Genomic DNA, 144,179 nt, shown 5'->3' on the forward strand with positions numbered 1-144,179 from the left:
CCACCAGTGCCCGCCGATTGCCTCACACCTCTGTGTTGTATTCCACCAGCTAGTGCGTATGCTATGACACTCTCTAGCCCATGTGCACTGTAACACCACCCCGTGAATATGTCATGCCACACTTGCCTTCGCACGGGTTATATTGCCCCATCTAACGTGCCTTCCTCGATGTGTATGTTATGACGCACAGCGCTATGCCATACATATTACAATCTGGGATCCATATCTTTGTCACAGTGCATATGCAACGTTACACTCCCCAGCACATATTTTATATTACAACTTTAGAGACTAGTTATGTTACACAACACTGCCCTGTGCATATTACCCTCCAAGGCGCATATCGCATAGCACGCGCTAGTGCCTGTGCTATCTCGCGCTTTCCAATGAATCTGTCATTGCGCACAATGTATTGCATATTATATTTCACTCCCCGGTTCATCTTATATCACACTTTTTGGTGCATAGTTTATACCATATACTACATCTAGTTTTCATTTTCAATTGTGCTCTCAGGACCATGTTCTATATAACACTGCGTCCATCTACCCTTTTCACGGGCATTACATTTTGCGATGGGGGTGGAGGGTCAGGGGGTGTTTCTGCCAAGTGAGCCCGGAGTCACAGTCACAAACGTCCTCTTCTTCCTGAATAAAAGTGAGATTATGCTGCATACTTGTTCATATTTTAAGTAGTTCGCACAGACACACATTTTAAAAACAATAAAGTTCCTAATACCCACCTTCTCTGAACAGTTAGCTTGCTGCCCCATCCACCTCCTCCCTATCCTCTGTTGTCTGAATCCATGGACTAGCCTCCTCCCTCCTGCCATGCATGGTCTGATGTGCTGCCACTGCCCTCCATTTAGCATGATGTACCAGTCCACTCCTCCTGCCCTCCATTGCCCAATTCTATGGCCCATCATTGACCTCCTGCTTAGCCTCTGTGCTTAGCTTGCTGCCCCTATTCTCCTTCCCCCTGCCCTCCGATGTCTTTGTGCATGCCCCTGCTCCATCCTTTTTGCCCACTATGTTCCATGGACCTGCCACTCCTATCTACTCTGAGTGTTCTGTTGAGCTGCCACTCCTCTCCCACCTGCCTAGCATTGTCAGATGACTAACCTGTCCCTGCCACCTCCACCCTGCCTGTCCACATGCCATGCCCCTATCCCCTTTCTCCTGTCCTCCATGGTCCATTTTACTGCCACACCCTTCTGCCCTCCCTGATCTGTTGTGCTGCAACTGCTCCTCCTGCCTGCCCCGCGCGGTCTGTTGTGAGGCCCCTTCCCCTGAACTCTCTTGTCTGTGCCCAGGTCCTGACCCTCCCTTCTATCCTCCATGGTCCTTTGTGCATGCCCCTGCACCCTCCTTCTTGCCCATCATAGCCATTGTGCTGCCACTAACCCTCCCGCTTGCCATGCATGGTCTTCTGTGCTACCATGGCCCCTCCCACCTTCCCTGTGTGGTCAGCTAGCTGCCCCTGACCCCCTCCCACCTTCCCTCCATGGTCTGTGTGTATGCCACCATAGTCTCATTGTTGCTCTCCATGGTGTGTCTTGTTTCTAGTGCCCATCCTGCCTGACCTTCATGGTCATCTTGCTGCTCCTGCCATGCCACCTTGCCCCCAGCTCTCTGTTTCCATGTGCAGACCCCCTATTCCCTCCCTCCTGGCTTGTCTGTTCCATTGTAATGCCCCTGATCAGTCCCTCCTGCCCTTTATGGTCTGTTATGCTGCAGCTTTCTCTCCTGTCTGTCCATTATGGTCAGCTAGCTACCATTGCCTCTTTCCCATCTGTCCTCTGTTGTCCATGTGCATGGTCCTGTCCCCTCCCTATTGCTTTCTATGGATTGTTGTGCTGCACTCCCGTCCCGCATGCACTGTGTGGTGAATTGTGCTGCTGCAAACCCTGATGCCTGCCCTGTAGGGTCAGTTTGGTTCACCTCTCCATGTCCCTCCTGTCCTCTGTTATCCATGTCCCTACCCCAATTCCTCCTGCCTACCATGATTCAATGTACCATACTTGCGAACATTTTAAACTTGGTAAGAGGGAGATTTTGAAAAAAAACTGGGGTATTGATTTTCCCCTTTGAGTTACATTGAAAAAGAGGAGATTGTAGACAGGAGACAGATCAAATAAAGCCCATTTGAGCTTAAAAACATTGGAAGTTTCCTGGCTGAAACAGGTCTGTTGGCATGTATGGTTGTACTACCACTGCCTCTTCCTTCTGCCCACAATTGTCTATTATATTGCCACAGCCTCTCTTCCCAGTCCTGTATTGTTGGTTTGTTGCCCCTGCCCCCCTTTCCACTGCCCTCCATAGTCTGTTGTGCTGCCACTGCCCTTCCTGCCTGCCCAGTGTGGTCAAATTGTTGCCTCTGCACTCTCCTACCTGCCTTCAATTTTCAGAGTCCGTGCCCCTGGCCTCTGCCTCTCAACAGTATCCCAATGAACAACTAGATTGCTAACATTCTATATTTATTACAAAAGTGTGGAACGCCTGACATCATCTTGATGTAATCAAAACTAATACCTAGAGTATTTCCTTTAGAAATTACATATATGAGAGGATCTTATTTGCATCAAAATTATGGTTAGTGCTCTAAAAAACTAAAATGAGGACATATTTTCTGAGTTTTCAAATAGCGACGAAGAACTTTTAAATTATTTGTAATCTTTGTTTTTTTATCCAGTTGACCACTTGATTAAATGTTGCACCTTGGCGAGAGGATGTGGTGTTACTTCAAGAGCTGCAGACTTTGCAACTGGGGAACCAGGTTGGAGTTTCTGCTTCAGCTCAACATTCTGTGATTGTGGTCAAATCACTTAATCTCCCCATGTCTACAACCAAAATGAATTTGATCTTGTGTGATGTAACCAATGCTCATTTAAAGCATTCCAATACCTGACAAGTCTGCACTATATAAAACTGCAAATACACAAAAAATAAGTGTTTTGCACACTTCTGTCATTGGGCTACATGTGGGCTACATCTGGGTGATATTTGTGCTGCATTTGGGCTCTTTTGTGTCTGGTGGCCATCTTGGGAGATTTATTTGTTATGAAGTTTCCTAATTTCCTCATTTACTGCAGTCTCCTCAGTAGGAAATGCTTTCAGTTTTTTACTTTGATTCCATCAAGAAGGTATTCAGATATGTCACACATTTGCCATAAATTCTGAATGTTAGCACTCTAGTTGCTCATTAGATCACTGTAGTAAAGCTACTGCTCACCACGGAAGTCTGCTGCTGGTATTAAAAGTGCATGTTTCAGTCTGCATATCAGAATTTTTTAATGAAATAGAAGAGGATTTGAGAAGTCACTCAAAATGTGCCCTAATTTTTCTTTCTTCAGCACTAATCATAATTTCTATGGCAAAATGAACCCCCTCATTGTGTTCCTTTTTAAATTAAATGTTTTAAGTGTTACCAGTTTATTCCAATCAAGATGGCTTCAGGTGTGCCATACTTTTGTCATAAGTAAGACAGTAAGCGCTCTAGTTGTTCTTAAGAACACTCTGGGACATTCTGTCATTAGGCTATACTTGGGCTACATCTGGGTGATATTTGGGCTACATTTGGGCTCTTTTGTCTCTGGTGGCCATCTTGGGAGATTTATTTGTTATGAAGTTTCCTAATTTCCTCATTTACTGCAGTCTCCTCAGTAGGAAATACTTTCAGTTTTTTACTTGGTTCCATCAAGAAGGCATTCAGATGTGTCACACATTTGCCATAAATTCTGAATGTTAGCACTCTAGCTGCTCATTAGATCACTGTAGTAAAGCTACTGCTCACCAGGGAAGTCTGCTGCTGGTATTAAACGTGCATGTTTCAGTCTGCATGTCAGAATTTGTTTATGAAATAGAAGAGGATTTGAGAAGTCAAAATGTGCCCTAATTTTTCTTTCTGCAGAACTAATCATAATTTCTATGGCAAAATGAACCCCCTCATTTTGTTCCTTTGTAAATTTAATGTTTTAAGTGTTACCACTTTATTCCAATCAAGATGGCTTCAGGTGTGCCATACTTTTGTCATAAGTAAGACTGTTAGCGCTCTAGTTGTTCGTTAGAACACTCTGGGACATTCTGTCATTGGGCTATACTTGGGCTACATCTGGGTGATATTTGGGCTACATTTGGGCTCTTTTGTCTCTGGTGGCCATCTTGGGAGATTTATTTGTTATGAAGTTTCCTAATTTCCTCATTTGCTGCAGTCTCCTCAGTAGGAACTACTTTCAGTTTTTTACTTGGTTCCATCAAGAAGGCATTCAGATGTGTCACACATTTGCCATAAATTCTGAATGTTAGCACTCTAGTTGCTCATTAGATCACTGTAGTAAAGCTACTGCTCACCAGGGAAGTCTGCTGCTGGTATTCAAAGTGCATGTTTCAGTCTGCATGTCAGAATTTTTTAATGAAATAGAAGAGGATTTGAGAAGTCACTCAAAATGTGCCCTAATTTTTCTTTCTGCAGCACTAATCATAGTTTCTATGGCAAAATGAACCCCCTCATTTTGTTTCTTTTTAAATTAAATGTTTTAAGATTTACCACGTTATTCCAATCAAGATGGCTTCAGGTGTGCAATACGTTTGTCATAAGTAGGATTAGCGCTCTAGTTGTTCTTTAGAACACTCTGGGAAGGTGCAGTAGAACACAAAGGAATCAACTGACAGTCTCTGCCCTTGTTGGATGTACATGTTTTACTGAGAATGTTAGACTTCATTCTCACATGACCGAGAAAGATAATGTGAATTTACAGAAAATATGCTCTCAGTTTAGCTTATAGATCGCCTTCCAAAACTCTGTGGGAAAAGCATGAGAAAATAGTTTTCTCTCAAACATGAGTCATGATATCACAGCAGAAGGCTTTTTCACATGGTAAAATCACCTTAGAACACACCACAATTCCTAAAATGAGTATGGTACCATCAACAAATGATTTATAATGTAACTAAAGTCTTAAAACCTTCTATTAACTGAAGTGCTTTTTAATGAGGTGCTATCATGTATATTGGTCCCAAGATGGGTGCCAACACTTCTTGGATGAAGTACTGACAGCCAATCAGATCTCACGATGAGAAGTGTGGTTAGGCTCCGCCCAGATATATCTATCTTTTTAACTCTAATTTTCTCAGGAACTACTGAACGGATTTACACCATTTAAGCAAAAGGCACGAGTCTGAACTGAGGACTACCTCTTTGCCAAATTTGGTGTAATTCCGTTCAGCAGTTCGGGCTGTAGATGTGTCAACAGGTCCTATCGGAAAATGCATGGGGAAAATGCGTTTTGGGACCCCCCCTTTTTTCTCGGCCCCCGCTTGACGAATCACCGTGAAATTTTCAGGATAGGAGCGGAACGGAGCTGGCCAAAAGTTTGGAAAATTTCGCGAAGATTCGTCAATCAGCGCCAACGTTATTCCAAATAGAATGTTGTGGATTTCCTACGGAGAATAGGTCCTAACTATAACTACCTACTGGCGACTGCCAGTAGGTAATATATATATATATATATATATATATATATATATATATATATATATATATCTCTTACCTACTGGCGGTCGCCAGTAGGTAGTTATTGTTAGGATCAAGTTTCCAAAGGAAAAGCATTTTTTGATTTGCCTATAACTTTGGCGCTGTTTGATGAATCTTTGCGAAATTTTCAAAACTAATGAGACACTCACTTCAGCTGTTGTGTTGAAAGATTCGGGTTGATCCATCAAGCGTAGGCGAGAAGAAGGGAGGGTCTCAAAATGCTTTTTCTCCATGTTAATTTCCATTGGAAACTTTAAACATGGCTACAGCCCAAACTACTGAACTGAATTACACAAAATTTGGCATAAAGGTAGCTCTTGGTTCAGAAAGCACTCTTTTTGTTAAATGGTGTAAATCTTTTCAGTTGTTCCTGAGAAATGTTAAGATGGCTCAGATAAACAGCTGTGGCCCTGGTGGATCCGCGAACCCTCCCAATTGAATGCCTGAGATCTGATTGGCTGCCAACGCTTCAAACCAGGAAGTGTTGGCAGCCATCTTGTGACTCGGTTGAACTGAGTTACAAGAAAAAACATGACATAGTGCGCGCACAACGTGACATTCTCTCTCAACCCCCTCCAGACAACTATCCAGCCCCCTCCCTGCCATGCGCAGATATGTCCAAGAAAAGAATTCACATGGTCAGGGTATGTTGTTATAGGCGTAGAATTTATTCGCTCCAAATCAGGTAATTTCACCATAATACACTTCAAGAGTATAGTTATCCTACTTGGATATATATAGGTACACACATCAGATTATACATGACTTCCCATCGTCTTATCAGCATTCCCATGTTGGGCAGTAAGAAATTAACATTGGCATTGCCATTCAGTATTGCGTCAAGGAGACCATACACTTGAACGCCCAGCTGTGCCCATTGCGCCGGCAGGCCCCAATGCGCTACAGCCAACCGATAATACTCAGCTGCACACGCTGCGCCGGCAGGCCCCAACGCACTACAGCAACAGATAAACGTCCAGCTGGTCGTCACATTGCGCCGGCAGGCCCCAACGTGCCCCAGCAAACAGACACATAACTTGAAAATCAACTTGAAATCCAGGGCACCGCATAGCGCCGGCCCTCCAGGGTACCTGAACACAGGCCATGTCCCCCAGAATCACCTCAGTCCCTAGGTGGAAGATTATGGCAGTGGAGCCGAGGGCCACCGGCGGGCCAGTCCGTCCACCCCGCCAAATCTATTGCCCGCAATCCTACCCCCTCCTGGGGTCCCTCTAGTCACTGAAGCTGAATTGCTGTGCCATGTCTTTGGCTGTTAACGGTTAGTTCTCCGCTTTATTTATATTGCCGGGTGGGTGGGTGGTTGCCGCCGCTCGTGCAGCTTCAGGTGTCCAGGGAGACAAAGAGGACGAGACCCCTCCGCCACCTCCTTAAATACCCCCGGGCTTGGAATTCACTTTCGATTTCGTGCGAGACCGCCCTACGTCACCGGTCAGTCCCCCGCATCCCCGCATCCATCAACCTTGGGAGCTCAGTCCCGTGGCGCTACTAAGGGCGCCCCTCCCCTAGGCGCAGGGGGCGCCTGTGCAAAATAAGGAAAAGGGGCATGGTAGAAACATCCTGACCCCCTAGGCCTGTTCAGGGGTCCAATAAACAGGGACCCTGAGAAAAATATATGTAGGCAGGGAAACTCGGGAACAACAATCAGAAAAAGTCCACCCTCAGGAACAAGGAAGGAAGGTGTCACCATCGCCCCCTATTTTCTTTGGGTTTCTGTCCTTTAGATATTTGGCTTGTTTTTGTATAGAATGTGCTTCAGTTGATTTTTTGTGAGAATGTATAGAGTATGAATGGTTAAACTGGTGGAAGTATATGTGTATGTTTCTTCTTTTTATGTGTATTTCATTGTGTAGAGCTCTTCAGTGGAGGTTGACACATTTACCTAATCATTTGTTTTGTATGTTACCTAATCATTTGATTTGTATGTTAACTGCATATATCATTGTGTATTTAGTCTTCTCATGTGCTCCGTGATTCATAATTCTTTGAAATGTAAACAAAATGTACCCACTACACTATTGAATTAAAATCTCTTTATACTGTATCCCGTATATGTCTATAATTTTGCTATGCATGTGCTTCTCCCCGGAACAAAGTTAATTCTCCCTTTTGTATCTATTGGAGACGTGAATCTGCTCCATTATTATCCTGTGGCAGGTGACACCTTCTGTCCTTGTTCCTGAGGGTGGAATTTTTCTGACCATTCAGGGGTCCCGCAGGGACCTCCAGGGCCCAAAAAAGCATTTTTTTAATTTCCCTGGGCTAATTTTTTGTAATGTGGGGGGGCTAAATTAGTCAACAGAAGATGGACCTTAGATCGAACCATCTTGCTAGAGGAAGAAGTAATTGAGCAACTAGCAATAGAAACAGAGAACTTATTCTTGAATAATTTGGAGGAGACCTCAATTGAAATGGTATGGGATGCTTATAAATCTTTCCTGAGAGGTTATATGACATCAATCCAAATTGGCAGAGGACATATAGGGCAGAGGTGGAAGAGATAGAGGCCAAAATTCAGAAGCTAGAGCATGAGGTTACCGTTCAGGGGCATACAGCGTTTGGGGACACCCGCGAGAATTTGCTATCTTGTAAAATAGAACTGACAGGGGTGTTAGATATAAGGCTGAGGAAAAGGTGGGAGGCTAGTAAATTGGCTCATTTTGAGTACGGGGAAGGCTGTGGGAAGATCCTAGCCTGGAAAACCGAACAGGAATTAGTGAAAAGCAACTTAAAAGAAGTAGTTTGTGATACCACTGGAAAGCTACTTGAGAGCCCCACAGACACCGAAGAAGCTTTTCAAAAGCACTTTGAAAAAGTTTACAAAGTAGATCTAATCCCACAAGATAGGATGATAGAGGCTTGGTTTGATCAATTTGCTCGAAATAAAATCATGGAGGAGATGTCTAGTAATCTTAACAGATCGATAAGCCCCAGTGAAATTAAAAAGGCATGTAAGTTAGGGAAAAAGGGCAAGGCGCCGGGACCGGATGGTTTGCCGGCTGAGCTGCACAAATCTCTGGTGGAAGTTCTTGCCCCTGTGATGGATAAGTTATTTTCCCAAATTTTTTTAAAAGGTGGGAGTATGCCCCCCCTCCTGGAATGAAGCCACTGTTGCTTTTATTTTAAAACCATCTAAGTCACCTAGTCAGTGTGATTCATATAGACCAATCTCTCTGCTTAATCTTGATTATAAAATCTTCGCCAAGATTTTAGCAGAGAGGTTAAATGGAGTTATAGGCGGTCTATTACACGATGCTCAAAAAGGTTTCATTAGAGGGAGGGGCATCCAAGATCTAACATACAATTTGATCGGAGCCATAGACCTAGCAACATTGCACAAATTACCAATGGCCATTATTACACTTGACGCCACGAAGGCGTTCAATTAGGTTAATTGGGTCTATTTAGCTCATGTACTAAAAAGATGCAATCTAGGGGAAACGTTTTGTAGGGCAGTTTCATTGATCTATCAAACGCCAACAGCCAGAATCTTGGTAAATGGAAATCTTTCTGCCACCGTAGCAATACAGAGAGGGACAAGGCAGGGATGTCCTTTGTCACCATTGCTTTTTAATCTATATAACGAGCCCCTCGTGGAAAGGATTAGAAAGCATGTTGATATATCTCCCTTTACGTACAAAAATTGGGAAAAGATGGTTTCTTTATATGCAGATGACATGATGATATATACGTCTGACCTAGTCCGGCTATTCCAATAATTTATAGCTTAGCACAACAATTCGGCCAGATTTCTGGATACGAGATTAATGAGTCAAAAACGGAATGTATGGCCTGGAATTCGAATATTAGTCTCCCCATTATGAAAAATGAGATAAGGTATTTGGGCATCAGAATCATGCAAAATATTGAAGCCATAACAGATATAAATTTACATAGAATTGGCAAGGACATTTCCAACTCTCAAAAGGGCTGGGCTTATTTGCTATTGACATCAATAGGAAGAGTCAACATAGTAAAAATGATGCTCTTACCGAAACTCATATTTTTATTTCAAAACATCCCATTAGTTTTTAAAGAGGAGGGTCTAAGGAAAATACAGGCAATAAATAAATACCTTTATATGGTCCTCCAAGCGTATAAGAATTTCATGGAAAAAACTACGGAGAAAGAAAAGTAAGGGAGGGTTATGTGCGCCAGATCTAATCTTCTATGCATGGGTATTTTTAATGAGGGCAGGGAAAATGCTCATGAGTTAACCAGACGACTCACACAAAAGGGAAAATGTTTAAAGAGATGCTTCGGGATACAAAAGGAGGAGATCAAGCCTTCATAAACAAATTTGGAGACCCACGCTTTTTCATGAAGGTACGTCTGAAGTCTCTAAGGGATATAGCTACTACTTGGTTTAAAATCAGAAAGCTTTTAAAAATTAGCTATTATAGTGCTATGGCGCCTATTTGGAACTCCCCAGGCTCACTGGAGTGGACTAAAGACTCGCTGTTAACCCCGTTAAAATCAGTCGGGATAAAGTGTTGGGCTCAACTCAGTCCTGAGGGTTCTCTGTTATCTTGGGAAGATTTAAGCAACATCACAGGCAGTGAACTATCGAAATTCAAATACCTACAAATAAAAAGTTGGACCCAGGCGATTGGTATAGCGGTGGGTGGTTCAAATGAACTGGAGACGGCTCTGAGTATGAGAAAGCAGAATAAGAAAGAGGTGGCCAACTTATACTGGATCATGATTGACCTGGCTGATGGCGATTTCATCCTTGCATCGCAGCTGTGGGGCGAGTGCTTGCCCAGTTCCAGTACAGAAGAAATATGGAAAGTATGTTATGATTTACTATACTCCACAGTACAAGCTGCCAATTTAAGGAGAAATCATCTATTTTCTCTTCACCGGGTATATTGGTCCTCTCTCAAGCTCTCTAAATTTGCGAGAGGACCCATTCCCTACTGTCCGAAATGTCAGCAGAAAAAAGCAGACGATGAGCATATGTTTTTAAGCTGCCCAATGTTACATCAGTTTTGGGGTTCTGTCATTGAAGGTATGGAAGCCATGTTTGGTTTTGACATCCAGGTCAGCATAACTTTAGTATTTTTGTTGGTATTTTCCCAAATCATGAGTTGTTATCTACAGATAAAAGTAAGTTATCTCTCTACCTAACCTTATTTGCCCGGAGAGAAATTTGCAAATGCTGGATTAAGAGCACTCCCCCGACCTTTCTAGATTGGGCAAATTCGATTAAGTATGCAATGAAATTGGATAGGGCCATTTGGAAGAGGAAAAAAGATTTTGGTTGCCATGCATGGGTTGGCTTGATAATCTTTGACATCAGAGATTCATATGTCCAATGATTATGCCTTTACATAGAGTTACTTTACCACTCGGGACAGTTCCAGGGGCCAACCAGATAGAAGAACCGAACAGACCAAATACGAGAGATTTTGTGTAAAGTGCATCCATTTAGATCAGAGCTCCCTTGCTGGTGCCAATTAATCACAAGGGGGGGGGCCGCAGAGCAAATAAACATGGCTCTGGGTATGTAACGTCCTGGCTTTCTCGGGGTTGGGACAAACAGACAACGGACCAGAGAAAGGGAGGTTAAGGAGGATTTAATAAACAGATAAACAACTACAGACAACAAAGAATACCGGTACTGGAATCACCATTTAAAGTACGATACCCATTCACAGCTCTTCTAACCGTCCTCCGCATGCACACCGGTCCCGGTATGCTCCAACGGAGGGCACAGTGCTAAGCAGTGGCCGACAATGCCACTAGACTGCTGTGAAGGGTAGTTCCAAGGTTGTGGAATATACGGGGGGCACGTGGGAGTCACCCGGCCGGGCTCTCTACCACCTGGGAACAGCCGCTCTACCAGTTTCCCCCAGAGTACTGCCACAACACAAAGACGCTGGGAACACCTCCTAGTGTGCGTCTCTTGTATCCGGGTTTAAGTGATGATACCCAAGGTGGTGCAGAGAATGGATGGGAGCAGCCGCTCTACCTATCCCAGTTCTCCTACGAGTGTCGATGGCTAAGACGCAGAAACACCTCCTGGATAGCGTCTTAGCTCTAAGCGTGTGTTCACCCAAGTAACGAGGGTTGGGAGCTTCGGCTCGCACCAACCTCGATTTCTCCAAATTGTCAGGCCGTTGGGAGCTTCGGCTCTACCAACGGTACTTGTGCCCAATGACGTTGAATACGGCTCTCAGAACGGGACAGGACACGGGCAGGAAGCACACGCCAGCACCTCTCCTCCGCTCCTTAGAATGTTCCTTCCGCCGCTCCACTCTCCAACGGGTCCGTGTACCTCAACCAGGTACTCCGGCAAAGATCAGAATATCCGACGCCGAGTCCCAGTGATCTTCTCCTTAAGTAGTACTCTCGGCGTTGTATAACATGAAAACTAGGCGTTACCCTTGGTGTTATGTAACCAGAACTCTTGAGTTGCATAACATGCAAACTAGGCGTTACCCTTGGTGTTATGCAACCAGAACTCTTGAGTTGCATAACATGAAAACTAGGCGTTACCCTTGGTGTTATGTAACCAGAACTCTTGAGTTCCATGAGGCAATTGTTGCCGGAGGGCATTCTGGGAGTTGTAGTCCGCTCTCCTCCAAGCGCACCAGGTTCACGGAAGTGGCATCGTGGGAGGGAATCCATGTGCGGGAGGGGATTCCTGACAGTACATCCCCCTCCCATCAGCGCCCCCCATCAGGACCAGCACAGGAAGGATATCGACGATGGAACGACGATACCAGACGAGGAGCGTGAACCCCCGCCACAGGTTCCCATGACTGCTCCTCGGGTCCGTACCCCTTCCATGCCACCAGATACCATAGTTTGCCCCTGCGCCACTTGGAATCCAAGATACCAGCCACCTCGTACTCCACCTCCGAATCCACAGTCGCCGACACCGGCGTACGAGGCCTCACCGCGTTCGCGGGTCTCAAGAGGGAAACGTGGAACACGGGATGGATCCGCAGGGACTGGGGCAGGCACACTTTCACGTTCACCGGGCTGATGCATCGAAGGATCCTATATGGGCCCATGAAGCGGGAATGGAACACGCTACTTTTCTTGAATCTCATGTGCCGTGTAGAGACCCAGACGTAATCTCCAGGTTTGTAGACCGGTCCAGGCCTTCTCCTCCTATCAGAAAAGGCTTTATACGTGGCTTTAGCCCCCTCCAGGGCAACTCGAGAACTCATCAAGGCCTCCTTGATGCGGGCCACCCTCTTGGCTGTTTGTCGGCAAGAACCGGGGATGATGGCCGTAGTTACTATAAAAAGGGGAGGCCTTGGTGGAACAATGTGTAGCGTTGTTGTACGCGATTTCCGCGATCCAAAGTAGGTCCACCCACTCATCCTTCCCTTGCTCTACAAAACAACGTAGATATTGTTTGAGCGACTGGTTCAGGCGCTCCATCTGGCCGTCCGTCTGCGGGTGATAACTCGTGGACATGGCAGACTTGACGTGTAACGCCGAACACCAAGTTTTCCAGAAGTGCGACGTGAACTGAGACCCCCTGTCCGACACGATCACGTTGGGTAGGCCATGTAGTCTCACTACATTCTTCAATAACAACGACGCCAGCTCTCCTGCCGAAGGTACCTGTTTGCAAGCGAGGAAGTGCCCCATCTTCGTGAGATAGTCCACCACCACCAGTATGGCCGTCTTTCCTTGATCCTTTGGTAGCCCGACAATGAAGTCCAAGGATATGTTTTCCCAGGGTTTGGTTGGTGTAGGAAGGGGTTGGAGGAGTCCTTGCGCTCTTCTGTGGTCCGATTTCATGGATGCGCAAACGGTACATGATGAACACCAATTCCGGACGTCTGTTCTCATGGCAGGCCACCAGAACTGCCGTCCTAGGCTCGCTACTGTCTTTTCGACACCCAGATGGCCGGCACAGGGAGACACGTGGCACCAGGTGAAGGCCTGTTTTCGAAGCCTAGGCGTGGGTAACAACATACATCGTCCTTTCACCGGAATCCCGTCCTTCATCTGCCACTCCTTGTGACTGTGAAGCCACCTCCGCCACATGAAGGTATGGGTCCCCTTCTGGACCCCCCTGAGGAACGTCTGTGGTTGAATCACCCCTATCACAACTCCTGGAGGGATGATGGAATGTTCGGCAACCGGCTGCGGATCCCTGGCATTCGATTGCCTCGAAAGCGCGTCCGCTTTCCTGTTCTCCGTACCGGGTCGGTATGTGATGTGGAAATTGAAACCGGAGAAAAAGATCATCCACCTCATTTGACGGGGAGATAAATGCCACGCCGCCGTCAGAAACTGGAGGTTTCTGTGGTCCGTATACACTGTAACCACGTGTCTGGCCCCCATTAACAAATGCCTCCACTCAGCAAATGCGTCCTTTATTGCGAGTAGTTCCTTCTCCGCAATATGGTAATTGCGTTCCGCGTCGTTCAATTTACGAGACATGTACGCCACAGGATGGAGCAAACCCGACACCTCATTCCTCTGAGATAGAATGGCACCCAGCGCCACATCAGAGGCGTCCGCTTCTACCACATAGGGTAATTCCGGATTCGAGTGAGCTAGCACCGGGGCGGTGCTGAAGGCCTTCTTGAGGGCCACAAATGCTTTTTGTGCTTCCGGTCCCCACACGAACTCCTGAGACTTCCTTAGTAGTTGCGTGATCGGGGCAACCAAGCCAGAAAACCCCTCAATAAAACGCCTATAAAAGTTGGCGAAGCCTATGAAGCTCTGGACTTCCTTTACTCCTCGGGGCACCGGCCACTCCTCCACCGCTCTGATCTTGCGTTCCGCCATCTCCTGTTCGTTGGGGCTCAGCATCACCCCAAGGAATTCCACTGATGTGACGTGGAAGTCACATTTGCTGAGTTTGCAGTATAGCATGTTTTCCCTCAGTTTTTTGAGAACCGCGGATACGTGCTGTACGTGTTCTTCCTCTGAGTTGGAGTAGATGAGTATGTCGTCTATATAAACGACCACGTAGATATCCAATACCTCCCGGAACACCTCATTGAGGAAGTATTGGAAGGCGGCAGGGGCGTTGCATAGTCCGAACGGCATGACGAGGTACTCAAAGAGCCCGAACCTGGTCTTAAAGGCGGTTTTCCATTCGTCGCCGTCCCTCATGCGCACTAGATGGTATGCCCCCTTGAGATCAAGCTTTGTGTATATTTGGGCCTTTTTTACCTGTTCCAGGAGAACGCTTATGAGAGGCAAGGGGTACCGGTTTTTTATGGTTATCGCGTTCAAGGCCCTAAAGTCCACGCAGGCCCTCAATTCGCCATTTGCTTTCGGGATGAAAAAGAGAGGCGATGCGGCAGGGGATTTCGACGGCCTGATGAACCCCAGCCCTAGTAACTTATCCAAATATCCCCGTAGATGTACATTTTCGGGTTCTGTGAGCGCATACAGTCTGCCGCTTGGAACGCTAGCCCCTGGAACCAGGTCGATTTGGCAGTCGAACGGTCTATGTGGAGGGAGCACCTCCGCTCGGATTTCATCGAAGACGTCCCCGAAACTGTGATACACTCTGGGCAGCTTTACGGCCTTTTCTGCTGCCGTGGCGACCGTGTGCCCTTCGCCTACCTCACCTACGTGGGGGTCCTGCCGCATGCCGCACCATTGTTCACAAAACGGGGAAGTCATCTCAATGTGATGCGTAGGCCAATCCACCGTTGGGTTATGTTTTTGGAGCCAGGGTAGACCCAATATGACCCCGTACTGCGGGGCTCTGATTATGCTAAAATCGATACGTTTGTTATGCAGTTTTCCGAACCTCACCGGTACTTCTCCTGTGTGCTGTCCGATAGGTCCGGTCACCAGACTTCTCCCATCCACTGCATACACCTCCTCTGGTATCTGTTTGGGAAGGAGAGTGAGACCCAGTCTCCGTGCTTCATTGTAGTCCAAGAACATGCCCGTGGCTCCTGAATCAACCATGGCTACCACAGGTATCCACTGGTCCTGCACTCCTACGTGTAAGGTAATAAACAAATGTCTTCGCCCTTTTTGATTCGGGCTCAACATGGAAGGGATGTGGGTGTGACTCCAAGATGCCCCTTCCCTAGACCCGGAGTCCCTCAGTTTTCCGCCGGTGCGTCCACCACTGCTGTCACCGTTTTGTTCGCTCGGTATCGTGAGGTCTTTGGCTTGGCTGGACACTCGCGTACATAGTGCCCCTTTTTTCCGCAGTAAAGGCAAAGGCCTTGCTTGCGGCGTGATTCTTTTTCAGTGGATGTAAGGCTCGCCCTTATAGCTCCTATGTCCATGGGTTCTGTCCTGGTGGAGGAGTTGGTCTCAGGGCCACCCATCGAAACATACGATGGCAGCGCTTTCCCTTTCCTCTTGTGATCGCCCTTTCTTTCATTCAATCTATGGTCCAGCCGTAGCACCAGGTTGATCAAGCCCTCACATGTCTTGGGTTGGGGGTCGATTTGTGCTACCACATCTTTGAGCTCTTCGCTCAAGCCCTGGTGAAACAGCGCGGTTTGTTTGGCTATGGGCCACTTGGTTTCGGCCACTAACCGTCGAAAAGCATTAAGGTACTGCACCAGATCATTGTTGCCTTGCCTCAGCTCCAACATGTCTCGATCGGCAGTATACGAGTCCGCCCTTCGATCAAACACCTTCAAGAATTCCTCGCGGAAGGCTCCCCAATCACATAGGATAGGGTCGTCCCTGCTCACCAGTGGGACTGCCCATTGCGCCGCGTTCCCAGCAAGATACGAGATCAGAAAGGCCACTCTGGCTTGGCTGGTCGGAAAGGCCTTTGGTTTGCAGGACAGATGCAGTGCTACTTGAGTGAGGAATACCTGCACTGTGTTGGGGTCTCCGCTGTACCTCTCTGGTGTCGCCAAAGGAATGGCTACGGGCATCTCTACCACAACCGCAGGAGCCGTGGCCGTGTGAGAGGCACCCGCCTGTAGCGGATCGTTCTGCAGAGCGTCCAGTCTAGCCTTAACGTCTGCTGTTTCCTTTCTGGAAGCGGTGAGCTCGATTTGCATCGCGGCTAAGACGGCCAACACATCCTCAATCGTGGCCATGTCGTTCGCCCAACCAGGAGATAGTTATGGAAGAGGTCGGATATTATGTAACGTCCTGGCTTTCTCGGGGTTGGGACAAACAGACAACGGACCAGAGAAAGGGAGGTTAAGGAGGATTTAATAAACAGATAAACAACTACAGACAACAAAGAATACCGGTACTGGAATCACCAGTTAAAGTACGATACCCATTCACAGCTCTTCTAACCGTCCTCCGCATGCACACCGGTCCCGGTGTGCTCCAACGGAGGGCACAGTGCTAAGCAGTGGCCGACAATGCCACTCGACCGCTGTGAAGGGTAGTTCCAAGGTTGTGGAATATACGGGGGGCACGTGGGAGTCACCCGGCCGGGCTCTCTACCACCTGGGAACAGCCGCTCTACCAGTTTCCCCCAGAGTACTGCCACAACACAAAGACGCTGGGAACACCTCCTAGTGTGCGTCTCTTGTATCCGGGTTTAAGTGATGATACCCAAGGTGGTGCAGAGAATGGATGGGAGCAGCCGCTCTACCTATCCCAGTTCTCCTACGAGTGTCGATGGCTAAGACGCAGAAACACCTCCTGGATAGCGTCTTAGCTCTAAGCGTGTGTTCACCCAAGTAACGAGGGTTGGGAGCTTCGGCTCGCACCAACCTCGATTTCTCCAAATTGTCAGGCCGTTGGGAGCTTCGGCTCTACCAACGGTACTTGTGCCCAATGACGTTGAATACGGCTCTCAGAACGGGACAGGACACGGGCAGGAAGCACACGCCAGCACCTCTCCTCCGCTCCTTAGAATGTTCCTTCCGCCGCTCCACTCTCCAACGGGTCCGTGTACCTCAACCAGGTACTCCGGCAAAGATCAGAATATCCGACGCCGAGTCCCAGTGATCTTCTCCTTAAGTAGTACTCTTGGCGTTGTATAACATGAAAACTAGGCGTTACCCTTGGTGTTATGTAACCAGAACTCTTGAGTTGCATAACATGCAAACTAGGCGTTACCCTTGGTGTTATGCAACCAGAACTCTTGAGTTGCATAACATGAAAACTAGGCGTTACCCTTGGTGTTATGTAACCAGAACTCTTGAGTTCCATGAGGCAATTGTTGCCGGAGGGCATTCTGGGAGTTGTAGTCCGCTCTCCTCCAAGCGCACCAGGTTCACGGAAGTGGCATCGTGGGAGGGAATCCATGTGCGGGAGGGGATTCCTGACAGGGTACATCAAAAGGCCCCCACAAAAAAAGGGACTGTCACCTCACCGGGGTTACATTTAAAAATAATATGTGGGGGGCTCCATCCCCCCACACAGCCCCGGGAACCACCACCTCCCCCAGGCTATTTTTCAAATGTAAGTGGGGTTCCAGCATTGTGCCGGGGTGCCCCACCCTGGGACATTGCTGTTTGCTATGGGATAGGGGGAGCACTGCTCCTGCCATCCCATAGCCATCCCATAGCATACAAGTGCTCCACTTTGAACAAGCAACAGCATTTTTCTTTTGCTTGTTCAAAGTGTAGCACTTTGCTTTTTACCACCAGAGAGCTGCATGTCAGTAGCTTCCTGGGGGTAAAAAGTAATGCCTGCTCCCACAGGGGTGGGAGCCAGCTGGGATCGTGGGGGCCTTCGCCCCCCCCCCGTGGTCCCAAAGGAGATGGCCAAACCCCGGGGATGAGGTCCCTGGGGCCAAAAATAGCCTCGGAGTGGCTAGTTGGCCCCTAAGGATCCTCAGCAGGGAACGGGACTTCATTTCCCAACCAAGAGCACGCCAGGAGGTGCGTTTGCAGAGTGGTGGAGAAAGGGGGCATGGCCTGCTATCAGAACTCAGAAATATTGCTGTGTGGGACTTACTGGAGGTAAGGTAAGGTTGGGGGACAACTGACACGCCTGTTACCTCCAGTAAGTCACACACAGTGGGATTGTTAAGAGGTTATGTTATGTTAGCCGGATTTGTATAGCGCACAGCTGCCCCAGCAAAGGGGCGTCCCGGCGCTCCTTGAACAAGAAACCGGCACACAAACAACCCAGTGAACAGTGCTAGGCATCCAGGGAAAAAAGGAAGGTCTTGACGGCCTTCCTAAAAATCAAAAGTTCATCGATGGCGCGGATATGGGCAGGAAGTGAGTTCCAAAGCTTGGCAGCGAGCACACTAAAAGAGCGGCCCCCGGCCCTAACCCTTTTAAAACGAGGAACTGTAACCAGATGAAGCCCTGAAGATCTTAGAGGCCGCGATGGTACATATGGTGACATAAGATGTTCCAAGATCTGAGGGGATGAGTGCTTCAGGATTTTAAACGAAAGGCAGAGAGACTTAAACTTGTTCCTCTGAGAGACAGGGAGCCAGTGAAGTCCATAGATAGATTTTTGGGCCGAACAGAATTTCGGCAGGCCAACCAGGACCCTGGTGGCAGCGTTTTGAACGCGTTGGAGTCTACATAGTTCCGCCTGATTGGCTCCAAGCAGAAGGGAATTCGCATAATCCAACCGAGACAGAATAGTAGCTTGTACAATAAGCTGTCTGGTCTTCGGAGGACAGGCCCTCCTTTCTCCACCACTCTGCAAACATGCCTCCTGGCACACTACTGGCTGGGGATGAAGTCCACTTTACTCCTGAGGGACTTTGGGGGCCAAGAAGCCCTCCTGGTACCTGCTGTAAGTCCTACACAGCGGGATTCCTGAGAGCTGGTTGGAGGCCCGACTCCCTTTGTCTACCACTCTTCAAACATGACTTATTTAAAAAACCATAGAAATTCACAAAATAAAACAAAGGTTACAGGGTCGTTATAGTTAGTAAATAGAATGTCAAAAATCTTAGAATTCCACTAAAAAAGAAAGGTTATAGGGATGTTATAGTTAAAATGAATTTGAAAAACCTTAGAAATTCACGAAAAAAAACAAAGGTTACACGGACATAATAGTTAGCCAATAGATTTTTAAAACCTTATAAAGTCATTAAAAAAACAAAGGTTACAGGGACATTATAGTTAGGCTGACATTTTACTTGTACAAAAGCAGAAAAAATCAGCCGTTATAGTTACCTGAGTTAACTATAATTAGGCTTTCCTGTTTTCCGTTTCTATTTGTGGTTAATTCTGGTGGGGGGTTTTCAGTGTGTTCAATACTTGAAAAAACAGTGGTTATCAATGGTAACATATTTTTGCGCCATTAAAAACAACAGAAACAGTGTTTTTCCAGTATTGTATGGAATTTTTTGCTTTTATTATTGCTTGCTTCCTGCACTGATAGTGCATGTTTATAGGCAGTGAGCGTACAGGGTATATGAGGTCCAAATATATTTTTGCAAATCAAACTTATTGTAGTACACCATTCAATACTTCATTCGTGGGTCTTTGTTCATGTGCACTCGCTCTTTCTTTCTCAGGTAAACGTTTATCTGTGAAAAGGCCCTCTCAATATTGGCACTTGAGACGGGCAAAGCCAAAACATCCAATACACAATTTGCTAACTCTGCCCGCTGACATAGCTTTCTATGCCAATACTGGTGCACCTGAAGATTGTGATTCTCTGGGACATGTTCTGCAACATATGCATTGATCTGGGCGCATATACCATCAGTTATTTAAGTGGTCAAAAATGAAGAAGTATTTTTCAAAGTCCAAAGAAAATTCCCCTTTAAGGAAGAGATCTAGAACTTGTGCAGAGTACCTCAGTGAGGCTTCATTGACTTCAAATGCCGTGGTTGGTGAAGGGACATTTCTCATGCACCTTAAAATTACATTTCCTGAATTGCTCCTCATTATTTCTTTGCTTAGCAAGTGGCAAGAATTCTAACATGAAACATGCTGTGGTGCCAAAGTCACTAAAAGTGTCATTCAGCCTACTCTCAAGGAGATGTTTAACATCTACACCAATTATACTGAACACTTGGTAGACAAGGCTGTTTTCAGACTCTAGTTTTTTTGATTATGTCCACTATAGCAATCATCTTTTTCTGTAAAAATTTAATAATGCAGTAGAGTGTACTTTTTTTCACATCACTACCAATATCCGACCCAAGATCCTCACATTTCTTGCCTTTGGCATCATCACAAACCAAAAATTCAGTAAACATTCGCCACATGGAAAATATAGCATTCACGGCCTCTAGGACTGGGAGCCACCGGCTAAATGACATAGTTGGGATGACTGTGTCTTTAATGCTATACAAAGCACAAAATGAGAAATATTTGTGTTTTAGTTCCCATGCATAACGAAACACTGCACCAGAATGGACTACAAAGTCAATAGCATTCTTTATTAACCCTGAAGATTGCAAAGATGCTTTGAATATCCCATCTAGCAAGTGGCAAGGATCTCTTACAGGGAAGCACTACAGCTCAGGTATCGATTTTCACAAGTCATCACACAATTTTTTTCATATACATAGCTGAATTACTGCAAATACAAACAATATCACTCCAATCTTTGTTGAACTTGGTAAGAACTTTAAAACAGTTTATAAAATAAATAATAAGACCTAAAACTTGCGTCTAAACCCTGCATCTTTAAAGCAAAGACCACAAAACTGAATAAACAACATTTTTGTGACATCCCTAAACAACAAAAGTCAAGCAGAATTATGTTAGCCTAGTCTTTCTTGCTGCTGCCTTGTATAACAAAGTTACATTGTATTGGTCGCTTCAGGAAGAAATAAAAATTACTCTTTCAATCACCTTTTCCTTTCTTTGAATAGCATTTAGTTTGTGGTTGCGACAGTGTTTTTCAGTGTTTATATGTTTCCACTGATGAGGGCTATTTTCCTTTCAGTGGGGTTTTATCAGTTATTATAGGTTTAAAACTAAAACAGGATCACCTAACTATAATATAACTTGCACCCCCGCAATGCATTGCTTAGGACCTCACATATTACATCACTCATGACATGGTCAGTGATATTACTGATGACATCTCAAATGACATCACTCATGACACCAGTGATGACATTATCCACATAATCTCTGATGCTCCCACTCACACCCCTATAGAATCTTTTTTACACCCACTGCCACTTTCACACAACCATTCACAAACCCATTGAAAGAGCCATACTGGTACTTCCACAGCCACTCACTAATTCAGTGATCTACACACATATCTACTTGCTCACTCATACACCCGCTCAGTCACCAATACAGCCATTGACACATCCACTCATATGCCCATACAGGCACTCGCACAGACTGGTTGAGTCACCCATAGAACTACTTACACACCTACACACGCACCCATACAGTCAATCATACACCCACTCACACATCCATACAGGCAGTCACACACCTCCTCACCCACACACACAGACACCTAGAAAACAATAGAGATAATCAGCCAATCAATCACCCATATAGCCATTCATAAACCCACTAATACACTAATACACCCACTTAGACATCAACTGACAGACAGATACATTTACACAACCAGTCCCTCATACATACATTCCCTGAGACACCTAATCACTCACTCATACAGTCAGTCATGCATCCACTCAGTCATCCAAACAGTCACTCATACACCCACTGATTCACCAATAAACCTTGGTGTATGTATATATTACACTCATACACTTTTTTAAAAACACTCGCAGTCACTGGATGATGTCATCACTGATGTCATCAGTGATGTCATTTGAGATGTCATGAGTGATGTCACTGACCATGTCATGAGTGGTGTAATATGTGAGGTCATAAGCAGTGCATTGTGGGGGGGCAAGTAATAGTTAACTCAGGTAACTATAACAGCTGAGTTTCTCTGGTTTTGTACAAGTGAAATGTCAGCCTAACTATAACGTTCCTGTAACCTTTGTTTTTTGTGAAAATACATATATACACAATATGTATATATATATATATATATATATATATATATATATATATATATATATATATATATATCGAGCACGATCCAGCATAAATCCGTTAAACGAAAGAGCAGGAACGGACCACCACACAGCCAAGTATTCTTTTGAATTTCAGTGCTTTATTCCATATTTTCAGCCAGCATGACGCGTTTCGACCGGGAAACCCGGTCTTGATCACATCATATATATATATATATATATATATTATCTACTGGCGGTCGCCAGTAGATGGTTATAGTTAGGACCGAGTTTCCATAGGAAAAAATTCTATTTTGAATAACTTTGGCGCCGGTTGACGAATCCTCGCAAAATTTTCAAAACTAATGGTGCGCTCCGCTCAGCTCCTACCCCGAAAGTCTCGGGGTGATTCGTCAAGCGGGGGCTGAGAAAAAAGGGGGGTCCCAAAACGCGTTTTCCCCATGCATTTTCCCATAGGACCTTTAGTCGAAGGTACAGCCCGAACGGCTGAACAGAATTACTTGAAATTTGGCAAAGGGGTAGTCCTCAGGTCAGGCATGTGCCTTTTGCATATATGGTGTTACAACAAACAAATGATGGACGGAATGCTGACAATGCAGACATTCTCCCCCAGTCAAGAGATCTGGGTTAAATCCATCGTTCTTTTGCCCACTACACCACCCCAGTTTAGACATGGCCATATGCAAATCAGTCTTGACCCTGTGCCTCATGGGAACAGTCCAGCCCGAACTGCCAAGCCATGTCTTCCCTGGACCGGAATCAAGCATCCTAGGACCGGTTTCTGGCTATCAGCCGTCATCAGCCAGGATAGCTTGACTCCAGTGGCGTAGTGAGCACGGGTCCCACGTCTGGGAATACCCATCCCACTTAGGGCGAAAAGCGTTACAACAAACAAATGATGGACGGAATGCTGACAATGCAGACATTCTCCCCCAGTCAAGAGATCTGGGTTAAATCCATCGTTCTTTTGCCCACTACACCACCCCAGTTTAGACATGGCCATATGCAAATCAGTCTTGACCCTGTGCCTCATGGGAACAGTCCAGCCCGAACTGCCAAGCCATGTCTTCCCTGGACCGGAATCAAGCATCCTAGGACCGGTTTCTGGCTATCAGCCGTCATCAGCCAGGATAGCTTGACTCCAGTGGCGTAGTGAGCACGGGTCCCACGTCTGGGAATACCCATCCCACTTAGGGCGAAAAGCGTTACAACAAACAAATGATGGACGGAATGCTGACAATGCAGACATTCTCCCCCAGTCAAGAGATCTGGGTTAAATCCATCGTTCTTTTGCCCACTACACCACCCCAGTTTAGACATGGCCATATGCAAATCAGTCTTGACCCTGTGCCTCATGGGAACAGTCCAGCCCGAACTGCCAAGCCATGTCTTCCCTGGACCGGAATCAAGCATCCTAGGACCGGTTTCTGGCTATCAGCCGTCATCAGCCAGGATAGCTTGACTCCAGTGGCGTAGTGAGCACGGGTCCCACGTCTGGGAATACCCATCCCACTTAGGGATTTGCATATGGCTGGGTTCAAACTGGAATGGCATGGTGAGCAAAAAAACGATGGATTTAGGCCCAGATCTCTGTACTGGGTTGAATGTATGACATTGTTCTGCATTCTGTCCATCAATTGTTGTTTTTGCAATTGTTACCCCGAGTGGGAAGGGTATGCTCAGACGTGAGTCCCGTGCTCTCCATGCCACTGGAATCAAGCTATCCTGGCTGACGAGGGCTGAAAGCCCGAAACCGGTCCTAGGATGCTTGTTTCCAGTCCAGGGAGGACCTGGCTTGGCAGTTCGGGCTGGACTGTTCCCATGGGGCACAGGGTCAAGACTGATTTGCATATGGCTGGGTTCAAACTGGAATGGCATGGTGAGCAAAAAAACGATGGATTTAGGCCCAGATCTCTGTACTGGGTTGAATGTATGACATTGTTCTGCATTCTGTCCATCAATTGTTGTTTTTGCAATTGTTACCCCGAGTGGGAAGGGTATGCTCAGACGTGAGTCCCGTGCTCTCCATGCCACTGGAATCAAGCTATCCTGGCTGACGAGGGCTGAAAGCCCGAAACCGGTCCTAGGATGCTTGTTTCCAGTCCAGGGAGGACCTGGCTTGGCAGTTCGGGCTGGACTGTTCCCATGGGGCACAGGGTCAAGACTGATTTGCATATGGCTGGGTTCAAACTGGAATGGCATGGTGAGCAAAAAAACAATGGATTTAGGCCCAGATCTCTGTACTGGGTTGAATGTATGACATTGTTCTGCATTCTGTCCATCAATTGTTGTTTTTGCAATTGTTACCCCGAGTGGGAAGGGTATGCTCAGACGTGAGTCCCGTGCTCTCCATGCCACTGGAATCAAGCTATCCTGGCTGACGAGGGCTGAAAGCCCGAAACCGGTCCTAGGATGCTTGTTTCCAGTCCAGGGAGGACCTGGCTTGGCAGTTCGGGCTGGACTGTTCCCATGGGGCACAGGGTCAAGACTGATTTGCATATGGCTGGGTTCAAACTGGAATGGCATGGTGAGCAAAAAAACGATGGATTTAGGCCCAGATCTCTGTACTGGGTTGAATGTATGACATTGTTCTGCATTCTGTCCATCAATTGTTGTTTTTGCAATTGTTACCCCGAGTGGGAAGGGTATGCTCAGACGTGAGTCCCGTGCTCTCCATGCCACTGGAATCAAGCTATCCTGGCTGACGAGGGCTGAAAGCCCGAAACCGGTCCTAGGATGCTTGTTTCCAGTCCAGGGAGGACCTGGCTTGGCAGTTCGGGCTGGACTGTTCCCATGGGGCACAGGGTCAAGACTGATTTGCATATGGCTGGGTTCAAACTGGAATGGCATGGTGAGCAAAAAAACGATGGATTTAGGCCCAGATCTCTGTACTGGGTTGAATGTATGACATTGTTCTGCATTCTGTCCATCAATTGTTGTTTTTGCAATTGTTACCCCGAGTGGGAAGGGTATGCTCAGACGTGAGTCCCGTGCTCTCCATGCCACTGGAATCAAGCTATCCTGGCTGACGAGGGCTGAAAGCCCGAAACCGGTCCTAGGATGCTTGTTTCCAGTCCAGGGAGGACCTGGCTTGGCAGTTCGGGCTGGACTGTTCCCATGGGGCACAGGGTCAAGACTGATTTGCATATGGCTGGGTTCAAACTGGAATGGCATGGTGAGCAAAAAAACGATGGATTTAGGCCCAGATCTCTGTACTGGGTTGAATGTATGACATTGTTCTGCATTCTGTCCATCAATTGTTGTTTTTGCAATTGTTACCCCGAGTGGGAAGGGTATGCTCAGACGTGAGTCCCGTGCTCTCCATGCCACTGGAATCAAGCTATCCTGGCTGACGAGGGCTGAAAGCCCGAAACCGGTCCTAGGATGCTTGTTTCCAGTCCAGGGAGGACCTGGCTTGGCAGTTCGGGCTGGACTGTTCCCATGGGGCACAGGGTCAAGACTGATTTGCATATGGCTGGGTTCAAACTGGAATGGCATGGTGAGCAAAAAAACGATGGATTTAGGCCCAGATCTCTGTACTGGGTTGAATGTATGACATTGTTCTGCATTCTGTCCATCAATTGTTGTTTTTGCAATTGTTACCCCGAGTGGGAAGGGTATGCTCAGACGTGAGTCCCGTGCTCTCCATGCCACTGGAATCAAGCTATCCTGGCTGACGAGGGCTGAAAGCCCGAAACCGGTCCTAGGATGCTTGTTTCCAGTCCAGGGAGGACCTGGCTTGGCAGTTCGGGCTGGACTGTTCCCATGGGGCACAGGGTCAAGACTGATTTGCATATGGCTGGGTTCAAACTGGAATGGCATGGTGAGCAAAAAAACGATGGATTTAGGCCCAGATCTCTGTACTGGGTTGAATGTATGACATTGTTCTGCATTCTGTCCATCAATTGTTGTTTTTGCAATTGTTACCCCGAGTGGGAAGGGTATGCTCAGACGTGAGTCCCGTGCTCTCCATGCCACTGGAATCAAGCTATCCTGGCTGACGAGGGCTGAAAGCCCGAAACCGGTCCTAGGATGCTTGTTTCCAGTCCAGGGAGGACCTGGCTTGGCAGTTCGGGCTGGACTGTTCCCATGGGGCACAGGGTCAAGACTGATTTGCATATGGCTGGGTTCAAACTGGAATGGCATGGTGAGCAAAAAAACGATGGATTTAGGCCCAGATCTCTGTACTGGGTTGAATGTATGACATTGTTCTGCATTCTGTCCATCAATTGTTGTTTTTGCAATTGTTACCCCGAGTGGGAAGGGTATGCTCAGACGTGAGTCCCGTGCTCTCCATGCCACTGGAATCAAGCTATCCTGGCTGACGAGGGCTGAAAGCCCGAAACCGGTCCTAGGATGCTTGTTTCCAGTCCAGGGAGGACCTGGCTTGGCAGTTCGGGCTGGACTGTTCCCATGGGGCACAGGGTCAAGACTGATTTGCATATGGCTGGGTTCAAACTGGAATGGCATGGTGAGCAAAAAAACGATGGATTTAGGCCCAGATCTCTGTACTGGGTTGAATGTATGACATTGTTCTGCATTCTGTCCATCAATTGTTGTTTTTGCAATTGTTACCCCGAGTGGGAAGGGTATGCTCAGACGTGAGTCCCGTGCTCTCCATGCCACTGGAATCAAGCTATCCTGGCTGACGAGGGCTGAAAGCCCGAAACCGGTCCTAGGATGCTTGTTTCCAGTCCAGGGAGGACCTGGCTTGGCAGTTCGGGCTGGACTGTTCCCATGGGGCACAGGGTCAAGACTGATTTGCATATGGCTGGGTTCAAACTGGAATGGCATGGTGAGCAAAAAAACGATGGATTTAGGCCCAGATCTCTGTACTGGGTTGAATGTATGACATTGTTCTGCATTCTGTCCATCAATTGTTGTTTTTGCAATTGTTACCCCGAGTGGGAAGGGTATGCTCAGACGTGAGTCCCGTGCTCTCCATGCCACTGGAATCAAGCTATCCTGGCTGACGAGGGCTGAAAGCCCGAAACCGGTCCTAGGATGCTTGTTTCCAGTCCAGGGAGGACCTGGCTTGGCAGTTCGGGCTGGACTGTTCCCATGGGGCACAGGGTCAAGACTGATTTGCATATGGCTGGGTTCAAACTGGAATGGCATGGTGAGCAAAAAAACGATGGATTTAGGCCCAGATCTCTGTACTGGGTTGAATGTATGACATCGTTCTGCATTCTGTCCATCAATTGTTGTTTTTGCAATTGTTACCCCGAGTGGGAAGGGTATGCTCAGACGTGAGTCCCGTGCTCTCCATGCCACTGGAATCAAGCTATCCTGGCTGACGAGGGCTGAAAGCCCGAAACCGGTCCTAGGATGCTTGTTTCCAGTCCAGGGAGGACCTGGCTTGGCAGTTCGGGCTGGACTGTTCCCATGGGGCACAGGGTCAAGACTGATTTGCATATGGCTGGGTTCAAACTGGAATGGCATGGTGAGCAAAAAAACGATGGATTTAGGCCCAGATCTCTGTACTGGGTTGAATGTATGACATTGTTCTGCATTCTGTCCATCAATTGTTGTTTTTGCAATTGTTACCCCGAGTGGGAAGGGTATGCTCAGACGTGAGTCCCGTGCTCTCCATGCCACTGGAATCAAGCTATCCTGGCTGACGAGGGCTGAAAGCCCGAAACCGGTCCTAGGATGCTTGTTTCCAGTCCAGGGAGGACCTGGCTTGGCAGTTCGGGCTGGACTGTTCCCATGGGGCACAGGGTCAAGACTGATTTGCATATGGCTGGGTTCAAACTGGAATGGCATGGTGAGCAAAAAAACGATGGATTTAGGCCCAGATCTCTGTACTGGGTTGAATGTATGACATTGTTCTGCATTCTGTCCATCAATTGTTGTTTTTGCAATTGTTACCCCGAGTGGGAAGGGTATGCTCAGACGTGAGTCCCGTGCTCTCCATGCCACTGGAATCAAGCTATCCTGGCTGACGAGGGCTGAAAGCCCGAAACCGGTCCTAGGATGCTTGTTTCCAGTCCAGGGAGGACCTGGCTTGGCAGTTCGGGCTGGACTGTTCCCATGGGGCACAGGGTCAAGACTGATTTGCATATGGCTGGGTTCAAACTGGAATGGCATGGTGAGCAAAAAAACGATGGATTTAGGCCCAGATCTCTGTACTGGGTTGAATGTATGACATTGTTCTGCATTCTGTCCATCAATTGTTGTTTTTGCTTTTGCATATATGGTGTCAATCTGTTCAGTAGTTCCTGAGAAAATTTCAGTTAAAAGTACATAAATATCTATAAGCGCGCACCGTGCACGCACCATAACGTGCGCAAGCATAATTCTGATTGGTGGTTACATGTCAGTCAACATTCGAATCGGTCGAAATCAGGAAGTGTCGGCCACCATTTTGTGTGTTTTGTGTGTGACAGTGAAAAAGAAAGGTGGAGAACGTGAAAAGGGGGCAGGGTAGAGAGTTCCTGACCCCCTAGCCTTTGTCAGGGGGTCCCTGAAGGACCCCGAAGGGTGACATTTTATTTTTTATTTTTTTTCAAAAAATCGCACTGTGAAAAACCTTTAAAAAAAAATATAACAATTTAAACGAGCCATTCCATATTACAGGATACAGTCAATCTATAACTATATACATAGGTAGCTTATTGTAAAATAAATATATGAAAAATATAATAATACATACATAACTTAGCATTTAAAAAACCTTACAAATTCACTTAAAAAACCATAGGTTTCACACACGTTATAGTTAGGAATTAGCATTTAAAAAACCTTGCAAATTCACTTAAAAAACCATAGGTTTCACACATGTTATAGTTAGCTGGACATTTCACTCGTAAAAAACCATTGAAATTCCCCCGTTATAGTTAGTTCAGATAACTATAACTCGCGCGACCGCCACTCTATCACAAGGATGATGTCATCAGTGATGTCATGAGTGATGCCACTGACCATGTCATGAGTGATGTAATATGTGACGTCATGAGCAGTGGATTGCGGGCGCGCGAGTTATAGTTATCTGAACTAACTATAACGGGGGAATTTCAATGTTTTTTTACGAGTGAAATGTCCAGCTAACTATAACATGTGTGAAACCTATGGTTTTTTAAGTGAATATGTATATGTGTGATCAAGCCTGCTGTGTCAGGCGAAACGCGTTACCTAAATAAAAAGATCTGGTGAAAGAACAGCTCGGTGGTGGTCGTTACACTTGCAAAATTTGGGAATATATATATATATATATATATATATACATGTATATATATAGTTTTATATTTAGAATGCTGTATAAATGTTTGTAGTTAATGCACATTTTTTGGGGTTATATTGCTAGGAATTTAGTCATATATTTGATTGTGATGACATAAATATTTTGGTGATGTAATGTATTTATTTGTTATTCAAATATGTGTATACAATGTGTTATGTTTATTTTACATAATTGTTTTACATAAAAAGTGTTTTTAATATTTATTAATGTAATTATTGTAGCAATATTATTTTAGTTGATAATGTGTAAATTGTTATTTTTCACAAATTATATGTTTATTTAAAGGTGATGATATTTAGGTTCTGATATTGGAGTTTTCAATAGAAGGAAAAGTCAAAGATATCTGTGTTCTCGAGATTTGGGGTTTTATTAGTTAAGTATCGTAAGGTAATATTTTTGTTAATGATTATTATTTTCCCATATTTTGGTGTTCTAATATTGTAGGCATCAGTATTATGTCAATGATCCATGCTTGAAGCCTGCTCTGAGAAGGAAACTGGACCTGCTCACTTCATCCCAGGCAGAGTGACTACAAGCGACAGCTGGCTGACCTCCTGTTCTGAGCTACAGGGACATAGGAAGTTCCAAAGTCCTTCTTGCAACTGCCCAGATGACCTGCTGCAACTGGACCTACCAGAACCTTCACCTGGACCAGTGTGAGCACTGCTGGCCTCTGCTAAAGTGAGTCCCTTATCCCAAGGTCCTAGGTCTCAGGTTAGCATAAGAGTACACGGAGAAATCTTGCAGTTGTGGGATCTTCGCAACTGCAAACGGGGCACAGTTCTGCCACGATTTTGCCATCTATGACGATCGCCAATGGTAAGCTCCAGTGGACCCGACTCTTCACACTGCAGCAACTGCATTAATGACCGGCAACGCAAGATCTGCACTTCGTGCTACAGTGATGACAGCCCACGGCGACAACCACTGTGAAGCTCCAGAAACAATCGTCCTTGACGAGCCACAGGAACTTCACGCTACAGCAACGACTGCCTACGACAGCTAGCCAGCTCTTCATGCTACAGTAATGACCATCCACAATGCTCTCCCTGCTCCTCTTAGCCTCCTCCACTACTAAGTATATTCGCGCCCATCTTTGAGGAAGTGACTTTTTCAGTGGTACTTACCTGGTCCCTTATCTGGCATCTTCTCTTTCAGGACTGGCCTAAACTTGTGACTTTTTTTCAGTCTAGCAAGACCAGACAACCGTGAGGGGACCTTTGTGCTTCTATGGCATAATACTTACCCAAAATATTTGAAATTATGTTTCACCAGATCTGCTGAATGGATTTGTGTCATTTTCATATCAAATAATCGATTAAACTCTACTCTGTTTTTCTAAATTGGTGTGAGAATTGTCTTGTGTTGTGTTTTCACCTTATTATTGTTTGTGTGCTTCATAAATACTTTATACATTGGTTCTAAAAAAAGCCTGACTGCTTTTGTGCCAAGCTGTCAGCATGTTATGCACAGGTTAAGTTATTGACTTTTGTCGTTCACCCTGAGAAGGATTATGGCTGCTGCTTGAAAAGCGCTCACACTCCTCACAACCAACCACCCAATTTCTCACAGTGGGTATAAACATACAAATGTGCAGTCAGTCTCAGAATGTAGTCTCTCATTGGTTGTGACAAAGAGGATGAAATCTGCAGTTTTTGACTGTTGGCTAGATCCGTACTTCACTTATTGTTTGTTTTGATGAGGAACTTGTGGCTCTGCCCAGCATGCAAACTGGATCTTTAGTACTCATGGCGATTAAGACTTGGTTTGGTTTGGTTTGACCCAATCAGTTTTATAAGCTGTCTTTCAGCAAAAAATGGGAAAATAAATACAAAAATATTTGGAATACTTGTCTATGATTTTGTGTATGTCCAGCAGTTTTCAGTTTTACGACTAGAACACTTGGCTGTTGCCTTCCATGTCTAACTCCCCCATTTAGTATTTGTCCACAAACTGCTAAATCTGTAATGTAAAAATGTTGGGATACCAGATTTCTTTATGAGTTTGCTGCAATTAATCATTGATTTAGTTGCCCTGACATTTCATGGTTAATACTAGAAATGTTAAAAGCTTGCTACTGTCTAGCCCAAAAGTACATTAAAAGAATGCTGAATATGCTGCCAGGAACTTCTACCACAGATTATTTCCCATCTTTTAGGCACTCCTATAAATACAAGCACTGGCAATGCCAATAGCTCTGGCTTTACTGTGTAGTAATTTGAAGCATTACAAATAATAGCATGGAAATGTATATATATTTGTGTGGAAACAAATAAATTGCAGAATAAGATTGGAATAGCTTAAAAGGTCAGGTGACACCAGCACTTTCAAACCTGAGCTAAACATCCATGTAGGTTAATGACTCCCCTTCTTTCATCTGTACTACAGCAAGATAAAAACACCATAACGTATCTAGTTATTTAAGACCCTTTTACAGAATTACAATGCCATGTGCATTCTCCTGAAAGATCAAGCTAAGGCAGCTCGATAAATAAGCAAATTGATCACAGATGTGTTGAGGGCGTAGTGTCTTGAAGGTTAGAAATTATGGAACCCTTTTGGCTCCTGATGGATTTAGTAGAATTATGACATAATAGTTAGAGTGGAATACAATGGTGACTAGTTTAGAATGTTGTGTTCGCAGTCACACACAGACGAATAAAGACATGTAATACTAAGCAACGTCTGTGGAGTAGTCATTTGACATGTACCCAGACTGGGGAGAATACTACAACTGGTGATGAGTTAGGGGATGAGTAACCCAAAGATCGACAGTGCACTCCCAGGAACTTGCCCATGGTCCAAGCAAACTGTTTGTGCATTCCACTTGTGTTGCAATCGAAGTATGGAACTGACGCTTAAGCATGTGGAGTGAAAGCGCAACTCCAGCCGCTGTATAGAAGTTGAAAACAACTAAAGCATTGCTAATAAATCTACAAATCAGTGACGAAGACCTAACAACTGGCGTAAAACATGGCTGCGTGCCAGCCCCCCTTCTTTTTAGTTTCTATTTTGCGGATCTTTCAGCAGAGCTAGATGGGCAGATAGATCATGCACTGAGCGTTTAAAGGATGACCAATGTCTCACATTTTATATGCTGATAATCTACTGCTGTTTAATAACACTCAAATAGGCCTCCAAAGGTTGCTGGATTCCCTTTGTACTTTTACAGAAAAGAACGGCCTGGAAATAAACTATAAAACAACTAGTGTGAGGGCTTGCAATCGGGGCCCCAACGAAAGTCGAAAATGGCATATTAATGGAAATAAAATTGATGAAGTTGCCTATTGCGTATATTTAGGGGTCAAAATAGATGTAAATGGCACCTTTGCAACTCAGAAGAAGGTGATTAGGACAAAAGCTCAGCCATCAATTATGGATTTTCAACACTGGTTAGCTCCATCAAAGGTCATGATCTGAAATCTATGGGAGCAGTTATGAAAGCAAAATTATTGCCAACCCTCGCATATGGATCAGAGATAATGCTAAGTGATGAGGCTCCTCTGCTTGACAAACTGTTAATAAGTGCCTATAAGAAAACCTTCAGGCAACCAAGGTCAGCCTCGCCTGCTCAAATCAGGTTAGAATTTTCTCTTACAAAACAGTCATTTGCCATGCTGGCGGCATTTGTAAAGCTGTCATAAACTGCATGCAGTGGCCATTAACATCTTGGCAAATCTAGTCTGGTCCGAGATTAACTTACAACGGGGAAACGGCTCCCACAAGAAGCATCTTGATAATAGTAGCAAGTCATTGGAGTTAGGTGAGCTTTGGAACTCTAAGATCACTGGACAAACCTTTAAGAATGTGGTAAATAAGTTGATCAGATTGCGTCGTCATGGGTGGCTGGTGTTGAAATCTTATTCAATCCCAAAGGAATCGCTCCTGCTTGCAGCACCTTACGACTGGAAGGTTAAACAGTCATTTCTGGCACTCAGATTTGGAGATTCTGATTCTGGAGAGTCTGCAACAGAAAACAATTAAGTGGCCCATGTAGGACTTCATGGAATCGTTGCCACAAAAAGAACTCCCATAGACCAGGTCTGGTTTCCCTATCTTGATGACAGGATTGAAAAGGAACTAGAGGACTGTCATCTATGCAACTGCTTTTCGACAAAAACTATTACCGCATTTTGAACATGTGAGCACTCCCAATACATGCATGAGAGAGAATAGCGATTGACTTTGGACTTGGCACTCAAAAATGGACATCACCTGCTGTTGATTATAGAAGAATACTCATGATTTCCATTAATTGAAGATCTTTTATCTACTACTCAAGAACGAGTCATTGAGAGACTAGGTGGCATCTTTGTGTCATGGGGTGTTCCAGCCATAGTAAAATCTGACAATGGGCCACCTTTCAACAGTCAAAAGTTTAAATAGTTCTTGGAGAATTTTAATATAAAGCATCAGAAGAGCACACCTTTGCTGCTGCAGGACAACTGACTTGTTGAGAGTTTTATGAGTACACTAAAGAAAAAAACAGTGCAGCGTACTACTCTTGAGAAGCTCAATTGTAAAACTGTGTTGAATTCTACCTTGAGATCTTATCATTCAGCACCCCACTTGACCACAGGTGAATGTCCTGCGACATTGATGTCATGGAGAGCAATGAACATCAAGTTACCTCAATGGACCAATCAGAGTAAGAAAGATGAGAATGCAACTCATGAGAAAGACTTGGTTAACAAACAACAGATGGAAGCATATGTTGGCCAGAGACCAGGTGTGAAGAACATCGTCATTAAGAAAGGAGATCAAGTGCTCCCACGACAGATGAAGAGAAGCAAATCTGATGCTTCATGTGATGCAGAACCATTTCAAGTGCTGTCTACCAAGAGATATATGGTGACTATCCCGCCCCCTGGTAAGTCTATTACCAGAGACTCTTCTCAGTTTAGGCCTTTAACTAATTGTTCTTAAGACCTAACTTTTCAAGGAGAGACTGGTTCTGAAACATCAGTGACTATTGTTGCCTCTACACCATTGATGCAGAGCCTGGAAATTGGTGATCAAAAAAAACCAAAGGGGATGATGGACGGAGTGCTGAACATTTCATTACATTGGTGATGACAGTTCCCAATTTCCAAGAACAAGATGAGATCGAACAATTAAAGCGGCAAAAAGATTGATTGAAGAGATTGAAGAGATTTAATTGCATATATCGACCTATATATATATATTTGTAAAAAAAGATGTAGGATGGAACCCTTTTGGTTCCTGACTGACTCACTCGAACTGTGATGTAAATGTTAGAGTGGAATGCAATGAAGGCTGGTTTAGTATGTTGGCTTCGCAGTTACACCTAGAAGAATAAAGTTGTGTACTACTAAGCTCCTTGTGTGGCGTGGTCATTAGTGGGATACCCAGGCAGTGGAGGTCGCTATAGAGGGCAAGCATGTTTTTGTGGAAGCACACAGCCTTTACCCAATCAAAACAAGTACACCTGGCTCCCAACATGTGGACAGAGTCAAATCCCCTTTCTAGTGATGCTTATATGATAGTCTGGTGACAGCTGCATTGTCAAGTCAGACAATAAATATTGAGATGCTTACGGACATTAATTAGGGATAGCCATGGGTGGCAGGTGCTGCCCTGACTTGCCCTTTTGATACCTCTGGCACTACCCTTGCTACCCGTGTTCTCAAGGGTCATAGAGGCAGAAACAGGAACAGCAAGTAAAGAGGGCTTTAAGGAAACCTGCCGACTATCCTGTACATTTTCCCTCTCAATAGCACCACATCATCATACAAGATGCTATTGAGGATCTTCTGTTGTGACAAGCGGCAGTGGTGGTGGAGATCGTGTAGCCAGTGGGATCTCTTGGTTTCAGTGCCACGATTTTATTCTGTAAAATATGATCACTGTAATTTACATGAAACATTTGTTTTGTAATTTAGTCATGATGATGAAGACAGCGTTTGGCTATCTACAGTGTGTTTGACCTCCACCACGGGGTCATAACCTGAAATAAACACATACCATATTACTGGTGTGCTTACACTCTTCCTTCAGAAAGTCATGCTCTGTTTACATCAGTGTTTTATCATTATATTCATGCTTTTTACTGCCCGGAGTTTGTTGGAGATTGGAATTAATCACAGTACATCTCTTCAGTCATTCACTGAGAAACACTACTGACCATGGGTGCAAGATCATAATGAGTACACGAATCCTAGGGCACAGTGTGGGAATATGTCCTAGGATTATTTGGTTTGTGGTGTGTTAATATATGTTATTGACCACACAATTTTTAGCAAATGTGATTTTAATGTTTGTGTTATGTTTCTTGTATGTTTATCGACCGTATAGCAGTCCCTCGGTCTTGGGGACGAAATGTGTTGGTTGGGTTTGTTGTTTACATTACAAAAAAGAAAGAATTTTATCTTGACTACAACCTACTCTCATACATGTTTTCATCTGCGCAGCTTCGTTGGGATATATGTGCAATTCCTATGTCTCTTTTGGATGCCTTTACTGTTTACGGAGTGCTTCCCTCACATATGTGTATATATGTGTCTGCATGCTATGAGAGATGATTGAACAGAGAATGTCCACATAGAGGGTTGATATAAAAAAAAGTTATAACTCTGTTAATGATTAACTTTTGTCTTTCAAGGATGATCTTTGACATGGGGTTCCTTTTGTTTTATTGCCATGGGCCACTTTTATTGAATTCCAGGACTTGTCTTTTTAAGACTGGCTACTCTCTGGGCAACATCATGTCATTAATTCTTTAAAAAAAGATTATAAGTAGTGCAGAGAGGGAGGAGACTTTTGATCAGCCTCCTTCAGCCATTGATTTACAGGTATTTTTCAGGTTTATCATTGATTGGAACTTAAATAGATTGTTAATGAAGTCAATACCATTTTATGGTCAGTGACATTGGTCCATTTGTGCTCCCAATAGGCTTTGATAATGGGGATCAAGCATCCTTTTTTAGACTAGGGCTGACGTGTGCTCTTTGATGTATTTACTTTGCAGTCACCATCACATCTTAATTACTTGCTGTTTGCTTTTTTGTTTAGGAAGTGTTTGCTATGTGAATGCCTCAGCATATTTTAAAGACACAATGCTATTATCTATTTGCCTTTGAACATTTGTTTGATTTCCTGGCAGTCATGAAAAAATGTTGGATTTATAGCTCTTTTTGCTCAAAAAGAAGTGTATACGTACATAAGTTGTCTTACAGATGCAACAAAAATACTTGGCCAGTGTCAAAAGTGTGTACTATGCAATATGTTTCTGTGTATGCCTTCTTAGTTCACTTTATACAAGCAAACGTCATCTTGTGACTGCTTTTCACAAGACTCGTCTTTGATGGTACCGCTTAACTCTACTAATGCACTCTGCTCAGGACAGGGGCCCCATCTCAGAAGGATAAAAGTCTGAGTGGACCCGCCGAATTTTAATTTATGAGATCAAAATCAAACTCGCGCAGAGGGTCCGTCACTCCAGTGAGCAACCAGACGCAGTTTATGATGTTCATTTCTGGATCTAGCCCTCGGCATATGTGCTGTTCGAAGTTGTTTGGCAGCTGCAGTCCATGTGCAAACACTGGTAGACTGTGTTCTTTGTCTGTTATGAATGTTACCATTGTTATATGGTCATGGTGGTACTGCTGTGATGAATTCTTTATTTGTAAGACCAAAGATTCACAAAATTCGGGTATAATCCAATGTTCTCTAGAGATAAAGTTATTAGACAGCTGGATTTAGTTGCCTGTTAAGTAAAAAAAAAAAAAACATGTCGTAGGATGTTATCTTGTTTGTAGGATACAAATGATAATGTAATATACTTTAAATATTTAATAATGTTCCGACCAGACTTAAATGGGCATGCGTTGCTTAGATGTGTGTAGAGTGCACGTGTCCCTGTTTGTAAGGACCTCTGGAGGTTAAAGGGCAATTAGTGACACAGTGAACATTGAAATCGTGTTTCAACATTTGCTGCCCTGTTGGTGGACCTTGTTGTGCAGCGCTAATTGCAGTGTCACTGGAGGACATTTTGTTCGACAGCTGATTGCCTGTACCCGTATGTGGCCCTGCCTGCATGGAGGTAGTGCTTTTATGACATGTAAGGTGTCATGCCTTCTTGCAGTAGTCATCTTAGTTTTTACTCCGTATGTTAATGCATACTATGTATGCGGGAGTTCCAGCTATCCTCAATTAGCAAAATTGCCTTCTTTTCTTAGTCTCTAATTTCTTGTTTGTCGGATTAAGTAAAATACATTTACACAGACGGAAAGGAATTCGAGTATGAGAACAGAACATTGTTGTCAAGAGCAGCATGAGGCATATTTTAAGAAAATAGTGTTATTTGAAGTGTCATTATTATAAAAGGGAAACATGAAATTCAGTCGCTATTGCAGGCACATTTTTTGAATATGAGACTATTTTGCTTTTTTTTTTTTAAATCCAAGTAGAAAACTTACCCAAAATGTAACAACCTTAAATATCCACCTCGGAAAAGCTGTTGCTTGCTTCACTTAGTGAAGTTCAGTTTTTCCCATTTTGAAAATTGGAATGTAACTATGGGCATAAGCAACATGCACGTTGACGCACAGACCCACGAACAATCTCAACTTGCCAATTGGCAAACAAATAATACCTGTCCAGGACTTGCAGGAATATAAAAACCTGCATTCAGAAGCTAGTAAGCATGGTGTTTTTTTAAAAAGTCGCAGCTAAATATAGCACTAATGCTCAGCTGCGACAATAACCATTATCACAAGACATCACCATGGACATCTGTTCATGACAGTAAATCATCGCACACCCATGACAGATATGTCAAAGTAATGAACAACTGTTATGGGGCAGTAGGAGGACTCCTTTCTACTTCCCACTTTTTTTCCCTTGTTATACGTGATTTGGAACTCTGGCATGTTTAGGTCTCACATGCGCTGCTGCGAGGCATTCTGTTACCTTCCAAATGGGTTTAGAGCCCGCCCACTACCTACCATTGCCTGTCTTCATTGTCACTCTCATTTGCTTTGGTAAGGTTTCCTTACTCTTCTTGGGTTGTCCCTACCCTGAAGCATGGATGCATTACTGTGTCCTTCCCCCAATCGCTTTTTCAGGAACTACTTTTTCCTTTTTGTTTAAGCACTCTACAAGGGTTCATGTGTTTTTCAACGGCCTCCATTGTGTTCTTCTCACCCCTTTGCGACCCTCCTCCATCCCCATCTCCCTACAGCTCAAGCTCTATTGTCCTTGTGCTCCCCCAGCACCTCCCAAACAACCTCCATTGTCTGTGTACTTCTCTATTTGCTTCCCCAGCCCCTCCCTCCTACTCTCTGGTGCACACATGCTCCGTGCCCACCCTACATTGTCATTGTGTTTGCTTCAGCACTGCTGCCCATCCTTTGGTGTTTGTGCCCAAGCCTCTTCCACCCATACTCCATTATCTGTGTGCTTGCCCAACTCCCTTCCACCCATCCTCTGTTGTCGGGATGCTTGCCCATGCCCCTCCCAACCACCCTCTATTGTCCTACTGCCCACAATCCATTGTAAGTGTGATTGTCTACCACCACTCTGTGTTCTCATTGTGCATGGCTACAAATCCATTTGCTGTCATAGGTAAGAACTATTGGCTTTGCCAATGCTCGGCACCTCTGCTGTGGGATATGTCATGCCTTAAAAAAGAGGCCCATCCCCAAGAAATTTGTAAAAACATCACTCTTTTACCCCCTCAGTATAGCTCCTGTGCTGGTGCTCTCATGGCATGCAATGGCAGCAAGACCAGTCAAAATATTTCTAACCCACTTCTAATAACTGTATAATGCTAATATATGGAAACCTGTCTTTCTGTTGAAGGGTGAGATAGCAGTGTCTTCCTTCCATCCAGCTATCAGGCATAGCTGAAAATATGAGAGCTTTTGCTATATACCCCATGTCGCTGGTATTAAATATTGCTGCGTATTAATTTTGGGACTCAAGTTTGGTGAACTCAATCGACACAACCAAATATATGTCCTAAATGTAAATTTGCCTCAATTACTTACTTTTTTTTTTTTTAACTCTTTATTTTAGATTTTCCATGCAACAAGAAAGGAACCAACAAGCATTACACTTATTCGCAGTAGGAGATACATCAATATCACATTTTCACAGATTACATTACATTGGAGACAGTCATTGGATAGTGGCAGTATCTTCCTCCAAAGAGACATATAAGAACCCTAAAGACCCCACAGGCCGGAATCCCACACGAAGAGGGCATCCATCCACCCTCCACGCCTCAAGCCAACATCCGACACTATCCCTCAGCTACACTGGGATGAGTCCCCTGGTCCCCATGGGCAGAGAGGTAGCTCGTCAGAGGGGCCCAAATGTCAGGGGGCCGTGACGCAGGTGGCAGCAAATCAGCATACAGCAGAACATTCTCCTGACAGGTAAGCATATCCCGCAGCCACTCCTTAAACTTAGGGCTTCTCCCCCGCCCCCACCGACATGCCACACGCCTCTTGGCTAGCAACAGCGCACAGGTAACAAAGCGACGATCCACCTTGGGTATATCCCGAGTGTATCCCAGCAGGGCCTGAAGTGGGGAGGGATGCAGCGGGCCCCCGAGCATCTCACCTATGGCAGCGTAGACTCGGTTCCAATAGTCATCTATACTCGGGCAGGTCCAGGCCAGGTGTAAAAAGTCAGACCCCGGGGAGTGACACCTATCGCACCGATCATTGTCACGAAGCTGAAACCTATGCATCTGGACTGGGGTACAATAGAGACGGTGTAGGAATTTGTAGTGAATGATGCGGAACCTACTGCTCGAAGAGATCATTTCGGTTTGCAGACAGCAGTACTCCCACTGTGCATCCGTGAGCACTGTGCCGATCTCAGTCTCCCAGCCGGACCGAGACCTCAGAATATCCCCCGTTCATGGGTGTAAAGGCGCCGATAAAGCGAGGAGACCATGTGCGACGGGGAGGTGGAGTCGAGGAGGTAATGGAACGGTTCCAAAACTGCAGGCTCTGCAGGATATGCCGGCAGTATTTTTTGTAGGCCACTTCGAAGACGAATAAACGCAAAAACCTCCAGGGGGGTTGGGACCGCCTCTCCGAATAGGAGCGGGAGGTCGCAAAACCTACCCTCGTGGAACAAGTCCCCCCAGCGCGTCACCCCAGTTTTAAGTTTGATTCGCTGGAACAGACCCTCCTCCAGAAGGGGAAGAGCCGGGTGGTAGACCAAGGGCATCAGCGGGGAATAAAGGAGCGGCGCGCCCATGAGTCTCGCCAAAACACTCCAAGCATGCGCCGTAGCCTGAACAGGATTGCGATCGGCCCGAGACGAGGGGACCTCCGCGAGGGCCATGCCTTCCAGCGGGATTGGATCCGCCAACCAATGCTCTACAGCTATCTGTGGCATGTAAGGGGTGGGGCGATACCAATAATACGCGTAGTGTGCTTGGGCGCAGTTGTAGTAGAGCTCAAAATCCGGGATATCGAGGCCCCCCTGTACGTACGGGCGCGTAAGCACAGACCATTTGAGCCGCGGTCTCCTTCCCCCCCACACCAACCGGATGAGTTCAGTCCTCAGAGCCCTGAAGAAATAGCCCCCCGGATGAAACGGTATATTGAGGAATAAATAGAGTAGTTTGGGGAGTATAACCATTTTGATAAGTGAGACACGGCCAGCCATGGTCAGCGGCAAGGTCAGCCATCTAACTATACTTGTGCGTATATACTCCAGAGTCTTGCCAAAGTTCATACGCATCACTTCCTGTCGATCCCTGGAGATCCACACCCCCAGATACTTCACATCAGTGTCGCGCCACTCCAACGGGAAGTCGAGTGGGAATCTGTCGACACCCTCCGTTAGGGGAAAGACCGCAGATTTGCCCCAATTGATGTGTATTCCCGAGTACAACGAGAACCAAACAAGCTCTCTAAGTATGGGGTTCAAGTGTTCTCGGGGGTGTTTGATGTACAACGTGAGGTCATCCGCGTAAAGCGACACCAAGATTTGCCTCTGTTGACAGCGCAAGGAAGCCGCCAGGTAGTTTTGCCGAAGCCGGGACGCCAGGGGTTCTATTGCCAAGGCGAAGAGGAGCGGTGATAGCGGGCATCCCTGCCGAGTGCCCCTAGTGACCAGGAACGGTTCAGAGACACGCCCGTTAATAAGAACCCTCGCCATGGGGCGGTGATAAAGGATTTGGATCCATCTGGAGAAAGCTATGGGCATACCCATGTTACGCAGAATCAAATGGAGATAGTCCCACTCGACCGAGTCGAACGCTTTGGTGGCGTCCAAGAACACCGCCACCAACGCGAGAGAGGGATCAGCATTATTGAGGATCGAGAACAGGGTCCGAAGATTGTGAAAGGTGGACCTGCCGGGGACGAACCCCGACTGATCCGGCAGAATTAAGTCTCCAATCAGGAGGTTAACCCGGTTCGCTAGAACCTTGGCCAGAATCTTCACGTCGCTGTTGAGGAGAGAAAGGGGCCGGTAGGAGTCGCAGGAATCCGTAGGTTTCCCCGGTTTAAGGAGCGAGACTATAAGGGTCTCCGACATACTGGGTGGTAACGAGCCAGTCTCATTTGCCTCTTCGAACACCTCGCGTAGAACCGCCGCCAGCGGGTCAATAAAGGTTTTGTAGTAGTCGATAGGGAAGCCGTCTAGGCCCGGCGCTTTCCCCGATGACGTCTGCATTATGGCTTCCTTGATTTCAGCCAGGCCGATAGGGGCCGCTAAGAGTTCCTGCTGGGCATTGGATAACCACCCGAGAGTGAGCTCCGAGAGATAGTCGGACATTTCCAACGGCGTCTCTCGTCTGGAGGTGTACAGGTCCGAATAGTGTGAGACAAAGGAAGAGAGTATAGAGGGCGTATCTCGGCATATGGAACCATCCGGGGCCCTGTGGGGGGCGAATTACCCCCGCAAGGAACCTGCCGGGTCGCTCCGCTTCCCCATATGCCCGCGCCAAGAAGTGCTTCCCCCTAAAGTGAACTTCTCTCTCTGCAGTGCGCTTGTACTCCGAGAGCTTCGTGCGATATTCTAGCTGCGCTCCGGGGTCCTCCAGGAAATCTGTGGCAGTCTCCAGCACCCTCAGAGCCCGCTCCAGAGAAGTCAGAGTAGCGCAAAGATAGCGCAGTACCCCTGATCCCTTCGAGATGCACACCCCTCGCATAGTGAGCTTGAAGGCCTCCCAAACCGTCGCAACGCTATCCACCGACCCTCTGTTGCGGTCTATGAAGTCCATGATCTCCTGGGACATTTCATGCTGGAAAAGTTCATCCCGGAGGATGTTAGGCTGCATGCGCCACGGGAGCGGTGCGCCTACCAGCCCGGTCCTGGCTAGAGTGATCAGTACCGGTGCGTGGTCTGAAAAGGTACGAGGCAAGTGTCGCGCTGTAAGCAGTGAGGACCCCAAGCCCCTAGAAAGCAGTATGTAGTCCAGCCGAGCCCATGTGGAGTGTGGTGCCAACCAGTGCGTGCCCTCACGCGCAACCGGGTGTATCCAGCGCCAAGCGTCTATCAGTAAGTGGTGGGTCAGCAGGTCAGAATATATGCCTGAGAGCGGGGATGATGTGGGGTATCTGCACTGTAGCGGTCAAGAGAAGGATTCAAAGTAACATTGAAATCTCCACCCCAGAGCAAGTGAGTGGATCCTACCCCCAATATAACTTCCCATAGGGAGATAAAGTGTGCGGGCTCATCCAGGTTAGGCCCATAGGAGGACACGATAGTAATCGTGGCGTTGCCCATGCGACCCCACGCAACACAGAAACGGCCCTCAGCATCAGTTTTTTCCCCCAGGGGCACAAAGGGGGTGTGCTTTTTGACCAGGATGGCAGTTCCCCTTGAATAGGTGGAGTACGAGGAGAATAGGCTATAAGACGCCCAGCGGGACGCAAATGAAGGTGTGCTACGGGGGTCGGTATGCGTTTCCTGTAGCAGCGCTATATGTATTTGATGGCGATCGAGATACCCCAGGACTTGGCGGCGCTTACGCGGGTCACCCAACCCCCGTATATTCCAGGCCAGGACATTCACTCTACTATGCGGGTCGCGCAGCGCAATATCCTCATCCTGCACCATCACACAGACTGGCGCCTATTGCCCACTTGCGGATCACCTCTCAGCCATGTCCAGCCTCCCAGGTGCCCTCCCACCTCTAGCCCAACTAGGCGGCATACTACCGACTCCAGGCACCACCACACGCAGCGCCAAACCATTAACTCCAATGTATATATGTGATTGGTCCAATAGATCAGTGTAATGCTGTATTCACGGTCCCTCCCCTCACCCGTTCCATCCGACTCAACCAACTCGTCAGAGGAAAACTTACCACCCAACAATCCCCACAACAACCCGCCCCCCCCGCACCCCTCTCCCTCCCACCACGACAGCCCAATCCTGCCGGGAACCATACCCCCCACGACCCTCCCATCAAACAAAGCCATCCTCATGGGGTACTCCCTCTTTGGGTAACGCCAGTGAGCTGGACCTACCCTCCCCTATCCCGATATTTCACCCACCATATCGCCTCCGCTGAGAGCAGGGAGCGAGAGTGGGGTGGGAGGGGGAGTGCCAAGGCAAATAGCTGCCACAACGACCATGCCAGCACCTCCGGAAGAACAGTTGGTGACATGAGTGAGACCCTCAATCTCCATGCTTCCCCCCAACCTCCCCAGATTAAGACAGAAGTCAATGGGCTGGAAAAGCGCTCTCGTGTAGTCCGACAGTCCAGCGTGTGAAGTCCACCAGACCACTCCCACAACCAGAAAGAAGCGTAAACAAAGTGGAAAAGGGGAGAGGCAAGGGGGAGCAGCAAAGAGTGAGAAAGGGAGGAGTGAGAGGGACGCAGAGGAGAGAAGACAAAAGTGAACATTATGGCATCATGACGTAATACTCATCAGTCCGGAGCCGACGTCGGGGACCGGGACCCAGACCTCGCCCTGGGACTGCGCCGTGGAGACGCGGAGGGCCCTCGGTCCTTGAGGAAGTCCTCCACTTGTTGCGGGTTGCCGAAGAAGTGGACTTTGCCGCGGTGGTTGACCTTGAGCTTAGCGGGGTAAAGCATTGAATATGGGATGTCCCGTTGTTGCAGCTTTTTCTTTACTCCCACAAACTTGCGACGGGCCTCCTGCACCAGCTGGGTGAAGTCCGGGTAGAATGAGAGCGTAGTGTTTTCGTGCTGGATAGGTTGCTGCTCACGCGCCAGGCGCAGCAGAGTGTCCCGGTCTCTATAGTTAAGGAACTTGATGATCACTGGGCGCGGCGGAGCTCCCGGGACCGGTCGGGGACCCAAGGATCTGTGGGCCCGCTCCACCACCAGCTGAGGCGAAAAAGCGTTGCGTCCAAATTTATCCGTCAGTAGGCGCTCTATGAATTCTTCCATACGGCCACCGCCACTGGATTCCGCCAGGCCTACCAGGCGAACGTTATTCCTCCGGGAGCGCGCCTCCAAATCTTCGTTTTTCTCCGCTATGACTTTGAGTAGGCGATCCATCTGCGAGAGTTTAGTTGCGTTAGACCCGGCCCCATCTTCCAGCTCCGAGATCCGACCCTCCGCCTCCTTGAGTCGTTCACCATGCTGGTCCAACCGCTGCACCACCGCGTCCAGCCTGGTATTCATAGTGTCGATCTTCGCGTCAATGGAGGACAAACTCCGCTGCATACCCACAAGCAAGGATTTCCAGTCCAGATCCTCCTCGTCGCCGGGACCCGTCTCCGCCCCCTCAGCATTTTGGGCACGCGTTTTTTTCCCCCCCTTCGCGGGGTTGAAGTGTAGCGTAGTTTGTTTAGTGTCCGTCTTGCCCATAGCTGCAGCAGTCAAGGGGGCCAGTACCCACAGGGAGTGAGGTGGGCGATGCACGTTATTAGCGCCGAAGCCCGGGCAAGTCTTCAGAGCGCACACTCTCCACTCCGCGTCACTCTCCCACGACAGCCCTCCGGGACCAGTCGCTGTAGCCCATCAGGGGATCGCAGCCGAGTGATCTGTTCTGACCCACAGCGGATAGGGGTCGCAGCTTCTCCCGCACCTCCCCAGTCACTCACAGTCAGCCACACACCTGTCAGTTCAGCTGCAGGGGCAGGAAAGCGCTCCCTCCGGGCAGGGTCGTGGTGCCTCACCCCGGCAAGGAGACCGACCACGAGAGCGTCCAGCTCGGGGCAACTCTCCAGGATCCGGCGCAGACACGGCTCCGCACCAGCAGAGGCAGGGGGGGGGGGAATCGCCGTCCGCTGCCGCAGTCCAATCCGGATAGACAGGGGGCCACCTGAGGGGCCACACAGCGCAGGCCGCAGTCCTCCAGCCGCAACAGAGCCACGCGGAGCCAGCGCGACCGCGACACTCAATGGCCGCACCGACTCGAACTACGGACACGCTCCCAGCAGCCTGTGAAGGTTGATCTCGCTGCCCACGAGGCACCGCCCCGCTCAGCACAGCACCGGACTGTCCGGCAATGTCGTCCCGTTCACCAGTGCGCACAGGACCGCAGCAGACTTGGCAAACTGCACCCGGTCAACGGCCCAGCAGGCCGCGAGGATCCCCGGCCCGTAGTGACACCAGCATCCGCCACGACGCTCCGCCCCTATCAACGGGTCTGTCGCCGCGGGTCTGCAGGAGCCGATTTCTCTGCCTCCCGGCCGCCGTTTCTCCCGAAACTAGCACAGGGTGGGCTCAGGGGGTTCCCACACACGCCGAAGTGGTCATCACTGCATTTGCTGGCCTGTAGGATGGACTTGCTGGATCGTTATTTGCCTGGCCGGCTGGAGCCTCACAGAAGTGCGGCCATGTCGGTCCAGCGCCACCTAGCGCCCCCCCTCAATTACTTACTTCGATTTGTGCGCCACTTTTTACTTTTGAGACATACAATATTGTGTACCTAATTCAATGGAAGTTGTTTGATGAGATTCATAGTTTCCCCAAACCTTTCCATGCCTCTGCACCCCAACGTGGAGAGCTCAGTTTCACCTCAACCCTTTTGAAAGACATCTGCTACTCAAGTGAAACACAAAAAATGTCCAAGGCAGTGGATTGAAGTTGACCTGTGTGTACTGCCTGATCATTCGTATTGAACAGACAGTATCACAATTCAAATTTTTAAGGAGAGGTCCAAGGTAAACCCAGAGTCTCTAAAGACCAGCATGACCACCTGGGACAGTGTGGTGTGGAGAATGAAGTCTCTTAATTTAGAATTAGATGAATGTTAAGGAGTGGGTGAAGTCAGCACTCAGGGAACAGCTTCTTAACTTTCAGGTATGTCCTCCTTTATGTATTTTCACATCCAACACCTTCTGGAAGAATTTTGGTGGCAGCTGTTGCGCTTCTCCCTCTGCTCTTGTCTCCCTAGTGCCTTGAAACCTTCGGGTATAGTGCGCTTTACAAATACTATCCTATCCTATAATAGGAGTACAGTTTATGACATTTTTTTAAGGAATGGTTTAGACTACTTTGACTTTTAAAGAACCTTTTTCTTATCCTACTGCATTTCAGTACTTGCTTGGAACCTCACAAGATGATGATGCTTCACTCCCTGTTTCAAGCATACTTTGCACAGCCTGGTCCTTCCACAGCGGAGCTTCTCTGCCTAAGGCTTTCGGCCTTACCTGAGTTTTGGAGGCAGCCTGTTGCACTGCCATATTTAGAGCTCGCTGCCTACCTGGAGGAGATCTCTGTGCCTTCAGAGGCGCTGCTGCTACAGTGGCTCCTTTGCAGGAACCGTAGCTTTGCTGAGTGGCCGCCATGTTTCATGTTGCTGCTCTGCAAACTTTTTTGTTTTTTCAAAAACAACCTCACAAAGCGAGAGTTTGTTTTTGAAAAGCAAAAAAAGAATTGGTCATTACATCCTAAAAGTTTTTTCGTAGGATGAGGGAGTTAAATATATTTTTTCTGTTCGTTACCACCAGGCTTTCCCTGACAGTCCTCACCAGGAAAAAATGTATGTCAGACTTTCTACCTTAAATAGGACAGAGAGTTGGCGGTACATAGACTGACAGCCTTATATCTGTGGGGCTCTCGGTATAAGGTTTAAGCTGACAGAGAGTTCGAACCAACAGTTGGTGGACAGGGTACACCACCATGTTTGCAGTACCCTGTCCTCCAAACTCTAAATATGGATCTTTGGCCAAGAACTGGTGGGTTGGTTTTCTTTCCTGGAGCACAGTGCTATTTTGAGTTCCTTCTGCAAGACGGCAGGCTGCTGAAGGAGCCTGCTTTAAGAACCTTTGGGCTGAGAATATCTAAGTTGCCTAGCGCAAGAGTTACTGGTGAGCACACAAATTGGTGCTGAGAATTGAGGACACCCCAACCTGCGAGGGTGATCTATGACAAAAATGGATGATAGAAAAGCCATCAAGGAAAGATTGATTTGTGACTTCCAGACAGACTTCATTTCAATGAGCCACTGATGCATTGACACTTTTAAAAAACAGGGCCAAAATGTTTCATCATGAGTCCAGACTGAGTAGTGGCTTAACCAATATCTTGCTAGGAAATCATCTCCCTAGTGGAGCAGCAGAGGACCCACAGTTGTTTCGTCTCTTGGAACTCCATTGAATTAGAGTTTGACAATGCCAAGTTCTAGCTGCAACGGTCTACTGGGAGCCCTGCCCAGTACCAGGCATTGAGGGTCAGAGTAACTCATCGCAATGCATGTCCCCGCATCCCCGCTTGAACTGTTAACTCACGCATTCCAATATCCCCTCTGTGCATTGTTTGAGACTCTTTGTGCTGTGGCCTCTCGGGAAACTGTGTGAGCAGTGAGATGTCTGCAGCACTTTCCTGGTGCCCCAAGCAGTATGTCAGAGAGCTGGGCCTGGGGTGGAGGAGAGGGTCCTGTGGTTGCTATGGATACAAAGTCATCAGACTAGGCCCGGCTTGGTTTGATCACTGGCTCACGTTCTCCTGGTGGCATCTGAACCCTCCGTGGACAGAGACAGTCCAGCCTGACAGAGACAGCTACCAGAGATAACCAGATACAAGGCCTCCCTCTCACCACTAGAGACGGTGTGGCTGCAGCATGAGAAAGGCACTTTCCTTTATGTACGTTTCTTAGTGCAATGCATGTTTGTACAGTGAAAATGCATTTAAAACCCATGCCAATACCACGCATTGTTTTTATATTTAAAATCAATGTATTTGTGGGGGGAGACCCCAGCCGACTTACCTTAAATGCGTTGTATCAGCATACGTTTTAACTGCATATTCGCTGTACAAATATCCGCGTTAAAAAATGCGTTGTAAAGGCTTAATGAGGTGAAAACCAAGTTGTAAAGGCTGTTTCCCACAGGTGGGAAGGTTGGGTTTCTGGGAATACTGAATATCAGTTGGCCTCACAAAGAAGAAACTCAGTTACCTAAATAAGTCAAGGTGCATTGGGTATCTTCATACCAAGAGGCTTCTGTTGGTTCTCTTCACTCGCTGTGATTTGTGCACTTACTCCTACTCCTTACTTGTCCCTTAATACAACTTGGACTGTGTCTTGCCCATTGCAATTGAAGAGAAGGACCATGTTTAGGCATATGTGAACAATGGTCACAGGCTTTGTGCAGTCTTTGAAAGTGAAAGGAGCCAATGGTAAAGTGGCCTCACTTCAAGCAAATTGTGAATGCCAAATTAGCAGATCAATGGGTGATACCCATTGAGCAAATGCCTCTCTATTTATGTATATTAAGTAAATTTTTTTAAATAGCCTGGCGATACAGCGGAAGCTGTCTCAAATGCAAGACCTTAAAAGGATCTTTTTAATATTTTACTAGAGTAAATTGTGTGCTAAAATTGGACAGCGCATAAATGTCCAAATAAAAAAAAAACGAAAATCAGTCTAACTATTTGGAACTTCGAAGGCTTCTTTGTCAGCCTAATATAGTGCCCAAACCTGTGGCCCTGTGAACTGTCTTATATTATGGTTACCAGCTCCCCCTACTCAATAATTCGATGTTCTATTAACTTGATGTTTGGTTAATTTGAAGATTTCAGGTTTCTGATGTCACGTAGATTATGATGATTGAAACAACTCAAACGATGCAGAATCGATGGCACAAAATGCCTAACGAATATTCTGTTTATGAAATGTGTGCCAGATGTAAACTGCTGAAGAGAGACATTACAACTACCGTTTCGTATGATTCAAAATGCATCATACATGCATAATGATGTACCACAAACAGCGTACGCCAGAAGCAAGTAGAGCAAATGTAAACATATAGTGGAATTATACCGAAGGCAGGGTAGGCCTCAGCCCTAGGTAAAGGGAACGGCCTTGGTTGACCATATTGCCCAGGAGAAGAAATCAGTGATGTGAGTTTCCAAATTTCGACCACAACAGCATAAAAGATGCGGCATAAATTGGGGTGCATACCTAAGTGTAAATGTGAGGGTAAAAAGGAAAAGTAGATATCAAATAAAGTGATGGCAGTAGCCACCAAATAGAAGAGCTTGAATACAAGACAAAAATGATTGCTAAGCACCTGACAAAGCAATATGCAACATGAGACAATATCCGAAACGCGTCAACCAGTTTCATAAAATGGAGCTCCCAAAGTTGAGAAAACCTTTTACATTCATGGATGGTTTAGGGAGCATTATAAGGCCATAAATAGGCCCACGAATTGTCTAATGGGGCTGGATTACGACCTTTTTGGAACTACCATAGAATTTATTAAGAACTCAGAGAACATTCTGATCTTTTAATGTTATAAAAAAATACTTTCCTTTCTTATTACATCGTTTTTATTGTTCCATGTTTTATAAATTGCTATGCCTTCCATCTGTAATTGTTACATTGCAAATGTTCCTCTTAGTACAATATTCTTGGTTTTATATATCTTCAATAAAACTATTTAACAAAAAAAGAGAACAATCTGATGCTGGCCTCTTGTATATCAGACTCAAAAAAAGGGGGCAGGGGGAAGAGCTTAGCGCTTGACCGAGATGGCCGCGTGAGCCTTGAGCTCCCGCTACCCTCGCGCCCTCCGGCACTCATCCTGTCCTAAATCCTGATTTTCATGCACGGAATCCTGCAGATGAGTCACAGCTGGGGCGATTGACGTTGTCCGGGCCAAGATCGCCCACCGGGGACCGAAGTTGTGCACGGCGGAAGATTGCGGCCTACCTCCGAAGGATGCCCGGCCACTAATTGAACAACAGCGGCCTTGGGAGGTGTGAACTGACGGACGGATGCCGTGGCACTTTCACTTTCGCTTTCTCGCCCTTTGTTTGCTCCGGGTTGGGAGTGCGTCATACAGATCCTCTGTTGTCTGGAAGACCTCCACCCGGTCCTGACTGGCTGTTGAAGACCTAGTCGTACCTGTCTCCTCTACCTGAGTGAGGGACGTCCTCTTGCGACTGACCGTCCTGCTGTCTGAGATGTCGCCCAAATCGGAGGCAGACAGGTCGAAGTCTAAGACTACCAGGCGGGGAGGCTATATCCAATCCAACAATATGGATCGCTATGCCCAGCAGAAGGAGTCGCCTGGTGGATCGGGACAGTCGCTGGAAGCACAGAAGGCCGATTCATCCCCAGCCTCGGAGTTATCATTGCAGGATATCAAGGGGGCGATAGATGGGATGCAATCTTCGATTGGGCGACAGTTCGAGACCCTGGCGCACAAGGTGGACATGATTTTGGTCGATGTCAACTTGATTCGCGCGTACCTGGGGAAAACCAATGAACGGGTCAAGTCCCTGGACCTCAAGACTACTGGCCTCGCGGACGATGTCTCGGAACTCCAGGCTGAGGTCCGCAAGCTACGAACCGCGAATGACCTCTCCGCTCGCCGGCTCGAGGACTTTGAAGGTCGGGCCCGGCGCAATAATGTGCGCATTATTGGGGTCCCAGAAACTTCGGAGGAGCTCTCCGTGGACCTCCTCGTCGAGGACCTGGTGGTGAATCATCTTGCGCCGAAGGGCCTCGGCAAGTTTTTCGCGGTGGAGCGGGCTCACCGAGTGCCTGGCGGACGGCCTAAGGTGGGAGCCCCCCGCGGCCGATTGTCGCCCGGATCTTCCACTTTCGAGATCGGGACGCTATCCTGCAAGCATCGAGGGTGACAGGCCCGGTGCCTTTTCAAAATGCCTCTGTGAGCTTTTACCCTGATTTCACCCAGATGGTGCAGAAACAAAGGAAAAGTTTCCTGGGGGTGAAGCGGCGGCTTAGGGATATGGACCTGAAGTATGCCATGCTTTTTCCCGCTAAGCTGCGTGTGGTATATGAGGATCGGACTTTCTTCTTCGAATCGCCGGACATGGCAGGGGACTGGCTGGATGCACTCCCTCGGCGACAGCCCGGCCGGGACAGCGTGGATGGGGTGGAAGGCGACCGGGATGGACAGAAGTGATACCCTCGGTGCTGGCCTGTTTCGATTCAGCCCTGGACAGTGACTCGCACCTTATTGCAGTAATGGGAGGGCGGCGGGGGGAAGATAGGGGCTCTTTCCTCCCTTGGGGTGCTTTTTGTAGATTTGTTTTTGGTAGGGCGACAGGCACACTGCAAGGTAGGGGGGCTTTGTAAGCTGACGCAGGGGTGCAGGGTGGGGGGGGGTTTCAGGATGTTGGGGTTGTTGTTTGGGGTTGTTGTTTTTTCTTGCAAGGCGTAGCAATGACTGTCAGAATTGTCCGATTGTGGTTCTCTGGGGGGGGGGAGGTCTCTTTGTGTTCAGGGATGGGGGATAGGGGCTTAAAAGTACTCAGCTGGAATGTTAATGGCTTAGGGGACCGTATAAAACGGGGGATAGTCCTGCAATTTTTGAAACGGACCTTGCCAGACGTGGTCCTCTTGCAGGAGACCCACCTTATAGGGAATATGTGTTATGCGCTTAACAGAAAGGGCTATAAATTCATTGCTCACTCGGGGTTTTCCTCGGGCTCCAGGGGTGCGGGCATACTTGTCAGAGCTTCCCTACCATTTGAGGTTGACTCCACCATTGCTGATGATAGGGGGCGCTTTGTGGCCGTGTCGGGGAGGTGGGAGGGCAGAACGTTGGTTTTGGTTTCTGATTATGTTCCTCCTGCCTTGCAGGCCTCCACGTTTGCTGATCTGGGCAAGGCCTTGTTGGAACTCCCCAAAGGGATGCTGGTGGTGGGAGGGGACTTCAATGCGGTTGGTTCTGGAATGCTAGATAGGCACCCGCCCAGAGACACCGGGGGGGGCTCAGAAGTGGCTTCCCGACTTTATTGATACTTTTGGCTTGGTAGATTGTTGGAGGCTGCGGCACCCCACTCAGCGACAATACACCTTCCACTCCGGGGCCCACGGGAGTCTCTCCCGGATTGATTATCTGCTCACTCTGGCGGCACACGCCTCTTTGGTAACTGAGGTTAGGCACATGGCACGGGGCATATCAGATCATTCACCGGTGTGGGCACGTCTGGACATGGGCCGGGTGGCGGGGGGCAGGGTGGCTCCCGTTAACCCTTGGTACTTTCGGGACCCCAAGCTGCGCAGCGCGTTGCTGAAGACAGTTGACCACTACTTTCGAGAAAACCAGGGCTCAGTTGACTCCGCGGTGTCCTTGTGGGAGGCTTCTAAGGCTGTACTGAGAGGAGAAGCCTTGTCCCTGGTAGTGGCCACCAAGCGGCGGAGAGATGCCGAGGTGATACAAGTGGAGGACGAGATAGCGGCTTTAGAGTTGGCCTTGGAAGGGGATGTTGAGACGTCCACGCTGCACAATTTGAGCCTGAAGCAATTGGAGTATAGGGATCTGGTGACAAATGCCGCCAAGACCCTTCACAGGGAGCAGCAGGGGCGGTTGTATGATGTTGGAGATAAGGCCGGGAAATTGCTGGCATGGCTGGACAAAAAGGAGCGTGTTAATCGTGTGGTGCCGGAGTTGTTGACGGATGGGGGAGAGGTTGTCACTGATCCCGACGGTATAGTCCGGTGTTTCTCAGACTATTTTCGTACGGTATACGCCTCGGTCTCGGATAGATCGACTGAGGACTCGTGTGATCTTCTGCGTGACATCGCTCTGCCCTGCCTTTCCGCCATTGATAGGGAGGACCTCGATGGTGATATCACTGTAGACGAAGTGGCAGGTGCTATCCGTGCGTTGCGCTCCTGCAAGGCTTCGGGCCCAAATGGTCTGCCGGTAGAGCTGTACAAGCTTTGTCCGGATAAGTTTGCTCCTCACTTGACCGCCATGTTCGTGGAGGCGCGGAGGAACGGGTTTCTTCCGCTCGATCAACGGCTGGCGACGATCGTGGTAATACATAAAGACGGAAAGCCCCGGGATAGGTGTGGCTCCTATCGGCCGATCTCGCTCCTCAACGTCGAGCCGAAAATCCTTGCCAAGATTCTCGCGAACCGCCTGGTCCGGGTACTTGGCGACTTGATCCACCCGGATCAGTCGGGCTTTATCCCGCACCGTAACACTGCACTAAACCTTAGACGCCTCCACGGAGTGATTGCCAGGACGGGTACGATACGAGAGCCGGCTATTGTGGCGTCCCTTGACGCCATGATGGCCTTTGACACGGTAGAGTGGGCATACTTGTGGGCGGTGCTGGCCAAATTCGGCTTCGGGCCTGGATTCGTGGGGTGGGTGAGGCTGCTCTATGAGGGGCCTCTCGCAAGCGTCGTGGTGAACGGGCGGGCGTCGGCACCTTTCGAGCTCGGGAGAGGCACCCGGCAGGGTTGCCCCCTGTCGCCGTTGCTGTTTGCCCTTGCTCTTGAGCCGTTGGCGGCGTGGATACGGTGGCACCCAGATATACGTGGGCTTCGCTGGTCGCCTGACCACGAAGACCGTATTTCACTCTACGCTGATAACATTCTGTTATATCTTGCCTCGCCTAAGAAATCTCTGATAGTGGTTTGTGACGTCTTGACATCTTTCGGTAGAAACTCGGGCCTAGTCATTAATTGGGGGAAGTCACACTTGTACGTCCTGTGTGGGGATGTCCCGCCTGTTCCGCGTAACTGTTCGATCCAGATAGCCCAGCAGGGCTTTTTGTATTTGGGGATCTATATTTCCACCGACCCCATCTTGCGCTACGAGAAGAACTTGCTCCCTCCCTTGGTGCGTCTGCGGCGGGATGTGGCGGGCTGGCGGCGATTGCCGCTCTCCCTCCTTGGCCGCGCTGCACTGTTTAAAATGATGTCCCTTCCCCGTTTCCACTATGCCCTGCAGAATACTCTTGACCTGGTCCCGGCCAGCTATTTCCGTGAGATCGAAAGCCACCAGCGCGCGCTCTTATGGGACGGGCGTCCGCGTATCGCAGTCGCTAAGTTGACGCTTCCGTGGTACGACGGTGGTATCGCGCTTCCAGACATTCGACGTTATTACTGGGCCACCCAGTTGAGCGCGATTAACCATGGTGTCTATGGTCCGGCGCTCAGCCCTGGCTTCGCCATGGATCGCTGGTTGCTCCGTGGGGGTAATTACCACAGAGCGTTGTATTCGAAATCGTCGGACCTCACCCTCACGGGGCCCACCAGAGTGGCCGTCCGTGTGTGGAAGGTGGCGACGGACTCGCTGGGCTGGAGGGGTAAGCTTACCCTTGCCACCCCTCTGTTCGACTCCGAGATTCTGGGGAAGCTTTGGCGCACAAAAGGGTTAGAGAAATGGGATTTGATCGGCATATCCAGGGTTGGAGACCTTTTGGTTAAGGGTAAGATAAAGTCGTTCGAGGAGCTGCAGAAGGAATACGAGCTGGGGAGCACGGAGTTCTTCCGATATGCACAAGTGCGCCACGCCTTGCGGTCAGTCCTTGAGGAGGGGGAGAAGGTGCCCGAGTCCTCCCCGTTGGAGGATCGGATCCTGGATGGTCACATGCCAGAGAGCACGATTTCGCTCATTTATAAGAAGCTTATCAATGTTCGGGCGGATCTTCTCCTAGGGTTGCGCGCCCAATGGATAAGGGACGGCCTTGAACTAGATGATGAGGATTGGCAGTACGCAGTTTCTTCTCCCAAAGAGGTCGCTATCCCCGCGCGCCTGCGGCTGGTGCAGCTAAAAATACTCCATAGGGTCTACGTGACGGGGCCCAGGTTGGTTCACATGGGTTTTTCTGAGGAGGGCCTATGTAAGAGAGGCTGTGGTATGGTGGGTACCTTCCTCCATATTATTTGGGAATGCGGTGCGATTATGGAGTTCTGGAGGCAAGTCCATGAGGTGATGGGGGAGGTGACAGGAATTGTTATGCAGCCTGAGGCGCGATGTTGTCTCCTGAATGTCTGGAGTCCTACTGACCACAACGCGGCACAGACTCAGTGGGTGACCCTGGGGAACATGGTAGCCAAGCGCAATATCGCTCGGCTGTGGGGCTCCAATAGGCCGCCCACATTGACAGCGTGGATGGAAAACATGGACTGGAGCATGTTTAGGGAGAAGACAGTGTATTGTGCTCGGGGGCGCCCTCAGAAATGGCATGCTGTGTGGGGGCCATGGAACCAGTACAGAGGGGACATATGCCTGCCCCCCGACCCGGATCCGCCTGAGGAGCAACTTTCCCCTTAGTCCTTTTCCGGCTTTGACTTTCCCGCTGATATGTGATTGTTTCTGGAGTCTCTGCCTTTCCCTCCTTTCCCTTACTATAGATCAGTGCCTGTTGGACGTGATGGGGCTCGTCCCCCCTAATGGGAACCTCTCTTGGTGTTTACAGTACCTTTCGCCTTGCTTGTGTTTAGGGTTGTATTTATGTTTATGCAAAATAGAACCTTTGGCTCTCCTGTCAGTGATATGTGGACGCAAGCATGTGTTGAACCTCTCAAGCTGCCGTACCTTCGGGATGTCGGCTGAATAGCTGTGTCACTGATATAAAATAAAGGTTTTTCAAAGAAAAAAAAAAAAAAGGGGGCAGGAGACAAAAGCTGTACCAACCATTTCAAGGACTAGAAACAATATAGCAACAAACATAACACAAAGGGTATTTAACATTATCCCACCTACACTGCAGACATAAGAAGGCGATATAGTAATTCTAGAGTTCATATCGCACCAGAACCAAGGGTTGGAATTGCATATTCATCAGGATAATTAACAGGCTCCAGTCTGTGAAGGCAATGATGTTGTCATCTTCAAATAACTTTATTCAGCTAGTGTTTCAGTTATAAAAGCACAATTCATAAAAATACAGCAACACATTTTAAAATCATCATGAAAGTTTAATATACAGATATAAAAGCACAGAGACCGACCTCCACCTTCAAAAGAGCACACCCACATAGTTCGTAGTCATTATATTTCTGAAGTTTGGCCATAACTTTTCCTTGTGATTAAAGCTCATTTAATAAAGTTAATTACTGCAAAAACTTCTGAGGAGTCTCCAACTTGTGCAAAATGGTTAGAGCTGGTCTGTGCTTTCTGCAATTGGCTGCAGGGAGTACTGGGACCAAAAAGAGTAGAAGCTACAAAACAGCATAAAGTGCAAAGTGCTTTGTTTTGTGACTAAGTCCCAAGAACAGTCTGGAAGATTAACAAACCAGATACCCTGGGAGGCATATGCTACTAGAAAATGAATTAGATTAAAACGAAACATGGCAAGATACAATCTATGCCTCTCACTGTGGATTACTAACATATAAAGCTACAGATCTAATGAGTATTTAATGAATACATAGTTTAGAACTGTTTTAAAATGATGTAAATCCCTCTGGCTGCCTGCTTTTCTCCAATTATAAAACAGGTCTTTAACCAATGATTTGGTGCCAAAAGAGTATCTGGATTGATAAAATGACCAAAAATTCCCAGATTCTTAAAAACGAATTAGACATTTTTGAACCAGGGAATGACTTCAGCGTTATCCAAACGGAGGCAGTCTTGTATAATCTCCCTAGTGAGATTTCAGGGGTCAGCCAAGTTCTTACCCAGAGAAGTAAGGGACCAATTTTACATGTATCCTCTAAATAGTTCGGACCAAGCTCCAGGTGACAGGCAGTAGAAAGGGACTCTGAAACAGCCAACAAGTTATGCAAAAACGTATTTTCAATTATCTGAAGGGAGTTCATAATTTGTATAACCCCACACTCCGGCTCCGAGGGTCGCTATAGTAACACATTTAGCATCAGTGCATTAAATGGGCCGGTACTCACCGGTACTGAGTACCGGCACTTATTTTTTCCCCCTCCAAGAGTACCGGCACTTCTCTGTTATTAAATAGAGTACCGGTACTCACTGTCACACAAAGTCATGTGAGCATGCATCGCATTTCTACACTGCGGCGCATGCTCACATATTGGTGATTTCACAAGGAGAGCAGTGACGCCATGGCGCCAAAGCAGAGCAACGTGTGACCCAGGCGCGCAATGCCCATTGGACTCAAAGGCCTTCGCCACCCCCACCCCCCCTCGTGTGTCGCAGCCCGGGATGAGACGGTTTCCCCAGGTACAAACACAGCTGCACCTGAGTACTTCACAGGTCTTTAAAAGACCTTTTGCTCGTTAACGAGGCTTTGATGTTTTTCACCCCTTAGAGCCCCTGCACCTCCACTCTACCTTTTGCTTGAAGAATTAGACCCCCCACCCCACACGAAATTTGACTCTAGTTGTGCCTCAGGTGTGACCTCCCCCCCTCCCCCCCCCCGCCAGGAAGCTATGCGGCGGGAAGAAAGGGAAGCTCTTTAAAAATCCCAATTTGCTCTGGCTTTCCCTTTCTTCTGTGCGAAAAAGACGGAGAGGATAGCATAGCAGCTGGCGGATGAAAAAGGGGACAACTGAGGAGAGCATTCAGAAATGAAGGGGTATGAGCACAGTCAGCTAAATAAATCGAGGGGTTATCTGAAAAAGAAGAAAGGGGCAAGCAAAGATATTTGAGAATACACTGCGGGCGTGGGGCAGTGGCAGGGCCGGCTTTAGGGTGGTGCGACCGGTGCCACCGCACCGGGTGCTGGCTTCCTGGGGGCGCCATGTTTGAAAGTTTATTAAGCTTTTGAAGCACCTGCTGCAGCGTTTCTTTCCGCCTGCAATTACCAGGCCTCACATAAATGTCAAGAAAACTCGTGTGATTAATTATCTTCCTGGAGAGAGATCAGTGTTTTGTATAGTTGAGGTTTTGACTTAGGTGAAGTTAGTGCAGAGGGTTAATATGCCTGCTGCAAAGAACTTGTATCAAGTAGATTACAGAGTGCATATGATGTAAACAGGTCAGCAGATTACTGCTTTCAAAAGAGACATCCTTTTGTTACTTGCAATTTATAATTTAAAGTCCTCATATACAACAGTGAGCTATTAACGTTCATCCCAGAACTGCATACACACTGCAAAGTATACATTATTAGAACATTGATTAATGTTGCAAAAAGGGTTAATTTGGCTAGAAATCGATTCTTATTATTAAAGAAAACTCCCAACTATGCTGTTTCGTTTTCGACTGCGTTTGTGCTTCTCCACACCAAGCACTCTTAAACTATACTGCCTACCAGTATGGGTGACATGTGACTCCTACACTTTCAGTCCTTTGGCTTAAGTAACATTTCCTATACACTGATTTACACTCGTATGATTGATTGTCTCTGTGTAATGTGTGTGTGATGCAAAGTTCTCGGACACCCTACACTGGTATGAGTGGCGCTATATACCTAATTCAATGCATCTGAGAGAGTGTGGTTATGGTGACTTGGTCACTGTTAAAGGGTGCTAGTGAGAGAATCCGTGGTGGAGGTGGTCATTGTGGGGGGGGGGCGCCAAAAAACATTGTCGCACAGGGCGCCACCAGCACTAAAGCCGGCCCTGGGCAGTGGGTTTAAAATAAAGCACCTGATGGATGAGATGGGGATCATCTGATGAGAGTCGGGGGTGGGTAGGTGTCCCAAGAAAGCCAAGGCTTTCGAGAATGACACAGGTCGGTGGAAGGGGCCTGTTGTGTGAGGACAGAGGAATTTGATGAGATGAACAAGGGGACATTTAAGATGAAAGGTGGCGTGACCACCTGAAAAAAGAGAAAATGTAAAGAGACAAATGGGGCATCGGAGGGGACATGGGGCTAAGTAAGTAAGGGCTAGGGACATCAGAGGGAAGAGGTAGGCGAGTATCTCGTCATCCAAAAGAGTGTCATCTAAAGCGGGGGCGGCAGCTGAATAGAAAAATAATTTTGAGGGGACAGTGGTATTTTTAAGTCGTGGTTTTATTTTTTTTTAGCAGCTAATATAAAGTTTACCATAATGTAAATGTTGTAGACTTGTAACGCGCACAGCTGTCCCAGCAACGGGGCGTCCCGGCGCTGTAGACCGCTGGGGAACCCGTCCTGACTATCCCTGTGAGATGGTCCCTTTCTGGGTATCTCCAAGGTGAAACCAGGCATCCCCGGCGTCTGTGGGGGGCCGTTGTAGAGATGAGGCAAGCTTAATGCCCAGAGCTGCCGAGTGTGTTCCTGGTTAGGGTAGGTACCGAGGCGAGAATTATTGAGTCCGTTTTGACCCTGGTCCACGACCCTGCCGCGTCAGGAATTGAACCCTGGTCCCTGGCCAATTCTCTGCTTACGGGTCTGCCGCCTCTAACCAGTGAGCCACACCTCTCCACATGTGACTCATTTTTTGTAACAAAGTTAAACAATGAAAGGCTCAACAACAATCATAAGAATTCAGATGGCATACTTGGAGGAAGAATGGATTTATCAAAATACTTAAACACAGTATAGACCTTACTAGGGCACACTGGAAGGGGAAGAATAATGTGCACGGAGATAAAAATGCGCATTTACCAGACAACACTGAATGTAGCTAACAATCTAAGCATTCAAACACGACTAAGACATGACATCCCATGGCTTGGTGAACGTTTCTCATTCATCTCTATGATGTAAGATCACACTTTGAATTGCTTCCAGAATGCTTGTGTCTGATATCAAGCATTTCTTAGAAACGAGGCCTATTCCAGATCGTCAAATACGCTTTTTTGCTGTCATACACATGCTCAGTCAAACTTTTTGGTATTTCTTTGTTGTTTAAACCCGATAAGTGCTACTCTCCAAACAAAAGCGCTTCAACACCCCGTCAGAGGTAACAAGCGCTATATAAATGCAAACCTTTTTCCCTCTTCTATCTCTCTGCTATCCTTCTGAATCCAAATAACTGACTATCCCTATCCACCACTCAAATTACTCTCAGATTTTCACTATACTAATTCAACACTAATCCTTCTTGGGTTCCGGAGTGGTGCGCTACTTGCCGAAAAAGCGCTTTGATGCCTCGTCAGGGGTAGTAAGCGCTATATAAATGCAATTACAATACAATACAATACCTTCAGTGTGGGTGGATTTGTCCAACTTCTACAAGCCCTTGATGGGAAGTGTTACAGTGGTTAAGGTGTTTTCATGGGTTTCTGAACATAACAGCTGGCTGTATCTGGTATTCATGAAAAAAGTGAGCCACGTAGTAGGAGTGGGAGCACCAGGGAACCCAAAGCACCCAAGTGAGGAAGTCAAGCCTTGGACTTGAGGTGAAGGAGCAGGCCTAAGGGAAGCTTTGAGCATCAAACACATGTGGGTACAGGGTGCCTCCCATATCAGAAACCGTGGCTACAGCAGGCCTGCTGACCACCATCATCAGTGACACTGTGGTCATATGTACATGGTTATATGTGCCTCCATCCCTTTACTAGCCCCTCAGAATTTTGGACTAGATTTTGCTGGGTGGCACAGTATCTGAAAGTGAATGAAAGGGTGAAATATTATTGCTCTTTAACCCAGATAATTTTCTTCTCCCAGGATCACTCACATGACAACTGATGGCTTCCTTTCACCCGATGCGAGTCAGAGTTGCATTTTAGGATGTAGTCTTTTTTCCTTTAATTAATTTTTAGTAAAACAAGTCTCTGCACCTTTTAATGTTTTGTTTAATATACAGGAGCCTCTGACAAAAAGGAAAACGTGATACTTACCTTTCAATAGTCTGTCAACTAGTACAACTTAATACATGCAAGGGCATCAACAATAAATTGCTGAGGGAAGCAATTTGTCATCATTCAAAAATTCTTGAGCCCTTCAAATGTTTTTCATTAGACCCACCCTTAGTCCCGCCTCTAGCCCCACCTCATTGTCACGTCCCCAGTTCGATCTGATGAGTACCTGCACTTTTTTTCCTGATTTAAAGCACTGTTTAGCATTATAAATTGCGGAAAGATCCTTCACTGGTTTTTGGCCCAACCTTCTTGCAAAATTCAATAAGGAGTCAATCGATCTTTGGAAGTGAAGGAAGCGTGATCTAATTAGGAATTCCTATCTCATTTTAGAGTCAAACTTGATCACCAAGAAAATAACATAATTTACTTTTACTATCTCAGTGCCTCCTAATAGATATTTCCTAATGTTTTTATCCGTTTAGGCCCACAATCATAACAAAAGATGTGTTAAGTTGGTTTTCAGGCCTAACATTTCCATAAAGTGTTTAACTCCCTTTAAGAGGGTTTGAAGCCCCATGTAAGTTCATGCAACCAACACGGCATTTTCTGCATAAATCAGAACTGGGATTATATATTCTTAATCTTGGGTAAATCTTTCCCTACACTGTGAAGCGCTTTCTTTATGCCATTCATATATATTAAAAACAGCAAAGGGGTCATCATGCAGCCTTGGCACATACCCATCCTGGACCTAATCTCCGGAGAAAGTTCCCTATTTATCCCGTATCGGATTTACGCCACAGTGTCTGAATGTATCCTCTACAGCAAGTTTATCAATGGTTTATCGAACCCTTGTTTATCCATAATGGGCCACAGGATAGGGCGATTGACCATGCTGAATGCACTGGATAGGTCCATAAGTGCAAGGTGGACAGATCCCCCCTTGAACTGACATATTTTCCCAAGGTGAGCCGTAGGTTTAGGCACTAATTGGTTGTGCCAACACCTTTTCGGAACCTGTATTGTGGCCTAGAAAGTAGCTATTTCTCCTCTATCAAAGCCTCCAATTTGCACGCAATGACTCTGCCCAAGATCTTGCATGAGCTGACCATAAGAGAGATTGAGCGATACCAGCTAGGCAGGTTTTTATTCCCTTTATTGAAAAACAGTACCACCACAAACATTTATTAGGGTGGGCGCCCACAGAGTGACATTAGATTTGAAATGTCCATGGGGACCCCATCCAGGCCTGGTCCTTTCCCCGAACGACTCTGATTAATTGCTGTTGTGACGTCCTTAACCTGTATTGACTGACTGAGTAAACAACGTTCTTCCTCACTTGACTGTATATCACCAGCGGTTACTAATTATGAAATATCCTTTTCACAGCTAAATATGGCAGATAAATATTCTACCCAGGATTGGACAGTGGTGTTCATACCAGTGCTAGGTTTATTATGACCTGAGAAAAAGGGATTATTCACAATCTTCCAGCAATAACATTATCCTTTAAAATACTTGCCCTTTCCAGATTCTACAAGGCTTCCTTCCTGATCTCATCTTTCCTTTGTTCAATGGCCTTCTTGTAATCACCCTTCATATCTTTATTTCTTCCTGTGATTGTGGCTTTTTCACTAGGACCATTTTAAGTCACTTATGTGCTAAAGTACAAAAATGGTTAAACCAGCTCTTTAGAGGTTTATTACTCAAAACTGTATTACTTAGCATCTTAAAAGAATTGGATGAACGGACATCATCAAAGTCTTCTGCAACTTCCATAGTGGGTTCTTCACAGGAGGTTATTACTAAAAAAGCATCGTGATTTTCCTTAATGATATCCTGCATGAATTTGTTGTTATCAATCATTTCCCATTTGCGTCCTATGCCCCAATACATGAAAACTCAATTGGATGATCGTATCATGTTGCCACTCCTCGGCCAAATCTAGGGAGAGCGAGACAATTAGAGGGGTTGTGGTCACTGCTGCATCTGGACACTGCCTCAAAATCTTGCATCAGGGGGCATAGGTCATTAGAGATGATAGCATGGTCAATGATATTACCATTTCCATTTACACTAAATGCAGGCAGAGAGGGTCCAATTGAACTACAGCCTCTAGCAAAGCTCAAATTCCTATAAAATAAGAGTCTATTGGCTGCATCCCCATAAAGTACATGTTTAAAGTGTGTCACTTCCGTCCCTTACACATCTCTTAGCACACAGGGAATAGTAGAACTATCATCCCATAAATTCAGGTTAAAATCTCCCACCCAGATGGCAAGAGCTTCCTATCTATTCCCATGCTGTACGTTTACAAAATCCTCTTCTAGATCATCAATAACCTTTGTTGAGTTATCATCAAAAACAGTGTAATAAAAATGTATCAAAATTATATCAAAAGATCAGGCAACATTGTTAGGAACAACTGGTAAAACCAGGTCAATTTAACTTCTGATATTTTAATTTTAAGACAGTTTTGTTGCAGAGAAAGTAGACAGGACACCCTTGGTTCTTCCCCCTCTAGAGGGAATTGCTAGGTAGTTTATATTCAGGTAAGGCTCATCCAGAGCCTAGGTTTCCTGCAAACAGATTATATCATGCTCATTGATAAACAATACCCACCCTGAGTTAAAAAGCTTTCCCCTTATCCCCGCAGCATTCAATGACAAAATCTTGATACTGAAGTTCTTGGTGCAATTCGTTGTTTGATGGTCAGCTGGCCCTTTTACTGGAGGGGCTAAGTTGGTGGGGACCCTTTGAGAGGCCACAATACAGATGATATTAGAAGCAAAATGGCCAGCCACGACCAACAACCTAGGAGGGGAATGAAAGACACCTCCAAATTGAAGCTCATATGTGCGTGACTTTCCATGTTGTTTACCCACATTATTCAGAAACAGTCACCCATGGACATCCAGGGACGACAAAACTTCAAACCTGTTCTTAATGGGGAGATTAAAAATGACTGGCCTGGATTAGCAGATATACTCACTATGGGGCCTCTTCCCTAGTTGGCCTACTGGGTCTATAGAAATACCCCAATGGTCGACCCTTGATTTTACTTTGGGTCAACGTCATCCAGGTGAGACGTAGGAGCATCAAATCAACAACTTGACGGTTCATATAGTTGATATTCACACAGTCTCCTGGGGTATCTTTAGGATGAATGCCCAACCAAGCTGTCCTTCTCACGTAAAGGACTTCCTTCATTAAATTCCTGCGTCCAACCTGAGTTCATTTTCAGCCAGAAGATTTATTTATATTTCCGGGCTGTGTGAGCCTCTTCTTTTTGAGGGGGTAACACTGGGCCATCCTTTAAAATTATTAAATAAGGTGTACACTCTGGGGTTAGTTGTGAGTAGACTGTACTAGACCTGCCAAGATTACAGAGAAGCTTCTGTTCTCACTGCTATAATTTGTACCCTGCTAGGTTGCTGGACTCTCCGCGCTGAACTATCTTCAGCATGCAGATTACGAAGGTCTTGAGGGGCATTTAATGCCTGGGGGTGTTGCAGAGTACACGTCTGTGGGATCCCTCTGATATGAGGGAGATAATCAATAGATTTGGGAAAAAGCACGCTCAGTAATGTCGCACGTTGGGCTTCAACGGATTTGAGGTGGGAAATTAAAGGACAAAGTTCAGTATTTAACAATTCCTTAATCCTTTCCAAGTATCCCTTCATAAAATGATTCAGATATTGAGTTCTGAGGAGTGAATTTCACACAACCTCAGCAGGAGGGATAAGAGAGGTAGGAGAATCTCAGGCCTCCATCCCTAAAACTAGCATTAAGTGGGCCTGGGATGCTCTGGAAGTCTTACCATTATTCTTGCCACGAGTACACTCTTAGCTTTCCAGATAGGTGCAGGATTGGAACAGTCAATATTACCGGCTATCAATAGTGCTGAATTGGTTACCTCAAGAGAAGCAGGGGAAGTGGGGACAGTGGTGTTAGAAATGGTAGTCACTGCGGGCCCTGGGACACTCACCATCGAGGACATACCAGGCGAAGCAGTCCCCAGATTCAATTAATCTTCTGTCATTAAGTGCAGTTTCCTTGCTGATGACCTCAATAGCTCTTTCTAGCATATGGCTAATGGAGGCACACTTAACAGGAGGAGTCAAAATAGAGTTACTCCTACAGGTTTCCTTTTACCCATCATGATGCAGAAATATGAAAAACCCAACGGAAGCAGTTCAGATCGGGCGTAAGAGTCAGGCAGCATAATGTGCACCAAACAATGGAGCAGCCCAGTCTCTTACAGCGCCTGCAGGAAGTGTCCAGTGCTTTTTCAAGCATGTCACAGGAAGTTTTGGCCCCTCCTTGCTTGTTAGGGAAGCTGTGGGATGTAGTCCCACTCCAGCCTGGTCCTCCGTATCAATGCAGGCAGTGCGGGCAGGGAAGAAAACACGGCAAAGATTTTGTTGCCTGAATTACTAAGCACAGCCTGATAGAGCAACGTGTCTGGGCCAAGGAGGAATAAAACACAATTGCTGACAGTACCTTTTTGGGATGGGTGTCAGAGGGGTGGCCCAGGTCGGCCTCTATGGGCCCGGACGGGCATGGATGGGTTCGCCCTTAGCCCAAGATTGCCCGGGCTTTGCCTGAGCGCGGCCCGCAGTGCAGGGAATCAAGAAGCGCCTTTGAGTGCGATGTTGCAGTGGTGCCACTCCTCATGGGCTCCAATAGAGATTGTGACTTGCAGTACCCACCTGTGTCCATCAAAGCATCCAATTTAAATGTAGACCTGAAGTCTAAGTTTAGACCTGAAGTCTAAGGGCCTGATTCACAAAGGTGAACTTAGACTTCAAGTCTAAGTTCACGTTTCCGAATTGGGCCTTTATTTCAGGTCTAAACTTAGCCTTCATGTCTAAGTTTGCCTTTGTGAATCGAGAAATGTGTAAATAAAGTAAGCAAGGGATGATTTTATATCAGCATACAACATATGAAATGATGCTACTGTCTCTCCTAAGCATCACACTGCTATTTTGCAGCGGGGTGTAACCTATTGCCTAATGGATGCTTGTAGCAGCATGGCATACTGTGATAAAAGGACAAGGGAGTAGCTAGAAAATCAAACTACCCCCCCACTCAGTACCAAGCAAGTGAGCCTGAACCTCCTTAAAGAAACTCCCTTGTTTCTTCCATGCAAGCATCTATCCATTTGTCCTTTCACCTTTCCATCCATCACTGATGTCCACCATTTCACCTTTACATTCTATTACCCATTCATTCTGCCATCCATCATTCAATCTTTTACCATTTCATCCATCCATTGGCCATTCAATGTATCAATCTGTTCACACATCCATCATCTATTCATGCATCCATTCAGTGCATCTATTTACCTATACAACCATTATTTGACTTACCTATCCTTCGATAAATCCTTTCATCCATAAACTGATCCTTTTGTTCATCCATTCATCATTCATAACTCCTCTGAGATTTCCATTTACTTTGTCATCCCTCCATACTCTCAGATTTCCATTTACTATGCCATCCATCCATCCATCCATCCATCCACTCATCCTCCCTCTCAGGTTTCCATGTTCTCTCTCATCATTTTACCCCCATCCTCTCAGATTACCATTTACTCTGTCATCCTTTTACCCACCCATCCATCAATTCTTCAGAATTCCATTTACTCTTCCATCCTTTTACCCACTCATACATCCATTCTTCAGAATTCCATTTACTCTGCTATCCTTTCATTCACTCATCCAGCCATCATCCTTCCTCTCAGATTTCCATTTACTTTGCCATCCTTTCATCCACCCCATCCATCCTCTCACCCACTTATCCACCCATCCTTTCACCCACTCTTCCATCCATTGTTTCACCTACCCCTCCTTCTACCCACTCATCTATCCATCATTTCATCCACCTATCCTTTCGCCCACTCATCCATCCGCACTTTCACCCAATTATGCATCCACTCACCTATCCTTCTTTTTTATCAACCCATCTTTCTTTCTTCCTTTTAGTATTAATTGTGAGCTTTAATCTGTCATGTTGCAGATAAAAGAGGCCCATAAGTAACCCCACGCATGCTGCAGCTGCTAAAGCGGGAAGTGCCTTTTGCCCCTGAGACAGGACATCAGCTCAAACATCCATCCTGGTGAAGTGTTTGACCATTCTTGTATTGATGCCAAATCAGACAACTGACACTTGAGCTGTGATTCACAAGCACTTCTGCATCTAGGGCCGTATTATACTTAGGTTGCACTGTCCTGTTTGCACTGAGGTGCACTTTTAACAAGATGTGCTAGGTGCAAATATGGGCATGGTGACCTATTACATGTAATGTGCTTCCCTCAGGGTAGCCGCAAACTCGCAGCTGCCCAGAGTTCATTTCATAAGCAAAAGGCATAATGGCTGTTTGAAGCATCCAGTCCTCCTTTCACAATGCAGGCAGCACCTTGCCTGCACTTCAAAGGACAGAGGTAGATCCCCTTATAGACAGGTACAGTGAGTGACTGTTGTCTGGAGGGTCCATGGGACCCTCTGTCCCACTTTTCAGCTGGCACCCTCGGGTGTCTGTCTGATTGTGTGCACAGGTCCGGGCAAGTCGTACCAGGCACGGGGCGTTTTCCAGTTGGGCTGCAGGGTGGTGGCCAGTTTCAATGCTGATGGGGGACTTTTTTTTGCTGGGGCTAGATAGACAAAGTTTTAAAGTGTGCTAGTCAGATCACCCTAACTTCAAAACCATTTGCTTTTGCATTTGTTTATTCCTTTCTCCTGGAGGGTCGTCACAAGCAGCACTGACCTTGAAGGCTGTAGGTGGATGATGGTGAGGAGTCTGCTTTTGCATGTCTCAAAGAGGCCAGTACACAGTGCTTTATTTGTGCCGGTGCTGAGCACTGGCACTTATTTTTCAGGGCCGGGTCTACACTCTGCACGAAGTATATATAATATAATTGGTTGCGTTGTGCGCAGCGTACTAAGTTTTGACAGAGGTCCCAGTCTCCCCGGTGAAGAGCCTCATGTGACTGCGTGCTTGTAAAATATTTAAATTGGATGCCGTTGCTTGCCGCGGCCCAGCTGCCCACCTTATTGTGAGCCACACAGTACTGCCAGAAACTGCTTGGGCCCTGAGATGATGTAAGAATTATCGGTGGGAGTTCACAGGCTGCACTGCGTCTGCGTATTGGAACGTGAATTATTCCAATTACAGGTACGGCGCAGGCATTTGTTTAAATGTGCTTCCGGACATTTACAAGGAAGAGGTCATCTCGGATACTCGGGATAATTAAAAATATAGTTCTCAGTAGTGGTACCACAGAATAATTCAAGAAAAGACACACCAGATAAATACAGGCTAATAATGTTGTCTTGGCTTCTAATTGTAGGCAGCACCAGCACTGTGCGAGGGGTTTGAAATTGTTCATTGGTGAAGGTTTGCAAATTCACCCCTGCTTGGCGAATCGTCAACTGTGTACCCGGAGTGGACCAATGAGCAGTATTTTTGGCCTTGGCTCACCCAGCATACTGCGCAGCCGCAGCCTTAATCAGCTGACGTCAGAAGCAATCAGCGTGTCCAGCAGCAGGCCTCCCTCATAGGTCAATGAAAACTAAAAAAATCTGTCACAGTAAGTAATTCATTTAACTCTGTACCATGATGCTAGTAGTAGTGTGTACGCTACGTTTTATGTTGCATCGTTGTGCAATAGTGAATCTGCACCTGAACAGAGCAGTCAGAGCGTCTGTTTTTAGACAAACTGTAGCATTTACAGTTCATCATTCTCATAGTCGTTCTTTAACCCCTTCGCCGCGGCGCGAAATTCCGCCGCGGCGCTGGGGGGTTTTTTGGTGAGCGCGGCACCGCCATGCTCATGACGGAACCACGCCGTCATGAGTCACGGGCGAGCTGTGCTCATGACGGAGTGGTTCCGTCACGGCGCCGCCCACTTACGTTAGACGCCCGCACATGCGGGGAAAAGGCGCCGCGTGGGCGGAGCGGCAGCCAACGGCCGAGGCATGACGGAACCACTCCGTCATGAGCACAGCGCGACCGTGGCTCATGACGGAGTGGTTCCGTCATGAGCAGGGAAGGGGTTAAAGCTAGGTTTGCTTGCGCTGCTGTATAAATGAAAATAAATATGACACTTCTGTGCTGCACTGATTGCTATCGAGCTAGCACCTGCTGGAGTCAGCATTTGTGCATCTGTGAACACATGCGTGTGTAGCGCTTAATTTGAGTCTGTGGTTGCCGGTGAGGACCACCAGCACACATTTTTCTGTGTTACATGTTTACCGAGATGAGATGGAAAAACACACAGAGCACAAAGACGGAGGAAGAGAAAGTCGGAAAACCTGTCAGGAAGGGAGAAAGCAGAACAGGGTAAAGGGGCAGAGAGTGTCTGTTAGTAAAATAAAATGCATAACGTGGAGTTAAGACTGTTTAACCTTGGTATTCTGCGCATCAACTTTTAATAGCTTCAGAGCAGAGTTTTGGGCACCAACCAGTGCTTAATTTGTAAAAAATTAAGTCCAGTCGCTAAACTTTTTATAGGAGGCCACGCCCAATTACCCTGGCCCCACCCTCTTGCTCCACTGGCTCCACCCACTTACTCCAGTGGTGAGATATGAAAGGAGGGTGGGTGGTAGGAGAGGAAGCAGAACAGTAGTGGATGCTGTGATTGTTTGCTTGGGGGAGTTCATAATTTAGGGGCTCTTAAGGGCAGTGGCATAGGTTGTTGAGAGTATTAGTGAGGCAGAGATTATTTTTATTGTATTTCTGAAAGCTAGCTACATGGCTCTCCTAAGAAATCAGCTTTTTTCACTCTAATTGTTGTCCTGTTTCTTACTTTAACATCTTGCTGTCATTATGTGCTTGTGCATTATGTGAGCACTATGGCTATGGCAATATATTTATTTTATTTTTACTTCACTATTTTCCACCACAATCTGCACTAACAGTATGACATTTTAAAGCACAGTGCCGAGCACGATTGCTGAGCCTGCTCTGTGATGAGAAGCTGTGCTCTCTCTGCTGGGGCTAGCACTAAATAATTACTGCTTCTCCTCTCAGACGATAGTGGTTTGCCACAAAGGCATCACCACCACAACATGTGACATTCAGGCACAAAGCACAACACATCTGTGATGATGTATGATATGAAGGATAGTGGAGTACTGTACTGTGGGACTGTTGCTTTACAGTGAAAGGCTGAGACCTGTAATCGGAGGGGCAGAACTCATGGCGGCAGGTTTACTTTATGGTCCTTTCTCGGCAGATCAAAGCAGTCTAATGCCAGTTAAGAAGTACAATTGTTACTGCTCTGCGAACTTCACAGATTTCTTCAATTTATGGAGTTGATTTATATTGTAATTGTATTTATATAGCACTTACTACCCCTGCAGAGGCACTGTAGAGATTTCCAGCTTGTAGAACACTACTCCTGAACACAAGGTTACTGGTTAGTCCAGAGATTATTGGGTTTAATCTTGCGCTCACAAGGTAACCATTCCATGCGCTTACTTCAGTTTCTTACATATAAATTCACTAATAAGTCAATACAAATGATGGGTGGATTGGGCTAGAAGAGATAAGGTATTCTTAGGTTGTAGGCATGCTGCTGACAGTCGACGTTATGTTATATGTAATGAGATATTCACAATTCGTAGAAAAGTATAATAGAATATAAGGCAAACAATTATGCAACTTCTTAAAGAAGATTATGATCGAGGAGAGTAGGTCATGCAAAGGGACATAGCTAAGGATACCATTCATCAGTAGGAGAGGAGACGGAAACATGCAAAAAGTTATAAATCAAGGTAATTTTTTAATGTACGATTTTAGTATTATTGTGAGAGGGCTTGTGAGATTGCATGCAATATTAATTGTGTGAGATGCAAAAACAAGCAACAACATTTACATGGTTTCAGCTGCTAAAAAACTATGAACCTTCTGCACAATCCTTCAAGTACAGGGCGGAACAAGGAGACACATGGTATGGTATAATCACACACACTCAGTATTAATCTATAAAATAATGTGTGCGCAACTGGAAGCTGGGATTGATGCAAGGTTTCCTGGTTTGTCACAATACAATTTAGTAATTATATAGTTGTCTCTTTCACTCTTCCATTTTAGATCAAAATTTCATGCTTTGTGATTAATTCTTTGAGACACTAATTTCTTTCACTGTGTTACATACATTCAAGTTTTGCATGTTTCACAAGGATTGGTGGTGGTAGTTGTTGAGGAAGGTGATGTTTTATGCGAGAGCTAAAATAAAAAGCCAGGACATCTGTCATTTTTCAGTGCATAGAGACCATTTGCTAGACATAGCTAAAAGACTTTATTTAACATCGTCCATTATTGAATTAATTCATCCACAGGTTCCTCGTGTATCCAAATATTCATTCATTCATTGAGCCTTGCAGATATCTCATCAGTCTTCATCCATCCATTCAATGTTTGGACAAGGTTTTATAATGGAAAAGGTGTTGCAATTGAAAAAAGAAATAATTGGGGGAAACCACGCCAAACCCTCCCTGCAGTGATCAGGTTCACTCGCTGCACGTGCTTGCTACATGCAGTATAAGGACTGGTCTGACAAAATTTGTCAAAGCTGCTTTTTATTCCTTGTCCAGCCCTGTGTGTGCAATACTTTTGTGACGCACAGTCAGTGAGTCTCCTTGCCTCTGCACCTGTGTTCGTGATAAGGCATGGTGTAAAGGCAAATGTTGAGGGATCATTCCCTTAACTCGTTCCATGCTTCGGGCGGCCCCTGGCTGTCGGACGTCACGGTGGGCGTAAAATCCGCCTGCACAGCGGGGAAAGTTTTGCCGCAGCAAACGGGTTAAGATAGCACCAGAGGTATAAGTGCTCCAGTGCTATCTTTATTACAGAAGGGGCTGCGAAAGTGTCTTCTGCCCTTCTGTAATACCAAAGTGCCCCGGAGTGCAGAAAGTAGGCGCACACACCTGTTGCAGCCCTAGGGCACTTTGTGTAATACAGCTCATTGTTTGTGTTTCTTGTTCAATAAAGATTGCTGATTTAGCATACTTTAGATGCTGTTTTGGTCACTCCCCACGTCTTTTGAATTGAGACTTCATCATAGGCCTACACATTGGTAAAACATGTTGCTGTTGCTATCAGTGAATCAAGTGATCTTGTACTTCTTTCGTCGTTCTGAACATTTGATCACTGAGGCATATTTAACTGTAAATGTATCCAGTATTCTCGAACAAAAATGTGCCTGCAGACTTGATATGATATGTGTTAGCGCATGAATCTTCATATACAGAATACAGATTTTCAATGATGTTTAAAAAAAATACCCTTGGAGAAAAGACCTTTTGTAATTATTTAGAATATATTTATTAATATTTATTAAACCTTTAGTTTAAAAATTAAGTCACATGTAATTATAATTCAACTTATAATTAACGTCCAATTTAATTGTACTTTTATTTATTCTTAAGGGCTCTTTAGGATACAGGGTAGGTGATGTATTGGGGTAAGAGTTTTTTTGTGGTCCAACGGTGGGTAGTAGTATGGGATAACGGTTTTTTGGGGTTCATGGGTGGGCAGTGAATTGGGAGCAAGGGTTTCTTTTGCATTCAGGGATGGGCAAAGCTTTGTGGGTTTTAGAGTATTCAGGGTGGGTAGTAATTTTAAGTAAGTGGATTTTTATAGTTCAGGAGTGGTTTATGCTTTGGAATGTACAATTTGTTTAGGGTTCATGGATGGACAGTGTGTTGCATGGTAAAAGTGATTGGAGGTTTAAGGATGGGTACTGATCTGGAGTAAAGGTATGTTTGGTGTGAGTAGTGCTTTGGGATGAAAGCGGTTTTATAGGGCTCAGATATGAGGAGTAAAAGGGATTTGCTGGATTTAAGTATGGGTCATGATTTGGGGCTAAACGTTTTGATGCTTCAGGTGTGGGAAGTAATTTGGAGGTAAGCAGATTGTTAGACTTTAGTGGTGAGTAGTGATTTGTGGTGCAATGGTTTTTTAGGATACTTTAAAAGAATAGATGTGAAAAAAGTAAAAAGTTTATAAGACCTAGTTAATTGATTAGTAGTTAAATGTTATATACTTAGAATTAAAAGAAATGCATTATCAACTAATTTAAATATCAATTGATGAATATTACACTTTAAAATTAACTATTTTTAAAGGCTTTTGTAATTCATTTTGAAAAAACAATTGTACATAATTTTATGGGACCTGGACACCCAAAACAATATTACAAATAAGGCTTCCCCTTTTCTTTTTTTACTGATTTTCACAGATAAATACAGACAGAAAACCATTTTTTAAATGTAGATAAAAATGGAAATTCAGTTACAAAAAATAAATATGAATAAATGCAGACGGAAATATCCAGAAAATAAATACCACAAAACCGGGAGCCCTAATTAACAATAAGTAAAAAATAATAATAAATGAGCATCAGAAGCTTCTTTTTATTTCTTACTGCTCCAGCAAGGACATCACCATAACGTACTGCAAGGGCTTTTCTGTCATATTGTTTTCTTAATGTTCTGGAGGGCTGCAGGAAGCACAGCAGCACCCCAGGAACATTAAAAAAGTCATAATTCTCCAGCACCATTGAATCCAGGATCTCAGGAGAACTTATCATATTTTTTAAAACACTCCAAGCTGGGGCTCAATGCTCTACAGCTGAGGTGCTGGACTCCCTTGTGGTTGGTTCTATGGCTGCACTTTGTGGCCTGAATTTTTTTTTTTTTAAAGTCTCAAAGACCTGTTTTTTAAAAATGATTTATTAAAAATAATATGCGGCAATAATGATTAAACAATTAAATGTCCGAGTTTATGACTCACACAGTCTTGTCATCAAAAATGTCATTTCAGATCATATTATCAATGATGTCATAGAACATGTCATGAGTGATGTTGCTGGAGCAGAGTTTTCTGTTGAAAATTTATCGAGTTTTAAGCTCCAGTTTCGTCTAAATGTTAAGATTTTAAAACACTAATTAGTAACAATTAATTAATAGTTTGTTTCGTCTGGACTAACCAATATCACTAACGAGAGAAACTACACGTGGGATGCATTTATGTTGCTTAATAATAGTGTGCGGTTTATTCACAAATGCTATTTGTTTTGTGTTTTGTGCGTTTAAAATAACGTGTACTAATGCTTTATTGTGTTGCAGAGGGCTACATAAGTACATACACATAAGGGTATTAGAGGGGTTTAACACTGTACAATCATTATGATGTGGTAACGTTGTTTTTGTCTCTTTTAATTAAGATGGTCCGTTTTGGCCTAGATAAAGATGGCTGCCTTTTACAGCCTGCGCTCGAGTGATCGAATTTGATGAGAGGCCTTGCTGAACATGGTCGAGAGTCACCTGACCACAGCCTTTGCCTGGTTTAAAAGTTTTCCGTGAGGACAGCAGCTCTGGGCGCGGGTCCAATTGCCCTTGGACAAGGATAAAGTCACAATGAACAATGACAATGCTGCGGTGGCTCTGCTAGAGATATCAAGGAAGAGCGTCTTCGAAAGAAACATTTGCAAACTCGAGTTTCCTTCTTCCGTCTTTTTATTTTTGTGATTTTTCCTGAGCAGAGTTTTTCTAAATGTATCTAAAGACTTCCTTTCCTGCTCGCTCTGCTCAGTGGTTCAACAGATATCTAACATTTGTTTGTTATTTTATTTTGTCACTTTTCCTATAAATATGTTAGACTAGAGAGGGTTCACGTTCCTTCATTTGCTCATTCGCTAGTTCATTCCTTCATCGCGTTTGGACGTTTCCTATGCTGAGGACGGCGGTTCGAGAGACTTTACTGAGAGATCTGTCCTGTCCCATTTAGCTAGAATAGGTAACTATGAGAATGATGATTTTGCTAATGATTGACTTTACCTTATTTTGAAATAATTTTTAGATAAACAAGCTTTGTTTGAATTACAGTGTCGGGTGTTTATTTTTTGTCATTTATTGAGTTTCAAATGTATTTCTTATGTTCAAAATCATGACTCAAGGCAATGTCATTATGGTCGCATTGACCTCATTGTAGATGCAGATTGGTCTAGGTTTTCTCTCCTATATTCAGTGTGGATAGAGTAATAGCGTGAATTTAGTGACATGGGCCCTAGTGTATGATGTGTGACTGCGCGTGTGACTGTAGATTTACTCTGTCCTTGGAAGCTGGGAGAATTTATATGCGCCGATCTGCAGCAGTTTCCTGGTAGCAGAGGATGGTTTGATCATTGTCTTGATCTGATTAGATTGTTTGTACATAGGCTTTGATTTATTGATTATTGATTAATGTTGGTATATGTACTAATACTATATGTTGAGGTCGTCGTGGTGAGTTTTATGTAGTGTGTACGGCTTCTGGAACTTGGGAGCTGGTGACAGTTCCGTAGTAGGGCAGAGGGAAGTAAGTGCTGCTCTCGGGAAAAACGGGATTGTTGGCCCTGTACGTATGCGGGGAAAAACGTGTGACAATTGAAGTTGCGCGTCACATTGTCTGGGTTCGGAATCAGTGACATCGTCGTGTGTTACTATTAGGGACATATTTTCGGTATAAAAGGAGTGTGTATGGTAGCGAAGGTTATCTGTGAAACTCTGGTTTTAAGTCCCAGGGATCCGTAAGGTTTGCCGTTAAAGCTTATCGCTGGAGTAGTAATAGGTATTCTCTAAGCTTGTTTGAAGGACTGGGCAGAGGTAAGCTGCTTGGTTAACGTGTGTTATAATTCTGTAGCGGGACAGATTGTTTGCTGTTCTCGGCAAAGGCAGGATTCTGTGTGCGTGTGCTAAATTTTCTGGTATGAAAGTGCGTGAATGTATGAGCATTTAATTGATTGTAAGACTCTTTGGAGCAGTCCTAGAGGACACAGTTAATGGATGCATGTTAGAAGGGCAGAGTAGAGGGATGTGCTACTGTGTCAACGAAAGTGATTATTCCGTGGTGGAGCAGAGGTAAGCGCTGTTCTAGAGAGAAGCGGGATTCTTGTGAGAAAGATTTTTTATACTATTCTGTGGTTAGCGAAGCAGACAATGGAGATGTTTATATGTTATAACTAATAGATTTTGTAGAATCTGAAACGAAGTCTACCAATAAGGCTTTGTAAAGGAGGGGTAGACGAGTGACAGGAGACAGGAGCAGAAGCGACTGCAGCGACTGCTGACGTCATTCAGACCGCGCTGTGATTGGATAGTGGGAATTTTTGGGAATGGTGGGTTATTGTCATCAGTGGATAAGTAATTTCTCTCTGTTAGCAAAGCCACTGATTAAGTTAACCAAAAGTGAGGTGAGAGACCCATTGGAACTGGATGGAGAACAAATGGCGGCATTTGAAGAGTTAAAGAGCAGAATGTGTGAAGCCCCTGCTTTGGGAATGCCAGACTATGAGAAAGAGTTTGAGTTGTACTGCAGTGAGAGAAATGGGTGAGCACTTTCAGTGTTAATTCAGAAGCACGGACAACTGAGAAGGCCGATTGCGTACTTCTCATCGACACTTGACCCCGTAGCTGTGGGTTTGCCAGGTTGCCTGAAAGCAGTAGCTGCTACATGCAGAAGCTTGGAACAGAGTGAGGGTATAATAATGGGATATCCTGTAAGGGTATTCGTAACTCATGATGTGGCAATTCTTTTGACAAGAAGCAGGACTCAGTACATGTCACATAGTCGGTTGACTAAATATGAGAAAATCATTCTGGGAGAATCAAATGTGACTCTCGAGAGATGTGTGAATGTGAATCCAGCAACGTTGTTACCAGATGCTGACAATGTGAATGTTGGAGATGATGTTGATCATGATTGTTTGGATGTGCTTGACTACTGCACGAAACCAAGACCTGACATAAGAGATTTACCGTTGCCTGAAAGTGATCATGTGCTGTTTGTAGATGGATCATGTCTGAGAACTGATGATGGTGTGCTGAGTGCAGCATATGCGGTGTGCAAAGTTTCAGAAGTTATGGAAGCTTCGTCTTTGAAAGGAGTGAGATCTGCTCAAGTGGCTGAATTGGTGGCGTTGACAAAAGCTTGCAAAATTGGGAAAAATCTGAGAGTGACTGTGATGACTGATAGTCAGTACGGATTTGGAGTCGTTCATGACTTTGGCCAGCTTTGGCTACAGAGAGGTTTCTTGACGTCAAGTGGGACTCCAATAAAGAATGCTGAAGTGATTGGGAAATTGCTTGAGGCGATACAGCTGCCTAAAGAGTTAGCAGTTGTGAAGTGTGCTGCTCATGGACAAGGAGATGATTTTGTTACTCTTGGTAATAGATTTGCCAATGACATAGCACAATATTGTGCCAAAAACAATCATTCGATTAATAGGGCACGAGAGAGGGAAATGTCTTTGTGTTCTGTGATGTTTACTAATGTCCTAGAAACGTGGGATGAAGTGAAACAGTTGCAGGATGAGGCAGGAGATGAGGAAATGAGAGATTGGATCAAGGCAGGTTGTGCCCCAAGAGAAACAGTTCATGTTTGGATCTACAGAGATGGTAGACCAGTCATGCCTAACTCAATGTTATCGACAATGGCAAGAATGTATCATGGCCAGGGACATTTGGGAAGGGATGCGATGATCAGGTCTTTTAAACAAACCTGGTACAATGCAAAGTTCAGGTTGATTGCAGAGAGCATTTGTCAAAGATGTTTGATTTGTCAACAGTTCAATACTGGGAAAAAGACAGTGGTGAGTCTAGGAACAATAGGCAGAGAAGGAGGTCCTTTTACCAGAATGCAAATAGATTTCATTGAAATGCCCCAAGTGAACAAATTGAGGTATGTTCTAGTGGTAGTCTGTTTGTTCCCAAGATGGGTGGAGGCCTATCCGACTAGGAGAAATGATGGAATAACAGTTGCAAAATTACTGTTAAGGGAGTTGATTCCTAGGTACGGGTTCCCAGTGACCATTGAGTCTGATAGAGGTGGACACTTCTATAATGAGCTCATGGGTTTAATTTGTGAAGCATTGAGCATACAGCAGAAGCTACATTGTGCCTACAGACCAGAGGCTTCTGGTGTTGTGGAGCAGATGAATGGCACAATAAAGAACCGAATTGGTAAGATGTGTTTAGCCACTGGAATGAAATGGCCTGATGTCTTGCCTCTAGTGCTGATGACCATTAGGTCTACTCCAGATAGAACCACAGGGTTGAGTCCACACGAAATCTTAATGGGACGTGCCATGAGACATGCATTTGTGCCTGTCAACAAGTTGATGACAATAACTGATGACATGATTTTGGATTACTGTAAAGGCCTGGCTGACGCAGTTCATTCTGTGTTTCACCAGGTTGGAGGAGACGCTACCACACTTGAGAAGAAGCAAGCCCATGATCTGAGTCCAGGGGACTGGGTGAGGATTAAGGTACACAGGAGAAGAAATTGCTTGGTTCCAAGGTGAGGAAGGCCGAGACAAGTCATTCTCACTACGACAACTGCAGTAAAGTGTGCCGGTGTGAAAATCTGGGTGCATGCGAGTCATACTCTGAGAGTTCCAAATCCAAAGGATGGGACTGGTAAGGAGTATTTTGAAGAGTCAGATTCCAGTGATGATGCAGAAACTGAACCAGTGAGAAGGGGGAGAAATCCTGAAAGAGGTGAAGGTGAAAGAGAGTTGAATGATTCTTTCCGCTTTCCAAGAGAGGCTTCAAGAGAAACATTGAGAGTTTCAGAGGAGAGATCAGATTCTGTAAGGGTGCCTGAAGTTCCAACGAGCAGTAGGAGAGAAAGGAGCAATTCCGCAGAGACTACACCTGAATCAGATGAAGAGGTTGAAAATCCACTTGAGATTACACCTGAAGAAACAGGGTCAGTGGAAGATAGAGAGGGACAGTTTGCGGAAGACCCCCGAGGAGGTGTAGGGAACATTCCTGATAAGCTAGGTGAAGGGACAAGTAGACAGCAAGAAGATTGCGTGTCGGGAACCCGAGGAGGGACAGAATTAGGGAAGTCTCAATCGGTGGTGGAAAAGACTGTGGAGCGAAAGAAAATTGTTGAAGAACGAGAGGCAAATGAGACAGAATCAGATGAGAGTGAAAATGAGAAATCAGAGGGTCGAGTTCTGAGAAAGAGAACTTGGATTGGAGAAAGAAATAATGAAGAAGTGAGACCAAAAACGGTTGTAAGAGGAGATCTTTGGCCCAACAGAATAAAGAGACTGAGGTACAGACTGACACGAGCAAGTTCATCGAAAGCTGAACAAGTGAACGAGGTGTCTAGTCAGAATCAACCAAAGTGTGAAAAACAAAAGGTTACAAAAGAACCAGAGGAGATCAAGAGAGTCAGAAAACCTAACCAGAAGTATAGGTCACCGGAATGGACGTATGTGGCACTGTCTGAAGGTGAAGAGGCAGAGAGTCAAGGAAATCCAGAGGGGACCGTACGAAAAGTGGTTGAGGAGAAAACTGTTGGAGTTCTAAAAGTTATCCTGACTGACATTGGAGAAGAGTCGGATGCACTGGATGTTGTTGATGATCTAATACAATTTGATGTTGCTGAAGAAGGAGTGAAAAGTGATGTTAATCCAAATTGGGTGAACTAAAGGAATCACTTGGAAAAGAGTGAAAAGAGAAAATCTGAAATTAGCTGTGTGAAATAATCTAGAATTAAAAAAAAAACTCAGTAGTGGAGTAGAAGAGGCTAAGTCAAAAGACACTGCCAAAGTAGTAAAATGGCTAACACAGAGAATAATCAAAGTAGATGTGCCTTTTTGAAAAGATGGTGTAAAATGTGCTGCTGCTGTACTGGATTATTAATGCTATTATGGGGTGTTTTAGCTTTATTAGTTACTTTTAGAGTTACAATAGACGCTTTAGGAATACATACTGAAAATGTGACCAATGTAGAGAAGAGTTCACAAAAAGTAGTTCCAACTAGAATTAGTAACACTTATGTGCATAAGGATAGGTCAATTAATGATTTTTCTAGCAATGTTTTTTCAAAGTTGTTGTATGAATACGTAAAGACAATGGAAGTTAGTAATTGCTACGTATGTATGCAATTACCTGCATCCGTTTCAGAGGGTGTTACTTATCACCATTTACCAGCTACGTATGGGATTTCTTGTAGTGTGCTGAGTAGTGTTTTTTATTTGTTAGGGAAAATAGATTATGAGATGTCTAATAAAGATAACATTTTTGGGCAATTGCCTATGAATAAAAAGCTGAATCCGGCTAAAGAAGCTAACATTTTTGGTGAGATTTTTATTGAGAAAGAAGAATTAACTTTAGATTACATTTTTAGAAATAATTTAACTTGCAGTCTGAAAGAAGAGGAGAAAGCTTTCCTAAATATGGTAGAGGAAAGGAGGAAGAGCATGCATGAGAAGGCAGGGAAATATAAAATGAGTGAGACAATTTGGGACATTGAAATGGGAAAGGAGTTGAGAAATGGAGCTAGTCCAACTTTGGCTTTAGATGCACCACAGAAGGGTAAGCTATGCATTACCAGGAAGAAATCCCAATATGATACATATTTTGTTGGGACTAGTGAGTGTCATGATACATACTTCATTGCAACAGGATGGGGTTTTAAAGGTGGTGAAGATCCAGTTTTCCCAGGAGTGTATTATGTTTGTGGGAACAAGGCTTATTACAAGTTGCCTGACCATTGGTATGGCACATGTTATGTGGGCCTGGTCTTTCCAAAGATTTTTCATATAGATAGGATAGAAGATGTAGAACACATTAACATATTAACACGTTTTAAGAGAGAAACTTGGTCAGAAATAGTGGGTGACATTTTTGGTGCTTTAATTCCAGCAGTGGGAATTTCTTTGAATGCTTATGGGATTCGGAAACTGTCAACAGTGGTGGATCGTTTATCGACAAGTACCGCTGGAGGGTTTCTTTTGGTGAATACGGAAATGATTGCCGTACGAGCCATGTCTATGCAAAATCGACTTGCCCTTGATATTCTTTTGGCCAAAGAGGGTGGGGTTTGTGGAATGCTGAAAGTTCAACATTGTTGCACTTACATTCCTGATGAAAGCAGAGATCTAAAGGTCTATATTAAAAATATTACTGATTTACATGAAGAATTAGTACCACTTGAAGCTGAAAGTGTCTGGACTAAAATAGCTAATAAGATAGTTGCTGTTAAGAGATTATTATTGCAAAAATAGGTAGTACCATTATTGGTAAAATTTTGTTTCCTTTGACATGCATAATTGTTGCTTTGTTGATACTAAGATTGGGGTGTTTGTGTTGTAAAAACAGGGGAGGGAAAAAGAGAATAATTAGAAGTAATGCTGAAAAGAAACAAAAGAGGTCAAGGAGAGACCCACAAGAAGTAGAATTAGAAGAGTTGAGGGAGACTGTGTACTTGGAGTCAAGGAGGGATGATGTGAGAGAATCTGGTGTTTAATGTTGTGTCACAAAGACATTTTCAATTTCTCCTAAAAATTGGGACTAAATTTTTCTTTTTTGGGTGGTTTTTGTGGTGATAAGATATCACCAAAGGGGGGATTGCTGGAGCAGAGTTTTCTGTTGAAAATTTATCGAGTTTTAAGCTCCAGTTTCGTCTAAATGTTAAGATTTTAAAACACTAATTAGTAACAATTAATTAATAGTTTGTTTCGTCTGGACTAACCAATATCACTAACGAGAGAAACTACACGTGGGATGCATTTATGTTGCTTAATAATAGTGTGCGGTTTATTCACAAATGCTATTTGTTTTGTGTTTTGTGCGTTTAAAATAACGTGTACTAATGCTTTATTGTGTTGCAGAGGGCTAGATAAGTACATACACATAAGGGTATTAGAGGGGTTTAACACTGTACAATCATTATGATGTGGTAACGTTGTTTTTGTCTCTTTTAATTAAGATGGTCCGTTTTGGCCTAGATAAAGATGGCTGCCTTTTACAGCCTGCGCTCGAGTGATCGAATTTGATGAAAGGCCTTGCTGAACATGGTAGAGAGTCACCTGACCACAGCCTTTGCCTGGTTTAAAAGTTTTCCGTGAGGACAGCAGCTCTGGGCGCGGGTCCAATTGCCCTTGGACAAGGATAAAGTCACAATGAACAATGACAATGCTGCGGTGGCTCTGCTAGAGATATCAAGGAAGAGCGTCTTCGAAAGAAACATTTGCAAACTCGAGTTTCCTTCTTCCGTCTTTTTATTTTTGTGATTTTTCCTGAGCAGAGTTTTTCTAAATGTATCTAAAGACTTCCTTTCCTGCTCGCTCTGCTCAGTGGTTCAACGGATATCTAACATTTCTTTGTTATTTTATTTTGTCACTTTTCCTATAAATATGTTAGACTAGAGAGGGTCCACGTTCATTCATTTGCTCGTTCGCTGGTTCATTCTTTCATCGCGTTTGGACGTTTCCTATGCTGAGGACGGCAGTTCGAGAGACTTTACTGAGAGATCTGTCCTGTCCCATTTAGCTAGAATAGGTAACTATGAGAATAATGATTTTGCTAATGATTGACTTTACCTTATTTTGAAATAATATTTAGATAAACAAGCTTTGTTTGAATTACAGTGTCGGGTGTTTATTCTTTGTCATTTATTGAGTTTCAAATGTATTTCTTATGTTCAAAATCATGACTCAAGGCAATGTCATTATGGTCGCATTGACCTCATTGTAGATGCAGATTGGTCTAGGTTTTCTCTCCTATATTCAGTGTGGATAGAGTAATAGCGTGAATTTAGTGACATGGGCCCTAGTGTATGATATGTGACTGCGCGTGTGACTGTAGATTTACTCTGTCCGTGGAAGCTGGGAGAATTTATATGCGCCGATCTACAGCAGTTTAACATGAGAGGTAATTAGCTGTGCATGTCGAGGATGTGCATTATAGTTACTTGAGGGAACAGGATATAGTTCCTTAAGATAACTGGTAAATTGCAGTGGTTTTGTTAATTGAAAACGGTATGTTTTTACAGACATTGCACCTAACTATAACGTCCCTTTAACCTTTGATTATTCAGTGAATTTCTAGTGTTTCTTTAACATTAAGTAAGACTTTATTACCATCGATAATGCTTACTCCAGACTATACACGGCCTTTGGCAACCACATGTTGTGCATATCCTTTTGCCATACCCGGCATGGGGTTGGCCAAAGGGCGATGCCCTGCTTCCAACCCCCACTGGACATGCGGCCCCCCTATCAAAACCAATACTGGCTCTAGAGACCCACCCCATGGGGCCGAACTATATACAAAGGGGAGGGTGCATGTTACCCCAATCCCTGAGCTTTTACAGGCCCTGGTACCCCATCTCCTGAGTTCTGTTTCTTTTTGTATGGAGAGGGGGGTACAGACTTCTGTCCCCATGCCATTCAGACCCTACGGAATCAATCCTAGGGGCCATATACATTTTTATGGGGAGGGGCATGTGGACCCCCTCTGAAAGCCTTTACAGCCCGAGGACCCCATCTCCTGGGGCCTAATGTGGATGCCCCACACCCACTTGGGGCACCCACAACACACAAAGTTGTGTGCCATAGAGGCCCCCCGTAGAGGACCCCCACAGCCCCAGTGGCTCCCCTTCATGCATCCATCCCTGATGCAGCGGGAACTGGCTTTACTCCCGCCTGATGGAAGCAAGTGTTTTTCTCTGCTCCGTCCTGGTGGGCGTACACATTTTTCCCCAGCAGGTGCTCTTGCATGCAGGGAAACTATGCCCCAAGGGTGGGCTACCCTGGACACCACAATGGAGACGGCCACAATGGATGGGGTCTCCTGGGTCTTCAAGGCTCGGGGAGGGGATCCACGTGCCCCACTCCCCTTTTTAAAAGAGCTGCCCTGGGAGATGGGGTCCCTGGGAGATTACAAGGCATGGGGAGGAGGGCCGTGTGCCCCTACCCTTTTAAATACTTTTGGCTTCGGGGGTGAGGTCCTCTGGCCTTTGTTATGTTATGTTATCCTATTTTAATTTATAGTGCACCAATCACCCGGGATGGGTATCTCAATGCGATAACCGGACACAGGCAAAAAAGAAGCGACAAGGCTCCCTGAGCCTTTGAAGGCTCAGGGACGGGGCTGCATGCCCTCTCCCCTTTCATTTTCAGTCGGTCCTGGGGTATGGAGTCCCTGGGGCCTCAGAGATGCTCGAGAAGTGGGAAGGCCGCACACCCTCTCCCCTTCAATTTAACATAGACCCCAGGGATGGGGTCTTAGGTCCTCCTAGAGGCTAAGTCCTGAGTCCTAAGATGGTTGCTGTCACATTGTTGTTGATTAGGTGGTAGCTATCAGATCCCATTTAGAGATCTGTCAGGTCCACAGATACTCAGCAGGGGGATATTTACAATGTTTTTGAGGCATAATTTCTCAAAAAGTATTGAATGTATTTGCACCACATCACAGAAAATAACACACTTTCGGGACCAAGATTTAGCTTTCTACTAAATTTGCTGTAAGTCTGTTCAGCAGTTTAGGCTTTAGCTGTGTCTAATTTTTCTCTGGAAAAATTAATGAGGAAAATTCGTTTTGGACCTGAGACCCCCCCTCCCTCCCCCACCCCGCCACCTTTTCTAAGCCCCACTTGATGGATTACCCAGAAACCTTCCAGGAAGGAGCTGAGGTAAAATAACATTTTGTTTGGATAATTTTGTGAAAATTTGTCAAACTGTGACAAAGGAAATCAAAATATGTTTTCCTATGGAAACACAATCCTAACTGTAAGAGAGTGGGAGCACACTGCCTCACATTCCAGCACTCATTTCACCCCACTGCATCGTGGTAAGTGCAGTGCATGATAACACCCATTTCAGTAACAGTCTTTAGTCACCTGTTCTCTAGGAGTGGTACTAAACCTGAGCAGACTGTGAGCAGCATTGCCAACACCTCCAAACTTCACTTGTTACTCTCTACTGAAGAAGGACAGCAATCCTGAAACACATGACTAGGGATACACAAAACTGGCTGCACCAACAACGGTGAAAACTAAAGACTTTCAACTGAAGTGAGTGTTATCATGCACTGCATTTACCACAATGAATGTAGGCTAACTGTGTGCTGGTATGCCAAGTAGTGTGCTCCCTCCTCCTTTCACAATCCTAACTATGACTACCCAGTGGCAATTGCAACTGGGTAATTAATATACTTATCACTATCTATCTATCTATCTATCTATCTATCTATCTATCTATATATCTATCTATCTATCTATCTATCTATCTATCTATCTATCTATCTATCTATCTATCTATCTATCTATCTATCTATCTATCTTTCTATCTATCTATCTATCTATCCTTCACTTTATGCCTAATTATTATTTTTTGCTTATATATTTATGCATCCTTATATCCTGCAATGTAATGCAATTTTCTTTCCTTTGTGTATGTAAAGCGCTCAGATACCCACGGGTCAAGCTAGCGCTATATAAAACGTATAAAATAAATATATAAATAAATATATATATGAGAGAGAGAGTTGTTTCACGTTCCTTTGTCGAGCTCTGTCAAGAGACTATCAACAGATGAGACATTTTTGGCTGTTGTCCTTTGTAATTCGAACAGGTTTGCAAGGCAAAGCATCAGAGCTTTTACTCTCCCACACCCTCCTCTTGCCGCTGTCATGCAATACCTATCAGGAAACAGCACTTGAAAATTTGTAAAAGCATCATGAAAGGAACATATATTTTATATTCCATAAATAAAATCAAATGGTAACTGTGTTTTCCTCGTGATCGGTGGCTCTTCAGAAAGGCCCGGCAGGAATGAAGTTTTCTTTATGGCTGTGAATCCGAACAACACTTCCTTGTGTAAGTGACTGCTTTCAGCCCCTCCTTGTGGTGAGTCACAGCAGCAAGTGATAGGAGTCAACAAGGGTCCAAACAGTCAGTGTGACAGAGCGGCGCTGGAATGCTGGGCCCAGGCCTGGACAGGCATTCTGTCGACAAGTGAGCTTTGGGCAAAAGTTCAGAGGATTACAAATGTGGCAACAGTGCCGTAGGTGTGGCAAATATGATGAGTAACAAAGAGGCGACTGATTTAATACGTACCTTCGTCTAAGTACACACAGTTATTATTGCGCTCCTTTAAAATGCAGTTTACAAGCAGGGCCGGTTGACGGGCTCACAGCAGCATCTTTCAGCATCCTCAGGGTACGCAGGATGGTATCTCCAATGAATGGGTTTATTTATTTTAAACAAAAGGAAGTTCCTGCCTAGGTTACAGTCCTGTTTCTTCGCCAAAATACTCCTTCCTCTACAGCAGGACCTCTGTATTACTGGACATACTATCAGGGACATCTTAAGGATTAAGGGAGTCCTGGGCCAAGCGCATTTTTGGGGCCCTTTTTCGGAACAACTATGAATTTATGAATCAATTTCAGCCCTTGCATGCCCTCTTTGGCCAGGTCACTGACAGTGCACAGGCACACTCGTCCAAATTCGAAGTGTGTTTGCATCTAATATTCATGGATAGTGACGTGTTTTCAATATTGTAATACAGCAGAAGCTCACTGATATTACTGCAAATAATTTCTGTGATACCCTCCCACTTCTCATATGTGAGGTCCTATCCTGAGATAAACAAAACTATTTTTATGGACTTTCCATGAAACATAGCAAACATAAGGAGATGATGGATGGAACGCGGAAACTTTTCAGACACTCTTCCCCAGTCACAGATCAGGTTTGAATCCATCATCATTCTTTAGCTCACTTCACCGCCCCAGTTCAGACCCAGCTATATGCAAATAAGTCTTGACCCTGTGCCTCATGGAAACAGTCCAGCCCGAACTGCCAAACCAGGTCCTCCCTGGACCGGAAACAAGCATCATGGGACCGGTTTTGGGTTCATAACCCTCATCAGCCAGGCTATCTTGCATCCAGTGGCAAAGTGAACAAGGGACCCTGCATGAAAAATAAACATTTCTGAGCAAAATATCTGTAATAGAATCTCACACATCACCCACATTAAAAATAAATGAAAGGAAAATGGTATTGAAAACAATCCGTTTAAGAGTTATTCAAGTTCATCAGGGCAAGGCTGTGCAGAACAGAGCTGGCTCTATCAGGGGCCCCCTGAAAGTCTGGGGCCCTGGGCCAAAGCCCACTTTGCCCATACCTTAAAACGTCTATGCATACTGTTGACTATGGGACCGGAAGAGCTGAATTCTACTCCCCGAAACAACTTTTAATGAAATTTTAAAGTATGTAAAAAATTGGTATTCATATTTATTGCCACATATTCGGTTTTCCAAGTCCATTTATTGTTTTAATTATATATTGTCCTGAATAAAACTAAGGCTTAAGCAGAGAAAGACTCGCCCCGCTGACTCCATGGTGATTCTGTGCCATTATTCTGCAGTTACTGCAGCGTCTTGGCTCTCCTCTTTAATGAACACTGAAGGGTTCATGCAGGCGATGGTGATATTTTCATGCACAGCGCAGAACATGTACTCTTGTTGGCACAGGATAGGAAGTGACTTTGAAGCGGTGTCTCGTGTAATAAACACAGAAAGCTCTTCAAACCTAAATAACCCTTCGTGTAATGGAGATATGATGACCAGGGGCTCTGAAGCAGCTCAGTGGTTCACAATGTGCACACAACTATGTTTGCCGGTCAGTTGAAAACCCCCTCAAACGCAATAGACTATTCCAACCTTGCCATCTAATGGAGATGTTGGGTTATCTTCAGTACCCGAGACCAGCTTGGCATCACTATTGCCAAGCAGCAAAGTACATGAAGGGCCCCCCTCCCTGTCCCACCTCCTATCAATTTTCCTGAGGGGGGCTCCTGGAGATCGGGCCCCCCTGCACCACTGTTGCCAAGGTTACCTGGTCAGCCCAAATCTTCTGGAGTAGACACATAATCAGTAAGTCTCTTCTTACATGTGAACATTACAAAATAAGCTGAAGGTGATAAGTGCCAGCCCTGTTTTCTGGCAATGTTGCAGCATGCTCTAAAGACTTTTCGTGCAACATGTCTCAGGCATCCCACAGCTGATATCACATGTGGACAAGTGCTTAATTTGTAAAAGAGAGAGTACTGGCTCCTGAAGCTCTGCTAAGAAGCTCATGGCCGATGCAAATAAATGTTGGTGCACCGAATACCAAGTCTGCGTGGTCTTAAATGCCCCTAATGCCTCTTTAATTCACTGCAAGACACTCCATACCCCTTCATCTCGCTCTTACTAGCACCTGATTTCTCTCGTGACAGTGTCTCCATCTTTTTCTCGTTCATTCTCGGGGCTTCCGTTTTGTACGTTTTTCCCTACCGTCCTAAAATAAGTCCTGTTCATTCAAAAATGAGTGCTGGAGGCCTCCACCGGCAACCATCAGTTCAAACTATCACTCCATACAGGCCTCGAACTGTGCCGGATCCCAACCCAGATTTCGATTGGATAGGGCTGTTGACCTAGACTAAGAGGTCAAGCCTTGATAATCCTGATAACCTGCAGATTGCATCCTCATTCACAAAGATGTTTGCTTTATGCAAATAGCGTTCTATACCAATGCAAGCCAACTGTAGCAGTCATAAAAGTTGGTTTTGCACTTGTAAATGGATTTACTTACGCAATGTCCTCCGTGGGAATAAATCTACTTCTGTGGAATTCCCTGGTAATAATGCACTGAAGTTTGCAACTGTCAGTAACTTGAACCTTTGTTGGTATCCACAAAATTCTCTCTTCCAGCCCTGGCAATATTTAGAGATTTACTACTCTCAGGAGCAGGAGCAATGTTTTTCCAGGGATCACTGCCAAAAATTGGTTGAAACATAGAAGAAGGGATTTCTCTACAGGAAAAAATGGGTTCCATGTCGAGAAAGAAATCCCAAAAAGTTAGCATGTGCGTTTTTTCCGATTCCGTTTTTTTTACGTGGAAAAACATTCATGTCTATACTTTGAGGTGCCCAAAAGGAACAACAAAACATTCCACGTGGAACACTGACACTAATACAGGAGCTCATGAGTAACTTGAGAAAGATTTGCGACTCCCAAAGAGTTGTAAACAGGGAGTCTTGCTAGCTCAGAAGCTTGTGAATGAAGATGTAAACTGTTTTCAGAAAAGAGGCCCTGTGGGCATGGAATGTGTCTATCCAAACTAATCCTGGTCCAGAAATGTACATTTCCTAAAGGTTGCCTCTGCATCGGTATTTAACGAAGGTTTTCCATAGGTATGGGTAAGGAGACTTGTGGAAAAGGTGTTTTGTTCTCATTTCAAATGATGGTGGTGTTTTACGTGTTAAAGACTTAGCTTGTCTGCTTCCAGTATCGATTGTAATGTGCTGGGGTTCTTGGCACAAGGGGTGATAAGTTTAACAAACAAACAGAAACATTTCCTGGGACCAACTTTTTGCCGCGCCTCACGTTTATCCTTTGATTTTATTTTGTGCTGTGTCCAAGGTAGTCACAATCACATTTTTACAGGCTTGTTGACAGCCGAGTAAGAATAGTGGGCGCAAATACCCTTGGTGTACTTAACACGAAACTCTCATTTCCATTGGTCTCACATCAGTCCTGTACCTTGTACGGTTACCATCATAGCACTACTCACCTGTGCTGAGAGAGACGTTGTAGACTCTTCTCCACATGCTCTATTCTTTGAAAAGGAGTTGTAAGAAACTGGATTATTATTTGGGACAGGTGATCAGCCACCTCAAGAGATAATCATAGCCCTTGAACCCTCAAAGTTACTAAATTACCCTGAACTCAGCCCCCTGGTTGCTATGGCACAGAAGAGAAAGGCTTAACTTAGGGCAATGTGTTAAGTAGTTATGCAGTACTAAAGCATTAAAAAGGTCAAAATGCAACATAAGAAAACCATTTTGCAAACAAAATGACACCAAAATGAAAAAAGTCCATAAAAGGAACTAGAGGTATGAATTTTTAGTTTTTAAGTAGAATTAGTGACAGAAAGCACAAAGTGCCAGTGATAGTCACTGGACCGGGTCCTAGGTGCAATTTGAGGCTGACCACAATGGAGCACGGGTCAGATACGCCAGCCAGATTCAACCAGGATATTCCCAAAATATTTTACATTCTGATTTAGTCCTCTAAACCCCAATCAACAACAGGTTTACACTGCTAAAGCCCCGCAGAGTTTGAAGGGGCGTTTTTAGCAAAATGCCAAATAATGTAGTTATAAAACATGTGCAATATTATTGTGCAGACTGACATGAATATAGAATGTGTTTAAAGGTGTGCAAAATGGTAGTATGTAATCATACTTACTTGTGCTAAGACTCACAAAAGTTTAAAGCAGCACTGTTTAACAAGCAGGTTGACTAGATGTGCTGAAACGCGCATAAAATGCTAAATTCTTGACCTCTCAATGATAATTTTTTATTAACAATAAGTTGCACAAACGTTTTCACATAACTCTGCAAAATGTTTCTACTTACACTAAGAAGGCTGTCAATGCTTTTTTTAAAGTTCTCATATAGTAGAATTATGAAGACTGACCACATAAAAAATGCAGCATATAAACTGAATTTTACCTCTTTTAACTTACTTGTTTTACTTCCAGGGTACGATGTGGTAATGTTCTTCTTTTCGTTACTGCAGAAATATTGATTTTTACATAGATCATTGTTAATGAAAGGTACAATCCGATATTTAGAAAGTTACATGTAGAACAGTGTATGGGAAAGTAGTCTTGAATTTGCAAATGGTCCAACATAATTATAGTGAGATACAATTAGTTTCAAAATCTAACACTGCTATCTGTAGACTTTTGTATTTGTGTAAGACGAAGAGGAGTGGTCCTGTTCCCAGGAGAAGATTTAAAGCTGATTGTGCAAGAGGAGAAGAAGATGTAACATGAAGAATGCAACAACGTTTTTGACTGTTTACAATAGTGTGTGTTCCTAGAGTAGATTAGCACTTCCCACTTGCCAGACGTTTTATCACTTTCCATTTGCCCCTTGCCTAGACCCTTTTGCTGATTGCAGTTATTGACTTATTTCATGTTGTTCTGAGACTCTACAGAGGTTCTTGAACCTCTTTATTGAAAGTTCTGCTTTGATTTAATTATTGATTTATTGAATTGATTTATAACCTTTGTGCTTGATTACTCTCACTCTCGCTCTCAATCTCACTCTCTCGAACTTGAACTCTTTAACGGAATCTAACTCACACCCTTTCACTCGATTCCTTTATGGAACATGCTTAATGCATTTATTATGAAATACTAATTAACCAATTTTTATTATGTATTTCTGTTCATGATTGATTTACTGAAACTAAAATGAATATATTTATTTATTTATAAAGTTTTATATAGTGCAAACAAGGGTATCAGAGGCTTTACAAAAATGATGGAAGGAAGAACATAAAAGCAATGACGACATTGAGTAAGAATCCCCAAAAGATTAAAAAATAAAAATAACAAGGAATAATCACATAATTACAAGGCAAATAAGACAGGATGAGTAATACAATAAACAAGTATATAGCAGGCTACGCAGGAAGGTACACGATGCGGTAAAGAAGAACAGCATCAAATGTTTGTACAATGAATGTAGGACCACTAGCTTCGAGCAGGAGAAACCTAGCCCAATTATGGTAAAAATGTATTCATTAGGACTCTTTTGTCTTCCAGTTTGAAAGCAGCCGTTGAGGAGATTCTGCGAATTTCCGGTGGAAGAGAGTTCCATATCTTTATGACTTTGAAAAAAGATGATTTACTAAAAGATTTAATGATTAATACAACTCTTAAAACGTACACCTAACTCTCATTATTAACTGAATTTAGAATAGAGATTGTGATTATAATGTATATGATGATTTGCTCCTGTTCTTCTCTAACACAACGGCAAAGGTCCATGGTACCTCGAGAATAAAACATTGAGACAAGTGGGGATCAAGTTCAACACGAAGAAAATATACTCTACCCTTTATATTAGAAAAAGTACAATGTATCAAGGATTTAAATACAGGCTAGAGACACTCTGATAGAAACGAACATAGAATATATATACACACATATATAACTACTTTTTTAATATTTTGTGCAAATTTTATTTCGCTTGTTTTGTTATTTCAAAATATACAAATCATACTTTATACATTTAATAAATTCTATGCAAAAAAGGAAAGAGAAAACAGGTTCCCAATAGGAAAAAGAAAACTAATCACACATACATTCATTCACATCCAAAAAAGACATTCATACAGAATCACACATGTGCACTGTTCATACTAGTGCAAACTGACAGCACTGAAAAGTCCCACCCAAAGAAAAAACTATCAAAACAAAGAATTGCTCAAAAAAACAGATGTATATATAAGCCTATATAGACAAACGATGGTATCAAAGGTTTCTGAGTGACACAGTTTTTTGTGTTAAATCCAATGAGGAGAAAGGGTGGGGCCCTGTGCAAAACGCCGACGCGCGTTTCGGTGAGACAACTCCTAATTACGGAGTACCACCTTCTTCAGGGCGTAACAGAACCGCATACATTTAATCGGGACCTGGAACATAAAAGAAAGAAGTAAAATATATATATATGTGCATATATATATCAAGCAAAGGGAACACATTCATATGTAACTATTCATACAGAGTGTCACTAAGCCAAACCAGAAAAGGATAAACGTTATTTTTATTAAAATATTATTGTTATTCATACGCACCAAGAGCCATGAGAGATAATGTGAAGAGACAACAAGAAATAGAGGGGCAGAGAGAGATGGACAAACAAAGAAAATAAGACAATCACCACACGAGAAGAATGTCGCTCTCTGTCCTAGGCTAAGTCTCAGAAAGAAGATTACCTGTATCGATAGAAGGAAGACTGTTCAGCGTAATTACTTCCAGACCGGAGTTTCACCACGAAGAAAGAATATCATTCTAATCAAAAAGAGTTATTTAAGAAAAATAAATAAGTCTACAACAGAAATAAGCAATAAATAAGCATTAAGCCAAACTACATATCCAAATACTACTAATATATAACTGAAAAAACGCAGATTACCTAAAAACAATGAGGAACCAAAAATCTTCGGGGTTAATGGGCAGCAGGAGGCCCATGCGCCAGGATTCGATCTTTATTGAGAGAGAGAGACCCTCCCAGCGGGTTCAATTCTAATGCAGCGAGGGAAGAAAACAAAAAGAAGGAAATATAAACGGACTGTAGCCAGCTGTCTAAAGCGACATAATACCACAGTCTGCAACAACATGCAAGATTGCAACAAAAGTGTCGAGTTGCAAACAACAGATAAAAATAAAGGACCAAACGAGAACTTAGCTCACCTAGTGTCGAGGCAAGACACAGAAAGTAGCAGAAGCGTCAACTAGTTGGTATAGATTCAGAACGGATCAGCGGTAAGCTTTGAATAAGCTGAAAACAAGCAGAAAACAGTGAAATCGCTATGGAATGAAAAAAGGGCGAGTTTAGGGAAAAAGAATAGCGTTCAGAGAAAACGGACCAAAATATAAAAATTACTTAAGCGAAAATAGAGGCCGGATAGAACTGCAGAGCAAAGTACCTTGAGGAATCAGCGTAGCGTCTGGAACGATCAAACGACGTCTAAGCAGAAGCGTCCATGAAAAACGATCGCTTGCGAGAGAGAGCCCGCCCGAATCAGGCTATTTGAACCCTCCAATCAAACACAAGTCAATTAGGGGCGTGTTCAAGATACCAATTAGCCAGAGGTCAAGCCGTAGTGAAAATAAAAGGGCCAGGTCGCTATTAAAACCTGCACTCATACGAAAAACGTTGTTTGGGGGCGAGTTCAAGACATGAACAGGCCAGAGATCAAACCAAAGAGAAAATAAAAATAAAAACCAAAAATATATAAAGATATACGACAAGGTCAAGAGTTAAACCATAATAAAAATAAAAAAAGTGAAATATAAATAAAAGAAAAAAAGAGACAAAAAGAAGACCATGATATGAAAAATAAAGAGGAGATAAAAAGAATAAAAAAGAAAAAAGGAAAAGGAAAAATGATATTGAAAAATGCGAAAAGCAAATCAATAATTAACAGCAACTAAATGAAAAATTCTGAAAGAACGCATGCATAAAGACAAATCACAGAAGCAAACAAATAAAAATAATAACAAAAGACAGGAACAGGAGGCGCTACAAGAGAAGTCTCAAAATGACCAAACATATAGAACAAGTCATGGAGAGCAATAAAGAACTAAATGGAAAAACTACATAAATGTATTCTCCCATTGAAGGGATTCATTCAGGCCCCTGTCCTTGGTGTTAAGGACAAAAATCCAAAAGACCTCGCGTTTTTTGCGTATGTTATCTGAATTGGACCCCTTCTGTGGGCGGATTTTCTCAAGAATAGTCCAACGCAGTTCATCATCTTTATGATTTTTTTCGATCCAATGGCCAACCAGGGGTGCTGTATGTTTGGACCGTCTGATATTAGATTTATGCTCCCCAATCTGAACCCTGACCTCTCTAGAGGTTTCACCTACAAGTGGGGATCAACCCTGTGTGAGATAGTAAACCATATTAAATTGATTCCCATTCCAGCAAGGTCAATAACAGGTCCAGTTGATACTGGTCAGCATGGTACTTCTAGGAAATGGCTTGTAGTCTCTCCTATAGATACACAGAAGGTCAGCCAACTGACTTTTGTTGCCTACTTCTTTGTCCTGGGTAGAAAAGGGACCAGGTCCAGTCCTTCAGGGCTTCTCTCAGGTCAAAGACGGCAGGTCTAGTTCTCTTCTGATCTTCCATAGGTCCAGAAAGTGTAGTTGTAGGTGCCTGGAGGTGCCACATTTATTCCTGGCACTAGTTGGTGGGTGGGAATGACTCCTGGGCACATTATAACCAATGGGATAAAAGGAATAAAAGTTCCGGGGGCCAACCACAGCCATATTCGTAATTTTCAAGCTGACAAAAGTGCTCAGCCACACTAAACTTGGGCTCTGAGTGCTGCGGTGTGTGGGGATGGTACTACGGTAAGCCTCGTCTCCTCCCACATCTAATGGTAAAATCCAGTTTGAGACAGCCAGAGATAGAAGTAAGGCAGGACTAAATCAGAGTCCTTCAGCAACCAAACAGTAAATCCACAAGAATTGTCTAGGCATCCTGTGTGCTCTCCTTCCAAGTGTGCCCCAAGGGTTATATGTTAATCCAGAGACAGAAGGCTGATAGGACAAAAGCAGAGTTCTTCAGCAACCAGGCAGTGGATCCACAAGAATTATCTTAGCAATCTGTTCTCTCCCCTTTTAAGTGTACCCTAATTATTATGTGTGAACCCAGCAGACCTGTCAAGCCAGATTTGATAATGAAGCAGGCTTTGAGACTATGTGTCAAAAAATATGCCCACAGCCCCTACCCTGCATATTCCGTGGAGCTCAGAGGAGTCATTTGTTGCCCATTCAGGTCAGCCTATTGTTTGCTCGCAGAAAACATTTCACACCCATTCACACCTATTCAAGGCCATTTACTGGCCGGGAGAAGCTGACGAGCAAATTACCCTCCAAGAACTGCAGACAGGGACCAGATGACTTTCTAAAAGTAAATTTTCCTTAAAATGTATTATAAATCTGACTTCACAATTGAATTCGATTTTTAACTACTATTAAAAATAGCAGTTTAATTATAACTATTTTCTAGCTGATCCCATCCCCAAGATACAATATTAGTATTTTAATCTGCAATGTGGTTTTCTACATAGGATAGCTAGGCGTGCCACATCTTTTGGGAGCTAGTCACTTTAGGGACATTTTAATATTCCATTTCTTCTTGCCCTAATTTTAAATATCATGCACCCTGACTAATAGACCACAAGGCCTACCGAGGGTGACTTATTAATTTTTAAAGAGAGGTTTTTACCTGTCATAAGGGTTTATTTTTATAGGTCAAATTGCAGTTTTCATACTGCTACAGTCAGGCTACAATGTTAGACATGAAGCCATGTTTGCACTGCCACAGTAATGGATGGTACAATAGGTGTTACAGTCCACTAGTGACATTTGACTTCCTGGCTCTGGGTACATTTTGTACCATATAATAGCGACTCATAGACAAGTTATACATACCAATTAGCAGTATGCCAATTGGACCATGTTATCAGGGGGACCACAGGTACTCTACTAGTGGTAAAGTGCCAGCAACAAAAATAGGGTTTAGGAAAGACAAAAAATCCAGGGTCACAATGCTGAAAAGGCAGATTTCCTACAGAAGTCTTGCACCAGATGTAAAACCTCCTGCTGCGTTGTATTTATATTTTTAGGTGAACATCAACAGTAGGACTGCTAAACAGTAGATGTTGAGTGAGTGATCCTGGTGTTGAAAATCTCAGTGTGGACGGTGCTGTGTTTTAGAAGCTATACATATGTTGAGATTGTCCATTTTTATACTGTGGGCTGAGATGCTTGGCTACCTTTGTGGCCTGTTTTCCAGTGCTTGTTGGTTCGCATTGAAAACTTTCCTCCCTAATCTCTCCTTTTTCCTTCCATGCATCTAACTTAGACTAGCACTTCTGATAGATGCTGAAGAAGTCGGATAAACTACTCAGCTATCAGTTCTTGAGTAACTTCCAATGACCTACCATATAAGCTTGGAGGTTCCCACAGGTTATCCTTACATCTCCTACTAAATATTATATTTCCCACTGTGGATATGACTACCTCCACTCCTGAGTTCACCCCAATAACCACTGTCTACTCTTGCTTCGCTAACCCAAATTTGGACATGTTGACCTATCATACCATGGTAACCTGTATTAAAAATAACTCAAACAGGACATGCTCATACTTTTAGGCTCCCACCATCAACCCACCTAAATCAAGACCCTTAATACCAATGAGAACCTATACTCAATACATGAAGAGATCCATGCAAGTCCCACTGTCATCCTTCACCAGCTTCAAGATTGGCCACTCTTATTGCTTTTCAAGTTCTTTCAGGAAAACTACAGCCTGCATAAGGGATTAGTGTAATGCAGTCCATCCATACAAATATCTGTTCTCTCTCTCCTCTTCAGTCCATAAAAGATTGACAGAGCTGTTGTTTCAAATATCGTAACTGGCACAGGATGATGGTTGCCCAAAACTCCACATGTGATGTCTAGAGTAACTTATAACAGTTGACTAATGTTAGCTGTAAAAGCTCTCTCTCTCTCTCTGTCGCTCATTTTTCCTCCGTCACACTGAGAAGCCCTGCAAACCAAGTCAGGATACGAGCATGACTATGATCACTCACACATTACACCAAACTATCCCCATATAGGCTTCATTGCAGGTAGAATACTGTTCCAACCAAGCAATTCCCCTGAGTGTATCATGCTACTCATCTGAATATGTTCTTTGCCATCCAACAATGGGATATGAAGAATTATACAAAATGCAATTATAATGACAAGAAATCTGTGTAAATCTTTGCGGTGGGACTTAAGAAAGATAAGACTCCCTCTACCCTTTTGAGACTAATGCCTTTTTTCAACCAGAAAATAAGAAGTGATATCCAAAAAGGATGTCCCAATCAGTGCAAAGATACACATATGTTTCTATTTCAGCAGATATACTTTTAACAGAGCCAATGAAATCAGCAGATGCTAATATAGCATAGTACAATAGCTAAACTGCACATGTAGTGTGTCACACTTGCATACCTATTTTTCAGTTCCTATTGCAAAGACTACAATTCCACATAACCCATTAGTGTTGATAAAGATTTGATATGCATGAGGTCCCTAATAACTTAATCCCAAAATGACGTCTTAATTCACATCCCTAAAATATTCTTTGTAACTTTACTGAGTTCATCAAAAAAGTAGCTCAGCCAAGTACACCCAAAACATTTGTTCTATGGTGATTTCATATTTTATACTCCATGCACCACATTAATATTCGCTTTTGAGAACCATGCCGCCCTTATTTTTTCAGACCACATGTTATAACCTCATTGCACTATATGTCATTTTGGTGCAGAAAGCACTAATATATACCACCTATGCTCCATTTTTCTGACACTAAGGGGTATATTTATGTGAAAGTCAGGCAGCACAGTGCCAAAAGTCACATTGCTGCTCTGCATTGCGTGACAGGGAAACAGCAGGAATGCACCATATTCAAAAGAACACAGCGCATTCCTGCCTTTGTACCTGTGCTTGCGCTATTTTGCCTGCCGAGCACCAACGGAGGCACCCTTGCACCATGGTGCAAGGGTGCCTGTGTTGCATGCAGGATTGTTTTTGTGGAGGAATGGGAACATTGATACACAAAAACAATTCTGAGAGGCATATTCTTCTTTCTATGTGTGCTGCAGAATGCAGCACACATGGATAGGGGAACTAGTGAGGAGAAATAAAGATATTTCTCTTCGTTACACCTCCCCTGAGATGGCATATCTTTTTGGCATATTCCCAGGTCTACTACTTTTGGTAAATGTGGGAATGCATAAAAAACCATGGGAGTTGCGGGAACACCCATGCAATGCTCATGGACCGCCTTCCCAGGGCAGAGTAAAGCAACGCAGACCTGCCAACTTGTGCATTTTTCGCCATGTGAGGAGGAAGCGTGGCCATGAAGGGGTGGGGCTTAGTGCCGAGCACTGCCTTAGACACTTCTAAATGTAAGCCCTCCTCCCATGACAAGCCTCCACCCCTCCCACAAAGTCCACCTCCCCCCCTGCCAAAAACTAAAATCAAAGCTTCTGAGGCTGCAACCGATGTACTGAGGAGCTTTTATATCTCGCAATGGACATAGACTGAGCTAAACCTCCAAACAATTAGCTGGAAAATCTGTTGTCTGCAGGGGTTTCCAGCTAATTGTGTGCCCATCATGTGATAAAGGCTCCTCACGGTGTGTTTGTGTGAATTGAGCTGATATTGTGTGACACACAGTGGCACGGTATGAGTTGGCAGGTCTGGCAACACAGCGATTTGTGCTGCGTTGTGCTACTTTATGAAGCCCCTCAGGGCCATGTAAGGGGGCCCTGCGTGACTTCATAAATTGCATTTTGGCCTTGCATCGCCTTGCACCTTGCTGCATGGTGCAAGAGCGATGCACCTCTCCACATAAATATGCTCTAATAATAGGTGCTATTTATCAAGGCTGATAAATTCTAATCTCTGTGGTGTCGGACTTTATAAGGTTTGTTTTTTAGGTCTCACCTAGACAGCACATGCGCTGACTCTTGAGACATGCTGTATCTACTGTATGGACTTTCAGCACGCCCCTTCATGTGCCTTTCGAAATTCCTTTGTTTTAGTTGGTGAATAGTTTACATTTGTCCCTCCTTTTGCTGTTTTTGTGTCACCCTGGAGACAGGTCCTGTTACATGGATCACGTCACAATCGTCCAAATATGTTAGTTTTGGTGAACATTTTTTTTTTTGCCTGGGCTTGTTTAGCTTTCCGAACATGCTCAGCCAATGGCTGCAAATCATGTATTTATCTTGTTTTCCACTGTCTTTGGTTTCAGAAGCACTTACTTAATAGAAATGTCATTTAAGAAGACAGCAGACAGTAGGATCAACCTATTTACATCGTGCTTTTGACTGTGATTATTTGGGTACCATTAAAGAGGTAAACATGCTCCATTTTATGAAAATGGAAGCAGCTTTAAGCTGTGAACTTTCAACTTTTGATGCTTTCCTTTAGGTTTCAATCATTGGTGAAATAAAACCAATATCAACAGATGCCGCTTCGTGCTCTCCAAATGCGGAATGTAATGTGAGGTTACTTAACAATATATTCTGAAAGTACACAGTGTAACACCACCTCAGCACCACCTCAGCATCACTCAGCCCCAGTGCAGCACCACATCAGCCTCAGTACAGCACCACTTCAGCACAACCTTAGCCCTAGCACAGCACCACCTCTGTACCAGTGCAGCACCACCTCACTACTAGCACAGCATTACCTCAGCATTAGCACAGTATCATCACTTCAGCATCAGTGCAGCACCAGCACAGCATCTCTCAGCGCCACCACAGCATCGCTCTGCACCACCTCAACACCAGTGCAGCATCAACTCAGCACCAGCCCAGCACCAACTCAGCATCACTCAGTACCGCCTGAGTACCAGCACAGCACCACCTGAGCACCACCAAAAAATTACTCAGCACCACCTCAGTCTCACTCAGCACAACCTGAGCAACACCTCTGCACAAGCACACCACCACCTCAGCACCACCTCAGAACCACCTCAGCACCACTGCAGCACCACCTCAGCACCACTGCAGCACCACCCCAGCACAAGCATAGGTTCAGCACACTACCACTTCAGCATCAGCACAGCACCACCTCAGCATCAGCACAGCACCATCTTAGCATCAGCACAGCACCACCTCCTCATCAGTGCACCACCTGACCACCAGCGCACTACCAACTCAGCAACAGTGCAGCACCACCTCAACATGAACACATCTCAGCATCAGCAAAGCACCCCCTCTCCATCAGTGCATCACCACCAACACAGCCCCACCTCAGCACCAGTGAAACCCAAACTTAACAGCAATTAAGCACCAATTCAGCACCACTTCAGCATCAGTACAGCACAACCGCAGCATCAGTGCAGTACCACATCAGCACAGCACAAACTCATTATCACTCAGACCACCCTGTGCGCAAGCTCAACATCAGCACACCACCACCTCAGCACCAGCGCAGTTTCACATCAGCACAGCACCAACTCAGTATCATTCAGCACACCATGTGGGCCAGCTCAGCAACACCTGAGCACCAGCACATACGCACCACCTCAGCATGACTTAGCACCACCTCAGCATCACTCAGCAAAAGCTCAGCATCACTCAGCACCACCTCAGCATTGCTCAGTGTTAACTGACCACCACCATAGCACCACATCAGCACAGCACCATCTCAGAATTAGCACAGCACCACCTCATCTCCAGTGCAGCATGACCTCAGCACCAGCGCAGCACCACCTTAACATCAGCACAGAACCAGCTCAGCACAGCCCCACCTCAGCACCAGATCAGACCCACCTCAGCAGCAATTCAGCACCAATGCAGCACCATCCCAGCACAGCACCAACTCCTCATAAGAGCACCACCATCAGTGCAGAGCCAACTCAGCATCAGCACATCACCTCAGCACCAGCGCAGCACCACCTCAGCACCAACGCAGCACCACCTTAATATCAGCACAGCACTACCTCAAGAGTAGCACAGCACCATCTCCACATCAGTGCCCAACCACCAGCACAGCCCCATCTCTGTGCCCCAACAGGCCCACCTCAGCAGCAACTCTGAACCAACGCAGCACCACTTCAGCATCAGTGCAGCAACACCTCAGCATCAGCACAGCATCATCTCAGTACTGCACCAACTCAACATCACTCAGCACCACCTGAGCACCAGTTCAGCACCACCTGTGCACCAGTACAGCACCACCACCCCAATCAGCATGACTCAGCACCAGCACAGCATGAGTTAGCACCAGCACAGCATCACTCATCGCCTGAACAGCCTCACTCAGCACACATGAGCATCACCTCAACATCAGCACAGCACCATTTCAGCATCAGGGCAACACCACCTCAACATCAGCACAGCACCACCTTTGTATCAGTGCACCACCACCAGCGCAACCCCACCTCCATGCCTGCACAGGCCCACCTCAGCAGCAACCCAGCACCAACACAGCACCACTTCAGCATCAGTGCAGCAGCAACTTGGCATCAGTGCAGCATCACCTCAGTACAGTGCCAACTCAGCATCGCTCAGCACCACCTGAGCACCAGGTCAGCACTACCTGAGCCCCAGCACAGCACTACCACCTCAGCATGACTCAGCACTACCACAGCATCCCTGGGTGGCACCACATCATCAATTAGCACGACCCCAGCACGAGGGCAGCATCTCCTCTGCATCATTTAATACCACCACAGTACCACCTCAGCATCAGCACAGCACCACCTTTGCATCAATGCATCACCAACAGTGCATCAACAACTCACACCAGCACTGTTCCACCACAGCATGAGTGCAGCACCACCTCAGCACAGCACCAGTGCAGCACCACCTCAGCAGCAACTCAGCACCACCTAAGCATTAGCACAGCACCACCTCAGCACAGTACAGCATCATCACAGCACCAGTGCAGCACCACCTTAGCATCACTTGGCACCACCTGAGCACCAGCACAGTATCACCTGAGCACCACCAAAGCATCACTCAGCACCATCTCAGCACCACCTCAGTATCACTCAAAACCCCCTGAGCACACCTCTGCACATGCACATCACCATCTCAGCACCACCTCAGTATCACTCAACACCACCTCAGCAACAGTGCAAAACCACCTCTGCATCAGCACAGCATATCCTCAGCATCAGCATAGCATCACCTCAACATCAGCACAGCACCACCTTTGCATCAATGCATCATCAACAGTGCATCAACAACTCACTCCAGCACTGTTCCATCACAGCATGAGTGCAGCACCACCTCAGCACAGCACCAATGCAGTACCACCTCAGCAGCAACTCAGCATGACCTAAGCATTAGCGCAGCACCACCTCAGCACAGTACAGCATCATCGCAGCATCAGTACAGCACCACCTCAGCATCACTCAGCAACACCTAAGCACCAGCACAGTATCACCTGAGCACCACCAAAGCATCACTCAGCACCATCTCAGCACCACCTCAGTATCACTCAATCATAGCATCACCTCAACATCAGCATATCACCACCTCAGTATCAGCAGAGCACCACCTCAGACCACCACAGCACCATCACAGCACCACCCCAGCACCAGTTCAGCATCACCTCAGCACCAGTGCAACACCAACTCATCATCACCTGAGCACCATCACAGCACCACATGAGCATCACCAAAGCATCATTCAGCACCATCTCAGCACCAGTACAGCGCCACTTCAGCACCAGCACAATATCAGCACAGCACCACCTCAGCATCAGTGCAGCACCACCTCAGCATCAGCACAGCACCACCTCATCTCCAGTGCAGCATGACCTCAGCACCAGCGCAGCACCACCTTAACATCAGCACAGAACCAGCTCAGCACAGCCCCACCTCAGCACCAGATCAGACCCACCTCAGCAGCAATTCAGCACCAATGCAGCACCATCCCAGCACAGCACCAACTCCTCATAAGAGCACCACCATCAGTGCAGAGCCAACTCAGCATCAGCACATCACCTCAGCACAAGCGCAGCACCACCTCAGCACCAACGCAGCACCACCTTAATATCAGCACAGCACTACCTCAAGAGTAGCACAGCACCATCTCCACATCAGTGCACAACCACCAGCACAGCCCCATCTCTGTGCCCCAACAGGCCCACCTCAGCAGCAACTCTGAACCAACGCAGCACCACTTCAGCATCAGTGCAGCAACACCTCAGCATCAGCACAGCATCATCTCAGTACTGCACCAACTCAACATCACTCAGCACTACCTGAGCACCAGTTCAGCACCACCTGTGCACCAGTACAGCACCACCACCCCAATCAGCATGACTCAGCACCAGCACAGCATGAGTTAGCACCAGCACAGCATCACTCATCACCTGAACAGCCTCACTCAGCACACATGAGCATCACCTCAACATCAGCACAGCACCATTTCAGCATCAGGGCAACACCACCTCAACATCAGCACAGCACCACCTTTGTATCAGTGCACCACCACCAGCGCAACCCCACCTCCATGCCTGCACAGGCCCACCTCAGAAGCAACCCAGCAACAACACAGCACCACTTCAGCATCAGTGCAGCAGCAACTTGGCATCAGTGCAGCATCACCTCAGTACAGTGCCAACTCAGCATCGCTCAGCACCACCTGAGAACCAGGTCAGCACTACCTGAGCCCCAGCACAGCACTACCACCTCAGCATGACTCAGCACTACCACAGCATCCCTGGGTGGCACCACATCATCAATTAGCACGACCCCAGCACGAGGGCAGCATCTCCTCTGCATCATTTAATACCACCACAGTACCACCTCAGCATCAGTACAGCACCACCTTTGCATCAATGCATCACCAACAGTGCATCAACAACTCACACCAGCACTGTTCCACCACAGCATGAGTGCAGCACCACCTCAGCACAGCACCAGTGCAGCACCACCTCAGCAGCAACTCAGCACCACCTAAGCATTAGCGCAGCACCACCTCAGCACAGTACAGCATCATCGCAGCACCAGTGCAGCACCACCTCAGCATCACTTGGCACCACCTGAGCACCAGCACAGTATCACCTGAGCACCACCAAAGCATCACTCAGCACCATCTCAGCACCACCTCAGTATCACTCAAAACCCCCTGAGCACACCTCTGCACATGCACATCACCATCTCAGCACCACCTCAGTATCACTCAACAGCACCTCAGCAACAGTGCAAAACCACCTCAGCATCAGCACAGCATATCCTCAGCATCAGCATAGCATCACCTCAACATCAGCACAGCACCACCTTTGCATCAATGCATCATCAACAGTGCATCAACAACTCACTCCAGCACTGTTCCAACACAGCATGAGTGCAGCACCACCTCAGCACAGCACCAGTGCAGTACCACCTCAGGAGCAACTCAGCATGACCTAAGCATTAGCGCAGCACCACCTCAGCACAGTACAGCATCATCGCAGCACCAGTACAGCACCACCTCAGCATCACTCAGCAACACCTAAGCACCAGCACAGTATCACCTGAGCACCACCAAAGCATCACTCAGCACCATCTCAGCACCACCTCAGTATCACTCAATCATAGCATCACCTCAACATCAGCATATCACCACCTCGGTATCAGCAGAGCACCACCTCAGACCACCACAGCACCATCACAGCACCACCTCAGCACCAGTTCAGCATCACCTCAGCACCAGTGCAACACCAACTCATCATCACCTGAGCACCATCACAGCACCACATGAGCATCACCAAAGCATCATTCAGCACCATCTCAGCACCAGTACAGCGCCACTTCAGCACCAGCACAATATCAGCACAGCACCACCTCAGCATCAGTGCAGCACCACCTCAGCATCAGCACAGCACCACCTCCTCATCAGTCCAGCACCAACTCGGCATCAGCGCATCACCACCTCAGCACCAGAACAGAACCACCTCAGCTCCAGTGCAACACCATCTCAACATCAGAAGAGCACCACCTCGGCATCAGTGCACCACCACCAGGGCAGCCCCACCTCACCACCAGTGTAGCCCACCTCAGCAGCAATTCAGGACCAACGTTGCACAGCCTCAGCATCAGTGCAGCACCACCTCAGAATCAGCACAGTATCATCTTAGCACAGAATCACCTCAGCACAGCACCAACTCAGCATCACTCAGTACCACCTGGGCACCAGTGCAGCACACCACCACAGCAATACTCAGCACCACAGAATCACTCAGCACCACCTCAGCATCACTCAGAACCACCTCAGTATCTCTCAGCATCACCTGTGCATGACCTCTGCATCAGCACACCACCACTACAGCACCACCTCAGCATCACTGAACCCCACCTCACTCTGCCCTGAGAATCTGGCATCTGTTGATTTCCAACTAGTGTCTGTTCACTGCTAGTCATGTAATTCAGGTACTCTTTCCCAACCTCCACCCTCCAGTTGTTTATGACTCCCCCACATACCAGACAACAAGCTATAACAAACAAGCATTAGAGCAGGCAAGAAAAAGTTGCCAGTATTGCAGGGACAAATAAACTAGAAGAAAATGTTCTGTTAATTCTTTTTTCAATAGGGTTGTTCAGTTTTACATGTCTTCTTGGTTATATATAAGGTAAGAAAAATGTTTATAACACTTTTTAACATGCTGCAGAGCAGCCACAATGATCTACAACATAGCTTAAAGACATTGGCAAAGGCAATAAATCTGGCTAAACACTTTAAAGGTCCCACATGCGAGATCTATTGGCTATGCTAATGCTTGTATCTTTTGGGAGGTGCCAAAGCACCTAGAAAGGTGTCTTTGCGTGGCTTCATAAATCGTATTTTGGGCTCGCGTCATGCTTGCACCACATTGTGTGTTGCAAGAGGGAAAATAATCATCCCTGTGGTGTTGGATTTTATTAGGTTCGTTTTTATCATTTGGGAGGTGCCAAAGCGCCTAGAAAGGCTTCCGGAAAACGATAATTTACACAGAATAACTTCACATAGATTTTCAGCTTGGCTGAGTTGGATTAGAAAATCAATTGTTTGAAATATTTCTCTCAAGTTATCATTCAAACAATAGTAAGTACATTTTGTATATGGTGGTTTTTAAAACGTTGCCATTATTATTAAAAACAAACATACAATTAATATATTATCCACATTCTCTTTGCTCAAATACATGTGTAGCTAGTGCACTGAATCGACACAGTAAGTGTGTTGTTTTGCGTGATTAAAGAAAATATATGACGTGATCTTGCATGGACAGGTTCTTTGGTCATTATCTGAGCTTCCCAACACCTGAAGCTGAAAAAAAACAGTGCTGGACACAAGTAAACTTAACAGCAAAGTCCCAGGTAGATCGAGAGATAATTTTTCTACATCATGTGGGTGTGAAATTAAAAGGCATTGGGAAAGCCGAAGTAAATATTACTCTCTTTGTATTCAGAGGGATTTATTGATTATGACAAGTTGGGACATCCCTTTAGGGCATGGGTATTCGCAAAACATTTCCCACGGGCCATAAACTATAGTCTGTGATGTGACCGAGGGCTGAATTGATGCCAGCAGAGTGGCGGTCAGGGGTTGAGGCTGGTGGGATTTGGCGGTAAGGTGATGTAGGTGAAGCAAACCATATATAGCTAGTCTCTGAATTGCATAATGTGAAATCAAAAACTTGGGATTAATCCCGGCTTCTCAACTAAACCAAATTGTGTGATCCTAGGCATCTTTTTATTTCACTTTATCTCCTTTTTTTCATTATCACATATGAGGACCTCCAAAATGCAAGGCTTCAGGATGTCCCCTATACAAAACCTTCTCCTGTTTTTGATTCCATTAACTATAATGTTGTTCATGTATAGTAGGAACCCAGGCCTCCCTAAATATGCACATAACTGATTTGCCTATTACTTCACTGCTGACATTTTTCTCAGGGTGAGTGGGGGTTGGTGAGAGGGAATTAATGTTTCTAAATTCATGTTTAAAAACTATCACTTTTAAAATAATACTTCTCAATGCACTGATATTTTCGTATGTACTAAGGTGAATGTTGAACAGACTGTCATACTTTTACGCTTTTGCTGCAAATATATCTTTAAATATGAAGGCGTTTCTAAAGTTAAGTAGTGCAGAACACCCTAGTTACTTCATTTCTTTAACTTCAAACGGCATTTAAATAAACGCTGGCCTGTTTATTTAACATCTTTTTAATGTGAGGGCTGAGTGGAGTAAACAGCAGCCCAGTGCTGCAGTGCATCATGGGGCCGCCTGTAAAGGTCAGGAGGGCAGCATTCGGCCCTGGGCCGTACTTTGAGTATCACTGCTTTAGGGTAAACGTAGCTGACAACAAGTAGGGCAGGTTATTAGCGAACCAGCTGTTGGTGAAATGTCACACACACCAGATTTAGGTACTAGATGTTAAAAAGAAAACAGAAAATTCAGCAGCTCGCGGCCACGCTGCAATACATCACACTCCGCCGTAATTGATCAGAGCGGCGGCTAATGACCTCGGTGATATATTCAGTGCGCTGAGGCTTTTAAAGCACTGACGTGTGTCCCTGCAGAGCAGGCGTCTAGCATCAGTTCAAGCATTTTGTCAGCATGATTTTGCGCGACTTTGATTTAGGTCACTCTACTGCACTTTTTACTATATTGAACCTTGACCTTTATGCGATCCATCATGAAAGCGACCCAATAATATTTAATTTACTTTGCCTCATTCAACTACGTTTGCATGAGGAATGCTGCGTGCACCTTCACCTCTGACCTCCTGAACCTGCAAGACTGTAATGTTTTTACCACGAAATTTGCTGCACTTTGGCAAGACTTATTAGCACAAGACACATGCATTTGATTTATTCAGATAGCTGATAGTCTAAATTGCCTTTGTTAAGCCTGGCCTCGCGCCCAAACCTTTGACATTCCCAACAGTGTACTGGGCGGAGATCTACTGCCTTCTTCTGCTCGTTTGTAACCTCTATTGATCTGCTCAGGTGGATGCCAGGAATTAAAGGACTTTCTTATTGATGTGGAAGGAATTACTTCTTCATTGTTTTCGGCCTTTTGACACCCTGGTATTAATCACTTCTCCGTTAGGGCTCGTTATCATTCTTCCATTGTGGTACCCATACAGGCTGAACAATTAGGAGAAGATTTTCTTATGTTTCACGAAACGCAGCGCAGCAAGGCAACTTGCAGCGCTGCATGAAAGAGACAGCAGAAATGTGCCACACCTACTTAGATACGGTGCAAGTCTGCTCCCTCCTAATGCTGGTGCACTTTGTGCTGCAGAGAGGTAGAATTGATTTTGTGCAGAAAGGGACACATTTCTGTGCAAAAACAATCCTTAATGGCTTTAGTGCCAATATCAGCCACACTCACCAGCCCTTCTGCAGCAACATACAGGTAGCATAAATAAGCAGACAAGACAACTTTTGGTGGAGAAAATTGCTGCAGGTTTATTAGCATACCAAATATGCCAACATGGTGGGTTATCTTACAGGCGATCCAAAGGCAAGCCACCCCTCGCGGCCTACCACCTGATGGGCCAACTTGCATCGTGGCCTTAGCCAATCGGTGCTTAGCGGTTGTGGTGAGGGGATAGCCCCTCCCCCTTCCGGTGAAACATTGGTCCACCATATAACTCATGCCCCCCCCTACGAGGGGCGGAGCGTTCAAGCGACCCCCGGTTGTACAGGTTTCCAACCGCCCGTAGGACAGATGGGGCACCGTCGCACCCCAGGGTCCACCGCACAGACTTCCTGGGGATATTCGGCCTCAGCACCCTTTGTGCTCCTGAGTACCTTTCCGCCTCTGGATCGCCATGTAACTCCGCCACAGCCCTGGGTGTGGCGACCGTCGCAGCCAGGGCCCCCCACCAAGGCCTGCGCTCCTATTTACATCCCGCTATTTCCAGGGCCTCCCCTAGGTTCAGGAGGAACAAGTCCATGCCTATTCTGGAGAGATGTACCCCATCGTCCTCAAAACACCCTATGGATTTAGCATGAAGTAAACCATGCCTTATGTATCCGAACCCCATTTGTTCGGTGAATTTATGCATCGCGCAATTGACTCTCCTGCGTGCAGCCTCCATTGCTTCCCCAGATCGTGCTCCCTGCCACAGGAGCCGTGGGGTGATCTTCGACCACCACAGTTCACATGTCCCTAACTTATTACTTAATTTGCAAAGAGTGGCTTTCATATTTTGAAGCAATGTCCTCTTGCCCAGTGCCATCAGGTCGTTGCCCCCCAGGTGAATGACCAGCACGTTGGGGGGACTGGTCACTCCCCCCAGTCTCGGCTGCAGTTTGTCCAACAACCCATTCCATCGCATGCCCTGGTACCCCAGCCAAGTTATCTCGGTGTTTGAAAATCCATGCCTCCACTTCCTGCTCGCAGCCCACTGTGCCAATCTGCTGATGCCAGAATGGTCAATCACCCAGACCTTTTTTCCTGGTAAATAAAGAACTGTGATGTTGCAAAACGTTTATTACCAACACAGCACGCCATAATGAAACATTTAAATAACACTAACACCACACTCCCGCAAGTACCCGGAAAACCGGTACCTGCGGGCAAACCAAATAACGTGGCTCATGGCCATACACAATTGCAAACAGTAACTTAAAAAACACAATGCCCCCATCACTCGCCATGACCGGGCTGCAGAAAAGGCCCATAAAGTTTGTGGGCTCATGGACGTATGTATCTTTTAAAACAGTGGGATTGCCAGCGCCCCACTTGTTTGATACCCTCTGCTGGCAAGCCTTCCTTAAATGCTGTAGTTGCTGCCCCTATGCAGAAGGAGTGGCTGCAGAAACGCTTGCTAGGGTCCTTGTTACCAGATAGCGCCAGGCACGCATGCATGATGTGTTCCACCTGGTACTTAGTAAGGGGTGAGCTGTCTGCGTGTATGAAAAGATAAGCGTCTGCTGCTGGACGCAGGGCAGCATAGGTGGAGAACAGCCTAACTGGGCAATACCTCCCGTCCCCCGAACTGTGCAGCCAGAACACCCTACCCTTGCCGCTCTGATCTGTCTTCGACCTTCGTAGTGTTACTTTGAGGGAATCCCCAGCGTGAAACACATCCTGCCAATTCAGAGCCACCCCAGACTTATCATTCTCCGCTCTGGCCACCAACTCACTAATGCGAAGTGCCCCAAAGAAAGTCAGGCTGAATGCGGCAGCAAACAATGCTGCCTCAAACCCTGAGTGAGTGGCCTTGTGCATCCAATCTAGCATCCCCTGGAGTGTCTCAAAGTCTATAGGGGACCTGTTGTCCGGTGCCTTAGGTTCACTCCTGGCCCACCCCTTTAAAGCCGCTCTGATCACAAAAGAACTCGTTGGATCTGACTGACCCTTGAGTCTAGCACGGTGGCTGATTGCTGCAAGGTAGCCCGATATCCAGGAATGACTCTTCCCATTGTCTTTAGCCCACAATATGAAGGACTGCACTCTGGTTGCTAAAGATAGATCGCCTCCATCCCATCGGTCCTTCACTGAACAGAATTTTTTCACACAGGATTTATATCTCTTGTTAGTCCCCGGCGCTAGGGATAACTCGCCCAGGCCCCTCATACGTTTTTCCACTTCAACAGGAACCACAGGTGCACTGGGAAAGGTGTCCCCTCCTCTCTCGCTCTCAGCCATGCCTCCCGGAACCGGTGCCACTGAAAACGAGAGAGAGCATCAGCCGCTGTGTTCTGCACACCCTGAATGTGTCGCGCCCTGCATTCAACATTGTTGTAAAGACAAGCCCGCACCAACTCCCTCGAGAGGCACAGAACCAGGGGACAACTCGCTGACTGGGAATTGATGGCCTGCACTACCGCTAGATTGTCAGACCAGAAAAGGACCCTTTTGGCCGACAGTATTGTGGGCCATAAATGGAAAGCCACCACAATGGGGAATAACTCCAGCACTCTGATGTTGGTCGTGATCCTTTTCTTGTGCCAGGCACTGGGCCATTACTCAGCACAATTCCCTGTCTAGAATGGCTCAGAATCCTTCCCTGCCTGATGCATCTGTGTGTAGGGCTACGTCCGGGCTGTCTGCCCAGGGAGCCCTCCAAATTACTGAACCGTTGAAGTTGGCCAAGAAATCCGCCCACATGGCCAGGTCCAGTCTCATGCCTTTGCTTAGCTTGACCATGTGGTGCTTTTTTAAGACCCTGGCGGTGGCCCTGGCCAACCTTCTTCCAAACACTCTTCCAGCTGATATGACCCTCGCTGCAAAGTTCAGTTTCCCTAATAACCCTTTAATGCATTCTAGGGTGTCCCTACCCTGCGCAACCACAGACTGAATGTGTTGTGCGAGGTCGCGTACCTTGTCTGTAGGCAATCTGGATTCCCCCGCGATGGTGTCTAGCTCTATCCCTAGAAAAGTTAAAACCCGTGCTGGACCCACCATTTTACCTGGTGCAAGGGGGACCTCCAAGTGACTGGCCAGCTGTTCAAAATCCTCAAGGGCTTGCTTACAGTCCTGCGTGCCCTCCCTCCCAATGAACAGGAAGTCATCTAGGTAATGGGTCACCCCTGCAACCCCGTAGGTATCCTGGAGGGCCCATTTGCAGGAAGCAACTGAACGCCTCAAAATATGCACATGACACCGCGCAGCCCATGGGCATGCATCTGTCAAAAAAGTACCTGCCCTCTAGCCTGAAACCCAGCAGGTGATGGCTGCTTGGGTGGACTGGTAGCAAGCGAAACGCCGATTCGATGTCCGCCTTTGCTAACCAGGCCCCTCTGCCTGTCCTCCTGACTAGGTCCAATGCTACGTCCAGAGTACAATAAGACACAGAGCAGGTGCCCTCCAGTAGCCCATGGTTGACTGATGCCCCTTCTGGGTAAGAGAGGTGATGAATCAGTCTAAAAGCCCATGGGTCCTTCTTGGGCACCACCCCCAGGGGAGAGACTACAAAGTTGTCCAGCGGGGGTTGCAGAAATGGACCCGCCACCCTGCCCAAAACCCTCCCCTTCTCTACCTTTGCCCTAACTACCTCCGGATGCTCTCTCGCAGACCTCAGGTTGTCTGCCTCTCTCCTGCCCAGGGGGCCCACGTAGGGGATCTTAAAGCCTTCATTGAACCCCAAAAGCAGTGTGCGGCTATCTGTTGCGTTGGGGTACCGTCTAAGAAGAGGCGTGATGTTAGCCAGGCTGACAGGAGAAGGGCCTTTGGAGAAGAGCCCGTGAGAAGTTGAACTGGCTGCAGGGAGAAGACGGGTGGAGAGGGGGGAGAGATCTTGGTATCGGTTGTATTCCTGCCTCAACTTTATTGCCCGCCTTTGTCGGCTGGCTGCCTATCCTGCTTGGTATGGCAGTAAACCGCTGTGTGGGGCCTGCCACATGTGTTGCACGCATGCAGGAACTTGCACGTCTTACCCCAGGAGCAAGATCCATTGTTAAAAAGGCAGCAAGTACCCGGGGGGACCTCCTGAAACCTCCCCTCTGTCCCCCTCCCCTACGTGCCCCACGAAAGGACTGTTTGCCCCTTGCGCTTGTTGGAAATGACCCCCTGGAAGACGATTGTCCTCCCTGTGTATTTCCCTGGGTTCCTACACTTTGCTGTGAATGGGAACCCATATGGTCCATCCAAAGCTGGACATCTTTTTGGTCCCAACCCATCTTCTGGCAATGAGACATCTTCCTCCTGAACTCCCTGTCATAGTTCAACCATCCATTTCCACCCCACCTCATAGCCTCGTTATGTATGGTCCCGGAGTATGGCACCAACCCTGGTCTCTGTTCTGGAAATTTCTCCATAGTGACAGATGCTAGGATGGAGAAAGCCTCTAGCCAGTTAGCTATGTTCTTCTCCGGCCAAGGCTGGTATTTTACTTTTTTGTCATCCTCCTTCGCCCCCATTTTCCTGGAGTCAAGCCCCTCTTGTCCAAGCATCAGCAGGGTAAAAATGTCCACAAAATCCCTCCTCCAAATTCCTTCTTTGGCTGCCTGGGGCACTTGCCAGGCTAGAGAACAACGCCCAGACAGCAGGGGTGCCGTCGTGACTTGCTGGACCAAGGTGGGCAAAGGAGCAGCCGTGAGAGCAGTCGTAACTTGTTGTACCAAGGTGGGCAAGGGAGTGGGCGTGATGGAAGACAAAACAGCTGCGGCCCCCGAACTTGTATTGACTGGCATAGTACTCGGGCTGGCCGCTAAGGGGGGGAGTGAGACGGGAGTCGCGCTGTGGTAAGCACCCCAGAAGTAGGTGTTGGAGGAATACCCACAGCTGGAGTAGGTCTAACCTGCCCCCCTGGTTCCCCCACACCTCCTGCCCATACATTTGATGCTGCTAATGTGGCTCCTTCCTTAGTGCCCCCACTGGGGCACAAATGCGCGGGGCTGGTGGACACAGAACCTGCTTGAACCTGAGACATGAAACTGTTCATAGTGTCCAATAGTTTGGCAAGCTCATCCCTAGTGGCGTAGTTACCTTGGGCCGCGGTACTGTCCAACGGGGTAAGTGGCCCCAGGGGCGTGGGCACACCCAGCGCTGTAACAACCTCCTTGGGGGCCTGAACTGCTCTGCTCCTGGGTGGTGGCAGCGGATCTGCCGGGAAATCCCTGGACGTGGGTTTGCGTACCTGCTTGGGCCTAGATGGGCCTGCCTCTGCACCGGGCTGTTGTTCTGTAGGAGGAGAATCGCCGACGATCCCAGAGTCCTCCTGATCGGGGGCGTTCAAGATGCCATTGGCCCATGCCAGGCCTTTGGTCTTGGCCATCTCAAAGAAATTGGCCCACTGTGCATCCTGAGAAGTGCCTGGCATCGAGTCGTCCACCTGGGATCTCTCCCGGAAAAGGGGGGATGAGCCCTGGCTATCCATGGCGACCTTCGACTCCACACGGGCCCCTGATCTGAGGAGATACATTTATGGGATCAAAACATGATAATGCTTGGTTGTTTTTTGCGGACACCTCAAGCCCCCTGCTTCCCCAGACGCTCCTTACCCCCAACTTCCCTATACTTACTTATTGTGCGATAGCGGGAGTGGACCTGGGGCGTGATGCACCCGAAAGCTGCTCAAAGTATGCCCTGCGTGTGCTGATGAAGTGGGAGAGCTGGGGGGAGAAAAAGAAAACATTAGCGGGGACCCTGGTGCGCGAACGATACCCTAAACGCCTGCCCACATAGGTCCCGGTGGTCCCCCATGGGACCCGGAGCAGCCTCTCCCGTTTCCACCCGAAGGTGTGATCCCCGACCAATACCTGTTTCTCCAGCTGTTCAACCCTTTACGTCAGACCCCTTGTGACGTCGCCTCCTTAATGACGTTGTGACCTAGAATAAAGAAAGAGATTTATTATTGCGCCCTGGATGAGGCTGGCGTCCATGACTCCTCGTGCCCTGTCACATCTTTGCTGCAGACCCTTGTGTCCCAGGACCCGCTGCGGCCGTGGACCTGTCGTACCACCGTGCAGCTGTACCCAAACGAATGACACAGCGCCTGCAAAGGAGAAACGTTAATCATGCCCATAAAATTGTACCTATATGCAATTGCGTCCCAGCACTATGTCCATACTGTGGGGGGTGAGGGGGGGAAGCCAGGCGAGCATTATAGCCCTGCCCTGCCCACCGGCGTTAGCCCCCTTCCATAAATGCTCTTGACCATGCACATGAAATTGAGTCCCTATAATACATATTAAATATCTCGGTTTTCCAAAATTCGCTAAAATGCAAAATTCACAATTTTAGGGGCAACCCCCCAGTAAAACAGCGCTGCCTGCCTTTAAGATCCTATTATGCCCACATAAATTGGCCCTAAACTCGTTGTAAAGGCTGCAGCATCCTGGTGTTCCCATTCAGGCCTCCCATCCAAGTACTAACCAGGCCCGACCCTGCTTAACTTCCAAGATGGACCATGAACGTCCAATTTCCAAAGGTGCCGGACGCGTGTGCGAAGCTGCCTAACTGACACTTAACCACGATCCACAGCAAGCGCAGAGGGCCCAAAGAGCGACTCTGGAAAGCCTCGCAGATTCCCCGAGCTGTAAGCGTTAAATCCTGCCACTCAGATTGATCGATAATGAATGGTGTATGTAAAAAACAGTCGTCCGCACAACACAAAGAATACGTTACTTCATTTAGCAGCACACACATGCACCGTTCAGCATCGTGCACGATGTGCGCCGTTAATGACTAGTGTTTCAAAACGCAACAAACACTCTCGCGGCAAACAGGCACCGCTGTGGCAAAGGGGCAGAACTTCATACAGTACGAATAAAACACCATCCGATCAAAATGGCCACAACCCTTTGATCCTTATAGACTCACCCTTCCGCTCCCGGCCCGTCATGCGAACCTCACCCCGGATTCCCATGCCTTCCGGGACATCGACTCTACACTGGACAACGCTCCCGCCCGCCCATGCGCACCCACAAACTTTTTGATTTGTGAAAAGTCACCTCTTCGACGGCGAGGCAACTCCACCCCTCCCCCAGGGCAGTGAAACAGCGCCTGGCGGCCATGGCCGCAAACCCCTGCGGGGCTCCACTCGCCCCCCGCCAACTCTCTCGATTCGGGAGACATCTCCCATCTGTGGGAGGCACCACGCTGGCCCCCGGGGTGTCTAAGGGACTACACCTGAGCATCTCATGAAACCAAGGACCTAATGGAGAAGGTGGGCCGAGAAAGCTAAGGCCCGACCCCAGGAGCGAGGCCGCCGCCCGAAGTAAGCTGCTGCATGCGGGATGCCTATAATCCCCGGAACGTCGATCTGCCCCAAGGGCGTGAAGCCGGGGCTGGGAGAGGCCTCGCGGCAATGCTTGAATAGCGGGGCCCTCACTGAGGGCCGGGAAGGAGGTGGGGTAGACAAGGCCCGCAAAGAACTAACCTCGTGGTCTGGCGATGCGACCTCGACAGCAGCTACCACGTCAGCGTCAGGGTGAGGGAACAAAGAGGCCGCCAGGGGGCGGGGGAGGACTATATACCTCTCCCTGACCCCCCTGGCCGGAAGTGACACGCAGGGGACCACAACCGGGGTCTCAGGCCAAACACTAGGCTGCCCAGTGTGCCATCTTGTGGCACTAAAGGGGCCGCCCTCTTATGAGGGTCCCCCGCGGGGATTGTCGGTCAGCCTGCATTTCCTTTTTCTGAGTGTGCTGCAAAATGCAGTAAATTTGGAAAGCGGAATTAACCTGAAGAAATAAAGATATTTCTACTCGTTATGCCTGGTTGGAGAAGGCATAGCATTTTGATGCATTCTCAGGGCTACAAGTCTTAGTAAATCTGGGAATTCGCCCAAATCTATGGGTGGATGCTCAGCAATGCCCATGCTCCACCCATGGAATTCCGTTCCAAAGCTAAGCAACACAAGCCAGCACTTTACTCTGGCTTGTGTTACTTTGGATTTAAGCAACGCCACACAAAGGCATTGCTTAGCATAGTAAATAACAAAAAGTGTCATACACTGAGGCAAAATATTAGTAAATGTACCTCTTAATGTACAGAATATTATCACGTTCTCTTCTGCAGCCAATTTCCCCTTTTTAGACCTTTGTCCATAATCTATGGCGTGGCCAGATAAGCTGCTATAGACTTGCAAGATAAAAAAAATATATATATATATGCTTAGGATTGCCTTCATCAAACTTTTTTAAACTGGCCTGTTATCCTCCATCTGCAGTGCTCCATCACCCTGCTCCACACAGCTTATTCACCATATGGCTGTGAGATAGTCAACATTTTTCTGTGTCGTAGAGGTTGGTGAAGGGTCTGACTATGTCCATGTAGTCAGGTGTATTCAGGAAACTTGCTCTCACTTTGGTATCAATACTTAATTTGTGCTTGTGTTTCCAAATGGGCATCACCAACACTTATTTTGGGAGACTCTTAACTTACTTCACACCAACAAAGGAAAGGACAAGAGGTCAATACTTTCCCTAGTCCTCCCTACTATTACGCTTACACACACAAAGAGAAAGAATGTAGTATATACTACTTGTCATTCTTCAGTAGAAGCCACAGTTAGAAAGCCCTAAGAGTTTTTAATACTGCCCTCACCCAATAGATGATGGCATGCATCATCATGGGGCCGCTAACACACTATTCAGGGTAAAGCAATGTCATTATTACTAGGGACCCACTTGGCAGATAAAAAGTTAAAACTATCTAGGAAGGTACCCTCTTAATTTTATTACTGGCCCCCCTGACAAGATTAACAAGCATTTGCAATGCAATAGGTCTCACATTTACGCGATTTTAAGCTATTGGCATTGTAAATGACAATGCCTTTTATTTATGTTTTGAAAAACAAAAATAATAGGCATTGACATTTACACTGCCAATGGCTTACTATTAAAGGAAAGGAATGCAAATTGCCATGTTATAATGACTGTAGAGGAATGTGCACAAAATGTGATTCAAGTACAAGAATCTCTGAACATAAATAAATTACTGGTGTTTTCCACTTCCCTTGAAGTGTCTGGAGTGTACACACTCCCCTTGCTTACTTCTGCATTACGGGTTCCCACCTGTGCTCCCCAAGTTCTGGACCTGTTCTAGGGTGACCAAACATCTCGTATTTCCGCAGACACTTCCGGTCTTCAGATGTCAGCCTCAGCATCCTGACACATGTGACATTTTTATTTCCCAGTTTTTGGGAGAAGGTCGAGTGATGCTAAATTTCAGCATTTGAATCAAATGACTTGAGTAAATCATCTCTTTGTTTCGGCATCACTAGAGGAGGTCTGCTGGAGCCTCAGTCCATGCTCAGTGGATGGGTGAAGAGAACTGGGGGCAGGGCAGGGAAAGGGCCATGCCATTCTAGCCTAGATCATGTTTTGTTGTACATGAAGCGCTTAAATGAACCAGAGCTTTAAATATTCTGAACAACCTGCGCTGGCACCAGTCGTTATATTGGATAAACAAGTTTCATGGTCCTCTACTTATCAAAGGGTAAAGCGTGGTGTACAGGTGAAAATAGTTTAAATCTATCTGGTCTGATATATATATATATTCACTGAAAAAACCATAGGTTTCACACATGTTATAGTTAGCTGGACATTTCACTCGTAAAAAACCATTGAAATTCCCCCGTTATAGTTAGTGCAGGCAACTATAACTCACGCGACCGCAATCCTCTGCTGATGCTAATACTGTATTTAGACACTTATTTGCCCATGTCTTCTTCCATTAAATTTTAGCTATACATATATTGCAAATATTTTTTTTTCATAAAGACACATATGTCATCAGCAGAGGATTGCGGTCGCGTGAGGTTGCCTGCACTAACTATAACGGGGGAATTTCAATGGTTTTTTACGAGTGAAATGTCCAGCTAACTATAACATGTGTGAAACCTATGGTTTTTTCAGTGAATTTGCAAGGTTTTTTAAATGCTAATTCCTAACTATAACGTGTGTGAAACCTATGGTTTTTTCAGTGAATTTGTACGTTTTTTTAAATGCTAAGTTACTTTACGCCATTCGTGGCGTGCGCGCCCACTTCACGCAGTTCGTTCTGTGCGCACACGGTGCGCTTCGCGCACCGTGCGCGCACAGTGTGCACGCGGTGCGCTTCGCGCACCGCGCGCCCACTTTACGCAGTTAGTGCCGTGGGCCATGCCGTGGGCCATGTACGCACGATGCGCTTCGCGCATCGTCCACACACGGAGGACATATTATGCGCTTCGTTGTGAAAGGTTATCTATTAAATGATCAAATTATGTATATGCCATGTACAAAAGGTGACCTTCGGACACCGTTTGCACACGGGGTATGGAAAATGTGGATAATTTTTTTTTTTGTTTTTTTTTACCGTACGCGTACGGTAAGCGCAATCGGCGTTTTTTCAAAAAAAAAATAAAATGAATTTTTGGCCTTGTGGGGTTCTTTTGGGACACCATCACCATGGATAGGTGGTTAGGAGCTGTCTAGCCTGCCCCTTTTCATGTTATCCAACTTTGTTTTTCCTCCCCCCCTCAGAGTGCGAGAGAGAAAATGGCGGCCGACACTTCCTGGTTTCGACCGATTCGAATGTTTACTAAGATCTAACAGCCAAACAGAATCGCGCTCGCGCACGGCACCGTACGCGTACGGTAAGCTTACCGTAAGCGCACGGTAAGCGCACGGTAAGCTGCCACAGATATATATATTGATTTAAATGCTATTTTCTCAGGAACTACTGAACAGATTTACACCAGACCTACAAAAGGCACTTCCTTGACCTGTAGACTACCTCTCTGCCAAATTTCAAGTAACTCTGTTCAGCCGTTCAGGCTGTAGCTGTGTCTAAAGGTCCTATGGAAAAATGCATGGGGAAAACGCGTTTTGGGACCCCCTTTTTTTCTCAGCCCCCGCTTGACGAATCCCCCCGAGACTTTCAGGGTAGGAGCGGAGCGTAGCGCCCCATTAGTTTTGAAAATTTCGCGAGGATTCGTCGACCGGCGCCAAAGTTATTCAAAATAGAATGTTGCGGTTTTCCTATGGAAACAGGGTCCTAACTATAACTACCTACTGGCGACCGCCAGTAGGTAATATATATATATATATATATATATATTACCTACTGGCGGTCGCCAGTAGGTAGTTATAGTTAGGACCACGTTTCCATAGGAAATCCGAAACATTCTATTTTGAATAACTTTGGCGCCGGTTGACGAATCCTCGCGAACTTTTCAAAATAGGTGGGGCGTTACGCTCCGCTCCTACCCTGAAAGTCTCGGGGGGATTCGTCAAGCGGGGGCTGAGATAAAAGGGGGTCCCAAAACGCGTTTTTCCCATGCATTTTTCCATAGGACCTTTAGACACAGCTACAGCCCGAACGGCTGAACAGAATTACTTGAAATGTGGCAGAGAGGTAGTCCTCAGGTCAAGGAAGTGCCTTTTGTAGGTTTGGTGTAAATCTGTTCAGTAGATTCTGAGAAAATAGCCTTTAAATCAATATATATATCTGAGCCAGCGTACGGTGCGCTTACGGTGCGCTTACCGTACGCGTACGGTGGCGTGCGCGAGCGCGATTCTGATTGGTTGTTAGATCTTAGTAAACATTCGAATCGGTCGAAACCAGGAAGCGGCGGCCGCCATTTCGTGTGTTTCACTCAGAAAAAAAAGAGTGATATCTTGAAAAGGGGGCAAGGGAGAGAGTTACAGACCCCCTAACATTTGTAAGGGGGTCAAAGAAGGACAGAAAAGTACAAAGAAAACATTTATTGATTTAAAAAAAAATCGCGGGGTACGCGTACGGTAAGCTTAACGTACGCGTACGGTAGAAAAAAAATAAAATAAAAGAAATGAAATGCAGATTTAAGAGTTTAGATATTAGGGGGCTCTAAAAAGAGCCGTTGTGTTTATGAAGTGATTTTTTAGTGGTACCTACAAGTAAGTACCGATGCAGAGTCTAAGGTTCAAGAGGAAGACTCTGTTCCCTTCATCAGTGAAGTGCACACCATCTCCTCTATAAATGTCTTGCATGTCGTAACGCAAGTTGTTGTGGTAAATGGAACCCATACCATAGTCACGGAGGAAAGCAGAAACAGATTTGTTGACGTGCTTTCTTGCTTTGTCAATCTGTGGACAGAAATGATTGGACCAGTTCCATTTTTGCCTTTGGCATATGTTAGAAAACACAAAGGCAGTTTTAGGGAAAAGTGAAAACAGTTGTGCAAAGGTGTCCTTCATAAGCATTTCCAGACCTACCCCAGTCAAAGTGCCTAGGTCATTGCCACCACAGTGCACTATTATGAGGTCAGGGTGTTGGATTTGCATGAAGGATTTCACCAATGGCATCAATTGGTGCCACTTTAACCCTCTCTGACCAATCCATTTAATGTCTACATTTGGCAAAGCAAGGTCTCTCACCATATCCGTTTTCTCTGCATACTTTTCACTCCAGAAGACATAGCTGTGCCCTACAATCCACACTGTGAACATCTTCAAAGGAGAACTGGATGCACTCAGGAGGTGTAATTCAGTAGAATGGTAAAAAGAAATGAAAGACAGTTTGGAAATGGGGGCATACATATTTTTTTTATAAAAAAAAGAACTGATTGGCTGTTTCATACCATTCTACAATAAAAACTAGGCTGTATGTGTAAATTAATAGAAGCATGTTTTGTATTGGTACAGAAAAATGTGTTACCAAAGAACAGTACTATGGATTTGCTGTTAGGTTTGAAAAGTCAAGCACTCTTGCTCTTTGGAAATGAAACATTGTTTGGTGAACTTCTGACCTAACTCCACACAGCAGTGTTCCATGAGCTGTTGCTATGGTAGCAGGCAGAAGTCAAGTTGGGGGAAGGGTACTAGGCAGAAGTCAAGTTGGGGGAAGGGTACTTTTGGAAAAGGGTTGGTTTTCAACCAATAGAAATGTGTGATTACATTTGAAAAAAAGGGGGAAGCACTGAGATTTGAAATTAACATGTATATGTGTGGAAAAAGAGAGGGAAAGTTTGCCATTATCTGGTTCTGCTGAGAGGAGAGAGGTGTAAAGAACAGAGATCCTGGCTCTGATAATCTGCTGTTTGAGTGCCACATTTCTTTCACAACTAACTAATTTTAAAGGTGAGTTTAGAGTTTGAGAGGGGATGTATATGGTAAATTAAGAAATGAATAATAGAAATGGAATTCCTTTTGTTGAAGTTGTGTTTATCATTTTCTGTTTTGGGAGAAATTTAAATGTGAGGAACATGTAAAATAATATGGACTATGTTTTCACGATACATTAAGGTGTACTGGTATAAATAAGGAATACTTTTAGGGTTTGAGGTTGCACTCAGTAATGCAAATACATTCAGCATTACTAAGGCTGGTTGCCCTTGCTGGAGTGTAGTCAGTCACCCAGGTTACACGTGTTGTTGGTCTCAGAAAGCTGTTTGGTATTGCTCTGGTGATTTTACATTTGCATTAGATGGAAAGGGGGAGGTATTTTTTTATGCAGAAGCAGACTCTTAGCACACAGCCAGCTGCTTACCCTGTGGAATCATGCACAGTATTCACAACCGAGTGGGGTTTGAGGTTTCAGTCAGTAATGCAAATACATTCAGCATCACTAAGGCTGGTTACCCTTGCTGGAGTGTAGTCAGTCACCCAGGTTACACATGGTGCTGGTCTGAAAAAGCAGTTTGGACATGTGCTTTTTTAAGAATCTAAAAAGTTGGTTTAAAATGTGTCAGTCTGTAAAAGTGTTTATCACTTGCCAAAAAAAAAAGAGTAGTAAGTGTGCTTTCAAATTGGCAAAGAAATTTCATTTTGTGACTAATATGAAAACATGACTCTGTGTGCAAAAAGGAATTACAGGCAGAGATTTATTGCGTATTGCTCTGGTGATTTCACAGTTGCATTAGATAGAAAGGGGGAGCCATTTTTTGGTGCAGAAGCAGACTCTTAGCACACACCCAGCTGCTTACCCTGTGGAATCATGCACAGTATTCACAAGCGAGTGGGGTTTGAGGTTTCAGTCAGTAATGCAAATACATTCAGCATCACTAAGGCTGGTTGCCCTTGCTGGAGTGTAGTCAGTCACCCAGGTTACACATGGTGCTGGTCTGAAAAAGCAGTTTGCACATGTGCTTTTTTAAGAATCTGAAAAGTGGATTCATAATGTGTCAGTCTGTAAAAGTGTTTATCACTTGCCAAAAAAAAGAGTAGTAAGTGTGCTTTCAAATTGGCAAAGAAATTTCGTTTTGTGACTAATATGAAAACATGACTCTGTGTGCAAAAAGGAATTACAGGCAGAGATTTATTGCGTATTGCTCTGGTGATTTCACAGTTGCATTAGATGGAAAGGGGGAGCCATTTTTTGGTGCAGAAGCAGACTCTTAGCACACACCCAGCTGCTTACCCCGTGGAATCATGCACAGTATTCACAAGCGAGTGGGGTTTGAGGTTTCAGTCAGTAATGCAAATACATTCAGCATCACTAAGGCTGGTTGCCCTTGCTGGAGTGTTGTCAGTCACCCAGGTTACACATGGTGCTGGTCTGAAAAAGCAGTTTGCACATGTGCTTTTTTAAGAATCTGAAAAGTGGATTCATAATGTGTCAGTCTGTAAAAGTGTTTATCACTTGCCAAAAAAAAGAGTAGTAAGTGTGCTTTCAAATTGGCAAAGAAATTTCGTTTTGTGACTAATATGAAAACATGACTCTGTGTGCAAAAAGGAATTACAGGCAGAGATTTATTGCGTATTGCTCTGGTGATTTCACAGTTGCATTAAATGGAAAGGGGGAGCCATTTTTTGGTGCAGAAGCAGACTCTTAGCACACACCCAGCTGCTTACCCTGTGGAATCATGCACAGTATTCACAAGCGAGTGGGGTTTGAGGTTTCAGTCAGTAATGCAAATACATTCAGCATCACTAAGGCTGGTTGCCCTTGCTGGAGTGTAGTCAGTCACCCAGGTTACACATGGTGCTGGTCTGAAAAAGCAGTTTGGACATGTGCTTTTTTAAGAATCTAAAAAGTGGATTTAAAATGTGTCAGTCTGTAAAAGTGTTTATCACTTGCCAAAAAAAAGAGTAGTAAGTGTGCTTTCAAATTGGCAAAGAAATTTCGTTTTGTGACTAATATGAAAACATGACTCTGTGTGCAAAAAGGAATTACAGGCAGAGATTTATTGCGTATTGCTCTGGTGATTTCACAGTTGCATTAGATGGAAAGGGGGAGCCATTTTTTGGTGCAGAAGCAGACTCTTAGCACACACCCAGCTGCTTACCCTGTGGAATCATGCACAGTATTCACAAGCGAGTGGGGTTTGAGGTTTCAGTCAGTAATGCAAATACATTCAGCATCACTAAGGCTGGTTGCCCTTGCTGGAGTGTAGTCAGTCACCCAGGTTACACATGGTGCTGGTCTGAAAAAGCAGTTTGGACATGTGCTTTTTTAAGAATCTGAAAAGTGGATTCATAATGTGTCAGTCTGTAAAAGTGTTTATCACTTGCCAAAAAAAAGAGTAGTAAGTGTGCTTTCAAATTGGCAAAGAAATTTCGTTTTGTGACTAATATGAAAACATGACTCTGTGTGCAAAAAGGAATTACAGGCAGAGATTTATTGCGTATTGCTCTGGTGATTTCACAGTTGCATTAGATGGAAAGGGGGAGCCATTTTTTGGTGCAGAAGCAGACTCTTAGCACACACCCAGCTGCTTACCCCGTGGAATCATGCACAGTATTCACAAGCGAGTGGGGTTTGAGGTTTCAGTCAGTAATGCAAATATATTCAGCATCACTAAGGCTGGTTGCCCTTGCTGGAGTGTTGTCAGTCACCCAGGTTACACATGGTGCTGGTCTGAAAAAGCAGTTTGCACATGTGCTTTTTTAAGAATCTGAAAAGTGGATTCATAATGTGTCAGTCTGTAAAAGTGTTTATCACTTGCCAAAAAAAAGAGTAGTAAGTGTGCTTTCAAATTGGCAAAGAAATTTCGTTTTGTGACTAATATGAAAACATGACTCTGTGTGCAAAAAGGAATTACAGGCAGAGATTTATTGCGTATTGCTCTGGTGATTTCACAGTTGCATTAGATGGAAAGGGGGAGCCATTTTTTGGTGCAGAAGCAGACTCTTAGCACACACCCAGCTGCTTACCCTGTGGAATCATGCACAGTATTCACAAGCGAGTGGGGTTTGAGGTTTCAGTCAGTAATGCAAATACATTCAGCATCACTAAGGCTGGTTGCCCTTGCTGGAGTGTAGTCAGTCACCCAGGTTACACATGGTGCTGGTCTGAAAAAGCAGTTTGGACATGTGCTTTTTTAAGAATCTAAAAAGTGGATTCAAAATGTGTCAGTCTGTAAAAGTGTTTATCACTTGCCAAAAAAAAGAGTAGTAAGTGTGCTTTCAAATTGGCAAAGAAATTTCGTTTTGTGACTAATATGAAAACATGACTCTGTGTGCAAAAAGGAATTACAGGCAGAGATTTATTGCGTATTGCTCTGGTGATTTCACAGTTGCATTAGATGGAAAGGGGGAGCCATTTTTTGGTGCAGAAGCAGACTCTTAGCACACACCCAGCTGCTTACCCTGTGGAATCATGCACAGTATTCACAAGCGAGTGGGGTTTGAGGTTTCAGTCAGTAATGCAAATACATTCAGCATCACTAAGGCTGGTTGCCCTTGCTGGAGTGTAGTCAGTCACCCAGGTTACACATGGTGCTGGTCTGAAAAAGCAGTTTGGACATGTGCTTTTTTAAGAATCTGAAAAGTGGATTCAAAATGTGTCAGTCTGTAAAAGTGTTTATCACTTGCCAAAAAAAAGAGTAGTAAGTGTGCTTTCAAATTGGCAAAGAAATTTCGTTTTGTGACTAATATGAAAACATGACTCTGTGTGCAAAAAGGAATTACAGGCAGAGATTTATTGCGTATTGCTCTGGTGATTTCACAGTTGCATTAGATGGAAAGGGGGAGCCATTTTTTGGTGCAGAAGCAGACTCTTAGCACACACCCAGCTGCTTACCCTGTGGAATCATGCACAGTATTCACAAGCGAGTGGGGTTTGAGGTTTCAGTCAGTAATGCAAATACATTCAGCATCACTAAGGCTGGTTGCCCTTGCTGGAGTGTAGTCAGTCACCCAGGTTACACGTGTTGTTGGTCTCAGAAAGCTGTTTGGTATTGCTCTGGTGATTTTACATTTGCATTAGATGGAAAGGGGGAGGTATTTTTTTATGCAGAAGCAGACTCTTAGCACACAGCCAGCTGCTTACCCTGTGGAATCATGCACAGTATTCACAACCGAGTGGGGTTTGAGGTTTCAGTCAGTAATGCAAATACATTCAGCATCACTAAGGCTGGTTGCCCTTGCTGGAGTGTAGTCAGTCACCCAGGTTACACATGGTGCTGGTCTGAAAAAGCAGTTTGGACATGTGCTTTTTTAAGAATCTAAAAAGTTGGTTTAAAATGTGTCAGTCTGTAAAAGTGTTTATCACTTGCCAAAAAAAAAGAGTAGTAAGTGTGCTTTCAAATTGGCAAAGAAATTTCATTTTGTGACTAATATGAAAACATGACTCTGTGTGCAAAAAGGAATTACAGGCAGAGATTTATTGCGTATTGCTCTGGTGATTTCACAGTTGCATTAGATAGAAAGGGGGAGCCATTTTTTGGTGCAGAAGCAGACTCTTAGCACACACCCAGCTGCTTACCCTGTGGAATCATGCACAGTATTCACAAGCGAGTGGGGTTTGAGGTTTCAGTCAGTAATGCAAATACATTCAGCATCACTAAGGCTGGTTGCCCTTGCTGGAGTGTAGTCAGTCACCCAGGTTACACATGGTGCTGGTCTGAAAAAGCAGTTTGCACATGTGCTTTTTTAAGAATCTGAAAAGTGGATTCATAATGTGTCAGTCTGTAAAAGTGTTTATCACTTGCCAAAAAAAAGAGTAGTAAGTGTGCTTTCAAATTGGCAAAGAAATTTCGTTTTGTGACTAATATGAAAACATGACTCTGTGTGCAAAAAGGAATTACAGGCAGAGATTTATTGCGTATTGCTCTGGTGATTTCACAGTTGCATTAGATGGAAAGGGGGAGCCATTTTTTGGTGCAGAAGCAGACTCTTAGCACACACCCAGCTGCTTACCCCGTGGAATCATGCACAGTATTCACAAGCGAGTGGGGTTTGAGGTTTCAGTCAGTAATGCAAATACATTCAGCATCACTAAGGCTGGTTGCCCTTGCTGGAGTGTTGTCAGTCACCCAGGTTACACATGGTGCTGGTCTGAAAAAGCAGTTTGCACATGTGCTTTTTTAAGAATCTGAAAAGTGGATTCATAATGTGTCAGTCTGTAAAAGTGTTTATCACTTGCCAAAAAAAAGAGTAGTAAGTGTGCTTTCAAATTGGCAAAGAAATTTCGTTTTGTGACTAATATGAAAACATGACTCTGTGTGCAAAAAGGAATTACAGGCAGAGATTTATTGCGTATTGCTCTGGTGATTTCACAGTTGCATTAGATGGAAAGGGGGAGCCATTTTTTGGTGCAGAAGCAGACTCTTAGCACACACCCAGCTGCTTACCCTGTGGAATCATGCACAGTATTCACAAGCGAGTGGGGTTTGAGGTTTCAGTCAGTAATGCAAATACATTCAGCATCACTAAGGCTGGTTGCCCTTGCTGGAGTGTAGTCAGTCACCCAGGTTACACATGGTGCTGGTCTGAAAAAGCAGTTTGGACATGTGCTTTTTTAAGAATCTAAAAAGTGGATTCAAAATGTGTCAGTCTGTAAAAGTGTTTATCACTTGCCAAAAAAAAGAGTAGTAAGTGTGCTTTCAAATTGGCAAAGAAATTTCGTTTTGTGACTAATATGAAAACATGACTCTGTGTGCAAAAAGGAATTACAGGCAGAGATTTATTGCGTATTGCTCTGGTGATTTCACAGTTGCATTAGATGGAAAGGGGGAGCCATTTTTTGGTGCAGAAGCAGACTCTTAGCACACACCCAGCTGCTTACCCTGTGGAATCATGCACAGTATTCACAAGCGAGTGGGGTTTGAGGTTTCAGTCAGTAATGCAAATACATTCAGCATCACTAAGGCTGGTTGCCCTTGCTGGAGTGTAGTCAGTCACCCAGGTTACACATGGTGCTGGTCTGAAAAAGCAGTTTGGACATGTGCTTTTTTAAGAATCTGAAAAGTGGATTCAAAATGTGTCAGTCTGTAAAAGTGTTTATCACTTGCCAAAAAAAAGAGTAGTAAGTGTGCTTTCAAATTTGCAAAGAAATTTCGTTTTGTGACTAATATGAAAACATGACTCTGTGTGCAAAAAGGAATTACAGGCAGAGATTTATTGCGTATTGCTCTGGTGATTTCACAGTTGCATTAGATGGAAAGGGGGAGCCATTTTTTGGTGCAGAAGCAGACTCTTAGCACACACCCAGCTGCTTACCCTGTGGAATCATGCACAGTATTCACAAGCGAGTGGGGTTTGAGGTTTCAGTCAGTAATGCAAATACATTCAGCATCACTAAGGCTGGTTGCCCTTGCTGGAGTGTAGTCAGTCACCCAGGTTACACATGGTGCTGGTCTGAAAAAGCAGTTTGGACATGTGCTTTTTTAAGAATCTGAAAAGTGGATTCATAATGTGTCAGTCTGTAAAAGTGTTTATCACTTGCCAAAAAAAAGAGTAGTAAGTGTGCTTTCAAATTGGCAAAGAAATTTCGTTTTGTGACTAATATGAAAACATGACTCTGTGTGCAAAAAGGAATTACAGGCAGAGATTTATTGCGTATTGCTCTGGTGATTTCACAGTTGCATTAGATGGAAAGGGGGAGACATTTTTTGGTGCAGAAGCAGACTCTTAGCACACACCCAGCTGCTTACCCTGTGGAATCATGCACAGTATTCACAAGCGAGTGGGGTTTGAGGTTTCAGTCAGTAATGCAAAAACATTCAACATCACTAAGGCTGGTTGCCCTTGCTGGAGTGTAGTCAGTCACCCAGGTTACACATGGTGCTGGTCTGAAAAAGCAGTTTGGACATGTGCTTTTTTAAGAATCTGAAAAGTGGATTCATAATGTGTCAGTCTGTAAAAGTACTTTTCACTTGCCTAAAAAGTAGTAGAAAGTATGCTTTGCAATTGGCAAAGAAATTTCGTTTTCTGTCTAATTTCAAAGCATGACTTTGTGAGCACACAGGAATTATTTTTAGATATTTAATTTGTGAAGGTGTTATTGTGATTTTCATTTATAGGAAAGGGGTTTATAGTATTTTAAGATTTCTATAGAACATAAAAAATGTAGTAATATATTTAAATAAAATAAAGGAATTTTTTTTTAGTTTTTTTCAGGTATTGCTGAAGAGCAGTGAACAAAATTTAAGATGCCTACAAAATCCAGAGTAAAGAAAGACCACAAAAAAAACCTATATTTGAAGACAACTGGAGGACCTAAGTTAGTTGGAGATGCTCATGTTGGGAAAAAGAAAAAATCTTCTGGTAAGCAAACAAAAGATTTTTTAAAGAACATATTCAAAAAAAGGAAAAATGTACAAAATGTCTGTACTGGAAAGAATGTTTTCAATAGAAAAGGAGAGGAAAAAATTGAGAATTTAGTTAATGCAAATATACCTTCTGCAACTAAAAAGATTAACTTAAACAGAAAAACAGCGTTTAAAGAGATACGTAGAAAAATGTTTCAGAGAAGAGTTATGTCCAATTTGATAAAGGATGTGAAGAAATATAAGCAAAAGGCTAAATTTTACAAGAGAAAAAAAGAAATTGAAGCCATTGCAGCAAAGGCATTAGAATTAAAAAGGAAACTATTCATTTTAATTTTGAATAGGATGCGTACATTAGATAAAATGGTTAATGTACTGAAATCACAAAGCAAAAGGAAAAGAGTAGTGAACAGAACAAACTTTTGTAAAGTGTTTTTAGGAAAATGGATGCATAGTTCAAGTAGTGAACCTTTTTTTAATGAAGAGAGCTATTTTCAAAGTAATAGTTTGCTGCATGCAGTTGACACCAGAGGTCGTGCTTACGAAGTGAAAAATGGTTGCATAATGGAGAAGGAGATAATGGTTCCAAGAGATGAGGTACAAGTGATGGCGGATGAGGCTATGGGGAGACGTCCTAAAGCCCCAGTGTACACTTGGAATTGTAGTAGTATTTGCACTGTGCGTCAGGAATCTATTGATAAATTTTGTGAGTTCCTAAGAGAATATAGTAAAAAAAGTGTAAAACAGAAGATTAAGGTGCTACAAAGTCTAGATCCATGCAGAGTGAGAGAGAATACTGGTTTGCAGGGTCATTCTCTGGCTTGTCTATCTAGAAAAGTGTGTATTAGTGTTTTCCATCATTTTAGAATGCTGGCTGTTCATCATACTGAAATGAGAAAGTTTGTGAGACGGTTGTATTTTGCTAAAAGTCCAGCAATAAAGTTAGATGAATTGAATAGGGCTCTGTTCCGTGGGTCAGTATCAGATGTAGAGAAGGTTGTTGATGAAATTCAGTTTTGTTACTTTGGTCCTGAACAAAACAGTGCAGAAAAGGACACAGTAAATGAGGAAGAAGTGGAAGAGAATGTACAACCATTTGTAAGTAAGACATTTAATGATCACATAACAAAATTTGCAATAGTCTCTAATGAAAGACCAAATTTTACTTGTATTTGTTGCCGCAGAACTCATTATAGAAAACAAACCAGGTATGTTGATCTCTATAGAAAAAGTGAAAATGAAGATAATTATAAGTGGAAGGATTTTGCCACATATATATTTCTTGAAAATTGTTTTGAATTGGGTGAAGTTCAGCGTATTTGTAAATACTGTTACAACAAATTAGAAGAAAATAGAATGCCGACCAGAGCTGTACATAATAATTTAGAATTGGATGTTATTCCTGCCGAACTTTCTGAATTAAATACTTATGAGTCTATACTTATTCAATGTGTTCATCCGTTCCAGACCATAGTACGTATGGAGCCCAAAACTGGTAAATTACCTCCTTCAGATTTACTGAGAGGTTTAAAAGGTAGAGTGGTATATTTGCCCTTGGATTTGAAAAAAAATATGGAAACTATTGATGCAGATACTTTGGAAACTGAGCCATTAGTTGTTCTGGTTAATGGTGTACCTACAAAGAATAAGAAGATTTGGCAGGAGCTGGTAGATGTACGGAAAGTACAAAGAGCAAATTTGTATTTGAAAAGGAATAACAAATGGTATGAATCAATTTATATAGAAGAAGAAGAAGAAGAAGATTTACAAGAAGACACAGAAACACCAACTGGACAAATTGAAAAAGTGGACAAGTCAAAGGAAGAAGAAATTTATGAACATTTTAGCATACATCCTCTTCATTCAAAAGAAGTTATGGGAGACAATATTGATCTGTTTCAGATGAAGAAAGCAAAAGGAACTCCCGTGAGTGTATGGGAGGAGAGCTTGGAAGCTCGATGTTTTCCCCAGCTGTTTCCTAAAGGAAAAGGAGGACGATACGATGAACGTCCAGAACAGATTCCAGCTTCTGAGTACCGGACTACAAGACTATATGCAGAAGATCCAAGATTTCGACAAAGTATTCCTTATTTGTTCCATCTTTTATTTGAAAGCGACTTGTCTGCATTATCATATGCAGTAAATCACATTTTAAAAAGTGGAGTACATTTACAAAATGTGTCTACTAAGGATTTTATGGAGAAAGTTCAACACCGAGATGATCATTTGGAAACACAACTGATCAATCTGATGGCTTGTCAGCGTGGGACTAATGAATATTGGTACCGACGCCATGGTGAATTAAAATGCATGTTACGGAATTTAGGAACACCAACATGGTTCGTTACCCTAAGCTGTGCTGAGTACGCTTGGGATGATTTACTGGATTTTCTACGAGAGGCAAATTCAAACATTAAAAACATCGAATACAAGACAGCAGGAGAACTGTGCTCATTGGATCCGTTTAATGTTTGCAGATATTTCAATCATAGATTTGAGGCTATGATGTCCTTCATCTGCAATAAAAAAAATCCACCTCTAGGAGAAGTAGTGGATTTCTTTTGGAGAAAAGAGTACCAGGCAAGAGGTGCTCCTCATATTCATATGCTGTTGTGGATCAAGGATGCCCCAAAGTTTGGAACAGATGCTGATGAAGCAGTGTTATCTTACATTGAAGAATATGCAACATGTGCTATACCAAAAAGCACAGAAGAGAAAAAGTTAAAGGAGCAAGTTTTACGTTTCCAAAGTCATCGGTGTGGAAAATACTGTCGACGGAAATACAAGAGCAAAGATAAATACTACACTAAATGTCGATTTGGATTTCCTAGACCTGTTCTTTCAAATGGAAGAGTAAACAGTTTAATGTCATCTGTGAGACATACTATCACAAGAAAATCACCTAAGAATACCTACAACCTTAAAAGAAAAGAAGAATCAAAAAATATAAATGACTACAACCCAGTCATTTTATCCATGTGGAATGCTAACATGGATATACAGTATGTAGCTGACAATTCCATTGCTGTTGCTCGATATGTAACGTCTTACATTACGAAATCAGAAAAAACAGAATTGAAGGAAATGTGGGAAGAGATTTCTCACGAGAAGACTGTCAGTAAGAAGCTCTACAGTTTCAGTTTAAAGATGTTATCGCATCGAGAAATTGGATCCTACGAATGTTCAGATAGGTTATCTTCTGCAAGTCTCTACTCGAAATCAAGAAGAAGAATTTGGGCAAGTTTAGGCCTTGCAGCAATGAGAAATCGGGTATTGAAATCTGTTGGAGAAATTGAATATTTGGCCGAGAATGACCCAGAAAGTACAGATATTTTGAAATCAAACATGTTGGACACATATTACCCAAAGAGAAGTCATCATCTGGAGAACATGTGTCTTTATGAAGTGCTGCAGAACTACATTTATTCACGGAAAGCCGCAGAAGACATCAACAATGGAAAATATAAAGTCATTGGTGAGGAAGGATGTTTGGTGAAGCAAACAAAAGGAAGTTTGATAAATCACAGGAAGCTGAGTTGCGACAGTACTGACAAAAAGGAATTTTACTACTTGGCTCTTTTACAGCTGTTTAAACCATGGCGTACAGAGGATGAACTACTGGGAGAATTTCAAAGCTATGAATATTCTTTTAATGCTTGCAAAGACAGCATACAATGCAGTACATTCTCAACTTATCTGCAAATGTTAAATGAAGAAATTGAACAGGAAACTACAATTGCAGCAGAAGTAGCTAGAGACAGTTCTCAGGACAGCCAAAGTTCAGGAACACTCAGTCAAGATCCCCTAGGACAACCAATCGTTGAAAATGAAGCATCAATAGCCATGAATGAAGTGGAAACGGCTATGAATCAAGCTCAAGAAGAATTTATAGACTTACAAAATTTGGAAAGACAACTGAACGAAGAGCAGCAACAAATTTATGAAGAGATCAGAAACAAAATTGATCACGGATTTCTACATGAAAAAAAAGAGTGCTCATGCACATCATTTCATCCAATCAGGATGTATGTAAGTGGACAAGCTGGAACTGGAAAAAGTTTCTTAATAAAAGTCATCAGAAGCTACCTACAGCAAAAAACGGATTCTACTTTGTCTTGTGTGGTTACTGCTCCAACTGGGTTAGCAGCATATAACATAAAAGGAATCACCTTACATCGTTTGCTAATGTTACCAGTGGAGCATGAGAACAAAATACAATACAACAAGCTAACTGGAGAAGCATGCTTGGAAGTTTCAAGAGTATTGAAGAAGATGCAAGTTCTCATTATTGATGAGGTGAGCATGGTATCAAACTTAATGCTTGCCTTTGTGCATTTAAGAATGCAGCAAATTCTAAGGACAGACTATGACGTGTTATTTGGTGGAAAACATGTCATAGTTTTTGGGGATCTTCTACAGCTTACTCCAGTTAAAGGACAACCAGTGTTTAATACTGTGACACATGAAGACACAAAGAAGTCATTGGGAAGCATCGGTAATGCAAATATTTGGTCCTTCTTTGAGTACAAGGAACTCACTACCAATATGAGACAAGCAAACGATGAAGAATATGGAAGTATTCTGAAAGATATCAGAATTGGACTACTCACTGAAGCTGGCACAAAAGCATTACAGAGTCGGTTGCTACATAATTTATTTCCAAAGGAAGAAATAGTTGCAGAGAAGATATACAAGAATATTGCAGAAAAGAAAAGTGTCATCTGCTTAATGCCAACTCTACGTGAATGCTCAATATTCAATGAGGAGCTTTTGAAATTGGAAAAGGAAGATATCAGGAAATTGGAAGCAGTGGACAAAATTGAGGATGGAAGAATTACTATCACATTAACAAGCACACGGAAAAATAAATTGGATTCACTAGAGAAGAACATTTCCAAAACAGCTGGATTAGAAAAAAATCTATATGTTTGCATGAACTGTAGAGTATTTTTAAGGAGAAATTTGGAAAAAGGTTTAGTTAATGGAGCTATGGGAAGAGTTGTGGGTTTTATTAATTATCAGAAAAAAGATGGAATTGAATGTTTAAAAATAAAATTTGATCAGATAGAAGAAGTTAAAGATATTTGTCGTTGTTCAGTTCGTTTCATGCTTGTGAAAGACTTATATGTACGTAGGAAGCAGTTTCCGTTTTCTCTAGTATATGCTGTAACTATTCACAAGTCTCAAGGATTGATTGTAGATTGTGCATTTGTGAACATTGGTTCAACTGTGTTCAAAGAAGGTATGGCATATGTTGCTTTGTCACGAGTGAAAACATTATCAGGTTTATTCATGATAGACTTTGATGACTCAAAAGTTAGTGCTGATACAAATTGTGTAAAGGAGTATAATAGATTAAGAAGAAGCTATGCTCCTCATTTAGGTCAGTATCCTGTGTTGGAGAAACGTGTAGTTTCTCGTAAAAGGAGAAATGAGAATATCTGTAATGAAGATGTAGAGAGGAGGAAAAAAAAGAGGAGTGATGTAATTGCAAGCAAAAAGAAAAAGGAAAATGAAGAACAGGTTGTAGGATGTCATTTTGAAAATAGCTCTGGTGTCAACTGCTACGCTAATGTAGTGCTGAATGTTGCATTTTATCTGGAAAGTGTGCAAGAGCAGATAATAGTAAATCAGGGAAAAAGATTCTGTTCTGAGTTGAGTCTCCTTTTTCAAAAGCTGAGTAATGATAAAACTCAAATAGAAAGTGCTACTGAAATTAGAAAACTTTTAGATGTATGTTCAGGACGAACACAGTTTTCTCAAAATGTACAGCAAGACGCACAGGAATTCTTGATGTTTTTTCTTCAGGTACTGGAAGAAGAAGGGGTTCCCATTGAAAATTTATTTGGTCTCTCTTATAAATGGGAACATAGTTGTGAAAACTGTTATAATATATGTGGCTCTAATGTTGATTCTGAAAGGTTTATTTATTTAACATTGCCAGAAAGTAAAACAGTCACTTTTGCTAAATTAGTTAAAGATGCTAATCATAGCATGGAATGCAGTGAGTGTCAATCTGACATGTTTTCAACGTTAATTTTAAAAGAATACGGACAGTATGTAATTTTAATGATGCAACGCTGTAAAGCTGATGGTTCAAAATTAGATACTTTAATAAAGAAGTTTACAGGACAGTAATTATCAATTTCAGGAAAAACTTTTGTAACAGTTGCAATAATTTTCCATGATGGACCTACTGTAACTTCTGGTCATTACACAGTTTATCTTAAATGTGAAAAAGGCTGGACACTGTGTAATGATTCCCAATTGATTTTTAAGCAACGTTTGCCTTTTGATTTAGCAAATTCCTATCTAATCTTCCTGAAGCCAAAATTTTAGAGAGACTTGGCAAGATCTGTACAAAACAAATTTACCATTTTATTGGATTACCATTGGAATTTTCAAAAAAAAATGATTTTACAAATTATCATTTGGCCTAATGGAAAGGTAACCAATTGTAATGTGGACTTTTTCAATTTTTAATGAAACTTTGGAAAACCAAAAATTTAGAAAAAATCGGTAACATCTGCACAATTTAAATTTTGGAATGTTATTGGATTGCCATTGGAAATTTATTCCAAAAAGATTTTTAAAATTACTATTTGGCCATGCGGAAAGGTAAACAATTCTATTGTGGACTTATTTAATTATTAATTAATCTTTCGGAAACCAAAATGTTACAGACAATCGGTGAGATCTGTACAATTTAAACTTTAGATGTTTATTGGATTACCATTGGAAATTTAATCAAAAAAGAATTTTAAAATTACTATTTGGCCTAAAGGAAATGGAATCAGATGTATTGTGGAGTTATTTGAGATATATTTTTGTGATTATACTTCTGAAACAAAAATGTCAGACGGTATTTTAAAGAAATAAGTATTGATATTAGATGATATTTTTTAAGAATATTATGCATTTCTATAAAGTTATGTTTATGCAAAAAGAGATTGTGGGCTTTTTTAAAACAATCTTTGAGATTGTTAATTTTTTTTTGCCCGCTGTTAAATGATGAATGCAATTGCTTTCACAATTTATAGTGAAATGCAATATATTCTGAAAACAGCAAAAAAAAGGCAAACATATTTTTTGAAAAATATGTAAATATGTGTACTGTATTATAAAATGTTTTATTAAATATTAATACTTTTTTCTTTTTTTTCAGATTGAGATAGAACATTTTCGAAAACTAGAACCATTTTTAAAGCAATTAAAATTAAATTTAAATGAATAAATAATTTTTTGAGTGGGTATGGTAAGTCAAAAATTTCATGGTCCCTTTTTTCCACTTCTCCACAATCACATTTTCAGTTTTTCATTGTAGTCTCTCAAGGACCTTGTAATGTGATAATTGATTTTTAGTGTTTTTTAAAAAAAAAAAATAATAATTACGCGTACCGTACGCGTACGGTAAAAAAAAATCAAAAAAAAGTTTAAAAAAATATATTAAAAAAAGTTGAAAGGTAAGGTTGGCTCTTAAAAGAGCCGTTGTGTTCATGCAGGGACAGAGGAAAGAAAGAATGGGAATATTAGTCGGTACGACAAATGTGCTGATCTATTTTATTGTTCACTAGGGAAACACTGGTCTCCCTATGACAAATTAGATCATGACAAGTGGCGCACCGTATTTCAACCCTCAAAAAACGATGGTTTGTTTCCAGAGGAGAAGAAAAAGGAGATGCTCCCACCACAGATGAAGGGCTCACCTGACCTGCAGAAGAAGGACTCGGCCCTGCAGATGATGGACCAGGCTGAGCTGGTGTGGATGTGCTTGGTTGACTTACTGAAGGGTTACCTTCAGTATGTCGAGCATGTGTCCTTCTGTGTACATCTTTAAGGTGTCTCAACATGGTGTGATTCCCGAAGGAATACTTCTTGTTGGGATTCCCTCTTGAAAGTACACGCTTACACAGCTTACAAGTCACTAAGGGTGCATTTACCTTTTTCTTGCCCTCTGGAAAAGTAAAATACTCCCATATGAAAGAGGTCTTTTGTTTCCTCCTTCTCTGCCTCAAGGTAGTGCTGCTAGCCTCACTCTCAGCAGAAGAGTGCTGTTCTGCCATCGTATCACAAAGACAACCCAGCTCCTTCTCCTAAGGGATCACAAGCAGAAATGAGGGGAATGGGTGTGGTGTAGGAGAGTTCTAGAACTGAAAGTAGTTTCAACCAATCAAAAGTTGTGTTTCATGATCACATGACCCACCGTACGCTTACGGTGCGCTTACGGTGTGCTTACGGCAAAAGTACGCATGCGCGTAAAAAAGACACGCGCTCGCTCGCATGCGCATAACAGTCACTCCCCAACACTTCCGCGAAACGTGCGCGTGTAGCGTACACGCGTACGCGCCCCACGCGCAGTACGCGCGGCTACGCAAATTGTGTAACTATACGCAAACAGCGTAGATAAATTACGGACATTGCGTAAACCGTACGCTTACCGTAAGCTTACCGTACGCGCACTAAGAAAAAAAAAAAAAAAAAAAAAAAAAAAAATTTCAAAGTTATACTAATATATCTTACCTGTTTGGTAAAAAAAAAAAGAGAAAACTTGAAATATTGCAGATTTTTTAGAAAAAAAACATAGTGTTTTAAGAGAATAAAAAGTTAAAAAAAAACTTGTTTTTTTAAAAAAAAAAACACATTTAATAGAAGAATTTATAAAAAAAAAATCATAAAAAATCTATAAAAAAAAATATGGGAATCACATATGTTATAGCTAAGAATTAGCATTTAAAAAACCATACAAATTCACTGAAAAAACCATGGGTTTCACACACGTTATAGTTAGAAATTAGCATTTAAAAAACCTTGCAAATTCACTGAAAAAACCATAGGTTTCACACATGTTATAGTTAGGAATTAGCATTTAAAAAACCTTGCAAATTCAGTGAAAAAACCATAGGTTTCACACACGTTATAGTTAGGAATTAGCATTTACAAAACCTTGCAAATTCAGTGAAAAAACCATAGGTTTCACACACGTTATAGTTAGCTGGACATTTCACTCGTAAAAAACCAATGAAATTTCCCCGTTATAGTTAGTTAAGCTAACTATAACTCGCGCGCCCGCAATGCACTGCTGATGACGTCACATATTACATCACTCATGACATGGTCAGTGACATCACTCATGACATCACTGATGACATCTCAAATGACATCACTGATGACATCATCCATGTGATAGAGTGGCAGACCTCCTCTCACCCTAATATAACCTTTGATACACACATTCAAAAATAGAGACTGAAATTTTCAAAAAAAATGGACATACCAATACCAATTACAACAACCTCTTCAATAATTCTAAGATCCACATAAACATCCACTTATTCACCAACAGTCCTGTACAGTCACTCATTCGTGTACTCACACATCATATGTACTCATACACCTAAACATCCTGTAACACAATGCCACTCATCCATAGAGTTACTCACACACATAGTTACTCATGCTAATAAAGAATCAAACATCCATTTACTTGCATATACAGTTATACACACACCACCACACTTACTTCTACGGAAACTTACACATACTTAGTCTTTTAAACAATCACTTATTGAAACACATACTTATTCATACAGGAACTCTTTCAATCTCTCACTCTCACATACACTCACTTATATACACCAATAGTCACATATACTAGTTTAAAACATATGTAGTTACTCATAGAGACACTATTGAGACAGCCAATCACTCACTAACACACCCATACACACACTCTTCCACCCATACAGTCCTGCACATATGCTGTCTTCAACACATACAAACAGTGAGTCACTCATTCATGCACTTATGCACTACGTAATACCCCCCACTGAACCATACAGACACTCAGACACTCATACTGATACTCAAAAAACCAACTAATAACCTATATAGACACTCATGTTGCTGCTCACCAACCCATGCAGCCACTTATACACAAAGTGAGAGACTGATACAGGTATTTACACATTTAAACATTACTCACTTAGCCATGTATTCAATAAGATACACTTAATCAGTCAGTAATACAATCAACTTTTCAAAAACAAATCATCCATTTAGACACTTATATACTCATTTATTCTTCCATCGACCTTGAGATATATAAAACATATTTAATTTTCAGAAAAACACACATTCACTGGATGATGTCATCAGTGATGTCATCAGTGATGTCATTTGAGATGTCATCAGTGATGTCATGAGTGATGTCACTGACCATGTCATGAGTGATGTAATATGTGACGTCATCAGCAGTGCATTGCGGGCGCGCGAGTTATAGTTAGCTTAACTAACTATAACGGGGAAATTTCATTGGTTTTTTACGAGTGAAATGTCCAGCTAACTATAACGTTAGTGAAACCTATGGTTTTTTCACTGAATATATATATATATATCTATAGATAGATATATATATAATATATATATATATATATATATATATATATATATATATATACTCAATGAAAAAACCATAGGTTTCAGAGACGTTATAGTTAGAAATTAGCATTTAAAAAACCTTAGAAATTCACAGAAAAAAACCATAGGTTTCAGGGGTGTTATAGTTAGCTGGCTATTTTACTCGTACAAAACCATAGAAATTCCTCCGTTATAGTTAGTTCTGCTAACTATAACTCGTGCGCCCGCAATGCACTGCTGATGATGTCACATATTGCATCATTCATGACATGGTCAGTGACATCACTGATAACATCTCAAATGACATCACTGATGACATCACTGATGACATCATCCAGTGAATGTAGTTTAGTTTGACATTCAAATATGTATTATATATATATATATATATTCCGCTCCAAAAAACTCCACTCGTTGAATGAAGGGGACCGCACACAGCAAGGTTTCTCGACACAGTTAATTTATTCCATAATTCGAGAAAAACAGCAGTAACACCAGGACGCGTTTCGGCTTTCGCGCCTTTTTCGACTGAGTTATATATATATATATATATATATATATATATATATATATATATATATATATATATATATATTATCTACTGGCGGTCGCCAGTAGATAGTTATAGTTAGGACCGTGTTTCCATAGGAAATCTCAAAATTCTATTTTGAATAACTTTGGCGCCAGTTAACGAATCCTCGCAAAAGTTTCAAAACTAATGGGGTGCTCCGCTCAGCTCCTACCCTGAAAGTCTCGGGGTGATTCGTCAAGCGGGGGCTGAGAAAAAAGGGGGGTCCCAAAACGCGTTTTCCCCATGCATTTTCCCATAGGACCTTTAGTCGAAGGTACAGCCCGAACGGCTGAACAGAATTACTTGAAATTTGGCCGAGAGGTAGTCCTCAGGTCAGGGATGTGCCTTTTGCATATATGGAGTCAATCTGTTCAGTAGTTCCTGAGAAAATTGCAGTTAAAGCACATAAATATGTATAGCTGCGCACCCTGACGTGCGCAAGCGTAATTCTGATTGGTGGTTACATGACAGTCAACATTCGAATCGGTCAAAATCAGGAAGTGTCGGCCGCCATTTTGTTTGTTTTCAGTGCGAGAGTGAAAAAGGAAGGTGGCGAACGTGAAAAGGGGGCAGGGTAGAGAGTTCCTGACCCCCTAGCCTTTGTCAGGGGGTCCCTGAAGGACCCCCAAGGCAGAAAAAAACATTTTAATTATTATTTTTATTTTAAATCGCGGGGGTGCGCACATGGTGAAAAACCATTTAAAAAAAAATATTTAATACGTAGTTTATTGTAAAATAAATATATAAAAAAAATAATAATACATACATAACTTAGCATTTAAAAAGACGTACAAATGCACTGAAAAAACCATAGGTTTCACACACGTTATAGTTAGGAATTAGCATTTAAATAACCTTGCAAATTCACTTAAAAAACCATAGGTTTCACACATGTTATAGTTAGGTGGATATTTCACTCGTAAAAAACCAATGAAATTCCCCCGTTATAGTTAGTTCAGATAACAATAACTCGCGTGACCGCCACTCTATCACAAGGATGATGTCATCAGTGATGTCATGAGTGATGCCACTGACCATGTCATGAGTGATGTAATATGTGACGTCATGAGCAGGATTGCGGGCGTGCAAGTTATAGTTATCTGAACTAACTATAACGGGGGAATTTCATTGTTTTTTTACGAGTGAAATATCCACCTAACTATAACATGTGTGAAACCTATGGTTTTTTAAGTGAATATATATATATATCTATACCTATCTGTATTGAAGATTGAGTGGATATATAACTGTCTTGATGGAGGATTTAGTAGCTGTCTGACTGTCTGTTTAAATGAGTAATTAAAAGTGTCTCACTTAATACAAGCATTAGTAACTAAACTATGTGAATGTGTGCATCACTGTCTCTGTTGTTGTATAACATGCTGCATCAGTTGGTCACTAACTACATGAGTGTGTATATTAGTTATTGATTAGTTGGGTGAGTATTTGTATGGGACACTGAGTTTGTGTGTGGTTGGACGAGGTGTGTGTCACTCTATGCATAGATGTGTGAATGGTTGATTGACTAGGTGTATAGGTTTAAGAGTGCATGTGGAAACAGTTATTTGGGTGACTGAGTGTATTTATTTGTGTGTTGGTGAGCGAATATATGTTTTAGTTCTTCATCTTCAACAAAGTAAAAAAATAAAAGGCATTGTATGGGAGAGTTGGTGTATATAAATAAGTATGTGTAAGAGTCAGTCATTGTGAGAGTAACTATATGAATGAGTGTATAATTGTAATGGTGATTTTTTAACATATTAACTATGAGTTACTATGTGTTTGAATAAATGAGGTGTTGTTGGATAATTGTGTAAGTGAGTAAATGTAAGTGTGATTAATTTTTATCATGAGTGAATAGGATGACTGCATAACCGACTAAGATGACTGCTGATGTGTCAATGTCTATATATGTGTATAAGTGCATTTGATAGTGTTCTATCAATTAGTGGCTGCATGTATAAATGATTCTGTTGTTGAATGGGTAGTTGTGTGTGTGTAGACTTAGGAATCAGTGAGTGGGTATGTAGTAACTGGTATTGGTGTGTCAATGGTTTCAAATATGGAACTCTGTATTTTACAGTGAGTGATGAAATGTTATACTAGTGTATGATGAGGTGTATCAGATTGTCACGTGGATGATGTCATCAGTGATGTCATCAGTGATGTCATTTGAGATGTCATCAGTGATGTCATCAGTGATGTCACTGACCATGTCATGAATGATGCAATATGTGACATCATCAGCAGTGCATTACGGACGCGCGAGTTATAGCAGAACTAACTAAACAGAGGAATTTCTATGGTTTTGTACGAGTGAAATGGCCAGCTAACTATAACTCCCCTGAAACCTATGGTTTTTTCTGTGAATTTCTAAGGTTTTTTAAATGCTAATTTCTAACTATAACGTCTCTGAAACCTATGGCTTTTTCAGTGAATTTCAAAGCTTTTTTAAATGCTAATTTTTAAGTGTGATAGTAGTTATACCTATTTTTTTGTACTGATTTTCTACAGTTTTTTAACTGTTCATTCATAAATATTTTATTCATTAAATAACATTATATCTTTTTCTGAAAATTACCCAAAAAACATTAAAAAATTATTTTAATATCATCATCATCATCATTCAAGCTTTATTGTGGTTTGGTTTACCATAAAAGCACATAAAGAGAATAAAAACAATTCTATACAGTAAGTTAATCAGTCAATACGATTCATGCATATAATCACAGTTGTATAGCTAGGTTATTAAACATATCCTTTAAGACTTAAAAAATTTAAATAATGTCTAGGACTCTAAAATTGTTAAAACAATGGTTATTGTGCTAGATAGAATACAATCTGTTCTCTCATTATCCAATAAACTTAGTGCAGATGTGTAGCAATGTTAGTTATCAAATTCCTTCGAATTGACCGCATAGAAAGCAAATATTTGGCTACTGCAGACACAATCACTGCATTGGTATCAGTTTTTAGAATCCTAAAAAAAAACAAATATTGCTTTACACCCAGATTTTTACACAACTGAATTATCCATTTCCTCCTGATGTCAACATATGCTGGACAGAAAAGGATAACGTGTACAGTGGTTTCTTCCTCAGTTTGGCAACCTGGACAAGGGCGTGCCGGACCCCCTGTCCACCTGTCAGTGTTATAGTAGAAAGGCAAGGTGCCATATCTAAATTGCAAGTAGAGCTTCTTCGCCAAAGTGGGTTGTATTACTTCAATCTCCGGCTCAAAGCTATAAAAAGACTTAACATCCAAAAAGATGTCGGTTAGGCTTGAAGTTTTTACTGAGCGGAAGAGATTCCTTAGATTAAAGTCTTTTACAACACATGTCATGGTTTTCTTACAAATGGCTGGGCAGGAGACCTCGGGGTTTAACCAGAGATCCTCGAGCCCAGTCAATGTAAGTGATTGTCTTACAAATGTTAGCCAAGGGATCCTACTAGATCTAATGAAGCCATGACTACTTTGAGCTCCTCCTTGTTATTCACCAGCTCAGGGGTGCTCCACAGCCGCCTCCAATAAAGTAGGGGCCGAGCAGCAATAGCGTCTGTGATTGGGCTTATATTCAAGTCCAATCTGAGCGGGCCCAAGGGAGTACTTTTTGGCAAATCCAGTAGTTGCCTTATAAAATTATTTTCTGTTATAGATAGGTCACTTGCTGATATATGTCCCCAGAGTTCCGCCCCATAAAGGGATGATGCCCTGGCTTGAACTCTAAAGATTTCAAGGGGGGGGGCGCTTATTATTTTGTGGGTACAATTCTTCTGCACTTTTAGGATACCCCCAGCTGCCTGAGTTAATCTTAAATTGGCCTTGGCCAATGGAGGACCCCACCCCATTTTGTCGTTCAAGGTTAAACCTAGGTAATCAAAAGTTGGAACCCTTTCGAGGGGTCTGCCTTCCATCATTGGATGGGGGCAATTAACGGTACTAGCATTAAAACCATGTACTTGGTCTTATTTATGTTGACCACCAGGTTCCTTTTATTACAGAATTTGGCAAACTGATTCAACACCCGCTGCATCCCCATTGGGGATTTAGAAAGCA

Source organism: Triturus cristatus, chromosome 4_1 (assembly GCF_964204655.1).
Source record: "Triturus cristatus chromosome 4_1, aTriCri1.1, whole genome shotgun sequence".
Lineage (NCBI taxonomy): Eukaryota > Metazoa > Chordata > Amphibia > Caudata > Salamandridae > Triturus > Triturus cristatus.